The 124215-nt window shown below is 41.9% G+C and overlaps 1 protein-coding gene and 1 non-coding gene across 2 annotated transcripts; one reads left to right on the top strand and one right to left on the bottom strand.

Moving 5' to 3' along the window:
• Positions 1 to 6950: 6950 nt before the first annotated feature.
• On the bottom strand, positions 6951 to 59174 carry CWH43 (cell wall biogenesis 43 C-terminal homolog). Its single transcript, XM_068975645.1, has 16 exons — positions 59132 to 59174; positions 56228 to 56419; positions 52588 to 52708; positions 52080 to 52234; positions 49067 to 49268; positions 47183 to 47271; positions 39586 to 39843; positions 36524 to 36649; positions 34936 to 35015; positions 29886 to 29991; positions 28732 to 28867; positions 26742 to 26891; positions 20536 to 20680; positions 14527 to 14588; positions 10446 to 10601; positions 6951 to 7029 (listed from the first exon to the last, which is right to left on the bottom strand). The coding sequence occupies exons 1-16, from the start codon at positions 59172 to 59174 to the stop codon at positions 6951 to 6953; spliced, it is 2100 nt and encodes a 699-aa protein (XP_068831746.1).
• A 34191-nt stretch (positions 59175 to 93365) lies between these two features.
• TRNAG-CCC (transfer RNA glycine (anticodon CCC)) lies at positions 93366 to 93438 on the top strand. The gene has a single exon. It is a non-coding gene; the product is annotated as a tRNA-Gly (tRNA).
• The last annotated feature ends 30777 nt before the right edge of the window (positions 93439 to 124215 follow it).

Below are 124215 nucleotides of genomic sequence, written 5' to 3'. Positions count from 1 at the left end.
CCTGGTCAGGGAACTAAGGTCCCACATGCCACATGGTGTGGGGAAAAAAAACAAAATTCAGGGACATTTTATGTAAAGACTTGTCATGTCTGGTATATAGACAGGGCTCAAAATGTGGCAGTGATCATTATTACTATTACTGAACACAGACTCATCCCAGGTGTGGCTCCCAGAGCACCCACTGCCCATTTCAGCAGTTCTAGGGAGTGGTGGAAAGAAGAAGAATCTGCAAAGAGTATTTGTGACAATTTATATTTCTTTTCCCCCCAAATGTTGGAGATCAATTAAGTTTTATTTATATTTAACATATGGGTTAATAGTAGTACATGTATGGAAGTTATAAGTAAATATATTGAGAGTGTATGCTTTTTTTTTTACTTATAGGACTGCATACATCAAAATATTTGTAAAGTGTTGGCCTAATTCTTCAAAAAAGTCACTGTATCTGAAGCCGGGCAGAGGTGGACACTTGCCTCAAAGAAGGAGCCCACCTGTGAGCAGAGGGAGCTAAATGTTCTTGGCCACAAGAGAGATCTTGAGTCTCTATCCTCCAGCCTCCAACAAAGACAAGGTCCTGCCTTCTTAAGGGAATGACCTTGGAGGAGTAGATAAGTAAAGGATAATAAGAGAGGAAGGGAAGAATTCTAACAGACAACCAGCCAGCCAGGCAAAGCATCAGGGATGAAGTTAGCCAGCAAATGGGTTCGGACTACCTTTGCTCAGAGTGTCTCAACAAGATGGTGTGGTAGGGTGTGTGGGGGGCGGTGTGTCAAGCAGAGTTTCCATGGTGTTGCTGAGAGCAGGATGAACAGAGTGAAAGGAAGAAATGAGGTCCAAAAAGTGGCTGGGAAAGGAATCTCCTCCACCAGTGATACAGGCCCTATTCTGGTGCCTGTGGGGAGAGGGAAAGGAAGGAGAAACAGAGATGCAGGTGGAAGGTCAGGGATGTCCCTGTAGGGTGGTGAGTCCAGGATTGGGTCACCATCTGTGATTAGAGATTGTGGCAGACAGACAGACATAACTCAATTTGGTGCATCAGTTTTTATGGTGTAGAAGCATGGACTGTCCATCAGATACTCATGATATACCCTGGCAATATTTCCCCTCTCATTCCCAAATTTTATAGGAGGCAATATTGTATGGAACACACAGTGCTGAACCAGGGAGTTAAGAAAACTGTGTTCTTGTTTCAGCTTTTCTGTTACTTAGCTATGTCCTTGTGTAGGCACCTAGCTTCTGAATTCATTTTGTCATCTGAAAAGAAAGAGAACTAATTTACATGATCTCTAGGTTCCCTTCCAGCCCTGTGATTATCAATTTCAGGATTCTGAAAGGGGCATATGCTCTTAGGAATTGCCTCTTATGCCTACACATTGAGTGCAGAGAAAAGTTATAGTCTATTAAAGCTGTCTGATTATTTGTGTTATCAATCAATGTTTGACTAGGTGGTTCCCCTTCTAGAGTCTTCTTTAATGTCTTTACTCTGAAATAACTTGACCGTGTTACTATTAACTACTCACATAATGAGGTAGCTCAAAGCATTAACTCAGAGTTCCTTGGTACTGATTTAAGTGTTCTAACTAAGAGAGAGAGAAAGGGAGAGAGAGACTGCATTATTAGCTCATAAGAAGCTATGGCTAAAATAATAGGATGCTTCCCAAGTACACTGAAATTGAAATAACTACTGACCCAGCTGTATAAATTAAGATAAATTCACCACTCTACAATACAGCAGGTCAGCACTTTTCTTATTTCTTGTCTCTTCCATTATCCTCAGAATCCATTTGATCATTTAAAAAGTGTAGTAGAATTCAAAAACAAAATGAGAAATGAGAAAATCGGTTGGAGAGAAAGCGGGGAAAAAAGGAGAGCCTGGTCTCCAGAGTGGAGGAGATGTTGGCTGTTAAGAATATGTCCACTGTAAAGTAGGGGGAGAGATTTGGGTGTTTCCGTTCCCCACATGGGACTCTATCCTCTTCAATCTATAGACTGTATAGTCACTGTATTATCAGACCTGTTCTCTTGGTCAGTTAATGATGCTATAACAAATTACAATGGACTGAGTGACTTAAGAAACAAATGCTTCTCACATACTGGGAAGTACAAACTCAAGGTGCCAGCAGATCCAGTGCATGGTGACAGCCTCTTCCTGGTTTTGCAGCTGGCTTTCTTCTCCTTGTATCCTCACATGGTGGAGGCAAGAGAGAGAGAACACTCCTTTGTCTCTTCTTATGAGGGCGCTAATTCCTTTCATGCAGGCTCCACCTTCATGACCTTACGACCTCTTAAAGACTTCACTTTCTAATACCATGACATTGGGGGTTATAATTTCAACATATGAATTTGGGGAAGACAAAAACACTCAATCCATTGTACCTGTTCCCTTAAGGGCTTATTCAAGAAACAAATATAGTCTCATCTTAAATTTAAAAGGAATCTGGAAAAAAAAAAAAAAAAACCTTCTTGCTTGCAAGCTCAGTTTTTAAAAGGAAAAAAAAATCATAGGTGGAAAATGGCCAGAAATGTTAGAAAATGTTTACAGAGATACCTTTAGAGATTTTCTGTTAATGCAAAAAAAAAAAAAAAGGAAAAAAACCCAGAAAACTTTATATAGTGTTTTACTCTGCTAGGAAACAGTGCAAACATAAAGAATCTGTATACCTTCTCTACCCAGTAAGCTGGATGTGAAGAGGAGCTAGGGCTATAGATATCCCCAGAAACCCTAAAAGTAAGGAGAACTAAAAACATATTGTATTTTGCTGCATTGACAGATTATACCCATTTACCAATCATTTCAAGTGCATTCACATTATCAAAGTCGTCAAAGCAGTCTCCTAAGTCTCAGGATGGCAACCTTCTCCCTCTGTCCCCACCCCAGTTTACAACCAGCATCAGCCTCCTACTCCAAGGTGAACCTTCTCAGAAGGGCTCAGTCATCAGAGAAACTGTGGTTAGCCACATCCTCACCCCACTCAAAACATTAGGGCCTTTACTTTACCCTGGGATTCAGCAACAACAAGCATCTGTAAGGCTGAGCTAGTTAGAGGTTCTCTGAATTCCTGAGCTCGCATTGGAATAATCATTATCAGGTTAAGGGGGATTACATACTATCAGGGTTCCATGAACTTTTGGTTACAACTAGTGAAAGATGTATACTTGCACAAAGCACGCTATGGTGTGAAGGTATAAAGAGATTATTAAATATGTGTCTATTTAAATGGAGAACAAAGATAGTGTCTTTGCAAATATTAAGCAGTTGCGCTGGAATTTTCCCCTTATCCTTATTCCCTGGGAGCCTTCCACTGGTGAACCTGAGTGCCTTCAGACCTATCTCCCAGCTCTTCAGATATTTATCTGTTCTGATGTTAAAGTAGTTCACGGAAGTCTTCATTTCAGTGTATTTTTGTAGAGTATTTTTATAGTATTTTTGAGTCCTAGAACTTTTCTTTTTCAAATGGGCTGTGTCACTCTGTATAGTTTTACAAAAGTATAATTTTCCTGCTGCCTTCAATCTTTCCCAGCATCAGGGTCTTTTCCAATGAGTCAGCTCTTCACCTCAGGTGGCCAAAGTATTCAAGCTTCAGCTTCAGCATCAGTCCTTCCAGTGAATATTCGGGACTGATTTCCTTTGGGATTGACTTGTTTGATCTCCTTGCAGTCCAAGGGATTCTCAAGAGTCTTCTCCAACACCACAGTTCAAAAGCATCAGTTCTTCGATGCTCAGCTTTCTTTATGGCACAACTCTCACATCATACATGACTATTGGAAAAACCATAGCTTTGACTATATGAGCCTTTGTCGGCAAAGTAATGTCTTTGCTTTTTAATATGCTGTCTAGGTTGGTCAAAGCTTTTCTTTCAAGGAGCAAGTGTCTTTTAATTTCATGGCTGCAGTCACCATCTGCAGTGATTTTGGAGCCCAAGAAAATAAAGTTTCTCACTGTTTCCATTGTTTCCCCATCGATTTGCCATGAAGTGATGGGACCATGATCTTCGTTTTTTGAATGTTGAGCTTTAAGCCAGCTTTTTTACTCTTCTCTTTCACTTTCATCAAGAGGCTCTTTAGTTCCTCTTCGCTTCCCGCCATAAGGGTGTCATCTGCATATCTGAGGTTATTGATATTTCTCCTAGCAATCTTGATTGCAGCTTGTGCTTCATCCACAAGCTGGAATCCACATCAGTAAGTCTGTTTTGTTTTGTCTGTTATTTCTGCCGATCATGGATTATAGTGTCTTATCTTCTATGTGCTCTGTCATCTTTGATTGTGTACTAGACATTGTATATGAAAAAATTATTTATAGAAATCATTTGAGATCTGTTATCTTCCTCATAAGAGGATTATTCATCGTATTTTACTTTATTTACTTGTTTTGCCAGGTGTCAAGGGGCACGAGCCATCAAGAATCACTTTCATCTCAGTTCAGAGTTTGAGATTTTGTGGGGCCACCAAAATCAGGGACTTTCAATCTTTAATGTGAACACATCACCTATGGATCTTGTTAAAGTGAAAAGTCCTACTTAGTAGAATTGGGACAAGCCTCAGGAAGCCACAATTGAAAAAAAACAACCCAAGTCATGTCAGTGGGATAGTTAATTTTACATGTCAACTGGCCACAGGGTACCCAAATTAAATATAATTTCTAGGTATGTCTTTGAGCATTTTCTAAATGAGATTAGCATTTGAATCCATGGGCACAGTAAATTGCTCTCTCCAGTGTAGGTGGGCATCATCCTATCAATTGAAGGCCTAAATAGAACAAAAGGTGGAGGCAGAAGGAATTCACCCTTTTTTCTTCCTTACTCATTACTTGAGCTGGGACACTGACCTTTTCAAGCCCTCAGCACTCCTGGTATTCAGGCATTCAGACTCAGTCTGGAATCTAACCATTGTTAGATGATTTTGCACAACTCTAGGCTAACTGTAAGCTAAAATTCTGAGTACCTTTAAGATAGACTGAGCTATGATGTTTGGTAGGTTAGATTATTAGATGCAGTTTTGATTTACATGGGTTTTTGGGGACATAACCCTATCATAAGTTGAAGAAGACCTAAGCACAGATGGCTTTAAAACAATAGTTATTATCTGTCAGGGATTTAGGAGCAGCTAAGCCAGGTGGTTGGACTTGGGTTTCTCGTGAGTTACAGTCAAGTTGTGAACAGGGGTTGAAATACAATTTGAAGGTTTAGCTGGGGCTGGAGGTGGAAGGTGACTCATTCCCGTGGCTGTTGGCAAGAGACCTTGATCCCTCCCCACCTTTCTACAGGGCTGCTCATAATGTGGCACCTGGCTTCATCAGAAGTGAGTCACAGCCTGTTATACAGAGTAAAGTAAGTCAGAGATAAAACAAGTATCGTATATTAACACTTATATATCTAATCTAGAAAAATGGTACTGATAAACCTATTTGCAGGGCAGGAATAGAGTCTTAGACATAGAGAACAGACTTATGGACACAGCAGTGGTAGGAGAGGGTGGGATGAACTGAGAGAGCAGCAGAGAAACACATTACCATGCATAAAAAGATAGCTAGTGGGAAGTTGCTGTATAGTGCAGGGAGCTCAGCCTGGTGCTCTGTGACAACCTAGAGGGGTGGGAGGGGGTGGGAGGTGGGAGGGAGGTTAGAGAGGGAGTGGACATGTGTATACTCTGGCTGATTCTGTTGATGTATGGCAGAACCCCATACAACATTGTAAAGTAGTTATCCTCCAATTAAAAAAAATTTTTTTAAAGAAAAGAAGTGAGTTTACCCCACCCTCAAAAAGAGGCCAATTAGGTCCCACCTTTTGAAGAAAGTACCAAATCACTTGTGGACATATTTTTAAAACCATCATAGCGACATCATATTTCGCATATGGCCATGTGCTCAATGCTTTTCTATTAAATAGATCCAAGGAACCTCCTTAGGTTGTGACATAGAACTTTTGGAAATTCTCTTATAGTCTTTATCTCTTCTCCCAAAGATCAAACAACATACAGTGCCCTCTCCAGTTCTAAGATGTACGTGTGCCTTCCTAGACCACACTCAAATCACTATGCCCTGTGGAGATGATGCTGTTGGGCTGAATTCTCCCCATCACCCTCCTGCTTGGTGGTGGAAAGAAAATTCTCTGTGGGAGCCCGCTGTGTGCAGAGATGTGTTCCCTGACAGCTGGTGGCCTGACTGGAGACATTAATGGAATGTGGCCTGACTAGAGACATCAACGGAATGTGTCCTGTACAGCCAGGAAGTGATGTAAACACAGAGTAGAGACAATTCTATCATAGCTCAGGGCAGGATGGCAATAGGCATGCTGCAGCTGCTGACTCAGCAGCTGTATGTATACAGTGTTCTTCTAACAATTAGACTTAATCTTTAAAGATTTTCCCCCTGCTTTGTCCCAAGAGGGATTTAAGGCTGCTTGATTTTTGTAAGTAATCCTTCCAGCTCATTTAAAAAAAAATCCATTTCCTATATTTAAGCACTAAAAACTTAAGACATTTTTGTTATTCTATCTCTCACGGTAAAACTTTCTTAGATTAACCCACATTCTATTTTTTTATTTAAAAAATTAAGACAATTTGGAAAAATGCTTGTATTTAGCAACATATGTTATATTGATAGGCTTCCAGGTGGTGCTAGTGGTAAAGAACCCGCCTGCCATTGCAGGAGACACAAAAGATTCAGGTTCAGTCCCTGGGTTGGGAAGATCCCCTGGAGGAGGGCATGGCAACACACTCCAGTACTCTTGCCTGGACAGAGGAGCCTGGCGGGCTACGGTCCATGGGGTTGCAAAGAGTCGGTCACAACTGAAGCGACTTAGCACACACATTATACTGATAGAATTTCCCTCTGGGTAGATACTGTATTTTTCCAAAATTGAGGGGGTTTTTTGTGTGTATCTTCCCACTTTAATTCATCTCTTCTTCTTATCTTATAATATTTTTCTTTTCCTTAGGACTTGTTTTAAAGTTTATAGAAAGTATTTGGGAGTACTCATATGAAAATGATGATTGTTCTCAAAGTTGTGCCCCTCTTTGTAGGATCCAAATCTAAAAAAAAAAAGTAATTGATAAGTAAAAATTATACAAAAGTTAGGTTCTTATGTAAAATTTCAACCATAATCTATTGTGGCTTACTTATCTATCATAAAACCTGCAGAGATGTGATTAATTTATAAAACAGCAAATGAAGAGGGGAAAAAAAAGGATTCATGCCTCTGGAAAAGGCATATTAAGTTTAACCTTCAAATTCCTTATTCCATGATTACAGATCAGTCCACAAACACAACTGTTTAAGAATTATTGGCTGATAATATTTGTGAAAAATAAGTCTGGATTTTCTCCCATGCTAAGTTGGAATAATATCAGTTTTACAGCTGAAAGGAAGTTATTCATGTTACATGTATGGATCTATAAAATCTATTTTGGTATATTTGCAACTTTGAAGTCTTCTACAGTGCTCAGGTTCTACAAATTAATGATTTACTTTACCAATGAATACTTAGGTAATTATATAGCTCTGGTTGGTATAATGAAATAAAAAGGCACTGGAAAGGAAGCCATGACTCCCTTTTCTTCATCAGAGACTGCAATATCCAAATAACCTCAATAATGTAGGCGATAGGAGATCTGTATACTTTGTCATCACAAAACAAAAATAAGAGATATTAAAATTTTGCATAACCTTTTTACTATTTCACAACTAGACCAAGTAGTAAGGAAATAATCAAGGCTATACCCAAAGATGTAAAGAGTCCCTTGGAGACTTTCTGTAATAATGAAAGACTAAAGGTACAAAAACCCAATTGGTTAACTAAGTTTGGCATAGCCATATAATGGAATATTATGCAATCATTAAAAATATTTTCAGAAGAGTACTTTTTTACAGAAGGAAGTTCATCATATACTATTTGGATGAAAAAAATTAGATTAACAAATAGAATGAACATATACACACATGTATGTTTCATAAATTTACAAAGTTGGGTGATATATAGATACACAAAAAGTCAAAGTATTAGTCATTTCCGACTCTGTGACCCATGGACTATAGCCCTCCAGGCTCCTCTGTCCATGGAACTCTCCAGGCAAGAATACTGGAGTGGGTAGCCATTCCCTTCTCCAGGGGATCTTCCTTATTCCAGAGATCAAACCCACTTCTCCTTCATTGCAGGCAGATTCTTTACAGTCTGAGACAGCAGAGAAGCCCATATAGATACATATACATATATGTTTGTGTGATATATATAGATACCTATGCATATAAAAAAGAAAAGATGTATCCAAAAATATTACCAGTGATAATCTTTGAATTGCTGATTTCCCTCTAGAACATAAGCTCCACAGGACAAATATGTGGTCTTATTCACCACTCTGTCCCCAGTTTCCAGCACATCTTGATGCTAACTAACATGGTACTGGCATCATGATACTCAATGGCTATTTGCTGAATTAAGGAATGAGATTTTTTTAACTTGGTATTCTTCGGCTATTTCTATTTTATAAATTTTCATATGTACACATTTTTATAATAAGAAATTTTAAAGCAGGCCTTCTACTTATGCTTCTGTTATTTTCATAATTAAACCGAGTGAGAAAGCAAATCAAACCCTTTCACAGTTGGCTTGGACCAATCTGCAGTTGTGATTAGCCAAAAACACTTTAATTTGGACTTCTCAACACTCCTGATGTGAGAATAAGGAAACAGGAAATTTTTTTTTTTTCTTCCCAGATCTTTGAGCTTTCATTTAAGAAGTCACCTTAGTCAACAAAGGGCTTCCCTGATAGCTCAGTTGGTAAAGAATCTGTCTGCAATGCAGTAGACCCCAGTTCAATTCCTAGGTCAGGAAGATCTGCTGGAGAAGGGATAGGCTACCCACTGCAGTATTATTGGGCTTCCCTGGTGACTCAGCTGGTAAAGAATCCACCTGCAATGCAGGAAACCTGGGTTCAGTCCCTGGGTTGGAAAGATCCCCTGGAGAAGAGAAAGGCTACCCACTTCAGTATTCTGGCCTAGAGAATTCCATGGACTGTATAGTCCATGGGGTCACAAAGATACAGACAGGACTGAGCAGCTTTCACCCAGTTAACAAAAGGAGGGAAGATTTCTATTTTACTCCTACTGTTACTGCTACAAATATTGTTGCCGGCATTGCAGCTACTGGCTCTGAAGCATTTACCAGGCACTATTTTAGGAACTTTGTGTGTCATTCAAAGCTCAAAAAACCTCAAGAGTCAGGCACTACTGTTTTTCCCATTTTGCAAATGAGATTTGAAGTTCTGAGAGGTTAAACAACTTGTCCACATTTGCCCAGCTGTTCACTGATATGACTGAGGCTCGCAACTGGGCAGCTTCACCCTGGGGCCCATGCTCTTCACAAGCACATTGCAGTTACAAAGGGCAAGGTCAAATACAGCAAATGAAGCAAATCCAGACTGGGCTAGAGCTCTCCTTAAATTCACTGCCTACACTATCATACAGTTGTGTCTTGTTGTAAGGAGAAACAAGGGAAAAAAGGAGAATACCTAAATGTCATTTTTCCCCCATACAAAATGAGGTCTGAGATGTTTCTATAGCTATTAACTGGTAAAAGTAGTAGAAATGTCAAATAATACTAACAATGTATTGAATATATGATTCATTCTGAGCCTGCTTTGAGACAGATATTGCCTCTCATTACCCAGTCATGGGAGAAGCACAAAGTACTTACTGCAAATCACATGTTTTTCTGCAAACAGGTTTCTCAGATAACCTCTATTTAAAACTAAACAGCACCCAATATGTTTCACAGGGTGGAATATCTGTAAAAGAAATGAATGATCCATTCTCCATAGTTGCAATGTTAATTGCACATTAGAATAACCTGCAAAGGTTTTTTTTTTTTTTTAACCCAAAGCCCAGGTACCATCAAGAAGTTCTAATTGGTCTGAGGTGGGACCAGGCAGAGGGAGTTATTAAAAGCTCTCTAGCTGAGTGTTAGTGCAGCCAACACTGAGAATCACAGCAACCCAGTGATGCCAACAGGCTTCCTTCCCATTTGTTCGCTCTGTCACTGACTAGCCATGTAACCCTGGTGCAGTTCTATTATGTTCCTCAGCCTGAGCTTCCTTCCCTCCAAAATGGGCATAACAAGAAGACCGATCCAATGAGGCTTATGGAGATAACACAGGGCGCACCTAGAAGAGGGTCTGGGACACAGCACACTTAAACATTAGCCATCACAATGGTGATGGTATGGTACCACGTGGTCGTCTGCACCTGAGGCTGGGATTTTAGCACGCTTCTCTGTCTCAGAGAACAAGGACCATAACTTCAGCCCAAGTGAGATGTTATAAAGTTTACCAGGAGCTCCTTATGTGAATAAAGCTCTAGAATCTAATCCGTAGCTCACTGTGACGTACTATTTAGGTCCCTAGTAGGGATGCATGAGCTCATAGCTCTAGTTCACATAAGGGAACTCACTCACCTGGGATTGAAGTGAATTTTCTCTGGAACTTCCCTAAGGTCTGTGACCACTTTCTGGTTGTCTCTATAATTAATTGGGTCATCAGGAATCCTAAATTTGGCTACCTGAATTTCAGAGTCACTCAGTTCAGCATGGGAGATTCTTGCATAACCCAATCTGTGGCAGAAACAGAAATGGTTTGTAAAGATTTTATCATCATACTGAAATCTGATGAGATCTGGCAGATAATACCTTCACTAATAAGTCAGTTTCCTGTTTCTAACTCTGTATATTACTAGAATGAACTTGATTTATTACTCTAAATATTTACCAAAATATTTCTTTTATGATGTAAATGAATAAGGAACATGCACATAGATTTAATTAACATAATTGGCAACCTTACTCTTACTTTTTTATAGTAACTAATGAATATTCTATATATACAAATTGCCTCTCACATAATTGCTTTGTGTCAGTGGCAGGAATTTAGGAGCAAAATCCTCCAGAATTTAGGAGCATAGTCCTAAATTCTTTTTTACCTTAAAAAAAATCCAAAGATCACATGCACATTTTCATTCACAATTAAACATCTAAAGAAAAGATTTTTAATGGCTGAAAGCATCAATTCTTCGGTGTTCAGCCTTCCTTATGGTCCAAAGAACTGGACTGTCAAAGAATTGATGCTTTCAAACTGTGGTGCTGGAGAAGACTCTTGAGAGTCCCTTAAACAGTAAGGAGATCAAACCAGTCAATCCTAAAGGAAATCAACTCTGAATATTCATTGGAAGGACTGATGCTAAAGCTGAAGCTTCAATACTTTGGCCACCTGATGCAAAGAGCCAACTCATTGGAAAAGACCCCGATGCTGGGAAAGATTGAGGGTATGAGCAGAAGGGGGCTACAGAAGATGAGATGGTTGGATGGCATCACTGACTCAGTGCATATGAGTGTGAGCAAGCTCTGGGAGATGGTGAAGGACAGGGAAGCCTGGCATGCTTGCAGTCCATGGGGTCGCAAAAAGTCAGACGTGACTTAGCAATTGAACAACAACATCTGAAAAACCACACATTTTTAATGTCTGGAAAAAAAAATTTACATCCTGCTTTTGCTTTGAGCTTTCAGTTCTCCAGGAATTTCAAAGCACTTTGTAGATGTTATCCAAATAGTTATCAGAAGCTCAGATGGAAAAATGGGGGAACCATGAACAGCCAAGAATTAATTTTATTTATAGTTTGCCTCTTTAAAAGTCAGCTTCAGTCTGACTCTTATTCAAAGAACAAGTATACTCATGTTCATTATTCAAAGAACAAATATATATCAAGCCCCTACTACATGGAGGCATTGTTCTAGGTATTGGAAACAAACAGTGACTAAATCAAATTTCTTGCCCTCATAGAGTTTCCATTCTAATTGAAGAGGACAAATATATGTATATATGTACGGTGATAAGTGCCCAAGTACTGTGGGAGAACAAGCAGAGGACAGAGGACAGAAAACGCTGGTGGCAAAGGTTGTTATTCTATAATGAGTGGTCAGAGCATACCTCTCTGACAAAGTGACATTTGAGCAAAAAGCTGAATGAAGTGAGGGAGCAAGCCACACAGGTATTGGAGGAAGGGTGTTCTTGGGAACGGGAACAGCAAATGCAAAGGTCCTGAGGTCAAATGTACTTGGCTTTTCTGAGAACCAGCTCCACAATGGCTGGAATGGAGTGCATAAGGGGAACCTGAGTTTGCATGGGGTAGCAGATGATGCAAAGCCTTCCTGACAGACTTCAGAGTTTCTCTGAGAGGGAGATGGGACATTATGCAGAGATGTAGTGGCTATGGTGTAGAGAGCAGACACCAGGGTAACAAACAAGAGAGACCAGTTAGAAGGGCACAGAGGTAATTTAGATGAAAGACCAACAGGGGCTTGGGCCACAGTAGCAGAGGGAGGAACACCTAAAACCTGTCGCTCCATCCAGAATAGAGACAGAAACCCAGAGCTGGAGCAAATGGAGAAGCAAGCCTGCCCACCACAGCAGATGAGAGAAGCACAATCTCGGCATCAGATGTGGGTCTGAGCTGTCTGACAGGTTAATGCATGTGTCTAAAAGCTCAGGTCCCAATTCTGTGTAGTTCCCTGTAATTCAACGTCACTCTCTCTAGTAAATCTAGGTCATTTATTTCCCAAATCTCTAAGATCAAAGTTTAACCCATTTCATAGATTCTGCCTTCAAAAAGCCATTGAAGATAAGGAACCTGACAATCTAAATCTTCTACCAAAGCAGAGAGCCTTTCATTGTTGTCCAGTAAGGATTTACTAAGTGCCTACTGAGAGCAGGGCATTGAATTAGATGATCCAGGTAAAGTTTATAGAATTGGTTTCCTGGACAGAAACTGAATAACAGTCATCTCTAACTGCATTTTGATATTTTCAAAATTACCTTCCCATCTGTTACAGACTAAATGTTTGTGTCTCCTCCCCTCAAATTCATATGTTGAAGCCCTAAACCCACCCCCTGCCCTGTGCAGCCACATTTGGACCTCTAAGGAAGTAATTAAGTTAAATTAGGTGGGGTAGGTCCCTGATCCAGTAGGATTAGTGTCCTTATAGGAAGAGTATCGGCTTCCCTGGTAGCTTGGTGGTAAAGAATGCACCTGCCAATGCAAGAGATGTGGGTTCAATCCCTGGGTCAGGAAGATCCCCTGGAGAAGAAAATGGCAACCCACTCCAGTATTCTTGCCTGGGAAATGCTATAGACAGAGGAGCCTGGCAGGCTACGGTCTATGGGGTCCCAAAGAGTTGCACACAACTTGGTGACTAAACAACAGCAAAAGGAAGAGATATCACAGAACATGCATGCTCTTTCCCTCTGTCCCCAAAACCATAATAAAATTAATTTCTGTTGTTAAAGCCACCCATTCTATTGTATTTTTGTTATGGCAACCTGAGCTGATTAAGATACCGTCTCTCACAGTCATAGTCACTGTATGTATGGGTGTGTGTGCACACGCATCGCACTCAGTTGCTCAGTCATGTCCGACTCTTTGCCACCCCATGGACTGTAGTTCACTAGGCTCCACTGTCCATGGAATTTTCCAGGCAAGAATACTCAAGTGGGTTGCCATTTCCTACTCCAGGGGATCTTCCTGAACCAGGGATTGAACCCATGTCTCTTGAGTCTCCTGCATTGGCAGGCAGATTGTTTACCACTGGTGCCACCTGGGAAGCCATATGTATGTATATATATATATGTCTAAAAATATTGCCATCTCCCTCTCCTAAGGAGAAAAAAGAGAAGGTTTTGGGCCACAAATGTACAAACAGAGCCCAGTGATTAGTTATAATGGGCACTGGTACTACAAATACCCCTGTTACTTGGCAACTAACAATTTTTACATTTTGAACTTATACCTATTTCAATCTATCTCATAAACTGTTTTCTAGAGACTCTAATATCCCCATTAAAGCAACCACTTTAATATGAATTTAAACAGAAGTAGTATTTTCAATCTGAGATATCAGTCTTTTTCTTTTGGTATTAAACTGTTCTTTGTTTTAAGAAACACTGCCTTCAAAACAGATTTACAGTTACATGCTTGAATTTTGAGATTTTTCAGCTGTACTATTTTGGAATTTTATATATATGGATAATGTTCACCTTTTTATATGGGGTAATCTTTTTTGAAAAATATAATCTACCTGGAGAGCTCACCACAATATAGCAGTGACTCCACCTTACCCAAGATTACATGATTAGAAGTCAGCAAAGCTGGAATTCAAGCCCAGGGTTCATGCTGTTTCTACCATGTCATACAGTCAAAAATGGTGCCATGCCCAACATGTTTTGACAGTTAACAATTATCATGCTTAACAGCTTACACAGTATCCTCTTTGTATAATTAAAGTTGATTTGCTTAGCCATTTACTCTTTCTTAAATCATTAGGCCACACCCTGAAAAAAATGTTAAATTGGGTAACTAACCAAATCAATGTTTATGAAAAGTAACAAAATTAATTAATTGCTTCCATAAAGTTTTTCTTTCCAGGATAGACCCAAAAGATCACAGTAATAACAGATTCAGAAAAACAACTCTCAAACACCTATGCTTACCTGATCAGCCCTCGATACATAATGTATTCACACCATCTGTCTTGATCTGTGCTGTCAATATCCTAATGATGGAGACAGAAGAGAATGTTTAAAGCATTAAAAACAGTGCTCTATTTTGAATTGTCAGGGAAATGTGTGAGCTGCAGTAATAAATAAGCCTTTTTTTGTACATGCTTTGTACATTTCTTTGTACATGTACTCCACTTGATTCCTACTGATGTTTCAAGGTCCAAATTATTTACTCATTCTACAGATACTTCCAAAACACCTACCTTTTCCCCTTCTAGCCCCTGTAAAACAGGAAGGTGATCTAGAGAGGGAGGTAAGCAAGTAACTCGGTAATTACTACATAGCGCCTGGCTTCCCACAGCTTCGCGAGTCTCGCATCCCAAGCAGAACTGATTACATGCTCCTCGGCCATCCTGTGTAGTCCTGTAGGTCCACCAGCTACACCATTCTGCTTAACTGTTTATGGTCTCCACTCTCCCCTGCCTGAGCAGAAAGCCTCTTAATCACCTTGGCTCCCTGGTGCTTAGCATGAAGCCTGGCACCTGGCAAGAGTTCAGTCTGTATTTGTTAAATGGACTCATTGGAAAAACACACATTTTAGGAGTAATCATGAGTCTCTTTGATGTAGAAAGCTTGAGACCAGCATTATTTTTCAACAGAAAATCAGAACATAAGCATTTTTTGCTATTATATTTTAGGAAAATTCTAAACATGGAGCTTTTATACTAAGGAAACCTTCATTTTCTTCTTTTAAAAAGTATACCTGACTTTTTACTATTTTGACTAAATTTTACTATTAAAATATAATTTAAAAATATTTTTAAATAACTAAAAGAATACACACAATTTATTATGTACTTCTAAATTTTTTTCTTAAGCTTGGTAGTGGACACATAAATGCTAGTTTTTTTTTTTTTCCTTTGGCCCTTCTGTGTGGCTTGTGAGATCTCAGTTCCTGACCAGGGGTTGAATCCCTGAGCCATAGCAGTGAAAGCCTGGAATCCTAACTACTAGACCACCAGGGAACTATGGATTCTTGTTAATTAATCTTTACTATTATTCACATATCACACACATACAATATGACTTTTGTATACATAGAAAAATTGTAATAAATTTTAGAAATTAAATTGGATTTCCCTGGTGGGCCAATGGTTAAGACTCTGCATTTCCACTGCAAGGGGCACAGGTTCAATCTCTGGTTGGGGAAGTTCCACATGGCACACAGCAGGGCAAAAAAAAAAAAATTCTTTTAATATTTTAATGATGAAAAAAGCAAATATATTTTTAAACTACTGCTCTGGCTTGCCTTGGGAAGAGATAAAAATTTAGTCATTTACCTGTATGTAGCGGGAATAATCAATTAGAAATACGTTTTGCTATCTTTTTATTTTACCAGATTTTTTTTTAATAAAAAGATGCTCTCAAATTTTAAGACTGCAGAATTTAAATACTCATGTCTTAAAGAGGAATATCTATTCACTCAAGCATTTATGATTAAAATTCCTCTCTGCATTAATAAAGTTCCTAATAGGAAAAGTTATATAAGAATCTGCTGCCAATCTTGACACAGCTTCTGACCCTGACAGTGGAACCCAATAGAGTATTAAATTAAAATAAAATAAAATTCCTCTTCCCTGCGCACACACACACATTACCTCTATGACTAGGATACAATCAATTTTTTCTTAAACCTCCCAAATATCATCTTGTCTAATATTCTCCTGTACTTTATAGACCATATACTTACATGTTTATCTAATATGATTTTATATATACAGCCAGATGTACATAATACAAATATATAGCTACCCCTTACTGAGTGCATCCTATATACAAAGCTGAGGACTTTTTAGATATTATCTTATCTTACATCCTCATGACAACCCCATGATACGTATTATTATTGCTACTTTACAGATGGTTAACCAGAAAGGTTAAGTACTTGCCCCAAGGTCACAAAGCTGGTAAATGTGACACCAGGTAGGCTAGTGTATGAAGAGGTTACATGGAGAGAGAGGCCCAGCCAGCAGCCAGCAACCAGCACCAAGGCCCAGACAAGTGAGTAGGGGACATGTCAGAACCCCCAGCCACAGACACCAGCTGACTACACGAGTGAACCCCGGCAAGAACAGAACACCACTCTGCAGATCCACAGAGTCACAAGGTTATTAGGCCACTGTTCTTTTTAAGCCACTAAGGTTTGTAGCTTTCACAGTGATACACAGTGATAAATAGCTAATGCAGCCCCTGTGACTCCACACTCTTCAGATTTCACTCTTACTCTTCTGATCTCTACTTAATGTCTTTTCTGAGATACTCTCTCCCTTCTCTTCCCTCACCCATCCCCCTCACGAGAGCCACACTAAAGGCGACTCTATCAGGGATTCTCTTTGGTCTTCCTTCTGCAAGTCTCTTAACTCTGTAAGCAACAACGTCCCCTCCCACAGTTGGAATAATCACCTAGATAATGACAACTCCTTAATCTATATTTCTGATCCTGACTTCCCTTCTTAGTTCCAGATCCATATATTCAGGTGACTAGTAGACATCTCCCCTAATATCCCACAGATTGTTCAACTCAGCCCATAGCTGAACTCATTTTCTTTGCAAACCTCTCCTTCCTTACGTGTTCTCTATAATAATGTGTCACCATCATAAACCCTCCCTCTGACCAAAGCCAAAATTAAGAGTCCACCTTGACTCCACTTCTGCCTTATCCACTAGGGCAGAGATTAACTCATCTCCCTAATATCTGCCTTGCCCCGTTCCAAAGTTGTAGGATTTTTAGCTAGGTCTAAGAGTATCAAAATTGCCAACATCCACTGGATCATGGAAAAAGCAAGAGAGTTCCAGAAAAACATCTTTCTGCTTTATTGACTATGCCAAAGCCTTTGACTGTGTGGGTCACAATAAACTGTGGAAGATTCTGAGAGAGATGGGAATACCAGACCACCTGACCTGCCTCTTGAGAAATCTGTATGCAGGTCAGGAAGCAACAGTTAGAACTGGACATGGAACAACAGACTGGTTCCAAATAGGAAAAGGAGTACGTCAAGGCTGTATATTGTCACCCTGCTTATTTAACTTCTATGCAGAGTACATCATGAGATACACTGGGCTGGAAGAAGCACAAGCTGGAATCAAGATTGCTGGGAGAAAAATCAATAACCTCAGATATGTAGATGACACCACCCTTATGGCAGAAAGTGAAGAGGAACTAAAAAGCTTGATGAAAGTGAAAGAGGAGAGTGAAAAGGTTGGCTTAAAAGTCAACATTCAGAAAACAAAGATCATGGCATCCGGTCCCATCACTTCATGGGAAATAGATGGGGAAACAGTGTCAGACTTTATTTTGGGGGGCTCCAAAATCACTGCAGATGGTGACTGCAGCCATGAAATTAAAAGATGCTTACTCCTTGGAAGAAAAGTTATGACCAACCTAGATAGCATATTCAAAAGCAGAGACATTACTTTGCCGACTAAGGTCCATCTAGTCAAGGCTATGGTTTTTCCAGTAGTCACGTATGGATGTGAGAGTTGGACTGTGAAGAAGGCTGAGTGCCGAAGAACTGATGCTTCTGAACTGTGGTGTTGGAGAAGACTCTTGAGAGTCCCTTGAACTGCAAGGAGATCCAACCAGTCCATTCTGAAGGAGATCAACCCTGGGATTTCTTTGGAAGGAATGATGCTAAAGCTGAAGCTCCAGTACTTTGGCCACCTCATGCGAAGAGTTGACTCATTGGAAAAGACTCTGATGCTGGGAGGGATTGGGGGCAGGAGGAGAAGGGGACAACAGAGGATGAGACGGCTGGATGGCATCACTGACTCGATGGATGTGAGTCTGAGTGAACTCTGAGAGTTGGTGATGGACAGGGAGGCCTGGCGTGCTGTGATTCATGGGGTTGCAAAGAGTCGGACACGACTGAGCGACTGAACTGAACTGAAGAGTATCAGGATTCAATATTGTAGCACATCTCGGTGCTCTATGATGACCAAATGGGTGGGATGGGGGTAGGTTAGGAGGGAGGTCCAAGAGAGAGGGGATATATGTATGCATATGACTGATTCACTTCACGGTAGAGCAGAAACCAACACAACATTGTAAAGCAAGTATATTCCAACAAAGAAAATTTAAACAAGAGAATCAGTCTAGCACAACTGTAAATAAACTATATTTCAATTACAAAAAAGGAAAAAAATTAAATATTGCATCTCTCCAGCTTCCCAGGTGGCACCAGTGGTGAAGAACCCACCTGCCAATGCAGAAGACATAAGAGACGAGGGTTTGATCTGAGTCAGAAAGATCCCCTTTAGGACGACATGGAAACCCACTGCGATATTCTTGCCAGAAGAATCCCCATGGACAGAGGAGCCTAGAGGGCCACAGTCCATAGGGTCACACAGACTCGGACACAACTGAAGCAACTTAGCACACATGCACGCACACTGAATCTCTCAATTTCCTGAACAGTGAGATATGGCCAATGACTAAATGCTAATCAACGAAATGTAAGTATGAGTGTTGGAGTTTGCCTTAGAGATAACTTGTATATGCTCCTGGCCCCGTCTTTATCCCATCCTCTGTCTTGCTAACTAGAACAAGGATGTGGCCATCTTGGAACATGAAGCAAACTTGGGAGTGGATGCCTTGTAATGTGGAGCCACGAAATAGAAGGGGCACGTTCTCAATACCCCCAAGTACCATACTTGCAGTAAATCACCTGCCCAGACATTCACATAAAGAAACATACCTCTCTTATTTAAGCCACTGTCATTTTGTTTTCTCACATATAGAAAACTCTCATCATGCCACATTCTCTCACCTGCCTCTCTAAGCACTTGATAAGATGGATAAGTCTTTTTGTTTGCAGATATTCTCTCAAGATAATGAACTAAAAAGAGACATGTAAAGGACCAAGAAATGTACATAGGGCTTAACTAAATATAGCAATTACATTTCTCATTATAAATTAATGCACTTGGGACTTTCCTGGTGATACAGTGGCTAAGATGCCTTGCTCCCAATGCAGGAGGTCCCAGTTCGATTCCTGGTCAGAGAACTAGATTCCACACGTCACAGCAAAGATCAAAGATCCCAAGTGCTGCAGCTAAGACCCAGTGCAGCCACAAAAATAATTTTTTTTAAAAAAGATCCATTGCTATTTTTTTTAATAAAATAAAATAATGCATTTAACATTCCAGTGTGTATATATATCTCAAGGATTTAACTGTCAGTTTCCCAGAGCATGATTATATCTGGATACACCAACAAATTCAACCATTTGGGACCTGAACAGATAAGGACAATCTCAGTGTCACTTAGTGAGGCGTTGATCAGCCAGCCTCTCTATATGACACATTATCTTCTACCCTCATCATGATTAACTTGCACAATGTGGCAGATTCTATTTTCGAAACATGGCTACAGTAATCCACCTTCCACACAATATTCTTATTTAAATTTGACACTCGCCTCACCAAGAGATGGGGTTTATGTTTTGTTCACTTGAATGTGAGCAGGCTTGTGATGATGACAGGCATGATACTATGTGACTTACAAGGTCATACAAGACAATACAGCTTCTTCCTGGGTCTCTTGGGACACTCACTTTTAGAACCCAGCCATCATGCAAGAAAGAAGCCCAAGAAGCCTACAAAAAAGAACCAGGACTCTGAGTCCAAAGCCCAAGCTGAGCTCCTCGTCAACAGCCCCACCAACTTGCCCCTTATGAGTCATCTGCAAAGTGGCTCCTCCAGTCCCCATTTGAGCCACCTCTCTGTGTGCCGCAGACATGAGCTATCCCCACTGGGTCTTGTCCAATTTGCAGATTCACGAGCAGAGAGACGAATGCTATTTAAAGCCAGTATGTTTTGGTAGTTTTCCATGCAGCAGTTAGATAATCAAGATACGTATTAAAATGTTGGGTTGGGTTTTTTGAAACCTGAAGAAGCAACACTTTATTTAAGAAATCGAAACACCTAATAAGGTTGTGTTACCTTCACATTGCCATGTTTAATGAGCTGTAGATAATCTCTGGAACCAGGTGCTGATGTGATATATCCCAGAAATATCACTTGCTCAGAGCTATTTTTCAGTAGTTTTGAAACAGCAATAGCTTGAAGTTTCCTGTCGAGGTCATCTCTGAAAAGAATGCCAAAATATACCTCTTTATTGCATGTGCAAAACAATTTTAAAAAATACTAGGTACCTAAGTTCCCAAATAATAACTTCAAACAGTGTGAAAACCCAGAATAATTCCTATTAGGACACATTAACTTCAGTTCAGCTGTCGCTCAGTCATGTCTGACTCTTTGCAACCCCATGGAACTGTAGCACACCAGGCTTCCCTGTCCATCACCAACTCCTGGAGCTTGCTCAAACTCATGTTCATCCAGTTGATGATGCCATCCAACCATCTCTCCTCTGTCGTCCCCTTCTCCTCCTGCCCCCAATCCCTCCCAGCATCAGAGTCTTTTCCAATGAGTCAACTCTGCATGAGATGGCCAAAGTATTGCAGTTTCAGCTTCAGCATCAGTCCTTCCAATGAATACCCAGGACTGATCTCCTTCAGAATGGACTGGTTGGATCTCCTTGCAGTCCAAGGGACTCTCAAGAGTCTTCTCCAACACCACAGTTCAAAAGCATCAATTCTTCAGTGCTCAGCTTTCTTTATGGTTCAACTCTCACATCCATACACGACTACTGGAAAAACCACAGCTTTGACTGTTATGCAAATGATCAAGACAGCTATTGTGCGTCAAATGAGCAGCTGATAAAATTTTGACTAAGAATGATATAACCTTTCCCCACAGATCATTTGGAATCGAGTGGACCTAAATAAATAAAAGCAGCATTTGTTCAACTTTTCATCAGAGGAAATTATATTAATAATCTTAAGACTTGGTCATTGGTATTAGAGCTAAAGATTAGTAGTTTAAAAAAATCAAGGAGTAAGAGGGAGAATCCTAATATTCACAGAACACACCAGGTTTGTTAACCTACTCAACTCTTTCAACTGAACACTTTCTAAAAGCCTCCATAGCTCTCCTGGTCAAATACTAGCTAAGCATGCTGCTTTTATTATGCTGAGCACTCTAAGTGTGTAACTGACAATCAGGCAAGTACATCAAGCTTTTGGGGGGTTATCGTCAGTCTGGGGAAAAATAGGGACATCATAGTTGGTATGATCGAGAGAGGAAAAGTGAAACCACTCTAGGCATTTCAAACAAAGTGAATTTAATACAGGGGATTGGCTACGAGGTGACAGGAAGCCAAATAGGACTCAGTGAGGCAACTGGAGTTGAGTGAGCAACGACTACCACCTCGAGGGCCAGAGGGACAACAGGAAGAGGTGATAGTCCCAGAATCCACAAGCTGGTACTAGCTGATGGGAAATGGTACTAGGAGAAGGCTACTTAGAAGGATCTGCTACCACTGAAGGAGGAGTTGGAGCCACAGTGGAGAGTCAGCTGCTGCCAGAGACAACAAAGAAAGCAGAGAGAGGGAATGAGAAATACTCTATCTCCCCTCTCCTCCAACCCTCCAGCCTTGCATTAGTGCATTACATTGGCTCAACCTATTCAGAAGCCAGAAGGCAACAGACTATGGGAAATGTGGTTTCCAGCAATCTGTAGCTGGAAGGGAGATGAACCAGGAATGGATCCAAGAGCAACACAGGCATTTAGAGAGTAAGACAGCTAATGTGCACGCTCAGTTGCTCAGTCATGTCCGACTCTTTGCAACTCCGTGGACTATATAGCCTGCCAGGCTGCTCTGTCCATGGGAATTAGACCGGCAAGAATCCAGGGGATCTTCCCAACCCAGGGATTGACCCCACGTCTCCTGTGGCTCCTACATTGGCAGGAAGATTCTTTACCCCTGAGCCACCTGGAAAGCAGGAGCCAGCTAACACATGACTGTTAAGAAACAGCAGTGGGAAAGGAAGATAGAGCTCACCAAGGACTGAGAAGACTCGAGAAAACTCACTGAAGAAGAAGACAGGACTGAACTTATCCATTCTTATGCACAGACAGCTGAGCACTATCAAAGACGTCTCAAGAAGTAGAAGAGTGAAAAGAATGACCATTTGTTGAACATCTTTGCCCAGATGCATTGCCAACTCTTCTCTACGCCCTGGAGGCTGATCCCAGCAGATTTCATCTCATGGGCTCCCTTGTCTGCTAATTTCCAGTGAGGTCTGGCCAAGCGAAGGCACCAGCAGGAGATGAACAGGTAGGAAGAGAGAGAAGTTGGGATATTTCTTCTCCAAGAGCTGCATTCTTCATGCCTGGTGGCCCTTTTCTGATTCAAGATGAAACAGGGCTCTGGGAACACCGTTTCTCTCTCTGTCCCTTCAGGCCTAAGTATCATAATGATTCTCCACTGTTAACTAGTGTTTGAGTACCTTAGCATCTCTTACCCGTTCCCCTGACCCTTCCAACATCTTTGTAAGTAGTCCCTTCATTAGGTCTGCAGTGAATTCTCTTCCTCTCACACCCACAGCCGGGATTCAAATCAAGTCTAGAGCCTGCCAAAGTTACTGTTCCACAGATAGAGTTTTCATTCAAATATGTTTTAGCAATATATTGTTGGAAAATAATCTATGAATTTGGTTTTACATTTTCTCAGGAGATACATTTCATCCAGTGATAATAATTAAAATGTGTATGTATATATAGGTATACAGGAAGAAGGAGGAGGGACTAGGAGAGAGGGAGGAACAGAGGGTGACTGAATGCATGTTTTATGTTTCCTTATCTGTTGATGTATAATCAGCCCAATAGCCCTATAGTGTGGGCTGAAAAAAACTAATTTTATCTGATTTTCAGAGACAAGGGAAATATAGCTCACTGAGTTTACCTTACAACAGAACCAAAACTGTAACTACAGACTACAGGTTCTGTATGGGTTTGTACATTTGTTTTTCTTTGTACATTTCTGCCTGTTATAGGGGGGAAAAAAAAAACACAGTAATTAAGCGGTGACTCAGTTAACTGCCTAATATAACACCAATTTTAGTTATGGTGTATACCTAAATAATTAAGGAATGCCACTGTTTTCTGTTAATTGGTTGTAAAGACACGTGTATAGTCGGTAATTTGAGAAATCCCATCGAATCAGCTGATAACATGCATACGCATTTTGTAATTCATTCTTAATATTAATCTGATTTCATGTTTATAAGCCATGATCACTAGAAAGTGAAATCTTTAAATATTTATTCAGAATAAAAAATTTTACTAGTGTTATAGAAAACAACGGCAAACAGAAATATGTAATGATGGCTTTACAAACTATTTGAAGTGTGAACTTGCTCATGTCACTTGGGCATGGACAAGAGCCAAGGCTCTAAGGGAAAAGGCTGCAGCTAGCACTGTGCTTGGGACATGACAGATGCTTGACTTGTGTTTGATAAATAATCTTTTAAGCTGCCCAGTGTACCACACATTTAGAGATGTCCAATTTAGTTTCATAATAATGGCCAGTATTAACTGACCAGTGACTCTAGTCATATACTTTTCATGACAAAACTATTCATAAATATATCTTATTTCATTCCCACAAGAATCCTGTGAAATAGGTAGGATTATTGCTCCTAATTTAGAGAGAAAACTGAGACATAAGGTAAACAAATTTGGTGACGGATACACCTTGAATTAGGATTCAGATCAGATTGTCTGATTTCAGGTTCTGGAGTTTTCTGTTCTTTGCCATTTAGCCAGACCACTTCCCTCCCTGAAGTGACAGCTCCTCAATAGATGTTTGTTCTTATCATTACTGCTGTTGTTGTCATCATTATTAAATCACGAGAGCAAGCTAGCAAGCAAAGGTATATTGTTAGTTACAGAGATTTAAATATATGGTTAATAGAGTTAGAAAAGGTAGTTCTTCCTTGCTCTTTTCCAAACAATTTGAGGCTGTCTTTTCATTTTTCTCTTCCCTCTCAAGTCTATTCTTCACATTTCAGAGGAGGTCTGCAGGAGTTAAAGGAGACAGCGGGGGGAAAGCAAAGGGAAAAGCGGAAGCAGTGTGTTCAACTATTTCTTGGATTGAGACCTTGCCAGCTTTAAACACAAAAATGCCTATTTTTCAAAAGATAAGCCCAATTCACCTGCAGTTTAAGCTCAGTGGAGTGATTGCTGAATGCCTATACTTATGACATGAAAATTGCTAGGAGAAACAGAAGGCATTTCTTTAAACAGTTTTTCAGCGATATGGACTGTCTATACCATCCGTGCTCCAAACACCTTCTCATTTCTAAGAAGACCAGCAAGAGTCCAATTAGCAAACAGTCCCCATTAATCACATTTGAATGGCTGGCCTATATTACTTATGCTCTGACTTTATTTCAGAAAATAGTCAAGTGCACTTTCACAGATGCACATAACACTGTGAGAAAAAGAGAGGTGATAGGAAGTAAGGATAGCAGACATACTCATCTTGTTTAGGTGAAATTTACAATACAACAATGTTGGGGGTTTTGTACTGTTGGTGTTTTAGTCTCTAAGGCGTGTCTGATTCTTTTGGGACCCATGGACTGTAGCCTGCCAGGCTCCTCTGTTCATGCGATTTCCCAGGCAAGAATACTGGAATGGTTTGCCATTTCCTTCTCCAGGAGATCTTCCTGACCCAGGGACCAAACCCACATTGCCTGCATGGGCACTGAGCCACCAGGGTAGCCCTCTGTTGTACTGTAAGTTTCATCCAAACAGAACAAATGTGGCTGCTACCTTTGTTTGTTGTTTTTCAATGTTCTCTATGTCACTGTAAAGCTCTGTGGCCTTTTGTGTCATGCAGATAGACAGCGCCCATTTGCCATATTTTATAGCACTGAGCACTTCGCATGTATGTTTTCAATGACTATTAAAGAATGTTCAGTATTGTTGTTAGTCACTCTGTCGTGTCTGACTCTTTGCAACCCCATGGACTGTAGCCTGCTAGGCTCCTCTGTCCCCATGGGATTCCCTAGGCAATAATACTGGACTGGGTTGCCATTTCCTTCTCCAGATGTTCAGTATGGTAGAATATAAATTATATACTTTTATCTTGGCTTTAATAACATAATGTTGGCATTATTTGTGATTTATTCAGTGCTAAGCCACTGGTTGTGGATGTTATTCTTTGTAGATAAAACTCATTCCCCATTCCTCATCTCGCCTTGGAGGGGAACCAACTTAGAAAATCATCTTGGCCTCTCTCTCTCTCTCTCTCATCCCTTACTTCTTGGGAGGATTTTTCTAATAAATCAAGTTTGGAAGAATGAACTAAGAATGCTTGTCTCAAACCCTTCCTATCTCTTCTTGGAGCCTGCCGGTTTGCCAACAGGGAGTTTTCTTGTGTTATTCTCTTCACTAAGGGGAGAGTGTGACAGGGTGGACTCAGTCCCTGCCTCATGGTTCTGCTGCTTTGGGGGACCTGGCATCATGTATTACTGGAGGGACGGATGTATTAGCAGGTCCATGTGGGCACACGTAAGCCATGTTGTCCAAATAGGTTTATCAGAATCAAAAGAGATGTTGATCTCCCTGCCAGATTCCTCTGCCTACCTCTCATCTGACTGGAAACATGACAGGTAAAGGAATGTCACTTAGTACCTCAGATCCCTCTGGTACTTCCAACTGGAGTAATCCTTAGAAAAAGGGAATTCCATCTTTCCGTAGTCTGGTTTACCATGGGTTTCAAGCACTTGCAGGCTCTGAGTTAGGTCTACCTGCTTCCTACATGTGTGACCCTGGTTGGATAAGTCATCTAACCTCTCAGTTTAGCTTCTCTGTTCAATGGGACTATGTACTGTTACACAATATGTAGATTAAATACAACATGAGTGCTAAATGCACTTAGCACAGTGCCTGCTCAGTAATCGCTGGCTGACACGGCCATCACTGCTGTCTTGTACACCGTTGACGTTTCTGTACCTGATTTTTTTTTTTCCTTTTTTTTGGCCACACCATGCAAACTTGTGAGATCTCAGTTCCCAGACCAGAGACGGAACTCAGGCCCCAGAAGTGAAAGCCCAGAATCCTAACCATTAGGCCAATCAGGGAACTTCTATGCCTGATTTTTAAAACCAAAACCAGAAAACCACTTTGAGAATAATAATTTTAAAAAAAAAGTAAGAAAGGTCAATGCATGGAAATCAATGTAATGTGTTAATAATATTTTTTGGCATTTATGCACTATGAGAAAAACCAAAGAAACCCACTCGTAATTGCCAAAGTGGGTCACAACAAAATCCACCAGTTTGTTGGAAACGTTGACAGTCAGCGTGATGGCTGGTGCAATCTCGCCCTCTGGCGACGGAAGTAGGTGATGCTCCGATTTCACAATTGGATATCTTGACAAAGCCATAATCCTGTATTTGAACGGAAAGAAACATGTGCATCACTATTGGTCCCACCATCTCATGCCAGCAGAACTAAGAATATGTGTTCTTAGGGGTTCTCACACTTCAAGCATCTCACGAGGGGCACTGAGAACAACAGTATGGCGAAGACGCATGGGACCTTCTGTAGAACGATTCACTGCAAAAGGACTGTTCAGCATGTCTCACCGTGTCACCAGGCACAACACTGTCAACTCTGTCTCATACGTGCCATGGAGACACAAAAAGGGTGGGATTAGGGCCACACAAATGGACACACTCCATTTTACTTGCATTATTCCTCTGGCAACTGATCTGCATATACAATTCTAACGTTAATCAACACATGTAGGAGTGTACAATCCCGCCAGCCAGGACTCGGAGCAACAATTTACAAAATCAGAAATTACAAATGGTCCGATAAAGATAGGAAAACATGTCCCGCCTCACTCTAAGTCAAAGAACTGCACATGGAAAGGGCGACCAGAGCTCAGACCTCAGCCGGCTTCTCTTCCCTGGCTTCACACACAGTCTGTGTGGCCCCTCGTGAAGTTTCTCGCACAGAACCGTCTCTACAGTGATGATCCTGAATGCACATGCCCAGCTTCTGCTGTCCGACTCGGCCCTCCAAGCTGCCCACAACTGCCTACTGGACATCACTTGACTGTCCCAGGGCATCTCGAACTTAGCACAATCCTGCTGTTCACCTGGCCATTCCTGTCCCATTAAATGGCATCATTTCCTATCAGGGACTCAGGTAAAAAACCCAGGTGCTGCCCTTGTCACTTCTTGACATCTAAACCACTAGGAAGCCCTGGAAATTCCCTGATGGTCCAGCATTAGGACATGGTTCTCTCACTGCTATAGGCCTGGGTTTGATCTCTAGTCAGGGAACCAAGATCTCACAAGCTTGACCAAAAAAAAAACCAAAAACAAAAAATCAAACACAAAACCCCCCAAGCCCCCAAATCAGGAATTCCTGTCAGCTCCGCTCCAAAACAGCTCCCGAGGGTGCCCTCTTCTCCATCTCCGCAGCCCCCACTGTCATTTCTAACCTGTGTTAGCCCCTCTGCCTCATCACCTGTCTCCCCGCTCCCACTCTTGCCCCCAACAACCTGTTCTTCTAGCAACAGCTGGAATGATCTCCCACACACGTATACCAGATGAGACTGCTCCCATGTCTAAAATCCTCCAGTGGTTTTCCATCAAAACTGAGTTAAGTCAGTGCCAAGCATGGCTTATGGACCCTCTAAGACCAAGGGCCCACTCCTGACCTCCTTCCTTACTAGCTCCCCCTAATCCCCATGCTCAGGCACACCGCACGTGATCTGCCTCGAGTCCACACGAGCTCCTCCCACAGCTGGTGCTAGTCCTCCCCGTCGTGGGGTGGGCAGAGAGACCCCTCCTGACCGCGCTGCCTGCAGCATCATCGCCCACTGCCCTGCCTACCCTGCCACTCTCCTTTTCTTCACAGCACTCACCACTATCTCAAATTATCTTATTTATTTCTGTGTGTACATGATTATTTTCTATCTCGTCACACGGGAATGTAAGCTCCATGAGGACGGCATGTGGGGCAGACATGTTTAGTGCTGTAACCTCAGCTCCTACATGCAATGGTTTATAATAGTGAAGAACTGAAAGTATCCAGCAACAGAGAGGCCATTGAAACAATGATGGAATATGCCTATCTTCAGCACCTCCTCATCCCCCAAGAAGCATCACTGGGACACACTCCTAGGGATAAGGCATCACAATATCAACTGTCCACCCCAAGCTTATGCTGCCTAGTCTTTTATATGTGCAGGATTCATTCTCAAGGTACACTCACCCCCAAGTGTGATCCCGTGCACTCGGCCCAAAGTCGGTGTAGAAACCCAACTTCTCCCCTAACCACATGGTCAAGTCATTGTTTCCAATATAGGGCTTAGAAGCATCACTCTCCAAAATTGTTATGAAGTCTGCACCTGTTCCGTGGGGAAAAAATGGATGTGGTAATTAACCACAGCAATGTAAAAACAATTATCAAAACTCAATTCTTGCAATCCCCTACCTTTAGTCATAGATCAAAAAACCAAGTAATTCCTAATGAGTTACTAAAGTGAACTGGCTCAAATCTGAGCTAAAAACATATTTACCATATTTAGAATGTATGGGACACCTTGTGGAAATGGGGGAAAAGATCAAAACATAACTTTCCTAAATTTTCAAATATTCACATCTTTTCCAAAATTTCAAATATGCTTAATGCCTTTCTCAAATATCTAATTTATGTTTGAAAACAATATAGTGTACAATACTGTTTTATTCCTGGGCAAACACTTCCATGGTACTGACACAGAGGTGAATTTATTCAGATAACCCTGGTTGGATGTGCCTGTAATTAGTACTAAATGATTAAGGGCCCAATAAACTTCTTAACGGTATTAGAATCATACAAACCCTCAGCTATTTCTCAGAAGACAAGCTTATCTTTAGGAATAATTCCATGCAAGAGACCTCTAGTCGATCTAAGCGCCAAACACCCATATATTTTAAAGGAGGCTTCATCCAAAGATGAGTGCCTCAGGGAATGAAAACAAGTAAAACTGGCCCTCAGGCTCTTGAAAGCAATTTGCTTTGCAAATAAGCATCACTGCACCCCATTCTGCCTTTTAATCTGATGGCTTTCTGGTCCTTAACAGCAGGTTCCCAAGTGACAGGAGCCCCCAGCAGGGGCATTTCCAAGAGCAAAGGCATGACAAGACTCTCTGCAGACACCCAGAATGAGACCTCTTCCCAGAATCACTATTTAATTGCTTTCAAGCAAACACAGATGTGGTTACAGAAGCTTCATCCTCCTGTAGCCACCCACCAAAGTAAAGCCTTTTTAAGAGATTAGTCTAAGACCCAGCAAATCCTCCTCTGATTACTTATGATCTTGCACAAAATGAAAATAACATTAATAGTTTCTCAAAGCCTGAAATTAATTTCAGTACAACTTACCTGTTTGATTGAGCAGTTGAGCTGATCTTTCTAGACTAGACCATCCATCATTGTCAAAGCCAAACCTGAAAGGCCAGATGGCAGCAGAGACCTCTGTGGCTGGTGCCTGAGGAATTGTTTTAATGATAATTTAGGACAACGGAACAATGGCAGTTTCTGTGAACCACTTTTCCACCTCTCTCTACCAAAATTCACTTTTCAGCAAAGGAATTTTCAGGCATTTGCCCACAGCTAATGCATAATCAGGGCTTCCCTGGTGACTCAGATAGTAAAGAATCCACCTGCAATGCAGGAGACCTGGGTTCAATTCCTAAGTTGGGAAGATCCTCTGGAGAAGGGAATGGCTACCCACACCAGTGTTCTTGCCTGGAGAATTCCATGAACAGAGGAGCCTGGTGGGCTATAGTCCATGAGGTCGTAAAGAGTCAGACATGACTGAGTGACTAACATGCAATACATAATCATAAGGAGATATTTGCTAGTTGGTATTTCAAATCCTGAATGATGATGCTGTGGAAGTGCTGCACTCAATATGCCAGCAAATTTGGAAAACTCAACAGTGGCCACAGGACTGGAAAAGGTCCGTTTTGATTCCAATCCCAAAGAAAGGCAATGCCAAAGAATGCTCAAACTACCGCACAATTGCACTCATCTCACACGCTAGTAAAGTAATGCTCAAAATTCTCCAAGCCAGGCTTCAGCAATACGTGAACCATGAACTCCCAGATGTTCAAGCTGGTTTTAGAAAAGGCAGAGGAACCAGAGATCAAATTGTCAACATCTGCTGGATCATGGAAAAAGCAAGAGAGTTCCAGAAACACATCTATTTCTGCTTTATTGACTATGCCAAAGCTTTTGACTGTGTGGATCACAATAAACTGTGGAAAATTCTGAAAGAGATGGGAATACCAGACCACCTGACCTGCCTCTTGAGAAACCTGTATGCAAGTCAGGAAGCAACAGTTAGAACTGGACATGGAACAACAACAGACTGGTTTCAAATAGGAAAAGGAGTATGTCAAGGCTGTATGTTGTCACCCTGCTTATTTAACTTCTATGCAGAGTACATCATGAGAAACGCTGGAATGGAAGAAGCACAAGCTGGAATCAAGATTGCCGGGAGAAATATGCAGATGACACTGCAGATATACAGATATGCAGATGACACCACCCTTATGGCAGAAAGTGAAGAGGAGCTAAAAAGCCACTTGATAAAAGTGAAAGAGGAGGGTGAAAAAGTTGGCTTAAAGCTCAACATTCAGAAAACTAAGATCATGGCATCCAGTCCCATCATTTCATGGCAGATAGATGGGGAAACAGTGGAAACAGTGTCAGACTTTATTTTGGGGGGCTCCAAAATCACTGCAGATGGTGACTGCAGCCATGAAATTAAAAGACGCTTACTCCTTGGAAGGAAAGTTATGACCAATCTAGATAGCATATTCAAAAGCAGAGACATTACTTTGCCAACAAAGGTCTATCTAGTCAAGGCTATGGTTTTTCCTGTGGTCATGTATGGATGTGAGAGTTGGACTGTGAAGAAGGCTGAGCGCCAAAGAATTGATGCTTTTGAACTGTGGTGTTGGAGAAGACTCTTGAGAGTCCCTTGCACTGCAAGGAGATCCAACCAGTCCATTCTGAAGGAGATCAGCCCTGGGATTTCTTTGGAAGGAATGATGCTAAAGCTGAAACTCCAGTACTTTGGCCACCTCATGCAGAGTTGACTCATTGGAAAAGACTCTGATGCTGGGAGGGATTGGGGGCAGGAGGAGAAGGGGACAACAGAGGATGAGATGGCTGGATGGCATCACAGACTCAATGGACGTGAGTCTGAGTGAACTCCGGGAGTTGGTGATGGACAGGGAGGCCTGGTGTGCTGCGATTCATGGGGTCGCAAAGAGCTGGACATGACTGAGTGACTGAACTGATTATCATAATAAATTTGTGAGTTTCTAGGTTAGGCTTGGAAGTTGGGAGGAATGTTGGGAAAGAGATATTTATAACAGCAAAAAATTAGAAACAACCTGGCTGTTGTTTCAGTAGGAAAAATAAGAAAATGAATGAAAAAAAGATTATACATATACTGGAATACTACTCAGCCCTAATGAATGATTTAGGGTTGGGGTTACCCTTGCATTAGAGAAGAAAGGGGTCACAGAAGGATACACAGAGTCCTTTACCATCTTTGCAGAGTGGCCTGCCAATTCCGCACTGGCAAGGCTGAGGTTCAGGAGCACAGCACCCTCTGAAAATTCCTCTTTTGAGTCCATGGGCCCAGTCAGAGAATGCAGTACCCAATCCTAACTATTTCAAACTAACTCCAGTTGACCAACAGCATGGATCCCATGAAAGAGTATGGCCAGATTAGACCAACTATACTACCACAACTGAGAAAAACAAAGTGGAACATAAAAATTCAGGTTGAGAGAAGAGTGAAGACCACCTCTTTGCAGAGGAGGACTACCACTTCTAAACAGCTCAGTGTGCTGTAGCAAGCCTCTCATGTCTATACAAGAAAGATGACTCCATTTAGCAACGTCCTATAAAGAGAATGGAACCATCAGCAGAGACTTCCAAAGGCATGATTACATTCATAAAAAGTTACACTTTTTCACATCACTGTATACCTATGATTCACTCTGGCTTTCATCACTCCAAAACCTGTTATTCTTCCATTATTCCCATGCCGGTAAATGTCGCCACACTCCACCCAGTTGCTCAAGCCAAAAGCATAGAAGTCATCCTCTAGTCTTCCCTTCCCTTTATCCATCTACATTCTAGTCCATCAGCAAATCCTATCAGCTCTACTTTCAAAATATGTTCTAAGTCTATCCACTCCTGTCCAATTCCAGTACCATGGAGCCCATCCAAAATTCCAGGGTCTCTCTCCTGGACACCTGAAAAAGCCTCATAACCTATCTCCCTGTTTCCACTCTACAATCCGTCAATCCATTCTTTACAAAGCAGCCAAATTTATAGGCTTCCAAGGTGTTCTTGCCTGGAGAATCCCAGGGACGGGGGAGCCTAGTAGGCTGCCGTCTGTGGGATCGCACAGAGTCGGACACGACTGACGCGACTCAGCAGCAGCAGCAGCAGCAAGGTGGCGCCAGTGGTAAAGAAACCTGCCTACCAATGCAGGAGATGTCAGAGATGCTGGGTCAGGAAGAGTCCCTGGAGGCGGGCATAGCAACACTCCAGCATTCTTGCCAGGAGAATCCCATGGACACAGGAGCCTGGTGGACTATAGTCTACAGGGTCACAAAGAGTCTGACACAACTGAACCGACTTAGCACACGTGCACACACACACACATATGCATATATATCATATCATATCTCTTTGCATGAATGCTTGAAATATTCTGGTGGCTTCCACTGCAAGAAAACTAAGATCGGAATTCCTTCCTGTGCTCTATAGGCCCTACGATGTGAACTCACTTGTGCCCCCATCCTCATCTTCGGCTTCCCTTTGCCAAGATTCAGCCACACTGCCCACTCTGATGCCCTTCAAACACTCCAAGTCTGTTTCCTTTCCATTCTTTTCTTGTGTTCCTTCTACCTGAATCCATTACTCCTAGCTCTCTTAACTCAAACGTCACGTCCTCAGAGCAGCCTTCTCTAACCACCCAGACCAGTTACTCTCTACTCCATCATCTTACATGCTTCAGAGCCACCTGATCTAAAGTGATCGTCTTTATTTACTCCTTCCTCTGAACACCGTCTTTCTCCCCAATTAGAATGTAAACTCCATGAGTTTATATTACCATGAGGGCAGGAATCTTGTCCAACTAGTTTACCTCTATATCCCTGATACCAGGCACACAAGAGACATCCAATAAGCATTTATCAAATAACATTCATGTATCACATGAATTAATCAATGAATGAACTAATTTAAAAAACAGGTATTAAATCTAAATGAAATGATTCCTTTTTGAAAGAACCCCTTGCTGACATTGAGGATCTTCTTCTAATTGACATCTTGTTACAATAATAAAATTAACAATTGAAAGGCAAAAGAAAGAGACCATGTAATGAACTCTTTACTTTTTAAGGAATAGTTACTGAGTTCTGAGTATGTACCAAGTACTCTGTGAGGTGTTGGACAAAGCTAAATAAAAGGAGCATGGGCTTCATCCTCGCTATAGCTTTTTAATTGATGGGAAAATTTGCCTGATAATTCGGATTGCTAAAATTCAAAGTTAACCCTCAAATGCTGTTTTTGCCAAACTATAATTCTAACTCCATTATGAAACATATCAAACTTTTAATCAGAGCAGTTGGAAAGCATCACATTGCAATGACTTACTCTTGCTTCTGCCCACCTGCCTACAAGAGAAAAGGAAAACAAAACATTTAACTATAGACAAAAGAGGAAAGGAAGAAATGAGAAAACTATGACCCATCAATGCCAAGCATAATCCACAAAATCTAGAATTATCTTTAAGATTTTTCTTAAAGAATCATATATGTTGCCTTCAGAAATATGTACCAAACAGTACAAAGAAGCCCACTATAAAATAGTTTTTTATCTCATAGTTTGGATATGTTAAGTCATTGAATGACAAAAATAACTTTATATAACAAATCATGATGAGTTTAACTCTGATATACGGGTCTATCCTGTCCCAGGAACCTAACTTCATAAATTAGTTCCACTGTGTTATCAGCCTGTGATCTAATGGTTCGCTGTTGCTGTTTTCGTTGCTGATTAGTCACTCAGTTGTATCCAACTCTTTGTGACTCCAAGGATTATAACCACCAGGCTCCTTTGTCCATGGGATTATCCAGGTGAGAATACTGGAGTGCACTGTCATTTCCTTCTCCAGAGGATCTTCCCAGGGATCGAATACTTGTCTCCTGCATTGCAGGAGGATTTGTTACCACTGAGACAATGGGGAAGCCCAGCCTAAAGGTTAAGAATGTGGCATCCAGAGCCCTGAAGTCCTCAGACCCAGGTCTAGGGTTCAATCATAATAGTGAAGTGTACAAATGCCTGCATATACATAGGCATCATTTAAAATTCTACATCAAAACTTTTAATTACTTACCCCTTTGCCCAATTTCTTCTCATAGGTTTTATGCCGTAGTCCTAATCCCAACAATCCCACACCAACAAGCAGCCACAAAACTGAACAGAAAACAGAAAATAATTGTTTAGCAGAAACGGTGATGGACAGGGAGGCCTGGCGTGCTGCGATTCATGGGGTTGTGAAGAGTCGGACACAGCTGAGCGACTGAACTGAACTGAAGCTTAATTTCAATAGTTTTAATGAAATTATTGAATTTATTAGCCATGGATTTTATGTTAAGGGGAAATGTCTATTTCTTGGGTTAATTTTCATGTTTGACGTGCATATATAACCCATACTTTAAACTCAGACATCAAAGAAGCTTTGCTAAAAACGTTCCAAGAACCATGAAAATAAAATAAATAAATACAATAAAATCATAAATATATACAAGAAAATAATTCTCCATGAGCAGGAACCACTGCAAAAACACCCTGCAGAATCAAGCCCAAATATTGCTTATATTAAAACTTTTAGAATCCAAGGCTGAATGCCAAAGAATTGATGCTTTCAAATTAATGGTGCTAGAGAAGACTTTTAAAAGTCCCTTGGACTGCAAGGAGATCAAACCAGTCAATTCTAAAAGAAATCAACCCTGAATATTCATTGGAAGGACAGATGCTGAAACTGAAGCTCCAAAGAAGCTGATACAAACAGCTGATTTATTGGGAAAAAAAAACCCTGATGCTTGGAAAAGTTGAGAGCAGGAGGAGAAGGGGGTGACACGGGATAAGATGGTTGGATAGTATCGCCGACTCAATGGACACGAGTTTGAGCCAACTCTGGGAGATAGTGGAGGACAGGGAAGCCTAGAGCACTGCAGTCCATGGGATCACAAAGTCAACCATGACTTAGCAACTAAGCAACAACAATGCAGTACACTGGGGCTTCTCTGGTGGCTCAGCAATAAAGAATCCACCTGCATTGCAGAAGACACAGGAAACGCAGGGGACTCCGGTTCAATCCCCGCGTCGGGAAGATGCCTGAAGGAGGGTATGGCCACCCACTCCAGTATTCTTGCCTGGGAAATCCTGTAGACAGAGGAACCTAGCAGGTTACAGCCATGGGGTCGCAAAGAGACATGACTGAGTATGGATGGGTGTGTGCTAAGACACTATCTGCAAATGTTACACATTCAATAAACATTTTTATTTAATCTAGTATATTCTGAGATGAGTCTGACTGAATAGTAAACTAATTTGATATTTGTTCTGCTCATCAGTATTCCAAACACTAACATATTTAATTTCCAAAAAAAGGAGAACAAGAAACAAAATAAATAGTCTCAACGATTTCAACAAATATTCTGGAAATCCTAGTTAAATCTACATTAGAAGTAAAACAAAACTAACACAGAGTATTTGTGGTTGAAATGATTCAATAATCAGAGATCTCTTTTAAAGTATTTCATAAAAAAAAAGGTATGAACAACATGGGCAAAATGTTAATAATTGTTGGAACTGGGTTAAAGGGTACATTTGGGTTCATTATACTTTTTAATCTCACATGTTTGAAAATTTATATTTATAATAAAATGCTTTTAAAAATAAAGTAAAACTATACTCACAAAGTTTCACGTATTTTTCACTCTCTCTGAAAAGCGCTTTAGGACTGTTTTTTGTTTGAAAATGAAAATCAACACTTTTCTTCGGACCCAACAGCATATTCAGCCCAATAATTAGCATCACAGTCCCTGTCAAAAAAGAAAGATGAATATGTTACATTTTGATCCAAAACTACTTCCAATAGCAAATTCCAGGAGCCTAAATTCCATTTAAATGGATATATTCTGAAAATTCAGTTACTGAGTTATCTCAGTACCTAAGCAATTACTCCAATATTACTTTTAATTATTAGGATAATCATAAGAAATCAGGAAGGGTTCTAGAAATTAAGCTGTACACTAAAAGACCCCAATCTTTGCTTGATAAGGGGCTTCTTACAATTTCCTGAGTATTTCCTAGTTGTTAGGTTGGTTGTAGTGTTGGTCACTGACTATTGATCATCCAGAGAAGAGTGGGACAAAAAGGAAGTAATCTTCTGGACTGCCTCAGGGACTTGGTCTTCTCCACCAAAGGGACCATATGCACCAAGTTGAGGAGCACAAGAAGAGGTTACTTAATATGAAGAGTATTAATAACAAGAAGAGGTTCTTAATATGGCAGCATTCATGGCCTGGATTGTGTGTCCAAGTAGAGGATGCACACTGGAGCTCACACTGGGCCAAGAAAGATGAGCTCAACTGGGATGCATTTCTATGTAGCTTACACGTGAAGTCTGCATACTTCTAACATTGTATATAATGAGAATTAGAAACAGGTGTAATTGAGCAATATATAAATTAGGGAATGTCAGGTAAAAGATGCTTAGGTGGAAGGCTAAAAAGAAAGTTATGTGCAATTAGTAGGAAACAGCAGGGGAAACCTAGACAATACATTTATAACTAGTTTCTGATCTAATACAGATTCTTTACAATGGTTATTCAAAGCTACTCTGAACTTTACCAATGTTCCTCAGTTTCTGTGGCCTTATCAAAATAATGTCACTATTACTAAAAAGAATTCTTAGTTATTTGAAGCTGTAATAAAGCACGATTTCTGCAATTCCATAAGTAGTGAGAAGGAACTCAAAACGCCTGTCGCTCATAACATTCTAAAGAAAGAAATGTACGCTTAGAATGGCTCTTACTTTTGTTCCATTGCTCCACAGGGCAGACCCCCAAGCAAGCTGGAGTAAGAAAAAAAGCAGGGCATTGCACAGGAAGATAGAGCAGGACAGAATACACACACCTGAAAGAAATCAGAAGAAACACAAAGTTCGCAAAGCCAAGACTATCGCGGAGGAAATGCAGCCATGTATGTCTCTGACTGGGTCGCAGCTTTGATATCTACCAGAAATAGCAAATCCTCAAACATTGCTTTAAAATATTTCACATAATTGAAAAATACCTCTTCCAAACCGGCCTGTCCTGGCAGATGTCTAGTTGACAGAGAAGAAAAGTTTATGTGCAAATGCAGAGAGTGGTTGGATATATTCCACGGGCACAAGGGGAACTGACAGACGAACACAAGTAGAAGCCCAGACTTCTGTGTGGCATCCACGCCAGCATAACTCCCGAAGTATTTGTCTAATGTGAGGTGTGCTGTTCCCCCACAACACAGAAGCTCCAGGTGGGCAGGATTCTGTCTCTCAAGTCTCCGGTACTTGGCACTAGGCCTGGACCACAGTAGGTGCACAATAATTTTTTAATGAATAAATGAACAAGTAGAAAAATGTGTGAACAAACAAGAACTGAGTATTAGTTGCTTGGTCATGTCCAAGTTTTTGTTGGACAGCCCATGGACTGTAGCCTACCAGGCTCCTCTGTCCATGGAATTCTCCAGGCAAGAATACTGGAGTTGGTTGCCATTTCCTTTTCCAGGGTTTATCTTCCTGACCCAGGGATCGAACCCAGGTCTCTGGCATTGAGGGAAGATTCTTTACCATCTAAGCCACCAGTGAATTCCTTATTAAAATGTGTTTTATCTCCTCAATGTTTCAATGATTTCATCTTGGAGGCATTAGACATGTTTTACTTAAAACTAAAATGACAGGCAATATTTGATCTGTGTCTGCTTGGTACACATCAGCAATTTCACTACTGCCAGAAGACAATTTCTAAAATATTAAACTGAGCTAAGCCTATGAAATTTTAATTTTGGTATGTAAGGTCATAATCATTGAAATGGAAGATATGTACTCTATGATTTTATCATTTACATTTCACTTATCATTTATCATTTACACTAAGATTCACATATGCAAAATCTATTTTATTGATAAAAACAGAGTAAATAAAAACCATATAAAATTCAGGAGAACCAAAAAAACATACTTCCTATGTACATATTTACAAGCCTACCATCAAAATAGCAATGTGAGCACCATGCTCATATTTTTTCCTTACATATCATATCATACAGTGTTTCATGGACCTCTTTTACACCTTATTATGGTTTAAACTTGGTTTTTTCACAGCTATTTATTTCCAATGGCTTCCCAGGTGGCTCAGTGGTAAAGAAGTCATCTGCCAAGCAAGAGACTTGGGCTCAATCGCTGGGCCTGGAAGATCCCCTGGAGAAGGAAATGGCAATTTATATCAGTATTCTTGCCTAGAGAATCCCATGGGTAGAGGACTATAGTCCATGGGTTTGCAAAAGAGTGAGACATGACTCAGCGACTACACAACAACAAATTTACTTCCAGGGCCTTTGCAGTAATAAATATTACTGAAAGTCATCGATGAACTAAGAAATTTTTTTCTTTTTTTAACTTACATGTTTTGAAAGCCACACAGCATGTGGGATCTTAGTTCCCCAACCAGGGATTGAATCTGCACCCCCTGAAGTGGAAGCAGGGAGTCTTAACCATTGAACCGCTTGGATGGTCCCAAGAAATTTCTTTTTTAAATAGTAATTTAGACATTCCTCTAGTTTTTTTTTTTTTTTTTTAACCAAAAGAGTCTATTTCAATAAGAAAGGCAAAATCATCCTATTTATTCTACTCAGTCGTGTAAAGTGCATATCCCAGTCAGTCCTGAAAGGAATGTTTGAGTAGTGACTTGAATCCAGACCTTTCAAATGTACTTACCCAAAAGCACATCAGATCTTTCTCGAGCATACACACCTCCTGGGACAAATTTAAAAGCTGTGCACCAGGCACAGAAAAATACTTCTAGAATATAAAATATCATGGCAGTGGTCATGGCTTTTCCAGGGCTTGAGTCTGAGCTAATAAGGTGTCCAAGCACTTGAGGCCACATGGATGCCGTGAAGAGAGCAAGCACACAGCCAGACACAGCGGCTGCCCACGTGGGCAGGTAAAGGAGTCCTGCTGCCGAGGTCGCTCCTGTTTGTGAGAGAGAAAAAGAAAACTAATCAGACAGGAAAGCAGTAATAGCCTCTTCCATTTTCTTTAAAAAAAAAAAAAAAGAAAGAAAAGAATAATAAGCTTATAGGATGACCACTTTACGACTATTTAGAGCCAGAAGGGACCTCAGGGGGCATGCTGGTTCAATTTCTAGACTGATGAGAAACTAAGGTCTTGGCAAGGTTAATATGCTTTGCTTAAGGTCATGCAGCTAGTTACTTGCACAGCTGGAGGTGGACTGTGGATCCAGAAAATCTCAGTCCAGTGCTAGGTCTTTGAGAGGAGCAGTGGAACAGAAGAAGGCATTGTTAGGTTGTGTTAAAATTCGTATAGCAAAAACTGAAAAAAAAAAGAAATTATCTGAAATACCAAGAATATGTTAATTTAATTTAACCAGCCAAATCTAGGACATTAGAAAACAGGTAAAGTCAGGGTAGTTTCTGAAACATTTTTGTTAAGAACTTTTTTAAAGCAGGTTCCATCCATTTAAATGCTGCCTGTCAACCCACAATACATAAACTGACCTTCTCAATCTCACAGTCCTAAAAGAAGCCGTGACTGAGATTCCATTCCTGGACTCACTGCTTTATAGTTCTGCAGGCAGTACATTCATGCACACATCAGCCTCTGAGGTGCTGGGGGGCTGTGGAATCTGCCTGGTCCATTGGAGGCACTTAGTAAATGTTTGCTAATTCACTGAGCCAGATCTGAAGGAATATGACCTTTCTCCATATTTCTATGAAATCGGCTTTGAGATGGCAGCACAGCACTCCATTACTGGAGCCATCAATATAACGCCTTTGCACAGAATATGATATTTTCTAGACATTGGACATTTCCGTCAACATTATACATAATAGAGACCCACCCTTTAAAGACATCTACAGCAGCCTCTGACTGCTTGGGGCAAGAATTCCAGGAAGAGGATCCAGCCCCCTTCTTAGCACCCCATGGCTCTCATCCAGCAGCAAGCTCCACCCGCACCATCACAGTGCCATGTGACTGTCCTTCCCCACTTCAAAAAGAACAGCACTCGGATGAATGTGAGAACCAGACTGCAGGGCCCGCTACAACCCACAGATTTTATTTCCATAGTTAGGCCTTCAAATTTTTAACATGGTTATCTTAATAACAACTTTTTTAATTTGAAATAAACAAATGTAAAGCCTATTCACTGAAAGAAATTTAAGAATGCAGAACTGTAAAGAAGCAATTAAGGATCACCTAGGACTGAGATAAGATGATCCCAGCTAATACGCCTATATATTTCCCCTATGTCATTTTCTGTATATATACAGAAGTATTTTTACATAAAAAAATGAATCAAGCCACATAGTAAGGATTATATTCTGCTGTTTGTGGGACATTATATCAGGAACATTTTTTTTCATGTCATTAATATTTTTCTTCTAAAACATGTTTATGTATATATACTCTTCCACTGGATAAATATACAACAAAAAATAAACAATCATTTTCCTGCTGACGGCCATTTAGAAAGCTTTCAACACTGTGAGGAACATCTTTCTTTGTCAATTAATCTCTCACTACATCTCTGATTATTTCCTTAAAATAATTCTTAAAAAGATTCTTAGAAGTACAACTACCACGTCAGCAGACAAAAGCATTTTAAAGAGTCAATACTTGTGGTGCTTTCCTGAGAGTTTTCTGAAGTTCTCACTTCCTCCAGAAATGCAGCCAAAAGCATTTCTTTCTAATAAGTTTTACCAAATTAATGATGAAATTTATAGCATATTTTGATTTTCATTTATTTGATTATTAGTGAAGTGAAGTCGCTCAGTCATGTCTGACTCTTTGCGACCCTGTGGACTGTAGCGCACCAGGCTCCTCTGTCCACGGGATTCTCCAGGCAAGAATACTGGAGCGGGTTGCCATTTCCTTCTCCAGGGGATCTTCCCGACCCAGGGATCGAACCCAGGTCTCCCATATTGCAGGCAGACGCTTTTAACCCCTGAGCCACCAGGGAAGCCCTATTTGATTATTAGGGAGGGGGAGTTTTTCTGTTTACCAATTTAAGCGAAAATGAAAGTCACTCAGTAGTGTCCAGCTCTTTGCAACTCCATGGACTATGCAGTCCATGGAATTCTCCAGGCCAGAAACTGGAGTGGGTAACCTTTCCCTTCTCCAGGGGATCTTCCCAACCCAGGGATCGAACCCAGATCTCCCACATTGCTGGCAGATTCTTTACCAGCTGAGCAAACAGGGAAGCTCCAAGTTTACCAGTTTACAATGACGGTTTTTCTAAAAAATGAGTCCTAATTAGATATTTTAATCTATGACATTGTTGCATCTGTCTTACTATAAAGAAGAGAAAGAAAATCTCTCTCCAAATTACCCTTGACAGTGATCACTTTCATTTTTTAATTTCATTTCTATTTTTAAACAGGCTACATATTTTTCAATCCACTAAAATTGTATTTTTACAGTTATAAATTCAAAACCAAAAAATCTGAAAGGTGAAAAAGAGTTCCCCTGGTCCCCTATGAGTTCCCCTTAGTGAAGGCAACCAATGTTAGCATTTTCTTTGCCATCCTCCTGGAGACAGTCTGTGCACGGGAAGAAAAAGGCACATGTGTGCATTTTCCTCCCTTTTTGTACACCAGTGGGAGCATATGATACACTGTTACTTTGCCTATTTCTCTTAACCATGTAGCTTAACTAGTGTTTTGTTTGAGGCTGCTGCTGCTGCTGCTAAGTCGCTTCAGTCGTGTCCGACTCTGTGCGACCCCATAGATGGCAGCCCACCAGGCTCCCCCGTCCCTGGGATTCTCCAGGCAAGAACACTGGAGTGGGTTGCCATTTCCTTCTCCAATGCATGAAAGTAAAAAGTGAAAGTGAAGTCGTTCAGTCATGTCCAACTCTTCGCGACCCCATGGACTGCAGCCTGCCAGGCTCCTCCATCCATGGGATTTTCCAGGCAAGAGTACTGGAGTGGGGTGCCATTGCCTCTCTCTTTGTTTGAGTCTGAGTCCTCCAAAATAAGACGAAAGTGGATAAAACCACTAGACCATTGAGGTATGACCTAAATCAAATCCCTTATGATTATATAGTAGAAGTGAGAAATAGATTTAAGGGACTAGATCTGATAAACAGAGTGCCTGATGAACTATGGATGAAGGTTCGTGACATTGTACAGGAGACAGGAATCAAGACCATCCCCAAGGAAAAGAAATGCAGAAAAGCAAAATGGCTGTCTGAGGAGGCCTTACAAATAGCTGTGAAAAGACGGGAAGTGAAAAGCAAAGGAGAAAAGAAAAGATATACCCATGTGAATGCAGAGTTCCAAAGAATAGCAAGGAGAGATAAGAAAGCCTTCCTCAGCGATCAATGCAAAGAAATAGAGGAAAACAATAGAATGGGAAAGACTAGAGATCTCTTCAAGAAAATTAGAGATACTAAGGGAACATTTCATGCAAAGATGGGCTCAATGAAGGACAGAAATGATCTGGACCTAACAGAAGCAGAAGATATTAAGAAGAGGTGGCAAGAATACACAGATGAACTGTACAAAAAAGATCTTCACAACCCAGATAATCACGATGGTGTGATCACTCACCTAGAGCCAGATATCCTGAAATGTGAAGTCAAGTGGGTCTTAGGAAGCATCACTATGAACAAAGCTAGTGGAGGTGATGGAATTCCAGTTGAGCTATTTCAAATGCTGAAAGATAATGCTATGAAAGTGCTGCACTCAATATGCCAGCAAATTTGGAAAACTCAGCAGTGGCCACAGGACTGGAAAAGGTCAGTTTTCATTCCAATCCCAAAGAAAAGCAATGCCAAAGAATGCTCAAACTACCTCACAATTGCACTCATCTCACACACTAGTAAAGTAATGCTCAAAATTCTCCAAGCCAGGCTTCAGCAATACGTGAACCATGAACTTCCAGATGTTCGAGCTGGTTTTAGGAAAGGCAGAGCAACCAGAGATCAAATTGCCAACATCCAATGGATCATGGAAAAAGCAAGAGAGTTCCAGAAAAACATCTATTTCTGCTTCATTGACTATGCCAAAGCCTTTGACTGTGTGGCTCACAATAAACTGTGGAAAATTATTCAAGAGATGGGAATACCAGACCACCTGACCTGCCTCTTGAGAAACCTGGAACAACAGACTGGTTCCAAATAGGAAAAGAAGTATGTCAAGGCTGTATGTTGTCACCCTGCTTATTTAATTTCTATGCAGAGTACATCATGAGAAACGCTGGGCTGGAGGAAGCACAAGCTGGAATCAAGATTGCCAGGAGAAATATCAATAACCTCAGATGTGCAGATGACACCACCCTTATGGCAGAAAGTGAAGAAGAACTAAAGAGCCTCTTGATGAAAGTGAAAGAGGAGAGTAAAAAAGTTGGCTTAAAGCTCAACATTCAGAAAACTAAGATCATGGCATCTGGTACCATCACTTCATGGGAAGTAGATGGGGAAACAGTGGAAACAGTGTCCGACTTTATTTTGGGGGGCTACAAAATCACTGCAGATGGTGACTGCAGCCGTGAAATTAAAAGATGCTTACTCCTTGGAAGGAAAGTTATGACCAACCTAGATAGCATATTCAAAAGCAGAGACATTACTTTGCCAACAAAGGTCGGTCTAGTCAAGACTATGGTTTTTCCAGTGGTCATGTATGGATGTGAGAGTTGGACTATAAAGAAAGCTGTGCACCAAAGAATTGATGCTTTTGAACTGTGGTGTTGGAGAAGACGCTTGAGAGTCCCTTGGACTGCAAGGACATCCAACCAGTCCATCCTAAAGGAGTTCAGTTCTGGGTGTTCACTGGAAGGACTGATGTTGAAGCTGAAACTCCAACACTTTGGTCACCTGATGCAAAGAGTTGACACATTGGAAAAGACCCTGATGCTGGGAAAGATTGAGGGCAGGAGGAGAAGGGGATGACAGAGGATGAGATGGCTGGATGGCACCATCAACTTGATGGACATGGGTCTGGGTGGACTCCGGGAGTTGGTGATGGACAGGAAGGCCTGGTGTGCTACAATTCATGGGATCACAGATTCGGACACAACTGAGTGACTGAACTGAAGACAACAAGCAGAATTCATAGTAATTGAATATTCCAATGATATTTATAATAACCAACATGTTCATTTTCAATTGACCAAGTTCCTCATACAATAAAACTATAAGCATTCTGTATAGTACCCTGGGGTCCTATCAATGCATTTAGGACATAGATATATTTTAAAATAGAACTTTGATTTTACTAATTTAATTGGCATCAAGATAAAATTCCTGTCTCTTCACATTTGGGAAATTCTATTGGTCATTGCCAAAATGAATTTTATACTCAGATCCAGTTGGAACTTAAACTGTACAATGAAAATATATGATTTCTTTTTCTTCACTCTACCTTGAGATGTTTTCCAGAGATGAATCATGGTGAAAAGTGCACACTGTCTCCGGATAATTGTGAGCTCCAACTTAATTCAGGTGAGCAGGCAGAGAGGGCGATAGAGTTCATGAATTACAGCCCTGCTTTCCTCTCTACTCAAATAGCCATTAGAAGCCTTAAATCGGATTGCCCCTAGGGCCTTTTATTTAATATTTCAGAAAGTTAGTCAAACTAGATTAGGTTTAATGCACCAGGCTATGTTTACTTATCTGGGGAAATAAATATAAGCATAAAACTATAAGTTCAAGGCTTTGTTCTTTATGTTTCTGTGGACCCCAGCTTTCCCAGGTTTAAAATGACGCTGCTAATTACATGCTCAATTAACATTTTACTCCTATGCCATGAGAAAAGGCATGAACAACTTTCAATTCATTTCATGTTCTTTTTCCTAACTGCATACAGATTAAGAAGCTATATATGCTCACTGCACAGTCAGCACTGACAAGGTTCTCTGGCCATTTTTGTGCACAATCACAGGAGGCATTTCTTTGATGAGAAGAAAGGTTACTCCTAGCATTATATTCATACCAAGTGTTCCCTTAAGGAATGTCTACCTGAAAATACACAAACAAGTAAAGCCAGCTCAACATGACTGCAACTGTTTGCTCACACAGCTCCTGGAGGATGCGGGCCTGGTTAACCTCAGGAATTGAGCAGCCTCCTGGCTGACACAGGCCTCCACGCAAGCGTAATTGCACTGAGGGTGTACAGAAACGTATCGGGAGCTGGTGAAGGACAGGGAAGCCTGGACTGCTGCAGTCCATGGGGTCGCAAAGAGCTGGACGTGACTTAATGGCTGAACCACCACCACCACCACCACCTATGAGGTTATTAAACCTTGTCTTCCATTATCGTTACATGTTATCTCACAAACCCATACCCAGCATCTAGTACAAAACTCTGAATCACCTGCTTAATTAAAATGTATATGGACATCTCTGTTCACATAAACCAAACAGCATCTGCACTGTCACAGAGTGGATATATATATTTTTTAACTTAACACTAAAATTGACTCTAACCATTCCCACCTTTTAAGAGGAAGGAGAAAGAGTGGCATAATTCAGTCACAGTAACAAAACAGTCACAGTCATTAAAATAAGTAGATCAGGGACTTCCCTGGCCATCCAGTGGTTAAGACTTCACCTTCCCATGCACAGGGTGAGGGTTCAGTCCCTGGGTGGGGAGCTAAGATCCCACATGCCTTGGGGCCAAAAAAGCAAAACATAAAACGGAAGCAACATTGTAACAAATTCAATAAAGATTTTTAAAATGGTCCACACCAAAAAACCTTTAAAAAAAGATAAGTAGATGGTTCTGGAAATATGATAGTCTTCACCAACAGTCTATCATCCTAAAGGACGTGACTGGGCAGAAAGGGTACAGGCTTTTGAATAAACAAACATGGACTCTCCCAAGGCTGAACAGAAGAGTGAGGGGTGAAACTGGTTACCCACACAAAAGAAAGGGAAATTGAACTTCACTGTGACGTCCCAAAAGAGGGCATTCCTGAAAACCAGAGAAGCAAGACAGAAGAAGAGGTTTGGCCACGTGGCATGTCCAACCCTCCATCTCCTCAGACCGTCAATAAAACTGTTACAGACATCTGCACCCAGATAAGTCATCTAGGAGACGGGGGAGAGGATGTCAGCATCATCAGGCAGGTAACACCCCTAAGGAGGAGTGGGAAAATGAGGAGGAGGAAGCAAGAACCTGGAGCCAGTAACCCCTGGTAACCGTGGTGACATCTGAGTTCTAGGGGCTGCAGCTTGTGAGACTGTCCCACCCGCACTGGGACAGGCTTGTATGGTCATCTCCTTCCACCCCAGGGGCATGTACCTGTGAGTAAATTGGACAACCAAGCATTTCTACAGAGAAACCACACACCTGTAATCCACCAGATTAAACCGGAACCCGGAAACCATGAACAAGGCGAGAGCATCAATCCACTTGCCAAGCCCAGCAGAACTGCACCTCTGTTTAAAAAAAAAAAAATGACATGTTATAGGCTATCTGATGCTGTTACTATTCCATTGCCCCAAGTATAAAATGGAAATGTATCTTCTACCTCTAGGCACATCCAAGAGACAAGGTGAGTATGAAACAACCAATGAGACCACGAAAGTCCACTGGGAAACAGTGTAACATTCAGAACACTGACATAAGAGCACCTCTGACTTGTCACAAATGACATCTGCAGTCTTTCATGGTCAATGTAAACAAAGTAACTGAGCTTTCTCAGACCAGACCATTATAGTTCATATTGGCTATGGGACATTTTAAATGACTCTGCCAAAGTCAAAAAGAAAAAGTCACTGGGAATAGTTTCTATTTAGTGTACTTCTTTTCATTTTTTTCTCAACCTCAATAGTTATCAATAGTTTCTGCCTTCCTAGGACTGAGGTGAGTTTGATAAATAATTATAAATTGTGTGTCTTTGAAAATAACCACAAACTATTTCATTCTTTAACTACTTTGGCAAAAACGTGTAGGAGATGGGGAGGAAAAAAAGAACTAAGCAGAACTTCCCTGGTGGTCCAGTGGCTAAGACTCCACGTTCCCAGTGTAGGGAGCCCAGTTTCAATCCCTGGCCAGGGAACTAGATTCCACATGCTGGAACTAAGAGTTTGCATGTCACAACTAAAGATCCTGGATGCTGCAACAAAGACCCAGTGCAACCAAATAAATTTTAATAATAAATATATAAAAATAATATTAAAAAAATAATATTAAAAAAACTAACTAAACTTTAGTGGGAAATTACAACATAGCACTCAATGAAGTAGCTATAGTATAAATAAACTAAAAAACATAGAGTGCTTACTAGTTAGCAGGAACTGTTTGAAGATTTTTACATAAACTGCTGCTGCTGCTAAGTCACTTCAGTCATGTCCGACTCTGTGTAACCCCAGAGACGGCAGCCCATTGGGGTTACCCCCGTCCCTGGGATTCTCCAGGCAAGAACACTAGAGTGGGTTGCCATTTCCTTCTCCAATGCATGGAAGTGAAAAGTGAAAGTGAAGTCGCTCAGTTGTGTCCAACTCTTAGTGACCCCATGGACTGCAGCCTACCAGGCTCCTCCGTCCATGGGATTTTCCAGGCAAGAGTACTGGAGTGGGGTGCCATTGCCTTCTCCAGGGGATCACCCTAACCCAGGGATTACATCATCGCAAGTAGATTCGTTACTGTCTGAGCCACCAGGGAAGCCCAAAGTAAATGCTATAATTATCCCCATTTCACAGAGGAGGATACTGGGGAAAAGAGCACTTGAGTAACCTGCTGGATATTAGACACAGCCGCCCACGTAGGACAAAGAATCTGAAACAGGCCCTCCGGCCCTGGAGTGAGGCTCTCGGCCGCACTCCTGCCTGCTCCCACCCTCTAAGGTGAAGGATGGCCCTGGGTGTTCAGAAGACAGCAAAGGCCTGAGAGGACACGGTTGATCACTGTCTATCTCCAAGTCAATGACAAACGTTGATGAGGACCTACTGTGTGCCAGGCTCTGTCCCAGGGGCTTGGGATGCGTCTGCAAACAAAGAGCCCTTCCCTTCCCATGCTCCCAGTCCAGAGGGGCCACTCACCTGGCCACACACAGTCCTCAATCGTCCCTGTCACCGCCCAGCATTCCCTCAGCGCAGGGGCAAACAGCCCTCAAGTGCCTCCGTCTCCAGAGTACACAGTAATGTCATGCTTGCCTAGCTGCTCACACAGAGGAGCAAGGGGTTCAACCATACCAGTCAATTTCTGGATGGCTTCCAAACCCAAACTCACCCAAATGGGTTCGGATCTGGCCCTGGATGGGGGTGTCCACTCACTGCCCATCTGGAGACAAGAGACACCTCTCCAAAAATCCAGTGGGTGAGGAACATGAGGCTGCCAAAGGCAGCGCCTGCCCACAACCAGTTCAGACCAGAAACCACTGCCTTGGCTGCCGCACCATTCTTCCTCTGTTGAGGTTTACAGCAGGCACCATCTAGAATGAAAAACAGAAAAGGGTCAGTTACACAGAGATTTACCCTCTATATTAGCCGACTTCAAACAAGTAGGCAATTGTACGTGGCTTCAGGGAGCTTACTTAGAGGGGAAGGTGAGACCCCATAACAAGTAGAACATGCCGGGAGGCAGGCTGTGGGAGGCTAGATCAGGATTTCAGGAGAATAAATCATTTTGGAATCTGACAACTGAAAATGCAGAAAGGTATGTACTTCATGTGAAAGAAACAGCTATGAGCTAAACTATGTGTATGAAAAGTGAAAGGTAAGTTCAGGGAACAAATGCAGTCCACCTGGAATGGAACATTCCCAGTATACCAGGCTGCTTCTCCCCAAAAAGAACAAGGTCCTCATCTAACCCTCTGAGCCCCCAGAGTGTTAACAGTGCATTGACTGAGCAGTTACTGTGGCCAGCCCCTCACATAAACTCGTTTAATCTTCACAGCAACTTTATGAGGTAGGCTCTATTACTAACCCCATTTCACGGATTGAAAAACTGAGAGGCCCAGAGAAAACAGATCCAAGATCACACAGCTGGCAGAGAGAGCCTAGCCAGTATCTGTGTGCTTTACTCTACTATACTTCCTAGGACTGTTTCAACAGTGAGGTCTGTTTGTTGCATTAGTGACTTCACATACAGAAATGTACCAGCTGCAGAAAATGCTGGCAAGAGAATGCCTTTATAGGAACAGAGAGCCTGCTGGGCAGATGGTTCGCGACACTGGGAAGCCTACTTCAGGACAGAAAGAAACCTGAGAGTCTGCCTGTGGGAATGAAAGCATGATTTCATAGGCAGGAAGAAAGCCATTCTGCCCAGCAAGGAGTGAGGGGGAGGACGAGCAGAGCTGAGAGCTATGGGGGTGAGGGAGAGGGTGCTGAAGACAGATGGTGACCAAGGGCCCGAAGGCCAAGGAGACAGTCTTTGGAAAAGAGAGCAGCTTAAGCTGACTTTCCCGAGTAACAACACTGCTACACACTATGGTGTGTGACTCTCCCCACAAGGCGCAGCAAATCTTCAATAAAACTACCCCAAAAAAACGTTGCCAGGGATGATGAGCTATCCTAGGAAAGCTGGGAAGGAGTTGAACTTTGTAAATGGGGCACAAGGCAAAAATAGGAAGGGGCTAACAACTGGGCCACAAAAATGTAAAACAGAAGCGAGAAAGAAGAAAACTCCAGAAATGTGAAGTCCAGAAATGTAAGGGATACCCTGAATCCAGATCCTTATCAGGCTGTCCCTGTGAAGTCTGCTGACTGAGTTTCTACTTCACATGTGAGCATTTTATAAAATACAAAACATATATTAGGGCGTGAAAACTGAGTTCTAAATGTTCTAATCAACATCAAGGTCTCTTGATCAATTTACATGCATGATGTTCCCCTCTTCCCACCACCCCCATTTCTTACCAAAATTGGAGGAGTTAAACAAACTCTGTTCATGGTGAGCCAAACTCTCTAAACTTTCATTAACCTGTGAGATTTCTCCTTGTATTTACAGAAATATAGTGACTCCTTGAGAGTTACACACAAAGCCAGGAGCAAGTTAAGTAAAATCTAGCAACATTTCTTCCTTTTCTTCAGAAGTCTGGAGATAAGCGAGTAATGCAAACGTGCAAGTTTGCTTGTAAGCTCCGGACAGGTGATTCGAAACGTGGTATGAATATCCATGGAGCTAGCGGTAAAGAACCTGCCTGCCAATGCAGGAAATATGAGAGACAAGGGTTCGATCCCTGGGTCAGTTAGATCCCCTGGAGGACGGCACAGCAACCCACTCCAGTATTCTGGAGAATCCCACAGACAGAGGAGCCTGGTGGGCTACAGTCCATAAGGTTGCACAGAGTAGGACTTGATAGAAGCAACTTAGCCCGTACGCACATGAATGTTCAGGATTTCCTTTCTTTTTACATTTTAGATTTGGAGTTTAAATATCTTCAGACTTAAGGGTAGGGCGGGGTGGGTGGGGGGAGTGGTGCAAAACACAAACCAAGAGAAAAAAGAACAAATTCATGCAGTTCTCAGTGTTGGAGGAGACTCGACTCCCTTAGACTGCAAGGAGATCAAACCAGTCAATCCTAAAGGAAATCAGTCCTGAATATTCATAGGAAGGACTGAAACTGAAGCTCCAATACTTTGGCCACCTGATGCGAAGAGCCAAGTCATTGGAAAAGACCCTGATACTGGGAAAGATTAAAGGCAAGAGGAGAAGGGGACAACAGAGGATGAGATGGTTGGATGGCATCACTGATTCGTTAGAGATGAGTTTGAGCAAGCTCCGGGAGGTGGTGATGGACAGGGAAGCCTGGAGTGCTGCAGTCCATGGGGTTGCAAAGAGTTGGACACAACTGAGCGACTGAACTGAACTGATGCAGTTCTAAAGGCCCTTGCTAACAAATAACTTTTCAGAGTGTTACAGATGGGCTGGGGTCAGTGTGGAGGCAGAGGCCTGACGGATCTCGTCCTGGAAAGCCCTGTTCAGAGGGAAAGAGGAGAAGACAGAGCTGAAAGCCAGCAGGGAACGTGAGGCCTGGGTCTACTTTCCCACTCCACAATGAGACGAGCCAGAGACGAACGGTTACTGTCACCCTCTGTGCTGCCAAGGAAAAGGTGCCTTCTGCTCAGATAATAGTCCACTTCCAAGGCCAGCTACTCTTGCAGAGGGAGAAAAAGCAGACATGGAGACAGAGTGCAGAAAGACTCATTTTATCTTTCCAAGATGTGTGCCATTCAGATAAGAAAGGTAAACAAACTGTGCAAGAGAGAAAAACCCCTAAATAAACTGGGCCTATGCTTACCTGTGTAAATACGATCAAGTGTGGCAATAGTACTTAATGTCAGTATCACTCTGTTGGACATCTGATAAGTCCAGACTGGGTTTAGTGACGTGTACCAAATGCGGAGAACAAGAAGAAGAATCTGTCCTAAAATGAATCCCCAGATTCTGAAGTACCTGTAAGTATAGAAATATTTTTAACAACTTTTTTGTGAGTGGTTTCAGTGTACTCCTTCCATTGTGAATTTCACAGTGTCACAGGAGTATGAGGTAGTCTTGTTGGTAATCTACACAACTTAGCCTTTATATAGCCCATTACCTAGGCAACTCATTATAATTTCTCCATTCTCACAATATTATTGAGAGTAATGACAAATACTCACATCCTGGTTTTGTGAAAAGGAAAAAAAATGAGACTTCGACAAGGCCTTTCTGAAAGCTAAAAACTGTAACTTGGAAAGCCCGGTCCCAACTTCCCTTTGGTAACCGACCACACTTGTTTGCCTATAGGCACAAGATGCAAACTGTACCTTTGCAAGCCTCTTCCTGTCCACCACGTCACAGCATGCACCACCAGTGACGAAGACAGACCAAGTGCAAGGATTGTGAGCCGAAGTTTGGCATTTGGAGCCTGGAAGGAGGCGATGCTACCTACAAACAAATTTTAAGGAGAGCTAAACATTTCTGGCAAGCATGCCCTACTAGTTAATGATCTGCCTTTGATAACTGTTGTGTCTAATACCATGTTTACCCTCAGGAAGACAGAGTTAATGTATAATTATGTGTATGTATAAATCTTTTTGAACATTTTTATTGCAGTATTATTCATACCATAAAATTCACTGTGTTAAGATGTATGACTCAGTGGTTCTTTTTTTTTTAATTTTTATTTTTACTTTATTTTACTTTACAACACTGTATTGGTTTTGCCATACATTGACATGAATCCGCCATGGGCATACATGAGTTCCCAATCCTGGACCCCCCTCCCACCTCCCACCCCATATCATCTCTCTGGATCATCCCCATGTCAGTGGTTCTTAATATGTTTACAAAGTTGCACAACTATACCTGAAATGAACACTGTATTGTAAACCAACTAAACTTAAATAAAAAACTTTTTTTAAAAAGTTCATCTATGTTGTAGCATATGTCAGGGCTTCAGTCCTTTTTATGGCTAAATAATATTCTATTGCATGGATATACTGCTTTTTGTTTATTCACTCATCCCATTGATGGGCATTTGGATTGTTTCCACTTTTGGGGTATTATGAATAATATTGCTATAACATTTACGTACCAGGTCTTATGCGAATGTTTCCATTTTTCTTGGGTCTAACTCCAAGGGGTGGAGTTGTTGGATCATATGACAACTATGTTTAACATTCTGAGGAACTGCCAAACTGTTTTCCAAACCAACTGCTCCATTTTACATTCCCATCAGCAATGTGTAAGGATTTCAGCTTCTTGATATTCTTGTCAACACTTAATATTGTCTATCTTTTTAATCAGAGCTATTTTAGTGAGTCAAAGTAATTAAGATCAAAACTAATCTAAATTAATTGTATTGGGCTGGTCAAAAAGTTCATTTGGATTTTTCATTAAAGAAAACCAAATGAACTTTTTGACCAACCAATAGTATGAATTAGTTAATGGTTTAATCGCTAACTATGTACTGATTAACCTAAAATATCTGAAGGAAAGGCAGTGAGACAGCATGTAACACTCAGATCATCTTTGCAGTTGTGTAAGAATCCCTTCAGCCTCTGCGAAAAACAACGTTGTTTCATCTTCTTAGGAAGTATCTGAAGTCCCCCCAAAAAAAGGTACCTGAAAAGGGAGTTTTAAGGCAAAGCATGACTTACTTCAGCCTCTCTTGAGCATCATCAAACTCAATGGACACCTCGAAGAGCATCCGACACAAACTGGTTTCTTCATCCTGAAGTCACTTTCCTAACCCACATCTGAGTCACCTTCCTACCCACTCCCCTTTCTCAAATACAATTCTACCCTTTACTCAAGTAATGGGTTTTCAGGGAGAAAGGAGATGAAAGGGGAACAACAAGGAGTATCTCAAACACCATACTCTCCAGTTGTTTCCTATTATATTACAGCCTCCAGAAGTTACTGGGCCAGAACTAGACTGAAAACAAAAAACTGTCCCAGAAACTGTATGGTGAGCAGCTCTGTAGGTAAAGCTGCCACAGGCAGCACTGAGCAAAGGCAACAAAAAAGTGCACTGATGAGATAGATCCACCCCATAAAGCCAACCACGGAGTGTAATTAGGCCATCATCATAAAAGAATTCTGTAAGCCAAGGATAGTTTAACTCAGTTACTATATATACTCTGGAAGTAGGAAGTTTCATCTTTCTTATTTCTGGAGCTGAAAATTTCATGATCATTTGATATTTCTTTTCATTCCTACAGACACCATCTTTTAAAAGGATGCATTTTCCAGTGGTCTTTCCCACTGCTCTTTAGGGCTTCAGATCTTTGTGGGTAACCACAGAGCTTGCTACACTCACTAACCATGTTCTGCCTTCTTCAGGGACTGATGCACAGAAAAATGGAAGGTGAATTTCCTAGTGATTTCAGTCACTGTTCCTAGACAGAAGAAATACACACAGCATGGTTGGTTCATGAACAAATGCCACTTGGAAAACTCAGAGAAACCAATTGTGTTATAGCAAAAGGGCAAGACAGGCAGTACTTTTCAGCTACAGATTCAACCAGACTGGAGTCTGGTATTTTTGTTTTATAAACTTTTTCTCCATGACCTCACATTCTTACTTTTTTTTTTTACCACTAGTACTTTCCCAAGGTCTCTCAATATTTATTAATATAATAACCTCAAGTCTTTGTGATAATAAGTGTATTTTTTTAATTACTGGGTTTTGGCAATATAACATATTGAAATCCAGAATTCAAACACTGTGAAAGGTATACAGTGCAAAGTTTCATCTTCATATCTGTCTCAATATCAAAATTTTCACTTTAGAAGCAACAAAAATATCAGTGTGTTTTAAAATACTTTTGGACCTATTTAATGCATGTTCAGTTAATTACTAAATATATTTCATCTAGCCTATTTTACACAAATGTTAGCATTCTGAACATACTGTTTAGTGCTTCTTTTTTTTCTCACTTACTATTGGAGAACGTTCCATTTCCTTACATAAATGTTCTCATTCTTTAGTATAGCTGCATAGTATCCTATAGTACTCCCAGTTTCATAACCAAAATTTATTTAACCTAACCTATCCCGTATGGATGACATTTAGATTATTTCTGACACTGTTATTATAAATATTGCTACAGTGATTAAATAACCTTTTATTTTTATCATTTGACACATACGTAAGTTTATCTATAGGATATATGCCCAGAAGTGGAATTGCTGAGTGAAAAACACAGAGTTGTAATTTTGATAAACACTGTTAAATTATCCTTTGCAGAAGCTGTTCAAATTTACAATCCCACCAGCAATGCATGAGTGCCTGTTTTCCCATGCTTACAATAGTGTTATCTAAGTTTGTTCTTTATCAATCTGATATGAGAAACTATCTATAAATATATATATATATGATTTGTATTCTACACCCTTTAGTATCTTTTAAAGAACAAATTATATTTCCTTTCCAGTAAACTGATCACATCCTTTGCTTTCTCTTCTATTGAGTTATTGGTCCTTTTATTACTGATTTATAAAAACTCCATATATTAGTGAAATTAGTCCTTTGACTAGAAGAGTTGCAATATTTTTCCTAATTTATTGATTACCTTTGCTTACTACAATGTTCATCATGCATAATTTCCATATTTTTATGCATTATCATTTAACAACTTTTTAATGACTTCTGAGTTTTGTATCATAGTTGGAAAAAAGAACAAAAACATATTTAATACTTTCACATCTCCAAGGTATCTTTCTCCTCTTCAGTTCAGGGGCCCTTAAAATTTTCCAATCTGACAGAAAAGTTAAAAACGTAAATATGCTGACTCTTGGTCTAGACTTACAATTCTACTAAAACTCTTGAAGGCAGTAGTAAGAGAAAGAGACATCTTTTATTTTTTACTTAATCACTTAGCATTCAAAGAACAGTCTACATATTTCCCCTGGATTTTTAACTAAAAAAAAGAAATTTAAGGAATCACTTTTAAATCTTACCAACAGTAATTATCCGCAGCAAGGCTAGCATCCACTTCTTATTAACCAGTTTCCAGACAGGAGTAATTGTGAGGAATAATGGAGAAAGAAATGCTACGGCAAAACCTTCCAACCCAGTGAGTCCTAGTGTTTGCAGGGGAAAGTAATAGATCATTGGGCTCAGGTCATGGCAGAGAGACCAAGAAACATATCCTAGGAGGGGAAAAAGGGAAAAAACAGTTTTTAAGAGAGAGAGAAAGTGTAACTTTGTCACTGTTTCAGACAACAGCCCTTCCCTCCACTACAGCTGGACTACTTTCCTGGTGACTCAACCTGCCAATGCAGGGTACACATGCAGGGTTTAATCCCTGGGCTGGGGAGATCCCCTGCAGAACGGAATGGCTACCCACTCCAGTATTCTTGCCTGGAGAATCCCATGGACAGAGGAGCCTGGCGGGTTCCATGGGGTTGCAAAGCGCCAAACACGACTTAACAGCTAAACAACAACAACTACTACTACTACAACTGCTCTGGCTGGCTGCCCTCCTTCATGACTCTGGCCTTAACTGGGTTCCAATAAGAGAATTCTATCCCCTTCTCAGGCCCAGGATGAGAATGGCTTCCAGCTATTTTCAGTCCCTCAATATCCCCTGTTTGTCTCTTTAACCTCATTCATCATTTCAGTTCAGTTCAGCCACTCAGTCGTGTCCAACTCTTTGAGACCCCAAGAACCACAGCACACCAGGCTTCCCTGTCCATCACCAGCTCCTGGAGTTCACCCAAACTCATGTCCATTGAGTTGGTGAAGCCATCCAACCATCTCATCCTCTGTTGTCCCTTTCTCCTCCTGCCCTCAATCTTTCCCAGCATCAGGGTCTTTTCCAATGAGTCAACTCTTTGCATCAGGTGGCCAAAGTACTGGAGTTTCAGCTTCAACATCAGTCCTTCCAAAGAACACCCAGGACTGATCTCCTCTAGGGTGGACTGGTTGGATCTCCTTGCAGTCCAAGAGACTCTCCAGAGTCTTCTCTAACACCACAATTCAAAAGCATCAGTTTTTCGACACTCAGCTTTACTTATAGTCCAACTCTCACATCCATACATGACTACTGGAAAAACCATAGACTTGACTAGACGGACCTTTGTTGACAAAGTAATGTCTCTGCTTTTTAACATGCTGTCTAGGTTCATACAGGTAGGTAAAGTGAAAGTAGCTCAGTGGTGTCTGACTCTTTGCAACTCAATGGGCTGTAGTCCACCAGGTTCCTCTGTCTGTGGAGTTCTCCAGGCAAGAATACTGCAGTGGGTAGCCATTCCCTTCTCCAGGAGATCTTCCCAAATCAGGGATCAAACCCAGGTCTCCTCCATTGTAGGCAGATTCTTAACCATCTGAGCCACCAGGGAAGCCCTGAAAGGTGGCAGTCCCTTTATTAAAGGCTCTTCATCTCAGCCATCCAGGTTAAATCTGGTTTCCTGTCAGGACCCTGAAAAAATTTCCTCAACTAAGTTGACCTTTCTTTAATGAGAAATATGGTGAAAATCAAAAACAGCAAAAAACAATAGAACTCCTTCCTCCCACTCCAGACTACAGCTAAAGTCAGGTTAGTTAGGAAATGATCCTTTTCTTGTGAGTAGCCTATTTTAAACCTAAGCCTTAGGAGGCAGTGTGGGGTAGTGGAAAGTTCAGATTTGAAGTTACTTTCACATCTGCCAACCTTGTAATCTTCTACAATGATGATAATTAAACAATGGACATTTAACACATGTGAGGCTCTAAGTATTCACAGGGATCTTCTTTCTGATTCCTCAGACAACCTGTGTCCTATGAAACTAACACTATTTCTACTCCTCCTTTACAAGTGCAAAATCAAACAACAAAAACTCTGGAGATCCTGAAAGTTAAGTAACTGCCTAAGGTCACAAAACTAGCAAGTAGCAGTGAACTGAAAACCAAGGAATCCAGTTCCAAACTATTCTTAATCACTGAAAACAGTACTTTTAACCACCCCATAGAGTTATGAGGATTAAAAAAGATCAAGTACACAGAGTACCTAGCCCCCTAGGTACCTGCTGAGGGCATAATTCTTTTCACATCTTGTACTTGTGAGATACAGACTGGGCCAAATAATGAACCTCCCCGCCCAGAAAACCCAGTTCTTAGAAAGGCACCCCTTCCTTTCATTGTGAACTACCAATCTCCCAAACGTTTGTCTGGGAGTTCTGATTTCAACCACACAACTCAGACAATATCAACAACAATAGTTGTTCCTGGTACTTTTTGCAAAGCTGCTAAGGGAACACACGACGGGACTCGTGTCCCACGTCGGATGTATTTGGCCAAATGCTCACAATGCGCAACCACCACCCAAGCCCACTCGTACCGGGCCAACCCCAGCAGCAGACACGGCCCTGAGTGTTACAGCCAGGGCGCCGAGGGAGGGGGGAACGGCGCCCCCTTCTGAAAGGTGCCATTTCCTCCTCCAAGGGATCTTCCTGACCCAGGAGTGGAGTCCCCTGCATTGGCAGGCGGATTTTTTATCACTGAGCCGCTTGGGAAGCCAAAGCTCGGTACCGAAATTTATTCAGTTAAAGGTCATCGGTGAGGGGACTCGGGGTTGGTACCAGCCTCGCGGTTCGAGGCCGACAGGTGAAGAAGTCGTGCCCGTTGGGCGCAACACCAGGGTGGCATAGGAGCTCAGGAAGACGGGGGAGCGCCGGATCCTCGGAACCTCAATCTAGGGCCTTTCTCTCTTTTTAAAATTCCTTCAGCAGCAGAAGGTGACAGGGGACGATAAGCATCTCTATTCCGGGCACCGAGCTTGCTTTCCTTCCTCCCGGGGCTCAGCCAAGCCCGCCGAGCATCGTGGTTCCCGGTAGGGCAAGGGGGACCGACGGGCGAATGCGCGGCAGGCGGCCTCGGCTTACCCAGGAGGCTCTCCAGGAGCACCTCTCTCCATGGCGAGGTCATGGCCGCAGCCCCTAGGTCCCGGGCCAGCTGCCGCGTCCTCCCGAACCTGCGTCCACGCCCCCGGCACCAGCCAGCCGGCACGCCCGGCCCTGGTGAGGGTGGGGCCCGCCGCCGCCGCCGCCGCCCCGCTGCACCCGGCGCCGCCCGACGGGCCCCGGGGCTTTTCTGAGCGCCAGGTGCCCAGCGCCACCGCCAACGCCAAAGCGAAGGAGCTGGGGGCCCTCCGACCTGCCTCCGGGGAAAAAAACAGGTCTCTCGGCCAGCCAGCGGAACAGCCCCGGGGGTGGCGCGCGGCGAGCGCGCAGGAGGGCGGCATCGTGGCCACTCTGGACCCGCGGTGCTCTTTAAAGGAGGCCCGAGGGCGCGTGGCGAGGGGGGAAAGCTAAGACCGAGAAGGCGCACTGAGCAGCCAAGGGCTCTGGCGCCTTCGGCGAGCAGGTGCCAACAGGACCTTGGCCGTTCCTAAGGCCCGGCGACGCTCTCAGGCGAGGGGACCTGTGTGTGCTTCTGCTTGTTAGCTTTGGTAGTATAGAAATCACATTCTGGAAAGGTGGCTGAAAAATTCTACAGATCACAGAAATTTCTTTGGCTTTCGGAGACGTCTCAACGCTTGCTCATGGGAAAGAAAGTAGCTGATGGGAGTGGAAACTCTGCCCTCCTCCTCTCTATGGATAATGATCTTTGAGAGTGCCCATCCCTGAGGAGACAGGGAGAGACATTCTGACAAACAATGGAACCAGTGAACCAGGCCGGTTATTTCTTGCTCAAATACTACCACACCCCAGAATGTTTTGGATTTTTTTTAGAACCTTCTCAAAGCAAATGTATTTTAATTCGCTTTAATTTGCGGGATGGGGGGACAGTTTGTCATTTAGCACTTCTGGAAGGTTTGCCATGGAATTAAGCAATGATGGATTGTCTAAAAGCATAAGAATCAGTGAAGAGAAGTTATTGCTGTAAGTCCATAGCAGTTTTAAGCAAAGAGTTCTCATTGTAAGTAGATAAAGATCAACTGAATAGAATTGAGAGTTTTGGAAATAAACCTGCTTGTTTAAGCTCAAATGATTTTGAACAAACTTGCCAGAACAATTACATGAGGGAAAGATTGGTCTTTTCAACAAATCAATCTAGGAGAATTGAATATCCACATGAAAAACAGCAAATAGGACACCCCCCATCCATTTTCACACAATAGATAAAGATTAATTCAAAATGGATAATGACTTAAATGTAAGAGATGAAACTGTAAAAATCACAAGATAAAGGAGTAAAGTTTCATTATCTTTAGTTAGACAATGAATTCTTAGATACAACAGCAAAGCACAAGCGAAAGAAGAAGTAATAGTTAAACTGGACTTCATGGAAATTAAAAGGTTTTGTGCTTCAAAAGACAGTTGAAGAAAGTGAAAAGACAATGTGCAGAATGGGAGAAAATATTCTAAAATCATACATCTGGCCCATGCTAAGAGTCCCTTGGACTGCAAGGAGATCAAATCTGTCAATCCTAAAGGAAATCAGTCCTGAGTATTCATTGGAAGGACTGATGCTGAGGCTGAAACTCCGATACTTTGGCCACCTGATACAAACTGACTCACTGGAAAAGACCCTGATGCTGGGAACGAGTGGAGGCAGGAGAAGAAGGGGACTACAGAAGATGAGATGGTTGGATGGCATCACCAACTCTATGGACATGAGTTTGAGTAAGCTCTGGGAGTTGGTGATGGACAGGAAAGCCTGGCATGCTGCAGACCATGGGGTTACAGAGTTGGACATGACTGAGTGACTGAACTGAACTGAATGGAAGTCGCTTAAGTTGTCTCCTACTCTGTGGGACCCTGTGGACTGCTGCCCACCAGGTTCCTCTATCCATGGGATTTTTCAGGCAAGCATACTGTAGTGGGTTGCTGTGCCCTCCTCCAGGGGATATTGTGACTCAGGGATTGAACCCGAGTTTCTTAGATCTCCTGCATTGGCAGGTGGGTTCTTTACCACTAGCACCACCTGGGAAGCCCTTGTGCATCTGATAAGGAACTGGTGTCTGGAATATACATTAAAAAAAAAATAAAACTCAGTAATAGCCACTTTAAAGATGAACAAAGGACTTGATAGGCTTTTTTGCAAAGAACATCTACATGTAGCCAATAATCAAAATATATTCAGGAAAGTATATTCGACATTATTTCATTAGGGAAATACCAGTCAAAACCACAATGAGATACCACTTCACACTCCCTAAAATGACAATAATCCAAAAAGTCAGATAATAACAAGTATTGAGAATATAAGTATACCTATGGCTGATTCATGTTGACATATGGCAGAAACCATCATGATATTTTGATTATCCTCCAATTAAAATAAAATTTAAAAAAATAACAAGTGTTGATAAGGTTGTGGAAAAAGTGAAAACTCCTACATTGCTTAGGGGAATGTAAAATGGTGCAGCCACTTTGGAAAACAATCTGATAATTCTTCAAATGATTAAACATAGAATTACCTTAAGACGTATCAATTCTACCCCTAGGGGTTTATGTATGTGTTAGCCGCTCAATTGTGTCTGACTCTTTTCGACCCCATGGACTGTAGCCCACCAGGTTACTCTGTCCACGGAATTCTCCAGGCAAGAATAGTGGTCCTAAGTCACTTCAGTCTTGTCCGACTCTTTGCAACGCCATGGACTGTAGCCTGCCAGGCTCCTCTATCCATGGGATTCTCCAAGCAAAACACTAGAGTGGGTTGCCATGCTCTTCTCCAGGGGATTATCCTGAGCCAGGGACTGAACCCAGGTCTCCTGCATTGCAGGCAGATTCTTTTAACACTGAGCCACCAGGGAAGCCCCCTAGGTGTTTATACCCAAGAGAAATGAAGCATACATAATTTGTGGACAAATAGTAGTGTTACTCATAATAGCCCAAAATGAAAACAACCCAAATATTCAGCAACCAATAAATGGATAAATAAGATGTGGTATAAGCACACAATAGAATGTCATCCGGGAATAAAAAGGAATGGAGTACCAACACACTATGACTTAGATGAACGGCAAAAACGGCAGTAAGCGACTAAACAACAACAAAGTGAAAGGAGCCAGCCAATAAATAAATCACATATTATATGACTCCATTTGTATGTTCCGAACAGGCAAATTTGTAGTGGTCTAGAGTGGAGGAACGGAGAAGGCGCTGGTGACCCACTCCAGTACTCTTGCCTGGAATATCCCATGGATGGAAGAGCCTGGTAGGCTGCAGTCTATGGGATCACTAAGAGTCAGACACTTCACTTTCAGTGAGCGACTTCCCTTTCACTTTTCACTTTCATGCACTGGAGAAGGAAATGGCAACCCACTCTAGTGTTCTTGCCTGGAGAATCCCAGGGACAGGGGAGCCTGGTGGGCTGCTGTCTCTGGGGTCACACAGAGTCGGACACAACTGAAGCGACTTAGCAGCAGCAGCAGCAGCAGCAGAGTAGAGGAGTGATTTTTTTAGGGTTGTGGGAATGGATAGTGAAGGAAAAGGAATTAATTAGTATATAGTTTCTTTCAAGGGGGATGAAAATCTTCTAAAATTAGATGGGCGACGGTTGTACAGCTTTGTGAATATGCTAAAAACATGGCACTGCACATGTTGAATGAAAGGGTGAATTATATGGAGTGTGAGTTATATCTCAATAAGTCAGCTTTTAACAGGCAATTCATTCTAGTTACATCACGTAAAAATGTTTTGACTGGATTCCAGTCATTTAGTATCAGCCATTCTTTAAAGTGTGAAAGACTTCAGTGACTGAAAACATCAGACATTGCATTTTCCTTTCTCTTTGCCTAAATATGTTTCTTTTCCAGGCACCTATATGAAAAGCATTTAATTCTGTGCTGTGTATACTTAGTGGTTGCTCTTCAAAATTTGTCCCTTTTCAAAGCTAAGTGCTAGGAAAAACTTGGCTTCTACTAAGGATGCAAAGTGTTTTCTCTTCCACTCAAAGCTCAATTTTTGTCTTAGTGGTTTTTTGGTGTTTTTTTTTTTTTTCAATCTTCAATAATTTTTATCTCAGGTGACCTCAGCCAGCAACACCTTGAAGCAGGACTTGGGTTCCCAGTCAGGAATTGAGGCTGGGTCACGGTGGAAAGAGCACCAAATTTTAGCCACTAAATCAGTGGTCAGTGACAAGGGCCCTGGCCCTTCAGCTTTGCAGAAATGATTCCCCTAAAGACAGAAAGTAGTGAAACAAGTTTTGTTTATTAGGAGGAAAAAGAATACAGTATATATGGATAGACACACAGGGAGACTCAGAGGAAGAGTCTGTGAGTTGTACCCTCATGGCAGTTTAAATCACTTATATGGGGCATTTCTTCCAGGTTCCCTTGAGCCAATTATTATTTATCTGGTTCACGGTCCATATTCGGTATATTTCAGGATCCTCCCATGTGTACACGCATCTCTTAGCCAAGATGGATTCTATCTCAGAGGCCTCTGGGTGGCCTGGCCTTAGTTAGCATCACACCCATTTGGCCTCCAAGCAGCCTTTCTGCACATGTGTGATTGGGGAGGTCTCTTCACTTCAAGAATGAGAAATATATGGTCTGGGCAGGGCCCAGTCTCCTCTCTTATTTGTCCTGCTATTCTTATTTTAGAGTTTTGGTCCTTAGGGAGTAAATCTCCAATCACTGTACCCTGGGGGTGCCCATCTACCTCCTGTCTCAAATTCCCCCTGAGAGATGTAAACCAAAAAAAACTTTATTGGGAAAATGAAGAGTGAAGGTCTGTCTTCTGTAACTTCAGGCTAGATAGAGGCTTGTGGACCCCACCTGGTTGGGGTCATGGAGCTCTCACTCTGTCTTATTAAATGGGCCCCAGTGTGACTTCTGTTGTGGTTTCAGCAGGATCTGCTGTGGGGAGTGGCTGGAGTCCCTGCATAGCACCAATGTCCGGTGATGCTCTAGAGAAAACAAACTAAATAATTAGATTAGAGAAGCAGGGGCTAAAAATCAGTAAGACTATTATCATCAGAGGCTCAAGCAAGGGTAGGATTCCAGTTGTACAAGATCAGCATATCTTTCTCTATTTCCAAAATGGAAGCTCTGAACCTGTTGGTCCCAAGTCTCCTTCTGGGAGGGTTGGGTTAGGCAAGAGACGTTAGAATTTTCTTCAGTAGGAAAATGAACTATTCTGACCCTGTACATTACTGTTTTGAGACTTGGGTCTCTAGTAGAAGACCATTTTCCATCATGAATTTGGCTAAAATTCCTTATGAGATGGATAAAGGGATCGCCATGGCCCATGATGAACTTTGCTCTGGGTAAACAAATCCAGCATTCTGTCAGCCTAGTAGAGGAAGCAAGAGTTTTGTGAACCAGAGAGTTTTCTGTCCAGCCTGTAGATAAGGGAAATACACATAGAAAAGCTAAAGCAATTAGTAGCTTTGTAGTAGCACCAGTCAGGGTCATATTTAAGTCACCCAGCATGGGCAGAAAAGTTCAGTGAATTCCGAGAGCAAGAATGAGAGCAGAGAAAACAATACTTATCTGAATTTACCAGAGCATATCAATTACTCTGTATGTGGTTTGGAGTGGAAGTGGAAGGTGCATTGGAGTACCAGGAAGCAAAATGAAGATAGTAACTATGGGTATTTAGCCTGTACTTAGCCTAGAGTCTGTTTTAGTTTTTTTAGTACAAAGTGAAAGTAGCTCAGTCCTATCTGACTCTTTGTGACCTCATGGACTATACAGTCCAGAATACTGGAGTGGGTAGCCTTTTCCTTCTCCAGGGGATCTTCCCAACTCAGGGATCGAACCCAGGTATCCTTCATTGCAGGCAGATTCTTTACCAGCTGAGCCACAGGAGAAGCCCAGAGTCCAAGGCGTGTTTACTTTATTTTTGAATAGTAGCCTCAGGTCTTCTTCCACCCATCCACCTGGAATTTAGGCTGTTCTGGTCTTCTGGATCCTGGGGAGACTTAGAGGAAGTGGTGGATTCACAGGGGTGGCTGGAATGTGGTTCTTCAGGTTCCTGTAACCTATCACTAGGGACAGGTTCAATCCTGGACAGATGAACCCAGCTGATGACCCTCTGGAGTCTGACTGCTGTAAGAGTGCTCAGCAAGACTTGGTAAGGACGCTTCCATTTAGGGAGTAGCTGGTTGCCAGGGTATTCATTCTTCCAGGTCTCTGAAAGTACCCAGTCTCCACATTTTATGACAGGGTAGCCGAGACTGTTATCTGGAGCGGGCTGCACTCTGTTGCCATATTCTTGAATAGTCTTCTGGACCTGGCCCAGATTTATAATATACTTAAGATGAGCCTGGGTTTCTGGGTCAGTTAGCATGTCTGGAGTAAGGAATGGCCTTCCATATGTCATTTCAAAAGAGCTTAGCTTAGTAATTGTTTTAGGAGCTGTCCTGACCCCCATTGGCTATTGGAAGCAGGCGATACCCTGACTGACATTTCTGACAGAGTTTTTACCCAAATTTTCGTTAGAGTATGATTATCCTGTTCCACTTTTCCTGAGGACTGAGGTCTCCAGAATGAATCAAGGTGGTATTTAATTCCCAAAACCTGCAAAAGCTGTTGCATGACCTTTGCTACCAACGAAGGTCCATTGGTCACTCCAAAGGTGACAGGGCAATCTCAATCTAGGAATAATTTCCTTTAACGGTGAGTTAGTCACTTCAGCTGCCTTCTCTGTTCTAGTGGGTAAGGCCTCTATCTATCTAGTAAAGGTATCTATGCTGTGCTTAGTCACTCAGTCGTGTCCAACTCTTGCAACCCCATAGACTGTAGCCTGCTAGGCTCTTCTGTCCATGGGATTCTCCAGACAAGAATACTAGAGTGGGTTGCCACTTCCTTCTCCAGGGGATCTTCCCAACCCAGGAATCGAACCCAGCTCTTCTGCATTGGAGGCAGACTTTCTACAGACTGAGCTACAAAGGAAACCCCCCAACATATCTATAAAGACTAATAAGTAGTTGAAGCCTTGGAAAGAGAGTATCTGAGTGAAATCCATTTGCCAGTCTTCTCCTGGGTACTTCCCATATCACGAGACAAGACTAGCAAGAGGAAGAGGCTTATTGCCTCCTGGATTATGGGTGGCTCAAAGGGCACAGGCTTGAGTAACTCTTTTGTCTCCAGGAGCCCTTTCCCTGTAAAAAGTTGGAAAATAATCATAGACATTGTATCTCTCCCCAGATGGAGTCATGTGGCCCTTCAATAATTTTCTACTGGTCAAAGAGAGATGAGCAATTTCTGATCTATGTGCCACCAGCCATCTCTTTCCTTAGTTTTCCCTCTGTCTTGTGCCCAATTCTCTTTAGAATCTGAGTACCTGGATATAACTAAGTTAGAAGGGGTAAGGGATGGAATTAGAGACATTTTGCTGATGGTCATCAGGGTTATTGTCTTTGCTTCCGAATCTGCCCTGCCGTTTCCTTAGGAAATTTGAGAATTTCTTTTGGTGCCTGTGGAAGTGAGTGACTGCCACCTATGTTGGTTTTTGAACAGCTTCTATGAGATGTGAAATCTCAGCCCCATATTTTGTAGAGGAGTTTCCTGCAATTAGAAGTCCTCTCTCTTCCCAGATAGATGCGAGGGCATGTAAAACAAGGAAGACATATTCTGGATCTGTGTGTGTATTTACAATCTTTCCTTCCCTTAAGATTCAGGCTCAAGTTAGAGCTATTAGTTCAGCTTTTGGGGCCGAGGTGTTAGGTAGCACAGGTTTTGCTGCTATGACGCTATGAGCACTCACAATAGCAATACCCTGCCCTCTTGACTCTAACAAAACTATTGCCATCCGTAAACCATTTTTCCTCAGGGTTTTCTATGGCCTGGTCTGTGAGGTCAGAACTACAGGCATAGATCTGGCCAAGGGTTTCAAGGCAAGAATGTGTTAACTCTGGGCTTTCATCAGGCATAAAGGTGGCAGAGTTTAAAGTGTGGCAAGTTTTGAGGATTAACTCTGGGGAGTCAAGGAGCAAAGCCTGGTACTTGATAGAGTAGCCTCCAGTGACCAACAGTGGCCTTTTATCTTAGAATTCCTTGTACTTGATGAGGGGTCTGGAATTCCAGCAGCTGTCCAAAGGTAAGCTTATTAGCTTCTTCTACCAATAAGGCAGTAGTGGCTACTGCCTGGAGGGAACATCCATACATGACTAGCGGAAAAACTGTAGCTTTGACTAGATGGACCTTTGTTGGCAAAGTAATGTTTCTGCTTTTTAATATGCTGTCTAGGTTGGTCATAGCTTTTCTCCCAAGGAGCAAGAGTCTTTTAATTTCATGGCTTCAGTCACCATCTGCAGTGATTTTGGAGCCCAAGAAAATAAAGTGGTCCCTTTAAGTCCCCTCCTGGCCAATCATAACGTATTAACCCAAATTCCTAGGACACTACTAGACTCCTTACCTTTACTCTAGTAGCGTCCTCAGGGATTTAGGTTAGTATGTTATGACTGGCCAGGAGGGGACGTAAAGGGGCCACTGCTGTCAGGCCTTGGACCACCCTATATTCCCCCTTTGGCTTAACAATTGGAAGAATAAGAGGGTTGCACAGAGACTGGCAGGGCACCAAGAGGCCATGCTTTAGAATTTTATCCACGAGAGGTTGTAAACCCTTCTTCACTTCCAACTTTATAGGATATTGTCCCTTGTTAGTATAGGCAGTTTCTGGCCTACGGCTAATCCTTAGAGGTTGGGCATTTATGGCCCTTCCAGGGAGTCCTTTGTCCCATACTGAAAAGTCTACTGCCTGTAGGATATAGCTGGGAATAGAATTGCTATTATGGCTGGTCTGTCTTAAGAGTCAAAAAAAGGGGCTTCTCAATGGCCTCCGAACAGACCCCAAGGGTCAGAAGGTCCCTCCCAAGGATAAGGGTAGGACACTGAGGTATAGCTAGAAAGGTGTGTGAAATCAACCATTGCTCCAATTGGCCAGTGAGGGGCCCAGTGAAATAATGGGTGCAAAGCTTTCCACTGACAACAGTCACGACGCAGCTTTTGGAGGAGAGAGGTCCAACATGAGAAATTAAGACAGAGTCAGTGGTTCCCATACCAATTAAGAAATCTATTTTCTGTCACGCCAAGGACTACCCAAGGCTCCTTGATGGAGATCGACTTCTCACTGGCGGGTGGGGGATACCCACCAGAATCCCCAGGCCACCTCAGTCATCTGGCATGGGCATCTCAGGAGCAGGAACCCCCTTCTCCTACAGGACTGAGGGCAGTCCCTCTTCCAATGAACTCTTTGTTTGCAAGTTGGGCATGATCTGGGGGCTCTTTCTGGCAATCCAGGCCCAGTGGCCAGTTGACTTGCGTTTGTAATGTTGCTCCTTGTTGGTCTTACCTCCAGATAGATAGTTGGACTTTTTCAGACCCCTTGGGTTGGCCTGAGGTCACAGGCATGTCTGACAGCAATGCCTGTCAGTTATACATGAGCCCTGGCATGTCTTTTCTCACACTGGGTCCTCTCTACTCCTGAGTTTGGTCTTTATTATTAAATACCCAAAGGCCACATCTAGGAGTGGGGCATGGGCATTTGTGAGCCAAACTACAACTTCAGGAGTTTACGTCTAATATCAGGGGCAGACTGGCTATGGTGTCCCAGCGGGGACTGACCTTCAGAGTTGAAGGGATCTTTACTGGTATGTTTCCTAAAAGTCTCCATAAGCTGCCCGTGAAGAAGGGCTGGATTTCCCTTTTCTGCCTGGGTTACTCCTTAACCTTTTTCCTAGTTAACTGACTTTTTTATATACTTTCTCATCGCTTCTAATTGGATCATGTGCTTCTGGGAATTATAATTCTAAGAGGGTTCCTGATTTGAGACTGCATCTCCACTCATAGCATTGTGTTCAGGTTGATTTCCAGCAAGCTGGTCAGCACGCCCCTGAGCTACAATCCAGACTTTCTGTTTTCCACAGGAGTATAGCAGGTAGATAGAACTCCTTGCACATCCTTTCAAGTTAAATCATAGACCAGAATGAGGGCATGAAACCCTTCAACAAATTTACTAGGGTCTTCAGAAAATCTACCCAGTTCCTGTTTGCACTGGGCTAACTCAGTTAAAGAGAAGGGCACAAGTATTCTGATCGTCCCTTCACCATTTGCCACTTCCCTAAGAAGGTACAATTTCTCTGGTCCTGGGTGATAGGAAGCTCCACTGCGTGTTACCCCAGAAGGACTAGTTTCTATTTCTTGAGGTAACAGAGGGTAAGGAGAGACACAGGGAGATGGAGTTTGAGGGACATAGGGAGGTGGAGTTTGGAATTGGTCAGAGGAGCCAGGAGAAGTAGGTGGCTCTGGAGAAGTAGGTGGCTCTGGAGAGGCAGGAATACTGTCAGGGGCAGGAAGAGCTCGGTTGCCCTGCTGAGAGACAGGAGAGCTTAGAAGGGGATCATCCAAAATGTTGGGAGTCTTCTGGTTGTCCAGGTTTTAAATGGCAAGAGCTGTGTAGGGCGGGATTTTGGTAAAGGAGCACGAAGGCCTGAACATAGGGAATCTCACTCCACTTTCCCATCCTGTAGCATTAAAGATCCAGTTGCAGAATGGCATTATACTTTAAAAACTCATATTCAGATCATTTTTCTCTGTTCCCCAAATTATACAAAGGCCAGGCACTGCTGTAGTAGAACTGAAGTTTCTCTCTTCTTAATCCTTTGGTTTCAAAGAATTTCTAATTCTTAAGGATACAGTCCAGAGGTGTTTCTTCTGGCTTAGAAGGGAATTCTCCCATGTAGTACTCTGCAACTAATAACAAGAGAGCACTTCTAAAATGGAATCCTAGGAACACTGACCAGGAAACCTGAGAGATTTTAGGGTGTCCCCTAAATTCCCTTCAAACCTGATTGGGTTTCAAACATCCTCTATGTGCCAGCTGATTTCTGATCAGACGTCTTACACCCTCCTTCTGGCCTTGCACTAGGTGCCTGCCCCAGCACAGCCAGAGAAGTGTTTTTGAACCAGGCCAGGTATGTTTCCAGGACTTTCCCTCCAAGCTTATGCCCTCCAGTTTATGCTGGAGTGTATTTCTTGAGACTGAGCATCCACAAAGTTTATAATTTGGGCTTCTGGTTAGTTGCCAGCCCAATAGGCTGTCTATAGCAACGTGGAGGCTGCCAAGGCTTGGAGTGAAGGGGATCCGATAGATGCAAAGAGGAACCCTTGGAAAACTTGGAGCTAGGCATATGAGAAACATGCTTGCTAGTCCCAAACCAAAGGATGGACTTGGACACACAAAACACAGCAAAAGCAAGACTTATAATGACTGTCTTGTAAGATCGGGTGTCTGGTGAGCAGGCATACCCAGGACAGTTACAGCAAGCAATTTATTCTCTAGCACCCAAGTCCCTCCCCCAGTTCCTCATTGGCTGAGTACTATGGGGTGAACAGTCTTCCAAGAGGTTGCCTAAATTTATTCCCTTCCTCCTTATGGGCTGGCCCCTCACTGACATCTTGTTTTCCTCTTTCCCATGCAGTTATTCTTGTTCTTGTGTTTTGAATTCACCGATAGAATGAGCCTGCCCGAAACCCTAGGTATCCCATCTTCCCTTTGTTTGCCCAGACTTTCCAGTTTTGTAACTCCTACAGTTGCTACAACAGCAATGTCATTATTCAAGCTAGTTATTAATAGTTCCTCATTCTTAAGTTAGCATTTATTCTTGAAAATGGACCATTAAACATGAATGTTTCTTATGGGCACTAGGGAAGATGGCATGGGGTTCAAGGCTTGAGGGCCAGGTCAGGAGGCAGAGAAATTCTCATAGTAGATTTCTGGGCAGAGAGTGAAGTGAGAGATTAGACAGCAGAAGAACCCAAAATGCCCCCTACATTATAAGGTGGATTCTTAACCACTGGATCACCGGGGAAGCCCAAGGCCAATCATTTTCATTTGCCCAGTTCACAGTCCATAACTGGCATATCTCAGGATCCTCCCATGTGTGTGCACACATCTCTTAGCCAAGATGGATTCTACCTCAATGGCCTGTGGGTAGCCTTGTATTAGCATTATTCCCCTTTGACCGCTAAGGAGCCTTCTGCACATGTGCGGTTAGGCAGGTCTCCTGACTTCAAGAACGAGAAATATGTTGTCTGGGCAGAGCCCAGCCTCCTCCTTTAATTGTCTTGTTATCCTTATGACAGAAAGTGAAGATGAACTAACAAACCTCCTGATGAAAGTGAAAGAGGAGAGTGAAAAAGTTGGCTTAAATCTCAACATTCAGAAAACGAAGATCATGGCATCAGGTCCCTCCACTTCATGGGAAATAGATAGGGAAACCGTGGAAACAGTGTCAGACTTTATTTTGGGGGGCTTCAAAGTCACTGCAGATGGCGATTGCAGCCATGAAATTAAAAGACACTTGCTCCTTGGAAGGAAAGTTATGACCAACCTAGATAGCATATTAAAAAGCAGAGACATTACCTTACCAACAAAGGTCCATCTAGTCAAGGCTATGGTTTTTCTAGTAGTCATGTATAGATGTGAGAGTTGGACTATGAAGAAAGCTGAGCACTGAAGAATTGATGCTTTTGAAGTGTGGTGTTGGAGAAGACTCTTGAGAGTCCCTTGAACTGCAAGGAGATCCAACCAGTCCATTCTGAAGGAGATCAGTCCTTGGTGTTCATTGGAAGGACTGATGCTAAAGCTGAAACTCCAATACTTTGGCCACCTCATGCGAAGTGTTGACTCATTGGAAAAGACTCTGATGCTGGGGGGATTGAGGGCAGGAGGAGAAGGGGACGACAGAGGATGAGATGGCTGGATGGCATCACTGACTCCATGGACATGTGTTTGAGTGAACTGCCGGAGTTGGTGATGGACAGGGAGGCCTGGCGTGCTGTGATTCACGGGGTCGCAAAGAGTGGGACTTGACTGAGTGACTGAACTGAACTGAACTGAACTGATTCTTGTCTTGGAGTTTTGGGTGAATCTCCAACAGATTTACCCATTCCCCACCATGGTGGGGTGGGGGTGGGGTTGGTCACTGCTAACTATAAAGGAGTCTGGAAAATGCTCTCTAGCTATGAGCACAGAAAGGAAAGAAACTAAGTTTTGGCGAGCAGCCATCCATTTCTGCTGTAAAAACCTACCTTATACATCCTGTGGGCCTTGTGCTAAGCTGTTTGGCAATTACATCAATTACCTCTCCATCCTGAGATCATTGCCTTTGCTAGGTTTTCTCTGGGGGTTCCCTTATAGCTCAGTTGGTAAAGAATCTGCCAGCAATGCAGTAGATCCCAGTTCAACCCCTGAGTCAGGAAGATCCCCTGGAGAAGGGAAAGGCTGTCCACTCCAGTATTCTGGCCTGGAGAATTCCATGGACTGTATAGTCCATGGAGTCGCAAAGAGTCAGACAAGACTGAGCAACTTTCGCTTAACTTATTCGAATTTTCTCTCATTCTGACTTTTTTTCCAACTGCAGAAACAAGAAATGAATTCAGGATGCAAAGGGCAATGTCATCAGAGGGTTTTTTTCCCCTCCCTTTTTTACAAAGGAGTAATGTTTTAGTTTATAATAATTATTATGATTTATCATTTTGTCCCTTGGTGGCACATGGCAAGAAATTTTATGATTCTAGATCCTTCACTTTGTACCTTGTAAGTTTGAATATATTGTCCCTATAGTCAGTTAACTATGAAGTTGCTTTTATTTCCCAAATATCATAAGTCAAATAGAATGCTCATATGAATTTGTAATTACCTTGTTCTTCATTGAATGTCATTGCTATTTAAATAGTTACTGCATATTTTTTTACTGATCACATATATGATGTGAGTTACTTGTGTAACTGATAACAGCATCATCCAGTTTGCCCTGCTCTGTGAATGCATCCATTATATGTCAATTCATTGCTGCTACCTCAGTTTTTGTGTTTACAATCTGCTTGGTTTAAATTTCATTTCAAAGGCCATGGCCTTTTCATTTTTGTTGGAGTCTGTTCTAGGACCTCAAATAGCCATTTGCATTCTTACTCTGAATGGGAATGAATGAAGCCCATTATGGCACTGCCCACTGCTTCCTTCTGCCTCCCCTATTTCTTGCAGCATGAGCACATCAAGTTCAGTCGGAACATGTTGGGACTATTTTTCTTTTTATCAGAAGACAAGAATCTCTACTAAGAGATAGTACTTTTATGGTATAATAAAGATGTTCTGATCTAGCAAAAAACAGAAGTGTTTTTCTTTGAAGAGGTGAAATAAGGAGAAACCATCCATGTTACTTCAGGCTCTCAATTATGCTCATTAATTTTTTCAAAAAAAGATTATTCTCTGACTTTAGAATAAGCTCACTTCCTGTTTTCCATTGACAAGTGTTTATTTCTCCCTTGGATCATGTGTCCACAGTGGGTTGACTGCCCCTATGCTCCATCGTCGTGCATCTGGGACTCAAGCTTAGGAGCAGCGCCTACCTGCAGCTCTCCTGGAAGGACCACATCACCTTCACCTACACTGGCCAACCCAGTCTCAATGGGGCAGAGTCTGCTCGAGGAGGTGGAAAGTGTTTTTGGATAATAATGCAGTCTATTACAATTCTCTTTAAAAAAAAAAAAGAAGAAGAAGAAGATACATATAGTTCAGTTAGTTGTTTAATTTTAGTTAGTCTTTGATTAGTAGCTATTTAACTTTGTTTCCTTGCTTTTTTTAACCGAATACAGTATGAATATTTTCTCATGTTGATAAAAGTGTCTTATGCACAGTAACTGTTAACAGCTGGTTAGTGCTCCACAGCATGGTTTTATCTAATTTACTTAACATTCCTCTTTTGATATTTAAGTGGCTTTGTTTAGGGTAACATTCAGATGGCCAGACTCAATACCTAGAAATCATGAACAACTTTTTTTTTCATACAGTCTATTCAAAAGAGAAAGAGGTTATTAGGAGGTTGGGATTAACACACATATACTACTATATATAAAATAGATATGAAATAGGTCCTTGTTGGATACTCAGTTTTTTAGAATAACCTATAAGGGAAAAGAACCTGACAAAGAATATATATAGATAGATACATACATACATAGGTGAGAAAGAAAAGTTGCTCAGTCATGTCCAACTCTTTGCAACCCCATGGACTATAGACTGCCAGGCTCCTCTGTCCATGGAATTCTCCAGGCAAGAATACTGGAGTGGATGGCTGGCCCCTTATCCAGGGGATCTTCCCAACCCAGGGATCCAATCCAGGTCTCCCTCATTGTAGGCAGATTCTTTACTGTCTGAGCTACCAGGGAATCCCAAGAATACTGGAATGGGTAGCCTATCCCTTCTCCAGTATATCTTCCCGACTCAGGGGTCAAACCGGGGTCCCCTGCATCACAGGCGGATTCTTTATCAGCTGAACTACCAGGGATATATGCATATATATCACTGAATCACTGTGCTGTGTATATACATATATATATGTATACATATATATATGTGTATGTATACATATATATATGTATGTATACCTGAAACTTGTACAACTTTGTAAATCAACTATACTTCAATTAAAAAAATAAAATTAGAAAAAATAGATATCAAAAGAGAGAGGTTACTTGTCTTTGATAAATGGAAAAAGTAACGAACTTCTCTAAGAAGGTGGTGGGTTTCGGCTGTTTTAGCCAAGTCTCAAGGCACCGGGTTTTGCTTGTGATTATGGACATGAGTTTGGGTAAACTCCGAGAGTTGATGATGGACAGGATGGCCCCTGGTGTGCTGCGATTCATGGGATCGCAAAGAGTCGGACATGACTGAGCGACTGAACTGAACTGAACTGAACTGATCAGACTTTAGACTTTCTATGAGGAAATGGAGGAGTACCCTTTGCCTTTCTCCACAGACAAGTGTCTTTTCTTGAATGGAAGCTCCCTATGGCAGAGAAAGTTAACTATCTACCAACCGTCCCTGCTGGTCCTCCCTGTCACGCAGCAGAGTTGCTACTGGGAAGGAGCTGCCAGCCATGGGCTATGTTTCTCAGCTCCCCTGCCATCTTCATGAAATCGTGAGTGACTAGCTGTCACCAGTAGAAGGTGACCACATGATATGTGTCACTGCCAGACAAGGAGTTTAGAAAGTGTTATTTCTCCTGTCTCTCCCTTTCTGCTTGTGATAAGGAGGCCTGAGGGAAAGGCTGAACCACCAGAAGAAGGGAGCCTACATTCTTGAATCACTGCAAAGAGGAAAGCCAGCCCTTTGACTGGGCCACGGGTCTCAGGCTGCTCTGTGTGACTGAACCATACTTGTGTTGGGGCTTATTCATTACTGAACTAGCACTGCCCTGACCAAGACATCCCATCCAGTGCTTTCCTCAGAGGCTAAGGGGTATACAAATTAAAGGGTATACATCATACAGATGTAAAGAACAGACTTTTGGACTCTGTGGGAGAAGGTGAGGGTGGAATGATTTGAGAGAATAGCACCAAAACATGTATATTATCATATGTGAAGCAGATCACCAGTCCAGGCTCGATGCATGAGACAGGGTGCTCAGGGCTGGTGCACTGGGATGACCCTGAGGGATGGAATGGGGAGGGAGGTGGGAGGGGGGTTCACGATGGGGAACACATGTTCACCCATGGCTGATTCATGTGAATGTATCGCAAAAACCACCACAATATTGTAAAGGAATTAGCCTCCAATTAAAGTAAATTAAAAATAATAATAAAGGGAATACCTTTCAGCAGTCATCCTTTTGTAGCCATGAGTTCCAGGAAACAAACTCACTCAGAAGGACAATGCAGATAGTGGAGTACAGTTTATTACACCGGCGGGCCCAAGGCAGAGTCTCCTCTTAACCAAGGACCCTGACCAGTTTTTGTGAAAACCTTATATACCCTAAGTGTACTTGCTCAAACCCACCTCCCCAGATTCCTTGAAACTAGTCTGGACAAGGTAAAAGAGAGATACGATCAAAGTTAACCCATGATTCATGCCTCACAAGACTAGATAAGCAGTGGATATTTATCAACAGGCCTGTGGTCATATCCCGATAAACATAATGGAATTTACCACTTTGTTCTGTTACAGAGATAATTAGCATATTCTTTTAGGCAACGGAGAGTCCAAATACAAGTCCTGAGGCTCTTTTATCCGAGGGTCTGGTTTTCCATTAGTATGCCATTTCTATAGACACCAGGCACAAAGTTCAAAGTCCATTGGGAGGGCGACCATGCGTGTAGCCTAATGTTCACAGCCTGGCCTAAGACGGAGTCCAGCTCTGTGTGTTTCCTCCTTCAATCCTATGCCCCTCTGGGCACAGGAAGGAGAGAAAGAGGAATACTCAAGTTATAAAATATGAATGTTGTGCTCAAAATAATTTCTCCTCTAGAAATTGTTATACTGCCTTGATTGAACATTTGTTTAGTAAACACCACCTAGGGGGGTCAGCACAGGCAGGGAGCTCATCTGCTCAACTCCCAGAGTCCATTTTCAGATTTTAAATTCAGCTTACAGGTTAAATACCACGTTCTTTTGAACTGGCAAAGTGAGGAGCATAATACAACTGTTACGAGGGGACCTCACACCATTCAGAATGGTCATCATCGAAAAGTCTACAATAATAGAGGCTGGAGAGGGTGGGGAGAAAGGGAACCTTCCTAGACTATTGGTGGGAATGTAAATTGGTGCAGCCTCTGTGAGAACAGTATGGAAGTTGCTTAAAAAACTGAAAATAGAGTTACAGTATGATTCTGCAATCCCACTCCTGGCCATACATCTTGAGAAAACTCTAATTTGAAAAGTTACATGCACCCCAATGTTCAGAGCAGCACCAGTTACAATAGCCAAACACGAAGCAACCTAAACGTCCACCGACAGATGAATGGATAAATAAAATACGGTATGTATTGACATATACAATGGAATACTACTCAGCCATTAGAACAAAAGAAATAATGCCATCTACAGAAACATGAATGGACTTGGAATATAAGTGAAATAAATCAGATAGAGAAAGACAAATATATATGATATTACTTATAAAATACAACACAAATGAACCTATCTATGAAACAAACAGACTCACAGACATAAAGAACAGACTTATGTTGCCAAGCAGGGAGGGGAAGGGGGAAGGGATAGATTGGGAGTTTGGGATTAGCAGATATAAGCTATTACATACAGAATAAAAAACAAGGTCCAACTGTATGGCACAGGGAACTATATTCAACATTTTGTAATAACCTATAATGGAAAAGAACCTATAATTGAGAAGAATCTGCTGCTGCTGCTGCTGCTGCTGCTGCTGCTGCTGCTGCTGCTGCTATTGCTGCTGCTGCTAGGTTGCTTCAGTCGTGTCCGACTCTGTGCGACCCCACAGATGGCAGCCCACCAGGCTCCCCCGTCCCTGGGATTCTCCAGGCAAGAACACTGGAGTGGGTTGCCATGTCCTTCTCCAATGCGTGAAAGTGAAAAGTGAAAGTGAAGTCGCTCAGTCGTGTCTGACTCCTAGCGACCCCATGGACTGCAGCCTATCAGGTTCTTCCATCCATAGGATTTGCCAGGCAAGAGTACTGGAGTCAGGTGCCATCGCCTTCTCCGAGAAGAATCTGCTTGTGCTCTAATCTGAACAGGCTGCTTTCCAGCCTGGCTGCATGCCTGTTGTCCTGGAACTTCCCTCCAGTCCCACTTGAGAAATACTTTCACCCGTCTCCTATGTTGGATTCTCCATTGCCAGGACCATGTCTTCCTCTTAACTGGTTTACTCCCATGACTTCCTAAAAAAGAGTACATTGCTGTTGTTGTTTAGTCTTTAAAACATGTCCAACTCTCTGCAACCCCATGAACTGTAGCCTGCCAGGCTCCTGTGTCCATAGGATTTCCCAGGCGAAAATATTGGAGTGGGTTGCCTCCGGGGGATCTTCCCAACTGAGGAATGAACCAGGGTCTCTTGCATTGCAGGCAGATTCTTTATCGCTGAGCCACCAGAAAGTTGGTTTTTTCCTTTTTTGAGGATTTACCTGCAAATGTCATTGTCTTACCTTGTCAGTACAATCCACTGAGATTGAGAAATTATTAAAATAAGAAACTGGTTTTTTTCAACCTTTTATCCCAAGCTTTGATCAAGTATGACAGAAATTCTAAAATAACAGTGGCTTGAACCAGATTCAGGTTTTGTCTTACTCTTACTAATGTTGGCATGTGTAACCCTAGGCTGGGTTTCCCTGGTGGCTCAGTGGTAAAGAATCTGCCTGCCAGTGCAGGAGACATGGGTTCGATCCCTGGGCCAGGAAGATCCCACATGCTGCAGAGCAACTAAGCCCAACTGACACAACTATTGAGCCTGTGCTCCAGAGCCCGGGAATCACAACTCCTGGGCCCATGAGCCATAGAGCCTGCACTCCACAAGAAAAGCCGCTGTAATGAGAAGCTCACGCAACACAGCTAGACAGTAGCTCAAGCTTTCCGGAACTAGAGAAAAACCTTCGCAGCAACGAAGACTCAGCACAGCCATAAATAAATGACTAAATAAATTTTTAATAAAGTAATCCTAGGCTGTTATGATGGCCCCACAGTCTTCGGGAACCTAGGCCATTTCAATGTTGTTGCTCACTACCCTCTACAGACAGATTCCACTTCCATTCAAGATAACTCCTTCAGTGCCAGGCTTTGCATCCTCAGTCAAACCATCAAGAATAAGAAAGGGGAAAGAGGGTGAGGGGAGGGAGTCTAAAGAGGAAGGGAATATACGTCTTATTACGGTTGATTCACATTGTTGTATGACAGAAACCAACACTACACTGCAAAGCAATTTTTCTCTAATTACAAAATAAATTAAAAGAAAAAAAAGAATAAGAAAGGGGAAGGAAAAAAGGACACCCTTGAAGGACACTTCCTAAAAGTTGCACACACTGCTTCCACTTACATCACATTGACAAGGACTTTGTCATGTGATTGTGTTAACATTCTATCCTTATTTTATGCTTATTTTCATGGTATCTACCACAGATTTTTGTGGTACCCCTATATCTGCATCGTGACTATTATTGGATTTTAGGCACATGGTAGAGAAGTAAATGTGCTTCTTAATTTGTATCACTTTCTATCTTTAATTTATAACCAGATGTCAGCTGTCATCAACCACCTTTTCTGTTGTATGGATGAACTGTCATTCTACCCCCAGAAGAAAACTCACCTCACAAATCAATAATTTTTGAAGTTTGACCTGGTTGTCTTCCAGGGGAATTTGTCTATGTTGTTGGCTTTAGGCTTCCAGGTTATTTCTAAGTTTCTTGGTGGTAGAAAGCATGTGATATGAGGAAATACAGATGCTCCTCTTTCCTGCCATGTGGAGGAAAATGATTCCATTGAGAAAAAAGATGAAAAGAAGGGCAAAGGAGAAAGAAGAGTATTCAAACCCCTCTTCTGTTTCTAAGACCCAGCTGCCTGTGTGCCCTTCCCATGGTTCACTTCAAACTTCATGGATCCTGTTGGTCAATAAATGCTCCCTTAAAGACTGAGATTAACATATACACACCACTATATATAAAATAGATGATCAACAGGGACCTACTGTATAGCACAGGAAACGCTCCTCAGTACTCTATGCTAACCTATATGGGAAAAGAATCTGAAATAAAATAGATATATGTATATTGAGAATTATAAATTGGCACTTGCCATCTACATATCTACCTCAACAAGGATTAAGCCATGTGCTGCTGAAACTGCTGACCTTCAATACCCCCTGAAAGGAATTCAGGATGGAGAGCAGAAGTGAGGTACTCTGTGCTCAGGGAAAAACTGGCAGGACTTAAGTATCTTCAGATACTTAAGATATTTTCAGGAGCTGATTATATGAGCTCAGTTCTTGTATCTTCTCATATCTAGAAACGCACTGAAATCCTTCATGGTGATGACTACTCCGCGTGACTAGCAGAGCTCCACAAGACTAGTAGAAACCTTAAGGAAATATATGTGCTTGACTGCATGTATTCCTCCTTCACCAAAAATCATATATATTGACCTTTTCCCCTCACCTCTTTGAAGCAGTCTCTCACAGCTATCTGAGGTGCCATCGCCTGGGCTGCAGTCCTCATTTTGCCCAAATAAAGCTTAACTTGCAACTCTCATAATTGAAGACAACTAGGTCAAACTTCAAAAATAATTGATTTGTGAGGTGAGTTTTCTACATTTAAGTCAAAAATATGTATGACTAAATTGCTTTTCTGTACAGTTGAAACTAACACAATATTGTAAATCAACTGTAGCCCAATATAAATTTTTAATTTAAAAAATCAGCGTTAAAAAAACAAATAAATGCTCCCTTTTGCCCAAGCCAGTTTGATTCATATTTCTGTTACTTGAAAACAATGATCTTGACTGATTCATATTCAAGTAAAATAGATGCTTGTATTGCCACAGAGCTTTCTCATAGTACACATGACTAGTTCCTTACCCCTATCCCTGGGAGAGGTTAGAGAGTGATGGCCAAAGAGAAAAAGTTCTTTATGCGGCAATGGAAATGGTCCAAAATGGAGGGTGGTGATGGTTACACAATTCTGAATAGACCAAAAGCCATTGAATGGTGTAAATAGGTGAATTTCATAGCATGTGAACTGTATCTCAATAAAGCGGCTTTTAAAAACTATTTTAAGTTATAGAATTACCATCTGTACCTATAACATAGTTAAGAAGGGATTCTCCTTGTATCTACCTGAAACTGATTTAACTTGGGGTCCTGTGAGAATGGTGACCAAGATGATGTACATCATAGGGCTTCTCTGGTAGCTGTTGGTAAAGAATCCACCGGCAGTGCAAGAGACCCAGGTTCGATTTCTGGGTTGGGAAGATTCCCTGGAGAAGGAAATAACAACCCACTACAATATGGAGAATCCCATGGACAGAGGAGTCTGGTGGGCTACAGTCCATGGAGTCGTAGGAGTAGAACATGACTTAATGATTAAACAACCACCACAGGAGACAGGCAAATTGTGTTCCTGCAGTAGCGGAATAGGAAGCGCCTGTTCTGAGACAGAAACAATCACTGTGTCCTGGGTCATAGGCGTTTCCCAAAGAGGTGAAAGAGATCAATTCAAAGTAAAGAAGATCTGCTTGAGTGAACATTTTCAATACAGTGAAAACAGAGTAAGAAAATCTTGAGAAACACTGCGTTCACGTTCTCATATAAGCATTGAATTCTTTTTTTCATTTAGACTTATAATCTTGGCACAAGTTAAATACAGAAGGGCTTATAGAAGACAAGCCTAGACTTTCACAGAGACGTGGCTAGACCTAGAGACTGTCATACAGAATGAAGTAAGAGAAAAACAAATATCGTATATAATATGTGGAATCTAGAAAAATGGTACAGAGGAACTTATTTGCAAAGCAGAAATACAGACACGGATGTAGAGAACAAACCTATGGATACTAAAGGGGGAAAGGGAAGGTGGGATTAATTGGGAGATTGGGATTGATGTATGCACACTACTATAAAACAGATAAGTAATGAGAACCTACTGTATAGCACAGGGAATTCTACTCAGTGCTCTGTGGTGACCTAAATGGGAAGGAAGTCCAAAAAGGAAGGGTTATCTGTGTATGTATATTATTCACTTTGCTATACAGTAGAAAGTAACACATTTGTAAAGCAACTATAATCCAATAAAAAAAACTTTTTTAAAAAGATAGGCTTGTAAAATTGAGAATCATTCATCAGTTTCTTGGATTTATACATTTTTACCTATTCATTTTCACACTTCCTGGGAACCCTCTGTGTGGCAGACTGAGTGCACAGAGAGAGGTGAACAAGACATAGTCCCAGCAAGGAGGAGCTCTTGACCCAGTGGTGGAGTCTGAAGTGCTCCAATAATCTCAACGCAGCATGAAAAGTATATGTGAAGTCCTGAACTGGCACTGGAGTCCTACAGGAGGGAGTGGCCCAGAGGCCTGAGTCTCCTGGGGGCCTGGGGGCCCTGGTAGTATGGTCTGTTTTCTCACAGCTACAGCTACTCTGGGGCTTGTTAACCTGCCTAGTGCGTGCGTGCTCCATTGAATCTGACTCTTTGAGACTCCATAGACTGTAGCTCACCAGGCTCCTCTGTCCATGGAATTTCCCAGGCAAGATTAATGAGGTGGATTGCCATTTCCTCCTCCAGAGGGTGTTCCCTACCCAGGGATGGAAATCATGTCTCCTGCATTGGCAGGTGGATTCTTTGCAATTGACCCACCTAGGAAGCCCATTTACCTGCCTAAGCTTCCACTTCCCCATCTATAAAATTAAGCTAATTATAGTAAGAGGTGATCACATCTGTGTACTAGCTGGCCAGACTTGAAAGAAATACATACCAGACTCTTGTTGGTGAGTTCACTCCCTTGGAAGACTGTTTATATATTTGCCAATATATAAACTTCTGCAAGAAGTTGCCTAAATAGATTTTAATATCAGATTTTCCATTTATTTATTCATCCCATAAACATTTAACTTTTATTCACCATGTTTTTCTTTTTCAATTATGTATATTTTAATGTGTCTCTCTTATTGTGCTAGTCTACATTGTGTGTGTGTGTAGGTTTTTTTTTTTTTCCACTCTGTGGGGCACATGGCATGTTAGTTCCCTGACCAGGGATCCAAACCCATGCCCCCTGCATTGGCATAACAGAGTCAACCACTGGACCACCGGGGAAGTCCCTGTCATGAGTTTTTTTTTAGTTCTGTGCATTGTGATTTCTCATTTTATTATTTTATTTTAATTTATTTTAATTGGAGGCTAATTACTTTACAATATTGTGGTGTTTTTTGCCATACTTTCAAATGAGTCAGCCATGGGTATACATGTGTTCCCCATCCTGAACCCCTCTCCCACCTCCCTCCCCATCCCATCCCTCAGGGTCATCCCATGCACTGGCCTTGAGCACCCTGTCTCATGCATCGAACCTGGACTGGAGATCTATTTCACATATGATAATATACATGTTTCAGTGCTATTCTCTCAAATCATCCCACCCTCGCTCGCCTTCTCCCACAGAGTCCAAAAGTCTGTTTTTTACATCTGTGTCTCTTTTGCTGTCTCACATATAGGGTCATCGTTACCATCTTTCTAAATTCCATATTTATGTGTTAATATACTGTATTGGTGTTTTTCTTTCTGACTTACTTCACTCTGTATGATAGGCTCCAGTTTCATCCACCTCATTATAACTGATTGAAATGCATTCTTTTTAATGGCTGAGTAATGTTCCATTGTGCATATGTACCACTGCTTTCTTATCCATTTGTCTGCTGATGGACATCTAGGTTGCTTCCATGTCCTGGCTGTTATAAACAGTGCTGTGATGAGCATTGAGGTACATGTGTCTCTTTCAATTCTGGTTTCCTCAGTGTGTATGTCCAGCAGTGGAATTGCTGGGTCTTATAGCAGTTCTACTTCCAGGTTTTTAAGGAATCTCCACACTGTTCTCCATAGTGGCTGTACTAGTTTGCATTCCCACCAACAGTGTAAGAGTGTTCCTTTTTCTCTGCACCCTCTCCAGCATTTATTGTTTGTAGACTTTTTGATAGCAGCCATTCTGACCAGCGTGAGATAGTACCTCATTGTGGTTTTGATTTGCATTTCTCTGATAATGAGTGATGCTGAGCATCTTTTCATGTGTTTGTTAGCCATCTGTGTGTCTTTTTTGGAGAAAGTCTGTTTAGTTCTTTGGCCTATTTTTTGATTGGGTCGCATATTTTTCTGAAATTGAGCTTCAGGAGTTGCTTGTATATTTTTGAGATTAATTCTTTGTCACTTGCTTCATTTGCTATTATTTTCTCCCATTCTGAGGGCTGTCTTTTCACCTTGCTTATAGTTTCCTTCATTGCACAAAAGGTTTTAAGTTTAATTAGGTCACATTTGTTTATTTTTGCTTTTATTTCCATTATTTTGGGAGGTAGGTCATAGAGGATCATGATTTACGTCAGAGAGTGTTTTGCCTATGTTTCCTTTAGAAGTTCTATAGTTTCTGCTCTTACATTTAGAAGATCCATTTTGAGTTTATTTTTGTGTGTAATGTTAGAAAGTATTCTAGTTTCATTCTTTTACAAGTGGTTGACCAGTTTTCCCAGCACCACTTGTTAAAGTGGTGTATATTGTATATTCTCCATTGTATATTCTTGCCTGCTTTGTCAAAGATAAGGTGTCCATAGGTGCATGGATTTATCTCTGGGCTTTCTATTTGGTTTCATTGATCTATGTTTCGGTCTTTGTGCCAGTACCATACTGTCTTGATGACTGTGGCTTTGTGGTATAGCCTGAAATCAGGCAGGTTGATTTCTCCAGTTCCATTTTTCTTTCTCAAGATTGCTTTGGCTGTTCGAGGTTTTTTGTATTTCCATACAAACTGTGAAATTATTTGTTCTAGTTCTCTGAAAGATACCGTTGGTAGCTTGATAAGGATTGCATTGAATCTATAGATTGCTTTGGGTAGTATACTCATTTTCACTATATTGATTCTTCCAATCCATGAACATGGTATATTTCTCCATCCTGCCATGCTTTCTTAACTGGAATATACAACAAGGGTGAGTAGCAGTTTATCAGAGGATATGTGTCCAGTGCTCAGTCACTCAGTTGTGTCTGATTCTTTGCAACCTCATGGACTGTAGCCCACCAGGCTCCTTTTTCCATGGAATTTTCCAGTCAAGAACACTGGAGTAGGTTGCCATTTGCTTCTCCAGGGGATCTTCTTGATCTAGGGATCAAACCCGTATCTCCTGTGTCTCCTGAATTCACAAGCAGATTCTTTACCACTGAGCCACCTGGGAAGCCCATCAGAGGATATAGACTTAGAAATTTAATATTACACATCTTTTCAAAGCATTAAGTTTACCTCCATGAGTGCTAAGTCTCATCAGTTGTGTCTGACTCTTTGTGACCCCATGGACTGTAGCCCACCAGGCTCTTCTGTCCATGGGATTCTCCAGCCAAGACTACTGGAGTGGGTTGCTGTTTCCTCCTCCAGGGGATCTTCCCAAGCCAGGGATAGAACCCATGTCTCTAATGTCTCCTGCATTGGCAAGTGGGTTCTTTACCACTAGCATCACCTGGGAAGCCCATAAGTTTACCTAGTGTAATCAATTCATAACATTTTCATGTAAAAACAAATAGGGGTAAGCTACAGACATTGCTGTAAAATGAATACAAAGTTTTAGGATAAAGCTTTGTGGGCTCATGGTAGACTTCTTTACAGGATCCAGGAGGAATTTGTTCCTTCTCTTCTGCCATTAATTGAACATCAGTTGTTAAATAAGTATTGTTGCTGGCCAAACTCTTGGCCTTCTCTGCCCACTGAAGCTAAAGCAAAAAAATATGAAGACAGAGTTTGGAGAAAATAGAAAGATGGCTTTAATTCTCAGCCAGCAGAGAGAAGAACACAAGGCTGATGCATCAAGAACTGTGCTCCTGCTCCATGAGGATTCTAGGGGCTTATACAAGTCAAGGGCTCACAGTCAGGAGTTCGTGATGAGGAACAAGGTGATACGATCTTGATTTCTTCCTCTTGTACTGTTTCAAAGGCAGTCATAAACTGGCGTCAGTAACCCTGTAATTGAGTCTGGCAGTTTGGTGGTGGCTCTTTGGCCTTTTTTTCTGATATGTAGCTACAAGGGAGGGTGTTGCAAAGGTAAACACAAGATAGGGGATGTATTTAGCATAGAGTCAAAGGAAAAATTGTCAATTGTAGCACCTGTAAAGTTAGGAGGCAGAAAAGCAAACCTAGCTTCAGACATGCAGAGTTAAGAGCAGTTAAAGTAAAAAAAAACTAGGAATGTTCAGACCAGCTCACTCTTCTCTTTATCTTTCATTCTCAGGAAAGGGAAAGAGAAAAACTCAGTCCTCTTTTTTTCTTTTCACTCCAACAGTATCTTAGAAGATACAAAATATAAACCCTTCCAAAAGTATATAATCTGAACTGAAACAAGATATATGAACAAATGAATCAAGTCGATATCTAGAGCTGTGTCTCTTTGGAGAAGTATGAGATTGCTTCTGTATCTGTGAGGTCACTACACATTAGACTCCTGCCATGGCAGAACTATGAGAAGCCAATTCACGGTCCCCACTAGAGAAACCTGGAGAAAAAAATTAGATTCTGCTGGTGACTCACTAAGGAAACTGATTCAGAAATGGTAAAGGATAGGTCTTTCTTACACAGAGCAAAAGATAAGATGATCAAGGCAAATGGGTTTGGGAGGATGGAGAAGATTACAAAGGGCAGGAACTGGGGGAAGGCCATCCAGGTAAATGGAGTGATGTCTAGAAAAGAGACAGAGTCAGGAAAAATGAAGCTGTGTTGGAGGTTCTGGTGAACTCAGAAGTTTCACCAAATATGACAGCATGGTCTAATGAAGGGACCTTGAAGCCAAGGACAAAGAATGTGAAATGTACCTCCCACTTAGGACATGCTCAAGTGAAGCTTGCTGACTTTACACGAACAGGACGAGGCAGGTGTGATGATACATTCCACAGCACCCTGGCAAGTGAAAAGGAGTTCAGCTCCAGAGTCAGCTTGCAATGTTTCCAGTTTGGCTCCTCCTCCTCTTCCCTCACCTCCCTGTCCTCTCCCATTCTAACAGGCATTTAAAAAACCTTTTGCAACACCACCCACACCATTGTATGCAGTTAAGCCAGGAGGAGTCCTGTGAGATGATTCATCCAGAGGTGGAATAACCTATGCTGGTAGATTAAGTGGGAAAAGGTTGGGATCACCCAGTTTAGGGTGTGGGTTGACCCACAAGTTTTTAATGTGTACATCTTCACAGTTACTAGACCGTCCTGGGAAGGAACTGATTCGTTTTGTCTTGATTAGTCCCCTGTGTAAGATTTGAGGGAGTCAGCCACAGGCAGGCCTAGAAAATGACAGGCCTCACCCCACTGGGAAGAGTTCATACTGGGTAGTTAATTGCAGAATAGGACAGGTACTTTCTGCAGCCACCCCAGAAAGAAAAGGAGGACAGTGTGAGGGTTGCATACCAGCAATTCCTTCCCAAAAGACCAGCATCTCCTGACAGCAGATTGGAGCAAGGTGGGCGTGTCCCTAGAGGCCAAGACATCTCCCCCATATATGGCATCACTAACCACGTGTGCACTGGGTTTTCTATATGCTGCTGCTGCTGCTAAGTCACTTCAGTCATGTCCGACTCTGTGCAACCCCATAGACAGCAGCCCGCTAGGCTCCCTCATTCCTGGGATTCTCCAGGTAAGAACACTGGAGTGGGTTGCCATTTCCTTCTCCAATGCATGAAAGTGAAAAGTGAAAGTGAAGTCATTCAGTCGTGCCCAACTCTTCGCGACCCCATGGACTGAAGCCTACTAGGCTCCTTCATCCATGGGATTTTCCAGGCAAGAGTACTGGAGTGAGTTGCCATTGCCTTCTCCTTATATCTGATGGGGACCTTGCTAAGGCCAAATTGAAACAGCAGGTCTGTTGAGCAAAAGTGCTCAGTTATTCCAGCAGATCCCCCATCACGTGATAGAAGCCACAAGTGCACCTTTTTGTCCTGGAAAGAATCAGTTGATCAGCCCTTTTTATTAGGTTGGCGCACCAGTAATCATGGTTTTACATTGTTGAACTTTGCCATTTGATATTGGAATACATGCTAAATAAATGGGTTCTATCATATATCATTTTAATCCATATTTCTCTCTTTATGTTTTTTGCTATTGACATTACTTGCAGTTTATTTTATATTTGTTTTCGACTATAGCCATGACGTTAGACAAAAACCAAACCTGAGTGTTTTTTTTTAGTTCGAGTTCAAAGTGGGTCATAAGGAAGTGGAGACAACTTGCAACATCAACAATACATTTGGCCCAGGAGCTGCTAACAAAGGTAGAGTGCAGCAGTGGTTCAAGTTTTGTCAAGAAAACGAGAGACTTGAAGATGAGGAGAGTAGTGGCCATCCATCGAAAGTTGACGAAGACCAACTGAGAGCCATCATCACAGCTGATCATCTTACAACTACACAAGAAGTTGCCAAAAAACAACAACAAAAAAAACCCCTCAGTGTCAACCCTTCTACAGTCATTCAGCATTTGAAGCAAATTGGAAAGGTGAAAAAGCTCAGTAAGTGGGTGCATGATGAGCTGACCACAAACCAAAAAAAAATCATCATTTTGAAGTGTCATCTTATTCGAGGCAACAACAACAAATCATTTTTGATCGAATTGTGATGTGTGATGTAAAGTGCATTTTGTACAACAACCGGTGATGACCAGCTCAGCTGTTGAACCAAAAAGAAGCTCCAGAGCACTTCCCAAAGCCAAACTTGCACCAGAAAAAAAGGTCAGGATCACTGTTTGGTGGTCTGCTGTGGTCTGATCCACTACAGTTTTCTGAATCCTGGCAAAACCATTACACCTGAGGAGTATGCTCAGCAAATCAATGAGATGCACCAAAAACTGCAGCACCTGTAGCCAGCATTGGTCAACAGAAAGGGCCCAATTCATCTCCACGGCAATACCCAACCACACATCACACAACCAATGCGTCAAAAGTTGAACAGATTAGGCTATGAAGGTTTGCCTCACCCACCATATTCACCTGACTTCATGCCGACTGACTGCCACTTCATCAAGCATCTCCACAACGTTTGCAGGGAAAACCCTTCCATAACCACAGGAGGCATAATGCTTTTCAAGAGTTCATCGAATCCTGAAACGTGGATTTTTACACTACAGAAATAAACAAACACTTCTCATTGGCAAAAATGTGTCAATTATAATGGTTCCTATTTTAATTAATAAAGATGTGTTTGAGCCTAGTCATAATGATTCAAAATTCACAGTCTGAAACTGCAGTTACTTCTGTACCAAACTAATGCTTATGAAATAGATGCATTGTCCAGGAGCCATTAAGAGGAGAGCAGAGGGTGTATCAGAAGGAATCCTGGCACTGTTCCTCCTGGAAGGTCTCTACTATGCAAAACTGGTTGCTGGAGAGGAATGGAAGGAATTTACATAAGGACCTCAGAGCCTTCTGAGAGAGAATGAGTTGGAATCCCAACATTTTGGGCCTCAATACTTGTTTTTAGAAATCTGAAGTCTTGCAAACTGGCTGCCCAGATAAATATACTATCAATCTTTAAAAAAAAAACACACACACACACAAAAGTTGAGAATACAAAGCAGATTATAGCAACGAGACTTTTATTTTCTATTTAAATTATTTTTAAAACAATGCTTTTTCCTTAAAGTATTCTTTCATTTAGTATCCACCTTCCTAAAATATCCGCCTTCCTTCCTAGAAGGTATACATTTTCAACAATAAAAAGGAAGCCTAATGACCCAGTGATGCTCTACCTAAGAATATATACATACAAAATTAATCTGACAATATTAAATCAGTGGTAATCACCATAGAACTGGGCTAAGTAAATTGTATACTACAACAGAAAAATGTGGGTTCTAAGTCAATTAATACTATATATGATATAATATTTGCAATATAATAATATAGTGAGAGCAACATTTAGTCCATTTATGAAAAACAGAATTTTCAAGCCTAATAACACACAAGAAATAGTCACACTAATTACAACTAATTATTGCAAGTGTGCATATTCTTTTTTTTATTTAAAGGTCTGGGCTTGCAGTGGCTTGTGGCTCCTTCCTGTGCTTCTTCTCTCTCTTGCTCAGGCCTGTGGATGACAGGCAAATATCCTAGTCTTCATATTGCCAGGAAGCTCACTAGCCAGTGACAAGACTGGAAATGACTTGATAAACAAGACGTGTGTGCTCAGTTGCTTCAGTCATGTCTGACTTTTTGTGACCTTATAGACTGTAGCCTGCCAGGCTCCTCTGTCCATGGGATTATCCAGCCAGGAATACTGGGGTGGGTTGCCATGCCCTCTTCCACGGAATTTTCCCCACTCAAGTATCCAACCCTGCATTGCTCCTGCATTGACAGGAGAGTTCTTTACCACTGGCACCACCTGGAAAGCCCCAGTAAACAGTACAAGAAAGCCCATTTGTGCATAACTCTGACAGCCAACCCTTTTGGAGGTGCTTCTCATGCCAAGGAAATTGTGCTTGAAAAAGTAGAAGTTGAAGCCAAAGAGCCAAATTCTGCATTAGGAAGTGTGTCAGGGTTCAGTAATCAGAAATGGAAAAAAAAAAATCACAACCTTTGTACCAATGATGGCTGTTTGAATTTTATTGAGGAAAATGATGAAGTTCTGGTTGCTGGATTTGGTTGCAAAGGTCATGCTGTTGGTGACATACCTGGAGTCCAGTTTCAGGTTGTCAAAGTGGCCAGTGTCTCTCTTTGGTCTTATACAAAGGCTAGAAGGAAAGGCCGAAACCATAAGTTTGATGGTGAGCATGATAGTAATACATTTTCATATGCTTCCCCAAAATGTTAATAGTAAATATGGTCTGATTTGCTTTCTTCATGCAATCATCCTAGTGTCTAATATGTACATCAAGTTCATGGAGTTTTAGAATTAAAAGGGATCTTAGAAACAATCTACTTTTTAGTTAAGCAGATACCCCAGTTCTCTTATTCTACAAATAAGTGACATACTCCAACGTCAAGTTATTGAAGGGACAAACTAAACCAGTCTCTTGATTTCTATCTCATACCTTAAAATATACATTTTCAAGTATACAGTATTCTACAAATATCAGTTAAGACAAGCTTATTCAAAATGTTCAAGTTTACTATATCCTTATTGACTGCTTGCTCTATCAATTACTGAGAGAGTGAAATCATCAAATATAATTGTGGATCTGCCTATTTTTTTAAAGGTACATTTTAAAATATTTCTTAATTGTGAATTTTCTCTCTTTTAGACTGACTTCCCATCCACGGCCTTCCATGGTGGCTTAGATGGTAAAGATCGGCCTGCAATGCAGAAGACCTGGGTTCGACCCCTGGGTTGGGAAGATCCCCTGGAGAAGGGAATGGCCACCCGCTCCAGTATTCTTGTCTGGAGAATCCCGCTGGACAGAGGAGCCTGGCAGGCTACAGTCCACGGGATCGCAAGCAGTCGGAGATGACTGCGACTTTCACTTTTCATCCACCTGATTTAGATTAAAACAGTTTTCTGCAAGGACAAGCACAGCAGAATGGAATCAATAAGCCATACAGAGTTGTCCCCAAACCCTGGCAATGCCTAGAAACAGGAGGGATCACAGAGAGACTGGAAGTCTCCCCATGGAGTCAATGACCTTGTGAGGGGCTCTAGCTCTGTGCTCATGTGGTCATCCATTTACACAAAATTTTCAAAAGTAAGCTATTTCAAACAGAGTTGGTTCAGCCAGCTAGCTGTCCCTTTCCACTTCAATGTCCTGTCTGTCACATTTCCCTCACACCACAGGCATTAGAGTGGCAGCAGGCAGTTTGAGGTCCTGCTAAGGAGAAATTGGGGGGCTAAAGTGTTAGCTGCAATTTTGAATGTTGTTTTGGAAATTTTCAGTAAAAACAAGTGAGAACCAATAGACATTTTACTTATTTTATTAAAGAACTGAAAAAAAAATTTCCCAACATTGTTTAGGCATACTTAACACAGTTAAGTAAAGTATGTATAAAGTGTTAAGTATATGCACTTCACACATATTTTACAAAGTTGTGTAAAGTATGTACAAAGTTGTGTACAAAAGTTAAGGTGCACAACATGATGATATATGTGTGTGTATATATATATATATATATATATATATATATATATATATATATATATATATAGTGAAATGATTAACACAAAAAGTTAGTTAACACACCCACCTCACAGAGTTACCATTTTGAAAGAAAATTCGGGTAGTAAATTTAGTGGAATATGAAAAAAAGTGGTTACTATTAAGAATGAAATCAGGAGAAATTAGCCTGATATTGAAAAACAAATTGCAACCAAAAATCTCCAGCTCATACCAAAAGCAGTAATTTGCCAGGGTCCAGCCCCGGTGGATCCAGGGTAATTCGAAGGGGAGACAGAGTAGGCAAGGAAAAACTTATTTATTTAGAAATATAAAAAGAAATTAGGAAGAAATAGTATAGTAGGAAAATATAGTGGAGAAAAGAGGCTGAATAACTTGGTTTATGTGGAAAACCAATAAAGTTCCAGACAAGGAACTTGCACCGTCTACATTAGGCCACCGGCGCCCACTTGAATAGCGGAGGGTGCCCCGCCTTGGGCTCCCTCTCGCGTGGGTCTTAGAAGCCAGGGCAAGTAAGTAGACTCGGAGAGCCTCCACGCCCCAGATGGGAATTCAGCCTGAAAAGTAGAGGGAGGGAGAGGAAGGGAGAGGGAGAAAGAGAGAGAGAGAGCCAACATGGCGGGGAGCCAGATATCCAAGAAACCAGTTTGAGAAGCTGGTCTGAGAAACTGGTCCATCCTTTATTGTCCAGAAACGCCTTTTATACTTTTGATTCTACATAGAGATCAATGGATAATACAAAATTATGCAGCGTCAGCAGCCCTGACGCTTATTGAGACCAGGCTTTCCCTCTGCATACCTAGTTGTATACACAAGTCTTAAGTGATTTACATCATCTTCTGGCCAGAATGCCAATTAGCATTTTACAGCCTTTTTCTGATAAAGGTAATAGTGTTGTTCTTCCCAAAGTCTGGTGCCACTCTCAGAAAGCACTAAATAAAGTTACATTCTTACATAGCAAGGACACAACAATTTATAACAAACAAAGAAAGAGGAGTACAGTGATTTATAACGAAGAGAAAATTCATTAACTCAAAAGTCTAGTGTTGCTAACATCAAAACTACTATATTCCTATTTCTGCATCCTGATTACATTGATTAATATCCTCGCAGGTGCCTAAAAGATAAAGGATATGGAGGCCTGGCGGCAAACATTAACTCAACCAATGAATCCCTTCACCAACCTAATTCTTAGCTCTAAAAAGGCTCTATATCTTTAAGATGCTTTAAGCTGCATGCCTCTCGCAGTTGGGGGGCTGTAAACAATCACAAGTTGTAAAAGTCCGGGCAGACCCATCAGGTAAGTTAGAAAGCCATCAAAGGGTTTTAAGCCGAGACATTTCTTTCATATGCAGGAGACCAGTTGGAGCTCTAAGTTAACTTTTTCCAGAGAAAGGTGGTCAGGGAAAGCCCCCTGTAATGTCAGAAGAGTATAGTATAGCAGACAGTAACAGACAGATTTTGGTTTCGGGGTAGATGCTCAGACAGAGGACCCCTTGAGACCTGACTCGCCTTGCCTGTCAGGTCTCTCCGCATGACCTTGTCATGGGTGGGATCTTCCGTGCTGGCTCCCGGCAGTAATTCATCAAGAAGAAGAGACAGGGACCTCCTTGGTGGTTCAGTGGCTAGGAGTCTGCACTCCCAATGCAGGGGGCCCAGGTTCGATCCCTGGTCAGGGAACTAGATCCACATGCTGCAACTTAAACCCAGTACAGCCAAATAAACAAATAAAGATAATTTTTTAAAAAGAAGAGACAAATGTCAAACAGAAGTAATCAGTTTTTGGATTGTTTGATGATTCCATTAAGGAATAGAGTGAAAATACACTTAATTAGAAAAGTATTTATATATCTTGCTAATTTAACATGAAATGCTGCCATCTAAAAAAACAGAAATTGTATCCACTGCAAGGGGGACATAGACATAAACTGATTAATAAGTGCTACCTATTTCAAGCAGTATTCAGGATTACATATTGTAGTAGAAAACTAGAAAATGTCCTGAAACAGCATGCATGAATCATAGAAATGATTTTCTATGATTAAGAAACTGACCACCAAATTTGACCATCAACCTGAAATGCACAGAACATTTCAAATGGATTGTGAAGTTGAGGGAAATTCTTCTCAAACATCAACAGTTAAAAAAAAAAAAATGATGAACCATGATTGAGGAAAATCTGAATTGTCTTTCTATTCCAACCACAGAAAACATTGCAAAACCTTTTTTAAAAAGAAGAGGCAAATAATTTTTTAATGTAAGGTAAAAGGACTGCAAGGAGATCCAACCAGTCCATTCTAAAGGAGATCAGTCCTGGGTGTTCTTTGGAAGGAATGATGCTAAAGCTGAAACTCCAGTACTTTGGCCACTTTATGCGAAGAGTTGACTTATTGGAAAAGACCCTGATACTGGGAGGGATTGGGGGCAGGAGGAGAAGGGGATGACAGAGGATGAGATGACTGGATGGCATCACCAACTCGATGAATGTGAGTTTGAGTGACCTCCGGGAGTTGGTGATGGACAGGGAGCCCTGGCGTGCTGCAATTCATGGGGTTGCAAAGAGTTGGACACGACTGAGCGACTGAACTGAACTGAACTGAACTGAAAAGAGAGTTTGGGAGGTGTGTAAGACAGCTAGTTAATACAAAATATTTTGTTTTCTGGATTGTGCAATGCTTTTGGCAGCTGTTAGCATTTTGAAATCTGTTGTCATTTCTTTTCTTATTTTAAAGTAGATATTTTCTTCCACCTTTGATGTTGTATTTGTGACTTTGTACTCTTTAATCTTTTAGAGGGTCCCCCAAATTGAATAAACTACAAGTCCAACAAAACCAGTACCTGACAAGGATGTAAGTTAAAATGGCAATCTATTTTCATTTTTCATTTATTTTTTTAAAGATTTTTTTATGTGGACCACTTTTAAAATCTCTATTGAATATATTACAAGGTTGCCTCTGTTTTATGTTTTTTGGTTTTCTGGCCACTAGGCATGTGGGATCCTAACTTCTTGACCAGGGATTGTACTCTCACCCCCTGCATTGGAAGGCAAAATCTTAACCACTGGACCACCAGGCAAGTCCAAGCAATTTATTTTCTTAATAGGAAGAAATTGGGCTATATTTTTGCAGCCTGTGGGGAGCACACAATCTGAAATCGACCAGTGTAGTCACAGGGCTTTGGTTTGTACTGAGTCTCGACCAGCAGGGGGCAGTGAGGTAGAGCAATTCCAAGTAAGAGCTTGCACTGCCATGAAAAATAACAGCAAAAGATTATTTTGCATACTGCCTGGTGCCAGATGTTTACTTTGGTGCTTTGGAATATTTTAGAGGAAGAATGTTTTAAGAAGTGTATGAAGCATAAATATAGCTTCCCTAATCAGTTAAAATAAGAGTCAGATATTCAATAGCTTATAGACCCCTCCTCTCCAGTATTATATTTATTCTGTACTTCAGAGCTCATAACAGTCACCGAAATCAGTTTTTCCTAAAGAGTGCCCTCTTCCTTATTACTTTGCAGGAGAGGACTTTATTTTTCCTCTTAAGACCAGCCTCTTGTAATCTTAAAAAGCAAATATTAATTTGCATGCTAAATTAAAAGAATTTCATGTTGGTAAAGAACAGCTAAAGAAATCCTAGCAGTAATATGGGCCAGTGGCAGGTGGAAAAGTCAGGGTCAGTTAAACCCCTGGGTCATTTCCAGCACCGATGCCCAAGATCCTTGGCATAACCATTAAGGATAGTAGCCAGTACCTCCATGAGGCTGGTTGTGTGCCAGGGATTGCTCTAAGTTCTTCATCTTGTCTTGGGTAACGCTCACAACAACCCATCACTATTGCAGCACTATTATTACTCTTGTTTTCAGACGAGGAAACTGGGCCTCCGAGAAGATAAATAATTGATGAGTTCACATAGCAAGTGACAGAGCTGGGCTTTGAGTCTAGGCAACCTGCCTCAAGAATCAGAGCACTTGGCCACCTCCTATAACTTTTTGCTACAAGTCCAGTTCTATCTTTACCTCTCCCAAAGAGAACATCATTATAAAGTGATCAGTAGGCTATACCGTGTGGAGAAGGCAATGGCTCCCCACTCAAGTACTCTTGCCTGGAAAATCCCATGGACGGAGGAGCCTGCAAAGCTGCGGTCCATGGGGTTGCTGAGGGTCAGACATGACAGAGCAACTTCACTTTCACTTTTCACTTTCATGCATTGGAGAAGGAAATGGCAACCCACTCCAGCGTTTTTGCCTGGAGAATCCCAGTGACAGGGGAGCCTGGTGGGCTGCCGTCTATGGGGTTGCATAGAGTCGGACATGACTGAAGTGACTTAGCAGCAGCAGCAGACTATACCATGAGAAGAGCAATATTGCAATACTCTGGTCTTTTAACAGTGGTAGAGACGATGCTGCTACTAGGTCAGATTCTCCCCCTTCCTGTTAAGAAAGCTGCTTTGCACAAGAGTAGATGAGAAAGAACTCTGCTTCACCCACTTTCCTCCTCTGGTGGCTGACCAAGGCAGCTGACAGCTCATAAACTTCCCACAGGAGCACACTGAGGTTTCTCTCTCCTCAGTACTCCCTTCAAGTTACCCGGTCTCTCCTCTCATTGCTGGGAAACTCTGAAGGAATTCACCTTTCTGAGTCTGGGGAGGCCTTACAAATAGCTGTGAAAAGAAGAGAGGTGAAAAGCAAAGGAGAAAAGGAAAGATATAAGCATCTGAATGCAGAGTTCCAAAGAATAGCAAGAAGAGATAAGAAAGCCTTCTTCAGCGATCAATGCAAAGAAATTGAGGAAAACAACAGAATGGGAAAGACTAGAGATCTCTTCAAGAAAATTAGAGATACCAAGGGAACATTCATGCAAAGATGGGCTTGATAAAGGACAGAAATAGTATGGACCTAACAGAAGCAGAAGATATTAAGAAGAGGTGGCAAGAATACACAGAAGAACTGTACGAAAAAGATCTTCATGACCCAAATAATCATGATGATGTGATCACTAATCTAGAGCCAGACATCTTGGAATATGAAGTCAAGTGGGCCTTAGAAAGCATCACTACGAACAAAGCTAGTGGAGGTGATGGAATTCCAGTTGAGCTGTTTCAAATCCTGATAGATGATGTTGTGAAAGTGCTGCACTCAATATGCCAGCAAATTTGGAAAACTCATCAGTGGCCACAGGACTGAAAAAGGTCACTTTCCATTCCAATTCCAAAGAAAGGCAATGCCAAAGAATGCTCAAACTACCACACAATTGCACTCATCTCACATGCTAGTAAAGTAATGCTCAAAATTCTCCAAGCCAGGCTTCAGCAATACGTGAACCGGGAACTCCCTGATGTTCAAGCTGGTTTTAGGAAAGGCAGAGGAACCAGAGATCAAATTGCCAACATCTGCTGGACCATGGAAAAAGCAAGAGAGTTCCAGAAACACATCTATTTCTGCTTTATTGACTATGCCAAAGCCTCTGACTGTGTGGATCACAATAAACTGTGGAAAATTCTGAAAGAGATGGGAATGCCAGACCACCTAACCTGCCTCTTGAGAAATCTGTATGCAGGTCAGGAACCAACAGTTAGAACTGGACATGGAACAATAGACTGGTTCCAAATAGGAAAAGGAGTACGTCAAGGCGGTATATTGTCACCATGCTTATTTAACTTATATGCAGAGTACATCATGAGAAACTCTGGACTGGAAGAAACACAAGCTGGAATCAAGATTGCTGGGAGAAATATCAATAACCTCAGATATGCAGATGACACCACCCTTATGGCAGAAAGTGAAGAGGAGCTAAAAAGCCTCTTGATGAAAGTGAAAGAGGAGAGTGAAAAAGTTGGCTTAAAGCTCAACATTCAGAAAACGAAGATCATGGCATCTGGTCCCATCACTTTATGGGAAATAGATGGGGAAACAGTAGAAACAGTGTCAGACTTTACCTTTTGGGGGCTCCAAAATCACTGCAGATGGTGACTGCAGCCATGAAATTAAAAGACACTTACTCCTTGGAAGGAAAGTTATGACCAACCTAGATAGTATATTCAAAAGCAGAGACATTACTTTGCCGACTAAGGTCCGTCTAGTCAAGGCTATGGTTTTTCCAGTGGTCATGTATGGATGTGAGAGTTGGACTGTGAAGAAGGCTGAGCACCGAAGAATTGATGCTTTTGAACTGTGGTGTTGGAGAAGACTCTTGAGAGTCCCTTGGACTGCAAGGAGATCCAACCAGTCCATTCTGAAGGAGATCAACCCTGGGATTTCTTTGGAAGGAATGATGCTGAAGCTGAAGCTCCAGTACTTTGGCCGTCTCATGCGAAGAGTTAACTCATTGGAAAAGACTCTGATGCTGGGAGGGATTGGGGACAGGAGGAGAATGGGACAACAGAGGATGAGATGGCTGGATGGCATCAGGGACTCAATTGATGTGAGTCTGAGTGAACTCTGGGAGATGGTGATGGACAGGGAGGCCTGGCGTGCTGTGATTCATGGGGTTGCAAAGAGTTGGACTGAGCGACTGCACTGAACTGAATTGAGTCTCCCTATTCATTCACTCACTCTTCTCTCCTCCCCTGACTTCCGCGCTATCCATTATTCTGGGAACCTACAGTCAGCCAACTCCAGCTCCCCTAGACTCTTCCTGTGGCCTCCACAGCCTTCTCCCTCTGGGTCTCCTGTTGCCTCTCTGCCCTTCCTTTGTGACCTCCCCTCCTGTGCCCTGCTCCTCTCCTCTCTTCTTCTAAACCTCTCTCTGGCCCTCCCATCCTTCTGGTCCTAACTCTCTTGGAGACTGATGACTTCCAACACATTCTTGATCCAACCACTCTCTTTTGTGCTCATCTTGTATTCCCTGCTGTCCATTATACCTCTCTCTTTGGGTGACTCTAGTCAGAAATGTCTATAATATTATTTTCTGCCCACCAACTGCATTTCTTTTCTTATTGTCTCCGTTTCAGCTCATAGCATCACCCTTTACTAAAGCTAGATATCCCAGCTCCACCTTGCATCCCTTGCTGCCCCTCTAGTCCATCTGGCCTGAGTGGTGGTTATGCTCCCTCAGACATGTTTCCAGGCCTTTTTCCCCCTGGGTCTCCATTTCCACAGCCCCTGCTCAGTCTCAAATCTATTCCTCCTCATCAGCTCTGTACAATCCCATTTCTTAACTTATCTGTTAGTCTACTTTCATAGCCATGGCTCCTATCCTCACCCTCTAACTTCCACCCTATCCCACTTATAGCAAGGAGATCCAACCAGGCCATCCTAAAGGAAATCGGTCCTGAATATTCACTGGAAGGACTGATGCTGAAGCTGAAACTCCAATACTTTGGCCACCTGATGCGAAGAACTGACTCATTGGAAAAGACCCTGATGCTGATTGAAGGCGGAAGGAAAAGGGGCCGACAGAGGATGAGATGGTTGGATGGCATCACCAACTCAATGGACATGCATTTGAGTAAACTCTGGGAGTTGGTGATGGACAGGGAGGCCTGGCATGCTACAGTTCATGGGGTCGCAAAGAGTCAGACACAACTGAGGGACTGAACTGAACTGACCTGATCCCACTTACAGTTGGTGATGGACAGGGAGGCCTGGCATGCCACAGTTCATGGGGTCGCAAAGAGTCAGACAGTACTGAGTGACTGAACTGACTGACTGACTGACCTTGTTTCTGAAATAAAGACTGGTGATATTACTCTTTCACTTTAAGGTCTTTGGTGGCTTTTCTCTAAGAACAGCGTGTTTTATCTAGAACACCATTTAGGGACAGCTGCAGTCCAGTCCCAACCTGCGTGTCTAAGTTCCCCTCCGGCTACAATGCCCACTCTGCCCCCTCACTGCCCAACCTAGACTTGAGCCACCCATCTGGACAGGGCAAAGAACAGAATCTTGTTAGGCAGACTGCCTGAGGGTCAATATCTAACTCTCCCACATTTAGCTAACTGACTTTAGAACTATGATTTAATCTCTCCCAGCCTCAGTTTCTTTGTCTTCAAAATGGCTCTAATGATCCTTTTTCAACAAGAATACTTACTCACTGAACATTTACAAAGGACCTACTATATACATAAGGTTGAGCTTGGAACTCAATAAATACAAGTTTCTTTTCTCTACAAATGCTTCTGCCTCATCTTTGTTAATGCAGTTCTTTCTACTATGCAGACCTCTGGCATCCCCATCCCAAATCCTTCAAGGTCAGTTTCTGTGATGTTAGCAAAGGTTCAAGGCAAGGCATAGCACACCTCACAGGGGAGTTGGACCAATTTTTTACCATGTATTTTCTTAGCTTTCTAGTGGATTCTTTCCTCCTCTAGGCTGGAAGCTCTTTGAAAGTAGGAATGGTGTCTTATGTATTTTTGCATCTAACTATGTGGAAACAGTGTCAGACTTTATTATGGGGGGCTCCAAAATCACTGCAGATGGTGACTGCAGCCATGAAATTAAAAGACTCTTACTCCTTGGAAGGAAAGTTATGACCAACCTAGAGAGCGTATTCAAAAGCAGAGACATTACTTTGCCAGCAAAGGTCTATCTAGCCAAGGCTATAGTTTTTCCAGTGGTCATGTATGGATGTGAGAGTTGGACTGTGAAGAAAGCTGAGCGCTGAAGAATTGATGCTTTTGAACTGTGGTGTTGGAGAAGACTCTTGAGAGTCCCCTGGACTTCAAGGAGATTCAACCAGTCCATCCTAAAGGAGACCAGTCCTGGGTGTTCATTGGAAGGACTGATGCGGAAGCTGAAACTCCAATACTTTGGCCACCTCATGCAAAGAGCTGACTCATTGGAAAAGACCCTGATGCTGGGAGGGATTGGGGGCAGGAAAAGAAGGGGATGACAGAGGAGGATGAGATGGCTGGATGGCATCACTGACTGGATGCACATGAGTTTGGGTGAACTCCAGGAGTTGGCGATGGACAGGGAGGTCTGGCGTGCTGCAATTCACGGAGTCGCAAACAGTTGGACATGACTGAACGACTGAACTGAACTGAACTAATGTACATAAATACATTCACAAGGAAAAAATCACATAGTGTTATCTATTGTTATCAAGACATTATGACTCCTAGAACGGTTTTCTGGAAATTAATTACAGATATACTCTGTGTTGAAATGTCCCAGACATTTTCAAATTGTCTTTCATATTGTGCTGAATAACATTTTTACTTTGGTACAATAAAGCCCTGTGAATTTGACACACACAGTGTTTGAGAAAATATGCGTAAATAAACTATGGATTTTCCAATATTTATATCATAAAATGGTGATTAGTTAGCTAGAAAACAGTCTTTGTTAATGTTTCTGTATTATTTTGAATGAACAGTTTTGAATTAATTATGTTTAGGTATGCTTGTCTCTGCTATTATTATACACCTTTCTGTTACTTGTTTTGTTCTTCTCTGTCTCCCCACTCCCTGCTAGAATGTAAACGTCCAAAACATTTAGGAATCTTGTCTATCTTGTTCACTGCTATATCCTCGGAGTCTAAAACAGTGTTTAATAACATCTGTTGCTAGTTGGTAAGAAAAGGAATGTATGCTATATTTTAATAGAATGTGACTTATTAAAAAGTAAAATATGTGTACCAATATATTTAAGATATTGGTTGAATTATAACCTAGATGATTCAGTATTTGTCGATATCTCCATATGTATGACCCACAAACACCTCAAGTTCTCAAGTCTTGTGTCTAGTTGAGTTTCCAGCCCACATCCTACAGCCAAACCTTTTTCACACTCCTTTGGACCCAAATTCCACTCCCATTCCTTTCCTGTTTTGAAGACACTCTTGCATCTTTCCTTACTTGGAAGTTTGGGGCATCTGATGTGAAATTCTCAACTGCGTTTTTGTCTGTTTCAAAGGTAACTCATTAACTTGACTCACGCTCCCTTCCCATACCTCACACAGCTTCACCTCTATACATTTTCTCTTTTCCTAGAAGTTTCTTTCCAGTGCTCCAGGTCTAAATCCATTCCTCCTTCACTGCTCACCACAGAAACTGTTTTCTCCATGAAGCCTTCTTAGGTCTCTCCAGCCAGAATTAACCCCTACCTCACCTGACCTTTCTCAGCACCTTATGCATATCTCTTTTAAAACATCCTAACAAATAATAAGGCCTGCTTTGTGCCAAGCATTGCAGTTTTGGAGAAGGTTAACAGAACATGGTTCTAGCCCTTGAAGGAGTATAATTTCATGGGTGATTATCAGGCAGTATTATCAAGAATGTTTCAGATCCTTTCTTAGAATACAAGCTACCTAAAGTGGGTCTTTGGTCCTCCCATCTTCATATCCCACAGAGGATCCCCTATGGTGCCATGAACTGAGACAATGCGTATTTCTAGGTTGTTTAAGAGAATTCTGTAAAAAAGTGCTTGCCTGCCCTTATACAACATTGTCCAGAAAGGAAGCCCTCCCCTCTCATTCCCAGAATAAGGTAAGTTTCCTTATGATCAGTCAGCAGATACAAATGGGAAAGCTGTGGCTAAAAAAATAAGAGATTGTCCCTTCTTATTTTTTAATAATGGGAGAAATGGTGACTGGAGCAGAAAATGGAAAAGAGGTGAAGGACGTCACAGCTAAGATGTGCTAAGATCAGGAAAAGCCAGGGCAGGCAGTTATTTTCCATAAAAAGGAGGAAAGAGAGAGAGAGAATATGAATGAGAGAGAGGCATAAGAAAAGGAGAGGAGAGGAGACACCTTTCTGTCAGAAGCTAGCAAGAAGTTTTGTTTTGTTTTAAATAAGGAAGATAAGTGGATTTATCAGTTCAGTTCAGTCGCTCAGGCGAGTCTGACTCTGCAACCCCACAGACTGTAGCATACCAGGCCTCCCTGTCCATCATCAACTCCCGGAGCTTGCTCAAATTTATGTCCATTGAGTCAGTGATGTCATCCAAGCATCTCATCCTCTGTCGGCCCCTTCTCCTCTTGCATTCAATCTTTCCCAGTATCAGGGTCTTTTCCAGTGAGTCAGTTCTTCGTATCAGGTGGCCAAAGTATTGGAGTTTCAGCTTCAGCATCAGTCCTTCCAATGAATATTCAGGACTGATTTCCTTTAGGATTGACTGGTTGGATCTCCTTGCAGTCCAAGGGACTCTCAAGAGCCTTCTCCAAAACTGCAGTTCAGAAGCATCAATTCTTCGGCGCTCAGCTTTGTTTATAGTCCAACTCTCACATCTACACATGAGTACTGGAAAAACCATAGTTTTGACTAGATGAACCTTTGTCGGCAAAGTAGTATCTCTGTTTTTTAATATGCTGTCTAAGTTGGTCATACCTTTTCTTCCAAGGAGCAAGTATCTTTTAATTTCATGGCTGCAGTCACCATTTGCAATAATTTTGGACCCCACCAAAAATAAAGTCTCTCACTGTTTCCATTGTTTTCCCATCTATTTGCCATGAAGTGATGGGACTGATGCCATGATCTTAGTTTTCTGAACACTGAGTTTTAAGACAACTTTTTCATTCCCTTCTTTCACTTTCATCAAGAGGCTCTTTAGTTCTTCACTTTCTGCCATAAGGATGTCATCTGCATATCTGAGATTATTGATATTTCTCCAAGCAATCTTGATTCTAGTTTATGATTCATCCAGCCCGGCATTTTGCATAATGTACTCTGCATATAAGTTAAATAAGCAGGGTGACAATATATAGCCTTGATGTACTCCTTTCCCGATTTGGAACCAGTCTGTTGTTCCATGTCCAGTTCTAACTGTTGCTTCTTGACCTGCATACAGATTTCTCAGAAGGCAGGTCAGGTGGTCTGGTATTCCCATCTCTTGAAGAATTTTCCACAGTTTGTTATGATCCACAGTCAAAGGCTTTGGCATAGTCAATAAAGCAGAAGTAGATGTTTTTTTGGAACTCTTGCTTTTTCAATGATCCATTGGAGGTTGGCAATTTGATTTCTGATTCGTCTGCTTTTTCTAAATTCTACTTGAACATCTGGAAGTTCACAATTCATGTACTGTTGAAGTCTGGCTTGGAGAATTTTGAGCTTTGCTTTGCTAGTGTGTGAGATGAGTGCAATTGCATAGTATTTTGAATAGTTTTTGGCATTGCCTTTCTTTGGGATTGGAATGAAAGCTGACCTTTTCCAGTCCTGTGGCCACTTCTGAGTTTTCCAAATTTGCTGGCATATTGAGTGCAGCACTTTAACAGCATCATCTTTTAGGATTTGAAATTTGGAATTCCATCACCTTCACTAGCTTTGTTCATTGTGATGCTTCCTAAGACCCACTTGACTTCACATTCCAGGATATCTGGCTCTAGGTGAGTGATTATACCACATGGTTTTCTGGATCATGAAGATCTTTTTTGTATAGTTCTTCTGTGTGTTCTTGCCATCTCTTCTTAATATCTTCTGCTTCTGTTAGGTCCATACGATTTCTGTCCTTTATTGGGCCTATCTTTGCAGGACATGTTCCCTTGGTATCTCCAATTTTCTTGATGAGATCTCTAGTCTTTCCCATTCTATTGATTTCCACCTGTAAATAATAGACTGTATATTTTATATATAGTGGATTTTTATATACTAAATAAAATATATATACAGTCGGTATTTTATATACAGTGGACTTTTAGTGCTTTCTTAATATATGCTAAGTGTGGGCAAATGTTGAAAACATTATAGTAAGTGAAAGGAGCTGGTCACAAAAGGCCACGTATTATATGAGTCTATTTATATGAAGTGTCCATAACAGGTAAATCTATAGAGACAGAAAGTAAATTTGTGATTGCTAGGGGAGGAGGAAATAGAAGCGACTGCAAATGGGTTATGGGGTTTCTTTCTGGGATGATGTAAGTGTTGTGGAATGAATGTTAATGGTTGGACTAGTTTGTGAACATACTAAAAAAACTATAATTGTACATTTTAAGAAGGAGAGATTCTCTTTTTTCATTGAAATATAGTTGATTTAAAATATTGTATTAGTTTCAGGTATACAGAGAATGACTCGGTTATGCTTATATATGTATACATCTATATTCTTTTCTGGGTTCTTTTCCATTATAGATTATTACAAGATAATGAATATAGGTCCCTGTGTGGTACAGTGGGTCCTTGTTGTTTATCTATTTTATATACAGTAGTGTGCATCTGTTAACCCCTTACTCTCTATTTATCCGTCCCCTCTTCTCTTTTGGTAGCCATAAGTTTCTTTTCTATATCTGTCTGTTATACAAATAAGTCCATTTGTGTCATTTATTAAGATTCCACATATAGGTGATATCATGTAATATTTGTCTTTCTTTATCTGACTTACTACACTTAGTATGATAATCTCTAGGTCCATTCATGTTGCTGCAAATGGCAAGATTTCATTTCTTTTTATAGCTGAGTAAAATTCCTTTGTATAAATGAAATACATATACATCTTTATCCATTCATCTGTCCATGGACATTTAGATTGCTTCCATGTCTTGGCTACTGTAAATATTGCTGCTATGAACATTGGGGTGCATGTATCTTTCCAAATTCAAATTTTTGTCTTTTCCAGATATGTTCCTAGGAGTGAAATTGCTCAATCATATGCTAACTCTATTTTCAGGGAATTTTTTTGGCCATGTCTTGCAGCTTGTGGGATCTTATTTCCCCAACCAGAGATTGAACTTGCACCCTAGGCAGTGAAAACCCAGTGTCCTAACCACTGAACATCAGGGAATTTCTATTTTCAGTTTTTTTTAAGCTTCCATACTGTTCTCCATAGTGGCTGTACATGTTTACATCCCCACAAATAGTGTAGGAGGGCTCCCTTTTCTCCACAACCTCTCCAGTATTTATTATTTGTAAACTGTTTGGTGATGGCCATAAAAAGATTATTTCCAAAGCTTTGTTATCTATCCACATAACTGAATACAATCTAAAAGTCAAACATTAAAGGTGATTAAATCATGGTACATCCCTCCAAATGGAAAAAATATTTTTGAGGGAATCTAGAGGAATACGGGAAAACATTCATGAAACTACCATAGATGGCCAAAGAAGATACAAACTGTATACAAAGTATGATCCCAACTTCATCAAATATAAGCATGGATAAGCAGAGAAAAGATTAGAAGGAAATGCTCAAAATATTTACAGAAGTAGAATTATAGGTTTAGCAAACTTTTGGATCTACTTTTTGGAAAATCCCTTTAACTGGACTGGAACTTTTCATACATAGTGAAGTTAAGTAAAAAGGTAAAAGGCTAAAACTGTAAATGATGGGTGGGCTCAGTACTCGCCACTTGTTATACCACAGGTCAAATACTGATCGTGATCTAGCTGACCGCACAGATAGTCAGTCCAATGGCTCTTGACCAGTCCTCTGCCTCTAATTCCTCATGCCTCTGGTCCAGAGTTTCCCAAACTTCAGTCATGCACATGCCATCTTCAGGACTTGCTTATCCACCTATTATTTAATTTTCTCTTTCAATTAACCTACCTTTTCTTCCTAAATAAATGTATTTTAAGAGAAATTTTTGTATCATACTGCAGTTTTGAAATTCACAGTTGAATATAACCATTAACACTTTAAAATTTACCCATGCACCTAGGGGTTATATTTGAAACATTTAACCATCCAGAATAGCAGAGGGGCAATGAATGAGCAGAAATGCTCTGTTGGTTCTTCCTACCTGAGTGGCAGTCCGGCACTGCCCACCTAGAATCATCCTGTGTACTGCCAGTGGTACATGTCATCCTGTGTGCCGCCAGCGGTACATGTAGCATATTTGGATTTTCAGCTGCAATCCATGCTACCTTCTTTTGCTAATTTAATCTTCCTAAAATGAAAACCTGCTGTTACTTTTTTGATCAAAACATTTTAATGCCCACCACCCCGTATTGCTTAGAGCAGAAAACTCAAACCCTTTAATTTGCTCTTCAAAGCCTATGTCATGTGATGACAATCTACCACTAATTTATTCATTTAATGGGTATTTATTTATTGAACACCCACCAGAGATGTGTCTTTCCAGCTTTATCTTTCTCTACTGCCTTTAACATATTTTAAACTCTAACCACATCTGAACCGCAGAACATGTCTTACTCCTTCCCATGTCTATTCCTTTGCTCATACTATTCCATTCCTCACAGCTCAGGGCCCTTCCACAGCCAGCTACCACCATCTGTCAAAATCCCATAGAGCTCAAATGCTTTCTCCTCCATGAGGCCATCCCTCATTCTTCTGGACCAAAAAGAGCCTCTCCCTGCTCTTCCCTCCCATAACCTCTGACCTCTACAAGGTATTAAAGTGTATCATCATTCTATTCATGCCTGGTTTCACTCCCTTACAACCTAAAGATGTTTCCAAAAACAGTCTTACCTGACCAACTTCCCCCACTCTGTCCCATGTCTAGTCTGACATCCAGCCCAATCTCTTGCATCATTTAATAACATCTCTTGAACTCAATATGCAAACTGTTTAAAAAAATGCAAATTGGGACTTCCCTGGTGGTCCAGTGGTTAAGAATCTGCCTACCAATGTAGGGGACACAGGTTTGATCCCTGTTCCAGGAAGATTCCACATGCCAGGGTTGGGGTGGGGTGGGGGGGGCAGGGGGGGGTGGAAGGGCCAATTAAGCCCCTGAGCCACAACTACTGATCTTGCTCTCTACAGCCTGTGAGCCACAACTACAGAGCCCATGCAATTCATTTTCTGAAGCCCTCGTGCTCCAGAGCCCACACTCTGCAACAAGAGAAGCCACTGAAATGAGAAGTCCATGCACCACAATGAAGAGTAGCCCCCACTCACCACAACAAGGGAAAGCCCGGGTATAGCAATGAAGACCCAGTGCAGCCAGAAATAAATTTAAAATAAATAATTAAAATAATAATAAATGCAAACTGGCCCTAGGACATACATTTATTAACTTGCCCCTTTATCCAGAGATGCCTTTATTGCAATGTCTTCCAAAACTTTGCACCTGCTTGGAAGGCCACCCTGTTGTATTGTTCCACTGGAGAGCACTGTGGAGCCTGGATAGACTGTCTCAAGACAAGGAAAAGAAAGTGTGGAGAATTGAAGGATCCACCAATCTTATCTGTGCCAAGAAGTTGCAACTAGCACTCCATGTGAAAGATGCCAAGAGGGAGAGTCCCTCGTGAGTCAACCATGGTGCCCATGAAAACAAAGGGAAAACACTTCCAGATGCTTGGCCACCAGGAAACATCGCTGTCATTCTCTCTGAATTTCTGATATAGCAGGAAAGGCCATAAAGAGCTTTGCAAATTTATTTCTTGGGCTTTCAGCCATGTTAAACTTTTACCATTCCCAGTCAAAAACTATAAAATCCAGCTCTAATTAGGCTTCCATAAGGGGCATGACATGAATTCAGAACTTCTTAAATATGCACCTGTCTCAGAGTGGAAAAAAATCCAAAAACTCATGGGAAAAACAACATAAGCAAATCCATCATCCCTTTTAGGGTGTCAAACACTTTGAAAAGAGGCTCCAGGTGGGAACAGCTGTGTTTCCAGTCCCCCTAGGATTCTTTGACTTTGATTCTTACTGCCACCATCAACCCTAGTAGCTGTTGAGATCTGCTCATTCCTCCTTCAAGGACCTGGCTTATTCATACCCCCAAATGTTTCCTTACTCCTAGGCACAGTTAGGATGGAATGTTCAAGAAGACTTCACAGGATGCCAAAGGGCACAAAAGGGAAGTAAATACAAAAGCATAAGAGAGAGGCCAGTTCAGTGGTTTGCAAATGAGCTTCCCTAGGAGAGATTCAGCAATGTCTGCAAACATTTGTTACTGTCACAAATAGCTCCCAGCTACTGTACCTACAGTACAATGCTGCTAGTCATCCTACAGTGCTCAGGACAGCCACTGCAGCAAAGAATTATCCAGGCCCAAGTGTCAACAGTGAGGAAATTACAAATCCCTGGTGACAGGCTAAGAACCAAAAGGAGAGATCCCAGCCTTTTGGAGGCAGAGTGTAGCTATCTTGGAAGGCAATTAGAATAAGATAGGGTTGAGACTCAGAAAGCGACTATCTGTGAAGGGTGTCATGTAAAGACCTTCTTCTCACAATCTCTGCTCAGCCATCTTGACATCTCTGCTGTCAAGTCCAAGAGAAAGAGTCTCATTCTATTACCCACCTACACTTCTCACACCCAGTTCTGTAATAGAGGCTCTTAACTAATTGATGACACAATGACTTTTCTCATCCTTCAGGTCTGACCTAACTCTGTATACAGATGACTATGGCTTTACCCTGAGAGGCAACAATATAAACACACATTACACAAAACAATCACCATAGCATTCCTATAACACCAATGCTCCATGCATGACCCAAGCATGTCACTCAGGTACCAGTGGTGTCCAATGCTCAGAGTTCTAGCAGCTGAGCAAAAGTGGTCCAAATATTGTCATGGATAGGAAGTCATCCATCCAGCAAGTGCTGGTGCCAGGCCCTGTGCTAGGCACCTGAGAGAGCCAGACACTGAGCAAGACAGAGATGGACAATAAAAACAAATCAATAAATTGGCAATTATAGTGAGCCATGTTCCAGGCACAATGCTGTCTGTTTTATGTACACAATTTCAAACGATTATTAACAATCATCCATCAGTTGGGGACTTCGAAGTTGAGAAAATAGGATCAGAGAAGTCAGGTAACCTTTCAATAGCTGTTCTTTTCTTCAACTGGGGAGGCAAGATGCAAGTCCAAACCTGTTTGAAGCCATACCCCGAGTTCCTAATTGCCCCCTGCCTAGTTAGCACACCTTTTATGTCCCTTCAGTGGCAACAACAGAAAGGAAAGTGGGAGTGGGAGAGGGAGGCTGACTCCTCCTTCTCCTGTCTCCTCCTATACATGCATTGGTTCATTATCTTTGAGTGACTGTTTATTTTTTGCACTGGCAGTTGTATCCAGAGGGAGAGATGGAAGGCCTTCTCCCTCATGGACCCACACCCGCCATCTTGCAGCAGAATAATGCTCTACTGGGAGAATCAGAAGATAAGCAATGAAAATGTCTTTACGTGGTGAACAGACTCAGACAAGACAAGCAGGCCTAATATATCAGGCCGGAAGAGAAAATGAAAGAATATATACCTTAACTATTTCCACCACAAGAAAGAAATGGTTATGTTGCAGAAGGCGGACCCCTTCCAGGGCCCGAAACTCGGCTCTTTCCTAACACCTGGAAATGAATTGTCCAAGGAGACACATGTGCTGACAAAGCAAGAGATTTTATTGGGAAAGGGCACCCGGGTGGAGAGCAGTAGGGTAAGGAAACCCAGGAGAAATGTTCTGCCACGTGGCTCGCAGTCTCAGGTTTTATGGTGATGGGATTAGTTTCTAGGTGGTCTTTGGCCAATCATTCTAATTCAGAGTCTTTCCTGGTGGCGCACGCATCGCTCAGCCAAGGTGGATGCTAGCGAGAGGGATTCTGGGAAGTGGACGGACATGCGGTGTCTCCTTTCAACCTTTCCCGAACTCCTCCGGTTGGTGGTGCCTTATTAGTTCCGTATTCCTTATCAAGATCTCCTGTCATAAAACAACTCATGCAGACGGTTACTATGGTGCCTGGCCAGGATGGACGGTTTCAATCAGTGTGCTTCCCCTAACAGTTACTCTGTGCCATGATAGAGATGTTAGCCAATGCTACCAGTGGTAATCACACAGCAACATATAAATGTATGGAATCAACACCTGGTATATCATTAACTTATACAATATTACATGTAAATCACATCTCATTTTTAAAAAGGAATGCACATAGAATAGAAATACCCAGAAAAAGGGGCCTTCAAACCTCCATCTTCAAAAATGATCCAACATGATCATTTGTGAGGCATGAAGCCTGGAGGTCTGTACCCTGATCAAAATCCCAACCATGACTTAATCAGGAATGGTTATTAATCTTGTCATATGGACCCACCCAAGGTGGTACTGTTGTTTTCTTGTAGTTGGGAAAATATATTTTTAGCCCTGGAAAAAATAAGAATTGAATAGAGATGAAGAAGCAAATAGAACACATACAACTAATAGCTTTATGTTCACTTTTGGAATCAGTTTTGCAATCACCAAGTTTATTTAAAGGGTTAGAAAACATGCCAGTGGTTTAGCCTGTGACCTCAGTTTGAAAGGTGTAATTGGTTTTTACTTCTAATTTTAACTTGAAAGCAAAAGAAACCTTGAAGAAATATTTAACCGGTACTGAAATGTTTAAGAGGAAAAAAAGGGAACTCTGTTTATAAATCTAATTTATGAGTTATCTAACTACTTAGGTTTTGCTTGTTAGGTCATAAATTTGTCTTATTGGGCATTTGAGGCACTTAAGAAAATTAAATATATTAAATGTACAAATGCAAGTTAAAATATTTAAGGGAATTTAATTAAGTTTATAACTGTGACCAATATGTGGGGGATTTAATCTGTTGAAACTGAGTTAATCTACCATTAACCTGAGAACAATTAAAGATGACTGTTCTCGCTGTATTAGGTTTATAAAAAGCCTAACAAGATTTCTAAATTTAACATTAAGGCTTAAGAAAACTTTTAATTTTTATAATTTAAACATTTGCAATTTCAAATAGAAAATAAGAAATCTTTTCTAGACCAAAAAAAAAAAAAAAATCCTTCCTTGAGCTTTAAAAAACTCAAGTGACAAATTGTAAAGACTTGGAGTGTTTTCCAAACTTTTTCAAGGACTCTGGAAGAATAGGTGGCAGTTGATGTTGTCTACTGCAAACATATATTTGCTTTGGCATCTTATATATTAGTGCCAAAAGTAAAGTTTGCACCATTCTGAAACACAGCAGGGTCCTATCTATGGTCCTTGCCCTCCATGTCCTCCACCCACCTTTTGTCTGTAGAAAAACTTTAGCCAAAGAATAAGCTTAATCAGAGAAGTGAGAAAATGCAAAAACAAAGGAAAACAGTCTAACAAGACTAAATAATGATATATCTGTATCGTCGCGCTTAGTTGTATCTGACTCTTTGCCACCCTGTGGGTCGTAGCCCACTGGGTCTTCTGTCCATGGGATTCTCCAGGCAAGAATACTGGAGTGGGTTGCCTTTTCCTTCTCCAGGGGATCTTCCTGACCCAGGGATCAAACCCAGGTCTCCTATATTGCAGACAGATTCTTTACCCCTGAGCCACCAGGGAAGCCCTTAAATAATAATAGATCAGTTGTTAAGCATAATTAAGGGCCTTTAGTTCCTTCTCAAGGGCTATAGATAATATTTTGAGCCATATCCTGTGAGCTGTCTTACAGATACTGACAGCCCCACCAGGTGGAAGAAGCTAACCACATGGTGACTGGACTGTAGCCATGACATAAGATGCCACAGTTCCAAGAATCAGCCTCAAGGAAATGGGAACAGACCGACTCTGGAACTTAAGACTAATTGTCCTTTAAACAATCAAGATGACTCTGGTCGGACCATCGATGATCAGTTTCCAGAGAACTATCAGAGCTGACTGTGCTGTTTCTGCATGCAGCCCCCTCCTTCAACCTATGAAAGTTATTGTCCCCTGGTTGTCAGGGTGAGGGGAGGAAGCTTTTGGACAGATGTCTGACCTCCCCACCTCATTGCCACATCCAAAATAAAGCAAACTTTCCTTTCCACTAACTTTGCCTCTTTACTGGCTTTTGAGCAGTGAGCAGCTGGATCCCACTTCTGGTTGCAATTCCACAGTACACTCTTTAATGCGAAAATATTTTCCCTGAAAACCTTCCAGAAAAGTTAACATTCCAAGAAGATGCACCATGCTCACCCAACAGTTTCATACACTTCCTGACATTCTTCCATGTCAAGCACCCTGTTGGAGGATCAGGAGATTACTCCACCAGTCCAGCTCTAATGGAGAATGTCATTCATATGAACATCCCTGACAGGTACTCTCTAGCCTGCTGCCCCACCCATCTCACCCTTCTCTCCATCCTAGGGTTTCTATTGTGAGAAAGCTGTCCCTTTCAGGCATCATGCATTTGGGATCTCTTATTAGGGCAAAGGAGAAGTTGATAATAAGCCAGCTCGCTCCCACCACCCTCATCCACAATCACTGTCTTGAGTCCTTCAAATGAGATCAGACTTCCCTGGCCCCACTGGAAACCACCTGTGCTGGCGATTAAGGCATTGTTTCTCAGTTCCAAACCCACCGTTTCATAACCTGCTTTGTGATGCTGTGGCTGGACTCTTCACACAAGCTTTTCCTTTTGCCTGCTTGCTCCCCTACTGGGTTCTGTCCACTGAGGGTCCTAGAGAGACTGTGAGCCCAGCAGTGGGCATTTGCCCCAGCAGCAGTAGCTGTCCCAGACTCCAGCTTTTTCAACATGCCCAGAACCAGTCTCACTTTACCCTTTCAGAGGTGCCAGCACCTTCTGGGCTTCTTTCTCAGAGATCTGCCTGCCACTCCAAGAGGCCTCTCCTCTAAATTTCTAGGTTTTGCTAATCCTAACTTCTTCCTTTCCTTCCCACAGTTCCAAGTGGTGGTCAGTACTTCCTGTAGTTATTATCTTCCCTTTTGCCCCATCAGCCCTCCAATACCTGTTCCATATATTATACTCCCTCTGTTATAATAGCCAATGTGGCTTCTGTTTTCCTGGCTAGATCCTGATTAACGCCACTCTCAGTTGCCCACTCCTGTTCCCCCATTAACAGTCTTGACCCAGCCCTGCAATGTGCGAGGAAGAGGAGTGCACCCCAAATCTCTGTGCACCTGGGTTCCACCATCCGTTGGCACTTGGCAGACAAGGCAGCAGGTAGCTTGGCTCTCTATCATTTGTTTCAAAGTCAGAGGAAGTACCTTCTATGTATCTTTAGGGTACACAAGAAATTTTTCTTTCAAAAATCTGTATATTTGATTAGGAAGAATCCCTATAAAAAATCTTATAAAAGCCCTAGAGCTCATATTGTAATTATGGTCCAGTTCTTCTCTGTTATGTTTATACTTGATTTGGACTCCCCCACCCTAAGCAATCCCCTGAGGAAGGCAGGGTGGGCATACCATCTCCATTTAACCAGGAAGAATCTAAGGGGGCATTCCCTTTCTTGCCATGCTCTCACTTAGACAAACTGCTAGCAGATCAAGAAGATAAGTCTATTTCTTCTCTGTAATGTCTCCAGGATATGCTCAATAAAACTGTTTCTGAATTCATTTTCTGCTACTGCATAACAAATACCACAAATTCAGTGGCTTAAAACAATACCCCTTAGTTATCTCCCCTTAATTATCTCACTGTTCTGTAGATGAAATGTCTCACATGACGTGGCTAGACTTCCTGATTTCAAAAAGTTCAAGTAATTAGGTCAGGGCCACCTGGATAATCTCCCTTCCTTAAGATACACTGTGCCACATGATACAATCTAATCACAAGAGAGTGTGCGTGCTAAGTGGTTTCAATTGTGTCCAACTCTTTGTGACCCCATGAACTGTAACCTGTCAGCTCCTCTGTCTGTGGAATTCTCCAGGCAAGACTACTGGAGTGGATTGCCATGCACTCCTCCCAGGGATATGGGAAGCCCAATCATAAGAGCAAAATGTACCAATTCACAATCCTGAAATTATGCAGAGTGTTTACATCAGGGACAGGATATCTCAGCAGCTTCCTAGAATTGTACCTAATGCAAGGTATCTTTTCCCCACAGTGTTAAGAGTGAACTCTTACATCAGAATAACTTAAAATACTCATTAAAACTGAAGAATCTCTGGTCATACCACAAATCTCTGATTGGGGGGATTGGGTCCAGAAATCAGTACTTTACTTTTCAGATGATTCCGATGCTCACTTGAATTTGAGAATTCAAAAATTAGATATTAGCATTTCATCATCAGCCTGAGTTAGAACACAGCATCTTACCTACGTCTTATGGAGCCAGAGCTGCATATTCCCTAGTGGATGGTGTGATGCGCCGCCAGATTCCCCAGTTAGGACCTAGGTGCTGGTTCCTGACAACTCCCAGCCGAGTCCCTCTCCAGGAAGTTCAGAAGTGAGCTGTCTGGCCCAGGTGCACCCTTCTTGAGCAGCCCATTTCCAATGACTGGTCCTTGAGAAGAACAAATACCCACCCCGTCCTCACCTCAATTTGGGACGTATAAGAAGGGCCAGCCCAGCTTCAGCCCTCCCTCTGAGATCCACTGAGGCGGCTTCTGTTGTAGGCACAGTTCAGCTTCTCTGATTGGTCCCTCCTGCTTCCCTCACTCCATCACAGGCATTCTGAGAACACTCTTCAAGGTACTTCTGCTCCCAACTCTCCATCTCGGTCTGCTTCCAGGAAGTCAGACCGAGGTCGCCTTCCATACGGTGTGCTGGAGATCTGTAGCTCTATTTCAGATCTTACCCCCAGTCTATCCTTTTGTTTCCATCTCCACTGCTACTGCTGCAAACCAAGCCACCACTGCCGTCACTGCCACTCTTCGCCCCCACGCCCTCTAACACACTCCACTCTACACGGCAACCCCAGAGAATTACAGCCCTCTCTGTTGCTTTGCTCTCTATTTCTTCCATTAGAATGTAAGTTTGAGGAAGGCAGGGCCTGTTTTTTGTGGTTGTAACTGTTCTCTGCTATGTGTATCCAAGCTAAGTCGCTTCAGTCTATCTGACTCTTTGCTACCCTGTGGACCATAGCCCACCAGGGTCCTCTGTCCATGGGATTCTTCGGACAAGAATACTAGAGTGGGTAGCCATTTTTTTCTCCAGAGGATCTTCCTGACCCAGGGATCAAACTCACGTATCCTGCATTGCAGGCAGATTTTTTACCATCTGAACCACCAGGGTCCACCACTATATACTTGACATAAAGTAAATGCTTGTAAAATCAATTAATGGACTAAACCACCAAACTCCCACTGATTCCAGAAGTCAGCACAAGATACTCAAGTACAATAAATTAAGATTAGAAAATGGACTTTGTGTTTTTCTTTCCAGAATTAATGACATGAAGTCTATACTGTTGCTTTCATACAGGGATTTTTCTTCTGGAAAAAATTTTTTAAGCCTATGAGATTTTAGGTTACTTTTGGAAAATATCAGAAAAGGGGAGAAAATTTGGCCCCTGATTCACTTTGGCTCCTAGAATCCAATTGTAATATCTTTTATTTTATATAATAGTTGTATTCCAGCAAAATAAGTTATATTAATATCAGAAGAGTAAATCTTATTCTCTCAATGACTGACAAAATTATAGGTGTATTTCCTGAGTGAGTGGGGGGTCATTTTTTGCTAGATCCAAGAGAAAGCTCTTTAGGAAACACATGAGCCTCTTTTGGTATAAGTCTATAAATTTTAATGTCAGAAGAGTAGTGGGTTTATTTAAAATGGAGGATATCTGTATAATGTAACTTGCTAAATGAACTAGAGAAATGAAATGCACTCCAATCATTTTTACTGATAGCTTCCTTTTTTAAAACATACTAATCTGAATGGCAGTAATTAGAGAGGAAGTGGGGACACATTCACCAAGCCAGTTGTTTCTGAGGATTCAGGAAAAGACCGTTTTGTGATACAAGTGCAATTTTGGAATGTCTACTATTAAGGGAAAAAAATATCCTCTGGGTAATCAGAATGATTCATATGACTTATAAGTTATCAGTTGTCAGCCTTGGCTTTTTCCTCAAGAGGGAAAACCTTACACCAAAAGCTACATGACATCACTGTCAACTTAAATGTAAAACTTTGAGATCACGAAAAAAAAAAAAATTCCTTGATCAGAGCAGACTTGTGTGACATACAGAGAATGACATCCTGCTCGGCAGTGGGAAGTAAAGGACTGCAAACCCATCAATGGCATTACTGAGTACCCACTGTGCACAAATCAGGTGTTACACCAAGTTACAAACTCATCAATAACAGAAAAACCCATCGTGGTGTCGCATGGACCTAGTTATCCTGCCTAGGTGCCAACATCAGACTGAGAGCCCTTAAATTTATTAGAACCCATAGCCAAGGAAGAAATTGAAAACATTTTCAGACAATTGCCTTTATAAGTGGGCTTTAAAATCAAGCAGTCGTACTGCCCATGTTTTAACACTGCCAACGAATGATGAATTCCAATGCAATTGCTCCAGAAAAGAAGAGAAGAACTACTCAATTTATTTCATGAAGCTAACACAATGGATAACAAACCTTGTCATAACCAGCTCACAAAAAAGAGAAAACATGAAAGTAACATTTCTTCCTGAGAGCCTTTTGGTATAACTTTGCCAAATTAAGTATGTTTGTGCCCTCTGACTCCGAAAGAAACTGCTCAGCATCCTGGGGACATTCCCACCCAGGACCACGAGGGGAATGGACATGGACATAGTGGTTGCCACAGTATGGAGATGGAGTTGGAGTCCTGGGCCTGCCTCACAGGGAGAGTGAACTGGTGTGACACGCAGATGTACTACAGAGTATTAAACAGCAGGTAGAAGCAATGATACAGACTCGGACATCCTCAGAGCAGCGTGGGCTGATCATAAAAACACGGTGCTCAGTGAAAACTGCAGGACACAGAACAATACAATATCATGTAAATGAAACCTACACTCCACAAAGCAACAATACGTGCTTTCTAAAACATTCAAATAGACAGAATTATGCACATTAAAAGCATTGCTTGTTGGGGACACTAGGATTGGGATATAAGACAAAGAGAAGGCAGAAATGTGGGGCTACATTCTGATTTCCAGAGGCCCTTAGCCCTTTTGCATTCCTGAATCATTTTATCAATCTAAACTATATTAAAAAATCATATTTTACAACTGTTGGAATAAAGGTGGATGTACTAATATGACATACAGAAACATCGTCTTTGACCTGAAAGCACATTTTTATATCTGATTTAAAACAAATTAAAACATTTTCAAGGGCCCCTAAAAGTATTGTGAGCCCTGAACCACCATGCTGACTGTTGATAATGAGCTCTGGATAAACGAAGGTGTGAGCAAGAGCAGGGTCTGTCATGACCCAGGAGCAATCCTGGGCTTCAGACTGAGGAGCGAGATTCACTTGGTCCTCTGCATCTGAGGCCCAAAAATCCTTCCCAAAAAAGCAGCCCCAGGTGTGCTGGAGAACTCTGGGATACAAATAATGCTTAAGAGTCCCCCAAAAGTGCTCCATTTGAGAATCATTGGGTTAAATGAAATTAAGCAGATTTTCTTCTCACATGATTCTTCCGAACCTTTACTATATACTATAATGTAAAGTGTGAGTCTCCAAGGGGCTGGGCAGTGCAATTGGTCTGTAGAATTTTCCAAAGCAATTCCACAATAGAATCCTTCTCCTTTGTTGTCAGAGCCACTGAGAACTGAGAACTCCTCCGGCAGCTGGGCCCAGGTCAGTCCCTGTCCCTGGGTCAGGCAGGTGGGTTCATTCACAGGAGTCTGACCCCAGACCCCAGTCTGCCCTGGCCCATCTGTGCTGGCCTCCTGGTCAGAGCTGGGCTGCTGCTGGTTGGCAGGGGGAGGGTGTGGCTCCTTCAGCCTCCAGGTTGTAAGGACGGTCCTTGGGGAGTGCTGTGGTCATGTTGGGCACAAAGACTTCAGAAGATTTGGACATATGGGTATACAGGCTTGTGTTTGCCCTGGGGCCCTCAAATATTAGGGGCAGTACTGGCCTGATGGCTGTTCTAAGAAAGATGATCTTAGTGTGCCATGTCAAAGCTGGCCTAGCATACTCCAAATCACAGTCATTCAGACTCCCAGGATCTCTTTCATTTTTCTTTCTAGGCATGGGGGACAAATGACACAAACCCTGAAACATTTAGAACTTCCCAACAGGAAGTGAGCTGTCACAGCCTGGTAAAGCAAGATCTGGGCTTAGTAGGGGTTTAGCCTTTTTAGAGAACTGGAGAGCTGATTTGGTTTTTCTCTGCAGGTATTGTACCCCCCCCCTTTTTTAAATCTTTTTATTTATTTTTGGCTGTCCTGTCTTTATTGCTGCATGAGGGCTTTCTCTAGTTGCAGCAAGTGGGAGACACTCTCTAGTTGCAATGCTTGGGCTTCTCCTCATTGCGGTGCCATGAGCTCTACAGTTGGGCTTCACTCGTTGTGGTGCACTGGGCTTAGTTGCCCTGCAGCAGGTGGAATCTTCCCTGACCAGAGATTTAATCCATGTACCCTGCATTGGTAGGTGGATTCTCAACCACTAGACCACCAGGGAAGTCCTCTTTTTTTAATAACTATTTTTAACATTTATCTATTTGGCTGTACCGGGTCTTGGTTGTGACATACAGACTCTTAGTTGAGGCCTGTGGGATCTAGTTCCCCAACCAGGATCAAACCTGGGGCCCCTGCATTAGGAGCATGGAGTCTTAGCCACTGGACCACAGGGGAAGTCCCTGTTACTCCCTTTCATTAGTATCAAATCTTCAGGAAACTATCCATAAAACAGAGGTATAGGGAATGAAGAGACAGAAGTGTAGGCAGTTCCCCTTCACCTATGCACAATGGTGGAAATAGAATCAATTAGCAGTGGAAGACGCCTTGGCCAACAGGGAAGAATCCCATGGGAGTCAGCCACAGACAAGGCCACAGCTGGAAGAGCAAATGGGAAAACATGAAGTACATCTTGGGAATGGTTCAGAAATCACTAAGGCATAGCCTGAGAAGGACTAATTTCTAGTAACAATAATTTGAGTTACAGGTACATGCGTGTTAAGTCATTTCAGTTGTATCTGACTCATTGCAACCTCATGGACTGTAGCCCACCAGGCTCCTCTGCCCATGGGATTCTCCGGGCAAAAATACTGGAGTGGGTTGCCATTCCCTTCTCCAGGGATCTTCCCAATCCAGGGATCAAACCTGAGTCTCCTGTATTGCGGGCGGCTTCTTTACTCTCTGAGCCACCAGGGACGACCTTGAGTTGCAGTGAGGACAGATCAATTCAGATAACAGAGAGAGAGAGAGAGATACTAAATATACCTAATCTTGAGTTATTCACTCAATTTTAGGACTAGAACTTGAAAAACATCACCATAAATCACATATGATGATCTTTCATTCAATGTCATATCACGCAATTCGAAAATAGGTGGGTGGGCGCTTAAAAATTCTGCCCTTAAATTTGAAACATGGGAAAATGTTATCCCCCCCAAAGCCAACTTGACTTGAAGCTATAAAAAAGCAACAATCCTTTCCAAATTTATCTCCCTAAATCTCTCACTCCCCTGAGACACTAAAATAATCAAATAGGATTATATGGTATTTGATTGATGATATTTGGTCATAATGTTCCTTTCAAAGTGCATTCAGGCCTGCTGCTAATAACAGTCATGAATCACATCACCACGCAGAAGACTGGGCAAGAGGTAATTATATCAGGTAATAAAAGTGAGAAATAGCCAGCCATTAGAATTGGGAAGCTATTTTTGTACAAAGTACAAAGCACAGGATCTGTATGACGCATTCAGGATGGAGCTGTCTATGTATTAGCAGCAGAAGTAGGTAAATCTGATCCTAAAGTCAGTGTCTCCACCACATGAAGCCAAAGAGGACCTAATGCTTGAAGTCAGCCCTGGTGTGGGGTGGGGCCCAGGGACAAACACACCAGGCCTAACAATTGACTGGGTGTCCCCATGGGGCAAACCATTTAGCCTCTCTGGGATTCAGTTCCAACTGTAATAGAAGGAGATGGAATAAATACTAAGTTCCTTTCTAGCTCTAAATTTCTGTTTAAAACGAATATGAAATTCATTCAATTCTTGGGAGCCAAAGAAACAAACCCAGAAGTTGTTGTAGGCTCCAATTTAAAGTTTATGATACTTGGTGTCCATCAGAGCTTGTTAGATATGGGGCTGGAAATTCAGATCCTGTGATTCCAAAGTGGGCACCAGGGGGTGGAATATTTCACAAGTTTCTGGGATGATCCCAATATACTGTGAAATTTGAGAACTACTTGTTCTGCTAAATCATCAGGCTTGATGATTAGTTATTGGAAGGAGCTGAAAAGAGAAGCCACATTTATTGAAAACTTGCTCTATGCCAATACTGAACATATGTCATCTCATTTAATCATTTTAAGTCTTTGGTTCAGAAGAAAAATGGGAATGTTTCCTTAGGAGGAGAAATCAACCCCAGTTGCAAGTAACACAATGAAGAGTTCTAGATAATTCCTATAAGTTAATATCCCCTCTTGACTCTTTCCCAGTTAATTAAGCTCATTGTATGCATTTCTTTGTATATTTGCTTTCTTCTTTTGAAGTAGAATGATAAAAGGAGAAATAAATTTCATATATTCAACATAATTACACAACTATAGTATATCAACCTAATTAGTAAGTTAAAACAGTGAAAAACCAAAAACCCGAAAGTTAAGATCCTCCTTGGATAAATAAACTTGTCAAGCCATAATTTAATTGTACATTTCATTTCATGTAAACCAGTCAACACTCCAAAAATTACTCAGCTGCAAGAGAAAGCTCTTATACCTCACACTTTACATATAAACTCTCTTTTTAATGATATTTGTGTTTTTCCTCTTTCATGTGCCAACTGCAGAGGAAGACTAACAAAAAGTTTAAAATTCCAGGTTGCTGGGACACATAATCTTTTTATTCTGAAGTACAAATCTCTGTTCTTGCTCATGCTGGGAGAAATAATCATTACTGAGAAATCTTTAGAAATACAGTCAGTTTTCAAAGTGCTTTTCCCAGAATCTTTACTCAAATAGCACTGCTCTAGAAAAGCTCCATTTTCTTTATTCTTAGTAACTTGGGATGGTGTTCCGACAGACAGTCCTATATGTAAGCATTTGGTAAGAAATGGACAGCTCATTGGTAGTTCAACCACCAGAGAAGATAAATTTATAAATATTTTGAAACCTCAGAGTAAAAACAGAGTCTGACCCTTACAGACAGACCCATGTTTGTTAGTGGAGAAGGAAATTAAGGGTCAGTTTCCTGGATCACATGACTATGCTTTCTCTAGCCCTGACCCTTTGTGACTGTATCAGCTGGTACCTGACTGCTGGAAGGAGCTGACTTGTGGGTTTTCATCCCAGGCTGTGCAGGTTACCTTGGAGACACTATCCTGGGCCAAACACCCCTCCTCCTTGGAAGTGCTACCTCACTCCTGATGACAGGGGTGAACCCACGACACAGACTTGGCCAACCATAGTATCTATTTCCCTGGACACAACAAGTGATCCAGGAGTGGGCAGTGACCCCAGTAGGGCCAATCAGAGACCTTTTCTGAGTCTAACATATAGATAACAGGCACATTGTAGTTTAGTCGCTAAGTCATATCTGACTCTTTGCCACCCATGGATTTAGCCTGCCAGGTCCTCTGTCCATGGGATTTCCCAGGCAGGAATACTGGAGTGGGTTGCCATTTCCTTCTCCAGGGGAACTTCCCAACCTGGGGATCAAACTTACATCTCCTGTACTGGCAGGCAGATTCTTGACCACTTCCAGGGAAATAACAAGATAGGAAAGAAAAATTTCAGGTTGGAAGGATGTGACATTTAGGCTACCAGGACCCTGGGGAGAAAACCTCCCTGCAAAATGTCAGCTATGTCTCCTTGTCCTGGTTTAGTTTGCAACATCTTCCCTGGAACTCCATATACTTGAACCACATTGTCACGCTTATATATCCATCTCCTGTATCATACAGAAATAAATCACCCTGAAGAAACAATGGCCCTGTATTCTGGCTAAAACGTTTAGGGATACTGATAAAATATCCACAGGCTGGCAATGCCGTACACATATCACCCACACTGATGATTTATCTCTCTTTGCAGAGGTGGCTAAATCCCAGGTATGGGATGACAAATGAGGGGTCTATGTGGTGCCAGCTGCTTCTATTTCAGTTTGGAATCTGTCCTCATGGAATTTCAGCATTATCATCTGGCTTCACTCTTAGCACAGCACATTTTGTATACACTTTTGTATATGGAGTGTGTGCTGACTACTGACTTTCCATATGTATTTATACCAGATTTCTCCACAGCAGCTCTATTGACTTTTTGGATTGGTTGATTCTTAGAGGGGCTGTTGGGAACTGTCTGGAAATTTAAGAGCTGTCCTATGCACCACAGGGCAGTTAGCTGGCCTCTACCCTGCTAGGTGTTAGCAGCACCTACCTCCATTTGTGGCAATCAAAACTGTTCGGGCATTGCCAAGCATTCCTGGGAGACAAAAAAGTACAAAACTGCTTCCAGTTGAGAACCACTGGTTTAGACAGCTCACCAGCTTTGGGCATTTGGTCTTTGCAAGATACTATGGGGGCTTCCCTGGTGGGTCAGTGGTAAAGAATCCACCTGCCAAAGCAGGAGACTCAGGTTTGATCCCTGATCCAGGAAGACCCCACAGGCTGAAGAGCAACTAAGCCTGTGTGCCACAACTACTGAGCCTGTACTCTAGAGCCCGGGAGCCACAACTACTGAGTCTATGTGCTGCAGCTACTGGTGGCTGCACGCCCTGGAGCCCACGCTCCTCTGGAAGTGAAGCCACCACAATGGGAAGCCTGTGCACCACAGCTGAAGAGTAGCCCCTGCTCACTGCAACTGGAGAAGGCCCATGCAGCAGCGAAGACTCAGCACAGTCAGAAATAAATAAGTTAAATTATTTTTGAAAAGATTCTGTTCTCTTCCATCATTGTCCTCAAAAATCACAAGCAAGCTTGTCATCTATATATCTTTAGACTCTCAACTAATTGAGAATACCTGACTAGCAACCGCTGAATTCAGGTAAGTTTCTATAATTCATTTACACACATGCCCACACATACATGCACTGGCATCTTCCTGAGCTTTCACTCTCCTGGGTCCTCTGATTGGACTATCCACATTTCATAATTGCCTCAGTCATAGTAAGTGTCGCCTATAACAAAGACTTCAATTAAGGCCTGACTCCCACGCCCAATTTTTTTCCAAAGCTGATCCTGCCTCCCCTCTTATTTGTTTCTGCACAACCCAGCATTGAAGCCAGCTCTCCATGTGAGCTCATTCTCTATTAAGATTGCTGGATTGAGCAAATAGAAATACAAGGCACCTAGATGAATCTGAATTTCAGATAAACAATGAATAATCTTTCAGTATAAATATGTCCCAAATATTGCTAAATGTCCTACAATGCACAATACAGTCCTGACCACAAAGAATTATACAGCCTAAGACATATACATAAGACATACCTGTATTTTACCTGGCAACCTTATATCTTTACCACTCTGCCTTGAATCCTGTGGACTTGTGTCATTTTCACTAGTTCTTCCTTACCTACTGCTCAGGACCACAAGGACCTTTCCTTAATCAGAGTTGCCTGAGTGGGGAGGTTGTCAGATTCTGGGTTACTGAGTGTTTCAATCAGGGTCCAAACAGGAAACCAGAAATAAAGTGGAATTTTATTCTAAGGGAGTTGGTTACACAGATGATGTAAGAGGCTTGAAGAAACAGTCAGGAAACTATGATGAAACTCACAGATCAGGAAATGTATGTTTATTCCCATCCCCAGGCTGGAGGGACAAAAGGAGGAGGTAGCTACCAGAATTCATGACTTGGGGTCACTTGGCAGAAGCTGGCACTTGAAAACAAGCTGAACCAGCAGAAGCA

The sequence above is a fragment of the Capricornis sumatraensis genome, chromosome 7 (assembly GCF_032405125.1).
Source record: "Capricornis sumatraensis isolate serow.1 chromosome 7, serow.2, whole genome shotgun sequence".
Classification (NCBI taxonomy): Eukaryota; Metazoa; Chordata; class Mammalia; order Artiodactyla; family Bovidae; genus Capricornis; species Capricornis sumatraensis.
The sequence above is the reverse complement of the archived record's forward strand: the minus strand, read 5'-3'. Positions and strand labels throughout refer to the sequence as shown.

What these genes read in the sequence shown, in the direction of transcription:
- CWH43 (XM_068975645.1), bottom strand. Translation starts at nt 59,174, where the DNA reads ATGACCTCGCCATGGAGAGAGGTGCTCCTGGAGAGCCTCCTGG. An exon ending in GCTCCTGGAGAGCCTCCTGG is followed by an intron (nt 56,420 to 59,131) that starts GTAAGCCGAGGC and finishes TTCCCCTCCTAG; the next exon opens with GATATGTTTCTTGGTCTCTC. An exon ending in ACAGGAAGAGGCTTGCAAAG is followed by an intron (nt 52,235 to 52,587) that starts GTACAGTTTGCA and finishes CTATACTTACAG; the next exon opens with GTACTTCAGAATCTGGGGAT.